Genomic DNA, 144179 nt, shown 5'->3' on the forward strand with positions numbered 1-144179 from the left:
TGTTAAATTTAAACATGTAGAATATGCCATCTTTTGTTAAATAGCGTAACATTTGTTATTTGAACAAAGTTTTACTGCAATACTGTTCTTAAAGCTATCATTCACAAAGCTTTCTTTATTAAACATTTTCTCCCCTTTGAATAAATTGTTATTCTATTCTATTGTTAGTGGAACTTTTAAAGCTTTTACATTTTTACTTATTCAAGACAAGTCAATAAATGTGAGCTTTCCAAGCTTCCTAGCAAATAATATTAACTTTTAAAAAGTTTCAACATAAATAACCTAAAGGGAAATTTTTAAAATAATAATATTTTAATGGTAAGTAATCTTGGGACATTTTTAACCATAAAATGAATTGTATATAGAAAAATATTTGTTTGAGAAAATAGAATATTTTTAAATATGGAATAGGAATATTATATAAACAGTTAAGCAAAACAACAAATTGAATACATAAAACCTTAGCAAAGAACGTTTATTGACAAAAATTAAGATTGGGACATAATAAATCATTGATTAGCAAAAATAACATTTACAACTATTAACCATTCCTGTGTTCGAGTACAATTGTCAGGGATGGAGAGGATCTAAAACTTTAAACCGAATTTGAACGACTAATTTCAGAAGGCACTTTTCCCTTAAGAACGACAGAAATCTACAGGGCCTGCAACAGTCTTTAAAACAATTAATTCGGTTCAGGATCGTTAAGAAATAGCAAGACCCTCAAAACTTCTTTAAGAACTTCAAAAATCTCTATATTCTTTAATACGTTAAGATATTAAGGAAAATTGAAAACTTTAGTTCAGTAATTATCAAGCTTTAAGGAAAACTCCATAATTTTTCCAGATCTAAACACATTTGGATTCATGTTACTTGATTTTGGATACATTGTTGAGAAAAGTAAATTTAAAATGTAACGCTCCGCCACTGGTACCATATATCTCCATAGTATGGAGTTTTGTTTATAAAATTTAGTTTTACTCGGCTAAAGTGCGTAATATTTGCAAAATATTAAAAAAAAAAAAACAAGTCTAACTAACTTTAGTTTATCCACCACGTTTTGTATGATAACATCATGAAGAGTATATAATATCTATCTATTCTCTTTAACACAATTGACCTTAATGAGGGTCAAGGGATATGCGTGCAAGTTAGCATTGTACTAAACATGAAACAAAAATACCTAGAACAGAAAGATACCTTATATTATTTGTCCTTATGGTCATATTGCAATACGTCATCATTTATAAAGTGACCTACTTGAATAATGTCACTATTAGTCAATATGACAAAATAAATAAATGAATATTTGGAGATGTCATATTTTTAGGTAGCCAAAAAATAAAAGCACATGTAATAATTATTCTTAAAAATGTTAACGACCTCTTCTAAACTTCACACTAAACTAAGAACAAGTAAATATTTTTTTCCAACAAAAATGGGACAATATTTTTTGAGTCATCACAATTACAAAAGAAGAACATTTTACATTTATTGTTCGATGTGTGATGAACTCTAAGAAAATATTAAAGAATAAGATACAATTAAAAAGATGTTTTAAATTTTAAAACATATTCAGTTTTTCTAATTTGTTGTTCTTTTTTTCATTTTTATTGGTGACTTAACCAAAAACTTAACTTAAATACAAACTTAAACCTATGACTATGCTGGTTTAAAGGGAGTTCAAGTTTTTATGTACTGATATTGAAATCAAATTAATTTTGAATCGAATTGGGCAACCGAATCATATGAAGGTTCGTTAAGACCATGAGAGTTGTTGGTAAATAGAAGAGACGAGCGTTTCTCAGAATACTGGTGTTAGTGTTGAAAAAGATCGAGCTATAGAGGGAGGAACCAAATATAGAAGCCGATGTATGACAAGTATGTCCGCAACTTCTCTTAATTCCTGTAATGAGTTAAGGTATAACAAATAGAGGTGGCCACAACAAGAGGGTAAGATCAAAGGATTTCCCCAAGGAAAGTATTGAAGTGCAAAACGAATAAATTAATGTTCGTTATATGCTTTATATTCTTGATATGTAGACCAAACCTGAGACGCAAATTCAAGTAGAGGTTGGAAAAACGTCATGTAAAGCGTTCGGGTCACGTAAGGGCTCGAAAATTCTTTGTAACATCGTTTAACAAAACCTAATGCAGATGTTGACTTTTGAATTATTTCATCAATGTGAAATAAACATTATAAGCTCTCGGTCATGTACTACTATATTTATGATATAATTATGAACATAGTAATGACGTTAAGCTATTTAAATGCGTTTACGCGAAAAAGTAATTATCTGACATTTGCTAATGCTGAGCTCTAAGCAATTTAAGATTCACCAGTTTGAAAAAATTTGAAGAGATTTTGAAAAAAATCGTATAATCACGTTAAAAGATATAAGAAAATGACCCTATACCAATTTCGTAAATTATAATTATAAAGAGAACAGGCTATAAATGACCTCCTTGGGGCACACCACAAGTGTCAAGAATTAAATTGGAAAGTGCGTATCTAAATAGAACGATTCTCAATAAACCGAGGAGAATTTGAAGACTATAAGATTATAAGATATCATACACTTTCCTGAATTCAGCGGACTATACCAAATTCAGTCCCGATTTCTAAGGCTCTTAGAGTTTTATAAAAGATTGTGAGTTATAATTATAAAAGATTTTTTTTTGCATAGTTTAGGAAAAGTTAAATGAGATAAAGATACATGAAACATTTTCCATAGAAGATTTTGAAGAGGAGAGGAACATTTTTGTAGGAAAATGGTGAGAAGATTGGAGTGATCTCATCATTGAGTTGAGAAAATATGCTTTCAATCGCTGATTTAAAAAATGTATCTATTAAGAATGGACCCAACGAAAAATTCGTTAAATACCCCAAATAGGTTCGATGAGGTTTAAAGATTTCTAAGAGAATGAATCTTTAAAATATTATGCAAAGTAATTAGCTACCGTTATATTATAATCATTGGAAGTTTCGTTATTGAAGGACAAGGATGGATACCCATCTGACTTTGTTTTGTGATCAACGAACTAAAAGAAGGATTTGCGCATATTCATAACGTTAGCTTGAGTTTTATGTAATATATGGCGTGTCACGTGCCTTCAACAACTTTCAGTTTTAGGATAATCTATGATTTAAGAAGTAACCACGTTTTTCCTAGAATTTTTAAAATAATTCATTTTTTTAACCTTTTTCTTTATCTAAATGAATAAAGGGCTACTCACAGTAATATAAATGTATTTATACAAAATTAAACACTCACGATTCTTGATTTTTATATTGTTCCTTCAAGTTTTGCCAATTTTTGTAGAATTCTTATGATGACTTTAAAAAAATCTTTAAGAAAATCTCCAGATCTTACAAAACTAACTCACTGTAATTGTTTTAGCCGTCATGTTTAGAATATATGGAAAATTTCACTTCTGACAGCAGTTTTCTAAATTTGTTCTTCTTTAAATCTGTTAAAATTTACATAAGAAAATAGCATATTTGCTTCTCTTCTCTGCAAACAAATTTCATGTAAACCTATTGAATCATTTTAAACATTAAATACCCAGAAAAGTTTTTTTACCAAAAGGCAAACGTAAAATATAAGGATCTTATGTGAAATATTAACACACCTATATTGAAATTATATTCCTTTTGTCACGCAATTTTTAATATTTAATTAATTTAGAAAAACCAAAACAAACACTTTGTTGATAAAGTGGATTTTGATAAAGTGGATTAGTCACCAGAATTTCAAGTTGGCAATTATTTTCAGAAACCGAATTTCAGGGTATTTGAATTCTTTTTAAAGATTATGAAATGGGTTAGATTTATAAGTATGAGCAATGTTTTAGTTTCAATAAAATTTACATCTTAAAAATTGGCCGTGAGGTATCATATCAAGGTATCTTGCGAAATGCATGTGGTTATGTGGTTATTAACTCTGATTAAAAAGACAAACTGCTTCATCTGGCACGAAATAATGTCTACTAAAACGCTGAGATGCTTTGTTGTCAGCAAGCGGACAAACTACTTAAAGAAGAAGAAGCTTGCACTACTCCAGCACATTCAATTATAATTAACCTTGTTGTTTCAAATATTTCATAAAACATTATAGAACTTTTTTAAATGTCCATCCTTGTTTGGAATAAGTCATATTTATAAGTCAATAAATGCGGATTAGTGTGTCAAAGTCTAAGAGACATACAACTTAGAAGAACACATTTTCTACAACCTTTTCGCTGACCGATTACCCAACAAAGGTTAAACAGAATTGAAGCAATAATTCAGCTTCTTGCTGATATTATTATGAGACTTAATGACCAAGCCCCTTTTTTTAAATTGTAGTTATAAACGGTAATTCGTAGATCAGCCGATTTGATGACATTAAGCTTCGCAAATCGCATTCAATTCATATGCCAAGTCGAATTGAATCGTCGTCGGTTGAGCCGTGCCATGCCATGCGTCGCCTGCCGGGAGCCGGGCGTTCGTCAGACAGAAGATCTTATACCGCAAACAAGTAGAATGAACATCCGACCAAAACACAGAATAAGTGCCCGAATGATAAGACTACTGAATCTGTCTCATTGACAGAGAAAAGAAACTGCCATTCTTTTTAGAACATGTGGGGTTGAAAACGGGGATCATATATCTATTCATAGGTATATACACAGGTACCTTATAAGCTTTTGTTCCGGCAAAGTGAAATACAATAAGAAGAATTATATTCTGGATAAGCAGGGAATTGCAATTTGCCGTATAGAGCAGATGTATAGAAGGAAGAACTATAACAAGATGAACTCATTGAGCTTGGCTATGTTTTCTTGTTAGTCTTAATTTTATTTAGAGGTTGTTTCTTCCCATACTTTTGTGAAGACTGATACTGCAACTGTACAATAAAATTGAATTATGCAATAAATTGATATATATCTTAGTAGCTTAGTTGATGTTGCAGTTTAGAAAATATAGAAGACGGTGGTGAAATAAGCGGTTGTTTTTTGTTTGTTTATTTTATTTAACAGGGAAAACTACAAACAATTTCCGGATTTAATATGTGGTTGGTCATGAACTTGAAATATTGTACATTTCCTTAAACTAGTGTTTGGTTTTCTTCTTCTATCAAGTTCATATTAAAATATTTTAAAGAATTCTTCAATAAGAAGTTTAATTTTAAAGAGCCCAGTATTTGGACAGCCGCCACTTTTGATGCTCTCATCTTTTGAAATTTGACAACTTAAACTGTGCCTTTAATAAAAATATAATTTCTGAGCCGTTTTATTTCTCACAATTGGGCACCATCGGAAACTTTTGATATAGGGAAATCTTGAAAGATTCTTCACAATTGATGCTGTTTTTAATTCTGATGAAATACTTTCCCTTTTACAGACAAATAAATATCCCTCTTGACATCAAAATAATTTTTGAAGTTAAAAAAAGTATTTTTAATAATATTCAATCAAGCATGATAAGGATGTGGTTAAAAAATCGAAAAAATTAGGTCTGTCTTTCCTCGCCCCTATAGCCTTAGCCATAGTATCGATTAAGTTAAAAATTAAAGCTATAAGCAGATTCCGTAAAGCACTTTTTAAAATTTTTAAAGATACAAGATTAAAGGAGTCAAAAATCGAAAATTCAGATTTTCTCAAAAACAGTGTGATAAATTCTTGTGAAATATTCATTTTTATATACTTCTTGGTTTCTTTCAATATTATATAAATTTATTTTTGTATTCTACCATAAAACTGTTGTATTTTTAAAATTTCGATTTAATGATTTTTTTCTAAACAAGTTCTTATATTAACAAATTAATATTGGGTGTTCAGAAATGTCTAATTTAAAAATATTAATATTTTTTTGAAAAAAATGATTACATATGTACATAAATATCTCACAAACATATCTAAATATTTCAAATAAATTCAAATGTGAAATGAACATACATTTATAAGCACTATAGAACTGCATACCAAAAGTATGTATCTGTACAAAATTATTTTAACATAAATCAATGCTTTTGGAGCAATTTAAATGCATTTAAATGTATGAATAAAACAATGTCCAGATAAATTTTTGAATTTCAAACGTAGGTACCAATATAAAATAGCCACTTTGGATATTATTTTATCTGTAACTCACATTTGGAATTAAAACCTAAACAAATCTATTGCTTTGAAAAATAAAGCCAAAGTAAGACTACCAATTACACTTCTCAATTTACAGAAACTCAAAAACGATATAAGGACTACCTTCTGTTATGCTGGACCGATTCCCGATCGAGAACTAAACGTTTCCCAGGATGTCGTCTTGGAGGTAGCTCTTCACTCAAGCGAGTTATTTTTTTTACCCAACCGTCTCCTGAACTTTATTTTTTACTTGCGACATATACGAACTTTATGGCAAGTATTGCATTCGTAAAAAAATCGAACTCGATATTTTAAAGAATCAAAAATTTTATTTTTCTCAAAAATTGTCTATACATTTTGTTTTGTGTAAGCTGTCTTCTTTAATGGGCTTCCTCCTATAGAACCGTTATTTTTAACAACCCATAGGAAGTTATTGTAATAGGTCCAATTTGTCAAATTGAAAATTTTGACATTTCTCGACGTTCCAAGGTCCCTAGAGTCCAAATAAAATATTTTTAGAAAGATGTCTGTGCGTGCGTTTGTATGTTAGTACGTTCGCGACGTTATTTTCGTTGTTCATAGCTCAAGAACCAGAAAAGATATTGTCTTCAAATAAATTTTTTTATACAGATAATAAAGCAGAAAGATGCAGAAAGGGCTCTCAAGAAAATTGCGGGGGCGGTTTCTTTACTATAGCAGTTTGAAAAAAGGGTGAACATTTTGGTTAACCCTAAACATCTTACGAACCAAAAACGCTAGAGACTTGAATTAAATTTTATATTATTTATTGTAACGTAATATCAAAGAAGTATATTTTTGAAAAAAAATCCATTTAACCGTGATATGATTTCATCTCCAAAACAATTTTGTGCAACGAAGAATAATGTTTTTGACATCTGTTAAAATTTTGGAAACATCAAATTGACAATTTTTTTTATAAAAAATTAAATCTAAAAAAAACATTACTCAAAGTTGGTAAAAATTGAATATCGATTCAAATATCCTTTCAAAAACTTGAAATTTAGGCTTCAAACTTATTTAATCTTATATGAAATATTGTTGTCAACATTCGATAAAATTTTGAAAAAAATCGAATTGAAAGATCTTTACAAAAAAAATAAAAACCTAAAAAAAATTAATAAAGGTTATTAAAAATTGATTTTCGACTCAAATATCTTTTCAAGGCTTTGAGATATTGGCTTTAATTTACTTTTTTCTTTCAAAAAATATTGTTGTCAACATTCACAACAATTAATAAAAGTTGGTAAAAAATGATTTTCGACTAAAATATCTTTTCAAAAATTTGAAATATTGGCTTCAAACTAATTTTATCTTATAAGAAATATTGTTTTCAACATTTAGTAAAAGTTTTAAAAAATTCAAATTGACAGTTTTTTTACAAAAAACAAAACTTAAAAAAAAAAGCAATACTTAAACTTATTAAAAATTTACTTTCGGCTCAAATAGCTATTCAAAAATTAAAAATATTGGCTTCAAACTTATTTTATTTCACAGAAAATATTGTTTTCAATATTCAGTCATTTTTATATAAAAATCCAACAGTCCGTTTTTTCATAAAAAATAAAATATACAAAAAATAGTACGCAAATTTGGTAAAAATTGATACGAGTACATATAGACAAACTTTTAAGCAAGACAAATAGACAGACGGGATGGGAAGTTATCAGTGTGGGTCACATCCCAGCTTCTTTTTAATTTAAGTTTTATCTAGAATTAATGAATTGATTTAAATTTTTACTGCAGAAGCTATTATATTCTATTAATAATATTTTTCCCTATTTTTTTTTGGATTCTAAACAAAATATTTAACATTATTTGTCAAAATTCGATGTCTTGAAAATGGGTCATAATTCTCATTAAATGAAAAACATGTATTTATTATCATTACAGATTAAACAAATTTAAAAAAAAACAGCTCTAACGATATTGAAAAATAAATTATTAAATCAAAGTTTTTTTTATTAGTTGTTTTTTTATATTATTAGTTAACAGAGTCTTTGGATTTGAGAGCAAGTTCCCGCGACTCAGTCTTGCACTTTATGTTTGAAGTGCAGATGCAGACCGATTTTTAAAAACCAGTAAGCTCTGCTAAATTTAAGCAGTCAATTTTGTAGTGCTTCTTTAATATTGACGAAGATTTTGCAAGGATTGCTTAAAATATACGCTCTGCTGCCCAGATTGATTGACCAAACTTCTCATAGTCGACGCCACCCCATGATGAACTTTGTCCTTTTTTCGTTTAGGTATATCAATCCCACTCAGTATGGTTGAAGAATTCGTGTACAACTTGTTCGACTCTTCTGATGATGTTGATTTGTGTCATCTTTGAAGTTAATGGCTGTATCTGTGCTAAGATGGTCTATCCCATGTTGGCATGGCAAAGTCACAGACTACTTGCTAAAATTCCAGATTGGATAAGAGGCAAGCCCAAGCCACATTGCAATGTGGCCACTTTAATAAATTAAAAAGAGATTTGTTCTGAGTGTTTTTATGTTTACATAATTTTGTCAAACATCAAATGAGCCTTGTTCGAGTTCATAACACAAATTCGTGTGACTTTATATTTGAGCATTATTTCACACCAATTATTTCCTTCGAATTTTATTGATCCGAATTTCTTTAATATCGATCCCTTAGTGTTCCTTAAAGTGAAAAAAAATGACCACGGAGTCAAATCTCAGCTACAAAGCGTCCAAGTGACGGTTAATAAAATGTTTTGAAAATTTGATTCCCAAACGATTCTGAATTAATTAAAAGTTCTTCCAAATCCATGTGTTGAATTTCAGTGAAAAAATGCAATTATGTTTCAAATACTTCTGAACTTTGTTTAAGTTTAAAGCGGTTTATTTTTATTGATTTGTTAATGTTTTGAGCGACAAACAGCTGTCAGTTTCAAAACGACCCAAAAAGAGAACTAAAAACAAAACGTGATGTATACAAAATATGTCACTATTGTCATAGCATAATCCTGGAAATTATACTGAACAAATAAAGCGTCATTCTCTGCTCATCAAATTTTAGAAAACATGACATGACCTCGTACAGCTGATTATTACAAAACATAAGAAACGCATTTAACATTATACTCCATCTCTAAGTCTATTACTTTAATTAGTTTTTATACTTATACATAACTTACAACAAATCTTTTAAATATCTACATAATTCACACTCTAATAATGAGAGTTCAAAAAATCGTCCTTGATAAAACATAATTAAAATGTAATAAAAACGGCTTTAAAAAATACATATATATAGCAATAGGTGTATGCTTTTATTTATAGAAACAAAAAATATATGCAAATACATAGATATATTTTTATTGCTTCAATAAATTTAGACAACATTAAAATCATTGGATGGAATTTTTTTTATAGAGTAGGTTAAATATATACGAACAATTAAAGAAATTATAAAGAATTTTGTCTTAATTGTTAATTTATCTTTATCTATAATAATTTTGAAATTAATTTATGTTCGAGAGCTAAAAATCTGTTCAACATTATGTAGATGGATATACCTATGTATATAAACATCTGGGCTTGCAGACATTACTACACGTCATAAAAAAATAAATTCGTTTTTTATAAAACGTACAAAAATCATAAGAATTTTTATGTTTAATAAAATAGTTTTTATTGTTTAACAACTTAATTTACAAAATGTATCAATGTCAAAAAAGTTGAATAACATGTGAATGCAACTTTACATATGGATGATAATGAATAATCAGTCAAAATTATAATAAACAGTAAAGGGTTGTCTAGTAAGAGGTTTAATTTTTAGAAGTATGCTATTTCAGTAGCTGTCACTTTTGAAGTAGTCATCCTTTGATTTAACATTTGACAGTTTAAAACTACGCCATTAATAAAAATGATATACTGAAAAATTCACAAAATTAGAGGCTGAAGCACTTTCGGGTCGTATGTACATTTCCCCGGACCTAAGATCCATGATTAATGGCTATATCATCCTACCTTTAAATATTTACATTTAAATATTGTCATTAGAATATTCTACACCAATTTTAGAGAAAAATATTTTAAAGTGACTCAGTTCCAATTGAATTTATATATTATTTAAGATGTAACACCAAACCCAAATTTATGTAAAACTTAATTTTTTAATTTAAATTAAAACTAGGAGGTCTTAATTACTAATAAGGCAGGTACAGGGCATCATCTCTAACTTAAACAAACTTAAATCATAAAATTTTATAAACTATTTTGTTGTTAATAATTGAATATTTTCAATTACGGCTTTATCGTTCTTACATATACAAATAAGAACAGAGCTTAAGTGCAAGTTTTAGATTTTGTTTAAATAAATTTCTTACATTAAAGAGAAGGAAGCGAAATTTGTATTCGTGCCACGTAAATAAGCGCCAGCCAAATGGTCACTTAGATGCGCCTTTTCGAGCAAGTATATGTACCTAACTATCTTTTGGTAATAAGAATGCTGCTAACAATGGTTGTCGTTATAAGCCGTGTAATATGTGTACGTAAATTATGAGCTAACAAATAAAACAAAAACAATAACATCTCTTTTTAAGGTAGACATATTCTTGATTATGAGCTATTGGACGATATTATTGCTGTGACGCGCTGCTGGTCTTTTTAAATAACTTCTATATGAACTGAATAAAATTATATTTATAATAGTTGAAAGTTGTCACGTAGACCCTAACTTCTGGGTGGTAAGAAAAAGTGAAGGTGGCGATAAAACTACATACGTAAATAACTATTAAGATTGGAAAAATATGGAATCAACAGGTAAAGTTTGTTTATTTCTCGTATTCATTCGTTCATTTAAATACAAGAATAATTTCGAAAACTTAATTTTTGGCTTTTCTCTGTAATAATTTTGTTGATATTTTTGCGTTATTATGTTTCTTTTTTAAGTTTCTGTAAGCGGTACGATTTGTGGAATTGAACATTTAGAATTATTGTTCCTTGTTGATGAGTTTGTGTACATACGTTCATACGTTTGTTCTTCCTTAGGTTAGGTTAGGTTAGGTTACAGTGGCTGTCCAAGATGGAAACAGACGCACTTAGGCCAGTTTAATGGCCCATTGTAATACCACATGACTCTTGAGGCTTCCTCTTAAGCTCAATGGAACAAGCCTGAGTCCCTAACAAAACGAGAGAGGCTGATTATACCGATATGATTTAGATCGTTTAGATCGTTGAAGAAAAATTCTCCTAGGTAATTCTTGCGTTGATGAAGAACCGTTCTTCCTCTTCCTCGTCTATACAGCTTCTGCAAAAGTTATTTGAGAATACGCCTAGTCTCGTGGCGTGCTTTCCTATTAGACAGTGTCCGGTTATGACACCTATTATCGAGCTTATATGCGATCTGCTTAGAGAGAGCAGGCACCTTGAATGTTTTAAATCCAGTGTTGGCCAGATGTTTTTTGTGACTTGACACGTGGTGGTGTTGTTTCACCTGGTGCCTGCCCTCTTCACAGCGTCTTGCATTAGCAGCAGTTTACATGTAGCAATTGGTATGCCAGTACTTGCCAAACGTGGTAGGATGGGCTGTACTGTACCGTTCCTGGCAAGTTCATCGGCCTTACAGTTACCTGGAATGTCTCTATGGCCCAGCATCCAGCAAAGGTGAATATTAAACTGTTGTGCCATCTCCATAAGAGATGATCGACAGTTATGGACTGTTAAAGAGTTTGTAGAGACAGAGTCCAGAGATTTAATAGTGGCCTAGCTATCAGAGAAAATACGGATATCAGATGTTGATACAACGTTTTCTTTAAGCCAGGACAGGACTCCCTTTATCGCCAAAAGTTCCGCCTGGAACACATAATTGAAAAGGCGGAATGAGAGACTTAATTTCAGTCGTTCAGAGTACACACCTCCACCAACCCCTTCTTTTGTTTTTGACCCATCTGTGTAAAAATGGATTGACTCATACTCCAAGAATGTCCCATCCTCCCAAAAAGATCTGGGAGGTATAGAAATCTGGAAGTTTCTGTCGAATTGCAGTTGGGGAATGGTGTAGTCTGTGAGCTTTGGAATTGATTCTAAGTACCTTAGAATTACGGAGTGGCCAATGTAGTTGTTAGTCCCCTGTGACGAAGCATTAATGCGAATAGTAGAGCTTGCAGCTATTTGTTTGCTCAATGTGTCAAAAGGTGTAAGTTAGAGAGCAAGGTGTCCAGTGCCGCCGAAGGGGTCATTCGAAGCGATCCGCTTATACATAGGCAAGCTGAACGTTATACTTTATTTAGCTTATACTTGTTTATACCTTTCTCTAAAGCAGTCCACCATACTGCCACACCGTACGTTAAAATCGGTCTGATTACCGATGTGTATAGCCAATGCGTGATTCTGGGTTGTAAACCCCATTTATTACTAATAGCTTTTTTGCAAGAAAAGAGAGATACATAAGCTTTTTTTAACTCTTTCCTATACGTTGCGTTTCCAATTTAGTTTTTTATCTAAGACAAGACCCAGGTATTTATCCTCGTCTGAGAATTTTAATTGGATTCCTTAATATAGGCAGGGTTAACAAATGGAATTTTGTATCTCCTCGAAAATAAGACCAAATCGGGTTTGTGTGGGTTAACACCCAGTCCACACCAATCAGCCCAAAGTATTAGTCTGTCCAAGGCATTTTGTAAGAGTTCTTTTAGGATATTAAGATGCTTTCCTGAAACTGCTATAGCAACGTCGTCCGCATAAGCTATCACTCTAAACCCCTCCGCATCCAGACTAGTTAGGATTTCATTCACCACTAGGTTCCAGAGGAGAGGGGATAGAACACCACCTTGCGGTGCCCTCTACTAACGAATCGTCTGCAAGAAGAGTTGCCCAGTTTTGAGTTAATTATTCTGCTAGTAAGCATTAAATGAATTAACTCCCGAAGCGAGCTCTCTACATTTAGAGATGTCAGTGCAGATGTGATTGCAGATGTGTCCACGTTGTTAAAGGCACCTTCGACGGCAAGGAAAGCAGCCATAGTGAACTCTTTATGATGGAGGGAATATTCGACGGTGCGTACTAAAGTGTGTAACGCTGTTTTCACCGATTTACCTTAACAGTAGGCATTTTGAGACGAAGACAGAAGTCTTGTTTCGATACGTGCCCTTAAATGGATATTAATCAATCTTTCCAGGGTCTTAAGAATTAATAATGATAGACTTATAGGTCGTACATCTTTAGGATTGACTTGGGAGCTTTACCTGCTTTAGGTATAAAAACAACTTTAACTTCTCTCCATGCCGAGGAAACATAGACCAGGTGGAGACAGCTGGTAAAAATTGCCTCAAGCATCGGTGCAATTATATCTGGTATTATTCCATCTGGTCCTGCAGATTTAAATGGTTTGAAGCTGTTGAGAGCCCATTGTAGCTTATTCTTTGTGATCAGTCCTTGTGGATATGTTGTATTTGAACTTGAACGTATAAAACTGTTGCAAGTTTCGGTAAGAGAACTACCAGGAAAGTGAGTGACCAATAGTAAGTTCAGCGATTCATTACTTGAAATTGTCCAGGAGCTGTCTGTATTTTTCAAGCAGTTTGGCATAGCTGGATTAGTTGAAAGAATTTTCCGTAACCTAGAGGCTTCAGAAGTTTCTTCTATCATGCCACAGAAGGGTCGCCAAGAAGATCGGTTGGATTTCCTTAGTGCCTTCTTATAGATTCTTGGGGATTCTTTGTAGGAGTCCCAATGAGAGGCTAGTCTTGCAGCTTTGGCCCGGTTGAAGAGTTTCCTGCATTCTTTCCTAAGCGAGTCAAGCTCTGAGGACCACCATTGTGGTTTCCTCTTATGTGTATAAGTGGACAAGCAATTTCTAGCGATCTGTTCAAAGCTGAGGTAAGGTCATTGTATTTGTTGTAAAGTTCATTAACGTTAGAGGAAGGACTAGATAGTCCAGGTTCTAGTAAATTCTGTAATGAGTTCCTGTATGAAGCCCTGTCAGTTTTCCGAAATTTTTAAAAAGTCAATGGACTCGGGTTATCATCCACATTTATATTGAACTGAATATATCTATGATCAGTGAACGAGTTTCTTTGGATACTTTCTAGTCCAAGATCATATGGTGTATAGTATCTGAAACAAGAGTTACGTCTTCGACTTCTTGTCGAGTTTTAGTTATGAATGCTGCTTCATTCCCAACATTACTTACCAAGAGGTTAGTACCAAGAATATAATCAAAAAGACACTCACCTCTGTCGTTGATATTCGTGCTACCCCATACAGTATGATGAGCGTTAACATCACTCCCAATAATAAGGATCCTTTGCCTTTTCGCTTCAGAGACGACTTTCTCCTCTATCGGTTCTTGAGATATGGCCAAACGTACCAATGTACGTACACACGCACATAAAGAAATATGTATATCTAAAAACCTTTAATTCTTTTTTCTTGGGGCATTAAAAAATTGAGAAATCTCAAAATTTTAAAATAAAAATTTTAATTTTTTTTTTTTTTTTTTTTTTTTATAATTAGCAAACACTAAAAGGGTTTTTTATACCTTTAATATGCCAAAGACACAGTGTGAGCATTAGGAAAAGAGGGAAGGGTTGGATAGGAGGTGTCGGTGTACATTGGTTTTAAATTTCTGAACATTGCAATGACAGGGAAAGATAGAGCGTGGCAAGGCGTTCCACATTCGCGTAGTACGGCTAAAAAAAGAATCTCTGTACTTCATAGTACGTCCGAAGTTGGGCTCAAGGGTAAACTGATGGGCATTCCTAGAAGCGCGGGTATTACGGTTAAATTGTTTAAGGGGAGGAATGCAACTGGCTATTTCACTAGAGCATAGTCCGTTAAAATAACGGTAAAAAAGGGTGAGGCAAGAAACCTTGCGTCGATGTTCGAGTGATGTAAACGAGTTTATGATATTAATGTCACCAATCATTTTAAAAGCTCTTTTTTGAATACTGTCCAAGAGGCTTAAATAAGTTACTGGAGCACCAGCCCAGAGATGAGAGTTATATTCAAGTTTCGGACGTATATAGGTTTTGTAGATTGTAGCCAGATCAGACGGAGAAAAAAATTTCTTGCAACGTCTCAAAAAACCTAGACATCTTGCGGCATTTTTGGCAACATCGCGTATGTGATCGCTCCACAATAGGTGGTTGCTGATGCCCATTCCGAGGATGTCAAGATTTTCTGTTTCGTTGATGCAAGTGCCACTCATAGATAGTGGCAAAGACGGTTTATCTCGCTTTAACGATGCAAGACAGCATTGCGTTTTCGAAGCATTAAATTCCACACGATTTTTTATTCCCCATTGTACAATGCTGTGTAAGTCGGAATTTAATGAGCTAATCATATTTTGCCGTTGCAGTTCCACATCCGAAGAGGAGGGTTGTGAGTCTGGAAACGAATATGAAAAGCTAAGAATGCTATCGTCAGCGAAACAATGTATTGGATTAGAAGTAGCAGACAGGAGATCATTTATAAAAATGAGAAAGAGGGTCGGAGACAAAACGGAGCCCTGGGGCACACCAGCGTTTATTTTATGAGTTTCAGACTTGAATCCGTCCAAAACAACTTGTATTGAACGGTTCGAGAGAAAATTTCTAATCCAACGAAGAAGAGATTCGTCGATACCGAAAGCACGCATTTTCGATAAGAGAGCAAGATGCCAAACTTTATCAAATGCCTTTGAAATATCAAGTGCAATAATCTTACTTTCTCCAAAACGATGTAATGATCTGTTCCACTGTTCGGTGAGATGAACCATGAGATCACCAGTGGACCTATTGCTACGAAAGCCGTATTGCCGGTCATTAAGAAGCTTCCGTTCCTCAAGATATTTCTTAAGCTGATAATTAATCAGCGTTTCCATGACCTTAGAAAGAAGGGACGTTAGTGCTATCGGTCGGTAATTTGTGGGAGAAGAAGATTCGCCTTTTTTTGGAATTGGCTGAACAAATGCAGTTTTCCAACTACTCGGAACGAGCCCAGAAGAATATGATAGATGGAAAAGCTTACGCAGTGGTTTTGCCAGCGTGGAAGAACACCTCTTCAGAATAATAGCGGGGATACCATCTGGGCCAGCGGATTTATGAGTGTTGAGATCTTTAAGAACTCTCGCCACAGTTCGAGTACGAAAAAAGATTAGTCCCATAGAATCATTTACGCGTTCAAGAACTGGGGGAGTCATGACACTATCTGGTAAGGTGGAATTTTCGGCGAACTGCCTTGCAAATAAGTTGGATTTATCAATAGAGCTAACTAAAGGAGTGTCATTGACAACAAGCGTAGGAACCGAGGAAGAGGAAGAATTCCTCATGTTTTTTACAAATGACCAAAAATTCTTACTGCCTTTGGGACATTGCAGTATTTTTCGCCGTAATTTTTGGTCATGTAAAATTTTGGTCCTTCGAATATAGGCGTTGCAGGCCTTCCTGGCTTGCTTAAACTTTTTCCGGTTTTCCTCAGTTGGGTTGGCTTTAAAACACCGGAAGCTCACCTCTTTCTCCTTGATAACCTCTTTGCAGCTCGAATCGAACCATGATTTAACCTTGGGTTTAATACTTTTAACCCTATTCGGGATAAATGTTTCCATTCCCAAATGAATCATACTAGAAATCATATCTGCACTGGAGTCTACGTCGCTACCGAGAAAGCATAGCGACCAGTTAAAGATCCTGAAAAAATTATTGAGACCGTCCCAGTTGGCTTTCTCGTACTGCCAAACGGTTCTCTTTGGAGCTCTTTCTTTAACTGGATTTGTTTGACACGAGAAATTAGCAGATATAACACTATGGTCCGATGTGCCTAGAGGCGTCAATACACTGATTGTGTACTTATCAGGATCAGAAGTGAGAAACAAGTCAAGGGTATTTTCTGCTCGGCCGTTAACGTCTGATATTCGAGTAGGCTCATTGACAAGCTGAGTAAGATGGTTAAACTCAGCAAAAATCTCAGCACACATTCCTTCGGGCGTTGTCTGGCCCGAATGGCGAAGCCACGAAGAATTGTGAACATTGAAATCGCCCGTAATAACGATTTCAGTGTGAGGATACAGGGAGACAATTCTTTGTATGGAGTCAGACAGAGCATCAAATTCCTGAGAAGTTGAAACTCTGTCCAGGTTTGGGCTCCGATAAAGAAAACAAAAGTGAATGATGTGCTTATTCACGGAAAGTTTTAACCACATGAAATTAAAAAGGGAGTTGGTACAATGACCGTATTGTGGTAAAAGTTGATATGCAACATCATTTCTAATATATATGGCGAGACCATGGTGTGAGAAGAATAATGGCACTAAGCGATACCCATGAATACAAAATTCAGCAGGATCGGAATCTTCACCTACTTGGGTTTCACTCAATGCCAAAACAGCTGGTCTGTTAGTATTAATGTGGATATTGATATTCGATACAATTTTCTTATAAGCAAGTAAAAGGACTCATTTTATTTTGTACAATAGGTTACTTTCAATGTACAGAGACATTTGTATGAACAAATTATGTATACAAATTATTCTTAAATTGGTTTAAAGTATAAAAAAACGGAAAATAGCTTATAGTTTGTTTGTTTTATTTTTGTTTCTGTAGGTACAAGAACTTAGCATATCTTATTCCAACCTTTTTACTATTGTTTAAATCACTATGAAACGACGTCTTTTAATACAATGAAATTGGTAAAGTACTCAAAACATATAATATTACAGAAAGTATTAATAAAAAGATATTTAAAAAATGCCTATATTTTATTTTAGGCTATTTAAAAAAATATATATAAACATGTGGCAATACTTATGAATGAAATTCTACAATAAATCATTTAAAACTGCCAACATAAATGTTGTTAAATTTTATTACACCTGAATTCTCAAAAGATCATTAAATTGTGTCTATTTTTTTTTTACTTTTATCCCAAAAAAAACATATTTAAGCTGTAGGTCTATATCAACCATAGAAAAGAACTCATGTGGCTAATTAGTTTAATATAAATCTTTATTTTTTATTTCTGTTTTATAAAAAAAATATCATAATAAATGTCATTTTTCTTCAAACAACAAATTTATTTATTTTTAATATTTTATCACTTGAAAAGCTTTCAATAAATTCACCATAAACATTTTTCATTTCACCACGACACAACATTTACAAAAAGAAAAGAGCTTTCATCACGTGTTCTTCATTTCAATTCAGTTTATTGAAAGCATCAACAAAATTTCATAAAGTCAGTATAAGAACAATCAACCAACCCCATATTCGTATTATGAATGTCGTAAATGTTTGGGGTTGGAAAAACCTTCAAGTTCAAAATGTATCTAAACATTCGCAATATACTCTATACTGGTATTTATCCAAATTAACAACAACAACAACGAAATTCACCCGCGCACAAGTCCTCTGATAACGGAATACCACAACAAAATCATTCGTTGACCGGAAAAGTAGTCTTTCGCTGGCGATACTTAGCGCTAAACGTACGGTGTACCTATAAATCATTTTACGCGCCGCAAAATTTAAATAATAACAAAATATATTAAAAAATAAAAAGATATTTAATATCAACTTGTTTCTTTTTTGGATTATCTCATTTTTTCTGCACACCAAAAATTTATTTATTTTTAAAGAAATATTAAAACCCTCAATATGCGTGGCCTAAAGTTTGTGCGCGTCAGAAAGGGTTATTCCCGCTTTCGACCCGGAAAGAACGGAAACAGGATCTAAAATTACAACATCCTCTTCCGTTTTCGAAGTCATCTGAAATAAATTTGAGTGAAAACATATTGTAAAAGAAAAAAAGAATTGTGTGGAAATTTTTCTATGCGTGGCGAAAAAAATAAAATACTGTGAATCAAAAATATTGTGCAAATAATAATTCATGTTTGTTTTGTGCCGTGTATTTGAGACACAAATATTTGAAGACGATGCGAATTGAAGTCATCGTGCAAAAATAAATAGAAAAATAAAATAAAAATAAAAAAACCAAAACAAAACTTAAACCTGGATTAATTAATTAAATTAAAAATTTCCTGTTTATTCGAAGCAAGTTTGAAAACTTTTGTGCGCGCTGCACACCACTCATCATCAACGCATATCTCTCTGTCCCAATTGATGATTAAAGAAAATTTTAAGATATTTATCTAATTTGAACTGGACAAGCGTCTTATAAGAAGAAAGTAAGTGAAGCTATATTTATCTCAAGCTTTATAGGAATTTTTATCATTTCAAAAAACAAATCGAGACAAACAACGAAATAAAATGAGTATTTTTTGTTTTGTCTCGATACATAAATTAATTTAAAATTAGAAAGAAATAAACTTTTTCAATTAATTTATTTGTCCTAAATATAACCCTCAAAACTTATTTTAATTATACACGGAAGTTGTAGGTGATGGCTTATCATTATAGGGGAATCCATATAAAATTAATGAAAACGAAATTAAAAGAGGTATAAGTACCTGTAGGTACTCTCAAATAAAGTGCTGGATGTCAACGACAAAATTCCATTACTGGGAATGACACCTGTTGAATTAAAAATGTTTATTCTATGAATTTTGTTTTCTTTATTTTTGCTACTTGTTTGGTAAGTTGCTTTTTTTTGGATTTAAACATTCCTGTTGGGCATAATAAACAAAATTTTTGCTTTGAATTTAAAATAATTTTGAATTTTTGAAATATGAGCATCACAAAAGAGCATGATTATTCTAATAGCGGTCATCGTTTAACACCAGCTGACAAATTAATCATGTAAATATAAATTATTATTAACGGTCGATGGCAGACCAGGTTAGAGGTGTATACCTATGTCGTCACTTTCCGGTTCTTCTTGTTGAAGTTATAGAGCCGGTAAATAAGCATTTAGTTATAGGTTAAAATGTTAACTCGCATTTTTTTGTATACTTAAGCATTACAAACAAAACTCTCATGTATTGAAAGCTACTGTATAATTTATAGACTGAAGTGTTGAGTATTTTTATACGAATTTTTATTATTCTCTTAGAATCGAAGAAATATTGATTCTTCTTGAAATTTATTTACTGATCTATTTATTACTCCCTCTAGACACTAAGGTCGATTTTGGAACTTGTCATTATAATATTTGCACTTCCCAAAAGAAGTGATTGTAATTTGTTCGATTTGTGGAATTGATATTTGGAATTATGTAAAATCCTAATCCATAGTTTTTAGATAGATTTGACTGTTCAATACGTCTGCTTGGAATACCTTTTTTCACATACCATTTTTCAAGAATGAGTGGAAATATTGACTTCGAACAAAATCTGTTCTACAGACAGTTACATCAAAATGAACAGAGGGAAGATAAGTGTATCTTATTATATGTATAAATTTTAAAATATCGACATTTTTGGTTATTCTCGAATGTGTTGGGAACAAAACAATATTCTTGTTGATTACAGAATTCTAAAAATTTTACGCATAGTGAGTTAAATCGATCCACTGACCTTTTGCTTTCGTTGTGAAACTTAATTTCAAAATTCGGCGGATGAACTACATTGTCGATTCCAAAAACTAATTTATCATTACTTATTAAAGGTACGACATCTTAGCAACTAAGATGCTCTGTAAGTACCTACATGTTTCTGTGTTTTGTTGATTTCTAGGGACTTTTCTTGAAGTTCATCTTAATGAGCACAATTGAAGATGAATTTCAAGGGTTCGAAAGTAGGGAAACCTAATAAAATGTATATCTATACGTTTTGATGGATGTAGCACCAATTTGATTGAATTTGGAATAACGTTTGAGTTTTCTGCAGTTCTACCTTCGAAACGAATAAGTGCCAATAGTAAATTATATTGAAATATTTTAAATCAGTCAACAATTCCTAGAAACCGGTTATTAAAATTTGAGTCACTAATGACAATAATTAACTTTTTAAATTCACAAATTGGAACCTGTATATTATGTGTTTTAAGTAATGTTTTCATTTTTATTTTTGAGTAAAGGATTTGAATTCAAATTATCACAGCATTAATTGAATAGTTCGAAAAAGGTATCATGTATCTCTGAACGATTTAGGATTAAAAAGATTTAATTTACATTCGTTTTAGATTTTCTTGACTTTTCCGGCGTTAGTTCTTTTCGCCCAAACTCTAAAATTTCGTTAAGACCAAAATTGGTCACAAGACCAACAAAGTTGAAAAAAATCGCCAGAGAAACCCAAAGTGAATGTTGTAAAGCCCAAATATGTGTTTGATAAAAGTCCGGCTAAATTATTTGTATGTTATTTTTCTTAAAAGAATTTTTAATTTGGGGTTTGTGACATTTATTTTCAGCATTACTCATATCGTATCACTCAACGCAATATAACCAAATCATAAAATGACATAAGGTCCAAAAAGGAAACGTCGTGAAAAATATTCCTAAGAAAACGTCACAAAGACCAAAAAAATCACCCAAAGCAACTTACAATGTAGCAAAGTCCAAATTTAGAAGTGCCATAAAGCCCAACAGATTTTGAGTAGCTCAACGCAATATATCCAAATCATAAAATGACATAAGGTCCAAAAAGGAAACGTCGTGAAAAATATTCCTAAGAAAACGTCACAAAGACCAAAAAAATCACCCAAAGCAACTTACAATGTAGCAAAGCCCAAATTTAGAAGTGCCATAAAGCCCAACAGATTTTGAGTGGCTGTGGTATGTATGGGGCAGCATATTTTTTGTCAGATTGCTCCATCTTTTGGGCGATTGCTTTAACATTGCTTTAAAATAATTTAAAACTACGAAGAATTAAGTTTTAGATATCTAAAAAAAATCGAAATTGCATTTGGATTTAAAAATCTCAGAGAAAAATAAATTTATTAACTTCAAACATATTTTGTTTTATAAAAAATATTGCTTTAATAGTTTTTTTAATACCCTTCTTTACTCTCAAGATCTTTAAGTCGAAAGAAAAATTCAAGTTATTTGAAAATCATTTTTTTTCCGAGATAATATTTTAGTTAAAACCCAATTTTTACTAATGTTTATTGTTCAGCAGTAGTTCTTATGGTCTTTTATTTCTTTTATAAATACCAAATTCAATTGTATTTTTATAAAAAAATAACCTAATTTAAGAACAAAATTTTCCGTAAATTTATAATAAATTTAAAGTAAATACCATTATGTAATATTGAGACATAGTAAACAGTGATTTTTTAAGAGCTTGAGAACTTTAAAAAAAAAAAACGCATAAAATTTGCAAAATTTCATCGATTCTTTATTTGAAACGTTAGATTGGTCCATGACATTTACTTTTTTAAGATAATTTCATTTGAATGTTGACCGCGGCTGCGTCTTAGGTGGTCCATTCGGAAAGTCCAATTTTGGGTAACTTTTTCGAGCATTTCGGCCGGAATAGCCCGAATTTCTTCGGAAATGTTGTCTTTCAAAGCTGGAATAGTTGCTGGCTTATTTGTGTAGACTTTAGACTTGACGTAGCCCCACAAAAAATAATCTAAAGGCGTCAAATCGCATGATCTTGGTGGCCAACTTACCGGTCCATTCCTTGAGATGAATTGTTCTCCGAAGTTTTCCCTCAAAATGGCCATAGAATCGCGAGCTGTGTGGCATGTAGCGCCATCTTGTTGAAACCACATGTCAACCAAGTTCAGTTCTTCCATTTTTGGCAACAAAAAGTTTGTTAGCATTGAACGATAGCGATCGCCATTCACCGTAACGTTGCGTCCAACAGCATCTTTGAAAAAATACGGTCCAATGAATCCACCAGCGTACAAACCACACCAAACAGTGCATTTTTCGGGATGCATGGGCAGTTCTTGAACGGCTTCTGGTTGCTCTTCACTCCAAATGCGGCAATTTCGCTTATTTACGTAGCCATTCAACCAGAAATGAGCCTCATCGCTGAACAAAATTTGTCGATAAAAAAGCGGATTTTCTGCCAACTTTTCTAGGGCCCATTCACTGAAAATTCGACGTTGTGGCAGATCGTTCGGCTTCAGTTCTTGCACGAGCTGTATTTTATACGGTTTTACACCAAGATCTTTGCGTAAAATCTTCCATGTGGTCGAATAACACAAACCCAATTGCTGCGAACGGCGACGAATCGACATTTCACGGTCTTCAGCAACACTCTCAGAAACAGACGCAATATTCTCTTCTGTACGCACTGTACGCATTAGTGTGGTTGGTTTAATGTCCAATAAAGTAAACTGAGTGCGAAACTTGGTCACAATCGCATTAATTGTTTGCTCACTTGGTCGATTATGTAGACCATAAATCGGACGTAAAGCTCGAACACACATTTCGAACCGAACACTGATTTTGGTAATAAAATTCAATGATTCATGATGAAATGTCAAAGCATACTGAGCATCTTTCTCTTTGACACCATGTCTGAAATCCCGCGTGATCTGTCAAATACTAATGCATGAAAATCCTAACCTCAAAAAAATCACCCTTTACTATCAAAAACACCAGTTTTTAGCATTTGTTGGTGTGGGATTTTATTCTTGTAAAGAAGACTGTAGATAAAATTTTTCTAATGTAAACAATAACGTTTTTTGATTGAAGCCAATATCTTTATTTGTTGCCAAGATATTCAAATCTGAAATTATTTCCTACGAGCTTTTAGCACTCATTTTTTGTATTTAGAACAAAAAACTTTTAACTCGATTTTTCAAAAAAAAAAAAATACCAGATGTGAAGAATTATATTTTCACACTGAAGCCCTTTCTACAAGTCTTGAGATATTGTCGATGGGCCATACAAAACACAGACGACGTCAAGAAATGTGGAAATTACACAAAATGGATTGATTACATCAACTTCCCATGGTAGGTAAAAAATACTTCTTCTTTGGTTAACGTCTCTCATTTCTTGAAGACATTTCCAATTAGAAAACAAACAAAAATTCTTACTTTTATTTTAACTTTCGTATTAATTTATGATTTATATTGGAGCATTTTTCAAAAAAAAAAATATAAACTTGTAAAGAAAGTATGTTGCTTAAATATTTTGTTAGAAGATTTTAAAAAGTTATTTTTGTATGCTTAGCATTTTAGAAATTTCCTAAACGTTGAGATATTAACTAGCTTTTGAAAAATATAAAAAAGTAAGGTTAAGTACTTTTTTCGATAATCACAGTTTGTTTAAACCTTAAACAAAACAAAGAAATCATGAATTTAGTGAATGACCCTATATGTATTAAATGTCTTAAGCCCAAAAGTCATATGGATCTAAGAAATTACTAAAAGTTGTATTAGCGATTTCAACTCATGTTAAATGTTCGTATAATTATTTTCTAAGTCCGTTTAAAACAAGCAAAATCATCTTTTAAACTTAGTAACTTACTTTTCATTTTACTTAATCGTTCAAAACTTTACACCTTTAAGTTAACCTGGAGTAATAAATAGATGTAATTCACTCCACCCAAACTGGTTCTTGCCATCCTTAACACTTGTAATTACTTACGGGTACATAAGTAAATCAGTTAAAAAGTGCATTTCGAGCTAAAAGTAACTATTTCTGCTCAATAACACAGAAAATTGTTAACAATTTTAACAAACAATTTAACAGAGATGACGCCAGAAAATGTTAATAGGAGAGTTAAAGTTTGAATTGACATAAACAAATATCATTTTTGTGTGGGTATCGATTTCACACTTTTTTTTAAATAATTTTTTAATAACCGGATTGCAAAAAGAATGTGAGTTAATAAATCAAAAAATTGTACTATTAGATATGCTAAATGGAGATGAAAAAAAGAGTGTAAACAAAATTTAAAAATAAAAATAAAAACAAGGTAGGTACTTATAATACTCACTTAGACATCCATTGATTATCTCAACTTGTTAGTATTTAATTGGCAAATAGAGAATTAGTCATTCGTTTTTTAGATATTTTCCAGTCAATTTGAAATTTAATTTTTTAAATGTTTTTAAAAACAAAACACTACCTCAACATTATAACACAATATTTGAGAGGGAATTTTAAAAAGCTTGAGCTTGAGAAATGCAGTTGATAATTTTAGTAAATATAAAATAATGTATGTAAACAAAATATGAATGATATGAATAATCGCAAAAAAAAGCTAGACAGGTGTTCTTAAAAAATGCGAATGTTTAGAAATAATATTCAAGTCAAGCAGACATTATTAATTAAACATTGCAAAAAGCTTTCTTTAATGTTAAATATAAAATACCAACTCTCGTGTTCTTAATTTGTTAGAATTTTTACTTCAAACTGGTTCTAATTTGTAAACCGTGCAAAATAAGTTGCGAATGGTTCCAAGGCGTCTACAAGGAGAATTAAACCTGAGATGAAGCTTGTATGCAAGTTTTACTGAAGTTTAAAGAGTGTTTTTTTAGACGTGTAGTTTTCAAGAAATAATGTTTTATGAAGATATGAGTCTCCAATTATGTTTTTAAAAAATGCTTTCCAGCTGTGAACACCGCCACTCGAGCGAAAAATTTTTCTCGCTTGCAAACGGTGTTCAGGGGTTAGTCTATTCAATTTGAAAATACAAATAAAAATAAGCATAAATCAAGTGACAGCTGTGAAATAGTGCAACTATCTAAAAAGTATTGTACTTGATGAACTAAACCCAATCTTTTTATTGATTTACAAAACACTTACATATATGTATATATTTTTTTAAATCAATATATTACGTCGATAAAGGTCAACTTTTTCAATTCGACAAACCTCATTACAATAACTTCAATTCGTTGAAAGTTAAAAAAATGTTAAGTGTGTGTTAATTATTGTTTTTATATATTACTTACTTAATTTACATCTATTTTGTTTTATTGATTTTGATTACTTTTCACACTGATTAAAAATAAATTCATGATTGATTAAGGTTTATTTATAGAAGTACTAATTTTTAAAATAAGCAAATTCCTGTAAGACAATGAATATATTAAAAAAAAACTGTAAATATAATTAAAAAAAAACTTTGCTTTCAATGTTAAATTTAAATTGAAGATTTTGTTACCGAAGTTTTCCCTGTCTGATATTTATAAGTTAAACAATTAAAATATTAATTCTTATACAAAAAACAACACTGTACAAATTGATTGCAAGTTATTGTTCATATTATTCGTCGATATACAATTGATCAATCAGTATTTAAAAAAACATTGTTATGCATTATTAACTTTATATTTTGAGTTCAAAAATTCTTTACAGATGTTTATTAAATTTAAAGGATTTTAATTACGCTTTAATTTTAACCAGAAACAATTAATTGTCATGATAATTGATAAATTGATGTAAGATATTATGAATCCCATACATTTATTTAAGCTGCAAATACCAAATAAAATCCATTTCAAGTTAAAGGCACACAAATGTTATTAACATCAAATTTAAAATTATTGTAACCTTTACGATTTGTTAAATTAAAATTTTTGACATTTCTTGACGACACCAGAATGTTAATCCATTGTTTTCAGATGATAGAGTGAACATTTTTTTGACGTTCGGAATACCTACCTTTTTCGTCAGCCATTTATCATAAACGGCTTACAAAAATTCCATCAAAAGGAGAACAAAATCGGTAATTATAAATGTTTTGACTTTAATCAAATTGTATCCTAAGTTCATATGAACTTAAATAAAATTCTAATCTCGAATATTTTCCAAAAATTGTGATATATCAAACTTTCAGACAAATTTTATACAAACAAAAATGGCGTCTTAACACATGAATCAATTTTGAGAAAATGTTTGTTATAAACAGCTTTCTATTAATAGAAACCTTCAATAAAATAATACAAAACTGGTTTAAGGTCTCAAACATTTTGAAAGAAAACAGAAGATAAATTTAAACTGAAAATCTGAACCGAGATGCATTTGGATCTAGAGGCATAGAACTTTAAAATGGAATTACTAATAACGATGATTTTTTTTTAATTGAAATGAAAATAACTTTATTCAGAAGATAATGTTCTATAATTTAACGATGTGTAGCAAATGACCGCCATGGCTGGTTTGGACGTAGTCAAATCTGGATGTAAGACTTTCGAAGACTTTCCCCAACGTTTCGGTATGATCAATATTCTTGGCTCTATAGCGGTTACCAATGACGGTAACGTTTTGGCCAGCATTGTTTTTAAAAAAGTACAGACTAATTATTCGACCAAGTCATTAGAAAGCACACCAAACAGTCAGTTTAGTGTATGTAACGATGTCTCAATATTAATTTTAAGACTATTATCACTCCAAATATTGCAGTTTTGTTTATTGACGTAACAATTTAACAAAATGCGATTTTCAGGTGTCAGTCTATTCATGTCAAACCAAACTCAAAATAAATCACTTGACAACTAGCAAAATGGAAGCCTTTTTAAAAAAGTAGAGAGTTCTATAGCTCTTAAAAACATCCACTATAAATATGAAAATCACTGACAGATGTCATTTTCTACACATTTTAACTAATTCTTCCAAATTTTGCACATTGCCTTCACATAATACTTAGTCTGATGTGGAAGGACTTTATAAAAAAATATAAACTTGGTTGTCATTTTTCACGAGGGTGAGACATTAGAAATGTTTCCTTGGTTACTGCTGCTGGCTTATTTTTTACGTCAGAATTATTATTATTTTTCTTTTATGTGCTTATGTGCGGACATTTGAAATGACAAAATATGCCATTGACATTACTTTCTAGAACAAAGTCATCATTGTTGGATTTTATTATACCTTTATTTATACACTACGCATTCTTATGGATAATGGTCTTCCACGAACTGTTTTATATTTTCTAGTCTTTGATTGAATTCTTTCAATTTAATAACGTGACTTAGCGTTCTTTGTTGCGCTGCTGTGGCTATAGTTTTATTTCCCACACAAACAATACGTATACAACAATAATAAAAAGAAAAGCGGAAGCTTCTTTAATGCTTTTGGATTACCAATTTATACTATGAGGAAATACAGATTTTATTATTAGTGAGGGAATGTAAAGAATGAATAAAATTTGTTATTTGATTCATGAATATCTATGTTTATGGTTTAGTTGATGAGATTAGAGTCTCAATAAATAAAAATGCAAATCATAGGCTTAGAATTTAAAACAGCTAAAACATACTGTTTAAGCACTTTTAACAACAAAAAAAAACTTTTATTTTAATTTTAAAGATTTATTTCTGTATTCACAAGGATATGCTTTTTTCCCCGATCGACTTATATCGAAATCGGTTTGAATATACTTCAAGATGAGCAATATGCGATTCTTTCTTCGATATTTTGTGCGCAAAGATAGATACTTTATAATTCGTGGTCTCTACCAACCTTAAAAAATCCCAAAAATATGAAGTTTTATTTTGAAAAGCTCACTATTTGAGCAATTTACCCTTTCACCTGTCAACTTATAACTATCTACTTAATTATTTAAAATGAAACCATAAACGCTTCGCCAAAGCGTTGAACTTTTTAAAAAGTCACCACAAAAATGTTAAACATTTACAGTCAAAGTCACATTGTGCCGTCGTAAAGCACTTTATTGTCAGGCAATTTTAAAAATGAGCTGTGCGACAATTAAGTGATTTAGCTATCTCTTTAATCTTTAGAAGAATCTTTTCAAAAATTATATTTTTACATACAGACTTAGGTTTTAAGGCTTTTAGAGGTTAATTGACACAAGAATTAAAGCTGGTGGATCACTAGTAACTTCATTCAATGGCTGATTGGGTCTTTGATATATGTCAAAACGATCCGATTTTTTTTTTTTATTGAAGAAAACATTTTTTATGATGAAGACCATTTTTACATTGAAAAGTTTCTTCATCTCAATCAACCTCTGTTTAATGTGTTTTTTTTTGGCAGTGTGATTGGACCCTACTTATTCAAAAATTTGGCTAATGCAACTAATAATTTCTTTTTAAAAAAAATACGAGTTTTGTATTAATACTTTTAATGTTTAACTCCAATTTTTTGTATAGTTTTCTAGTAGAATTGAAAGAGAAATGCCACATTTTGAAAATAAAAACTATTTTTTGTTATTCTGTTAAATAACTCCAGAAAAGTTCAATAAGATCGAGTAGAAAACATGAACTTTTTTTGATGGTTTACATAAAACTTTACCTTTGGAATCATAATGCTCTTAATTTCGTTTGTAATAATTTTAATAACCTTAAAAATAATTCCTATTACTTTTTTTTGCAACATGTGCTTTATTCCATTTAAATATCAAAAGCTCATCAAACCGCTTAAAAGTTCTTAATATTAAACACTCTACATCGTGGTACCTTAGCTCCTCCGAAAGCCATAGTGTATGGATCTTCTATTAATATACTATGCCGTGTTCATAAACTTGGTTTATTTCCACACCTTCAAGGTGTCATATGGGTATGTACCCGTTAAAAGCCCCTTTTTCAAGGTTAAAACACATTTCAAATATTTCTTTATTGTGACCTTCAGTGAACCAAAATAATTCTTTAGGTTCTCTTCCATCGGAATATTGTAACTGACCATCACTTGTGCCGATAATGAAATTATACAAGTCGATTGGATTCCATACAACCTTTCCGATCTCTCCATGAATTAACCATTTTAGTGAACCTTCTTCAGACCATTCAGTAGTGTGACCGTTCATGCCATTAAACTCAAAAGACTGGACCTTTTCCTTTATTTATAGTTTTGCATGGCTTACATTCGAGTAGGTCCCAAAAGATAAGAGACTGATCTACTGAACAACTTCCTTTTAACCACTTTTCATGACAAATAATTGGATCCTAATTTAAAAGTGGGTTCAATAAGATCTAAGATATCTAGACCCCAAATAGTGATAATATGATTCATAAATCCAACAGCACATAAATTCCCAGCTGTTTCACTTCCAGTAGTATAAAGCCGTGATGGGAATACACCGATTCATCTTCCTTATTAAAAATCAACACTTCTAACGTTGCTGCATCATAGGCAACATGGCGCAGAAGATTACGGCCTGAATTGATGACTTTATCTTCAGCTTCCAAGTCTTCTTTGTACTCAATATCATGATCAAGATCAATCTCAGTTTTTGCAATCTTAGCGACTTAAACATAACCTTCGTTGCCGTAGGCACCAGAAGTTGGAGCGGAGCCTTCAGATGCAAAAGCTAGGTCATCGTCGCCTCACGCATCGCATTTATCAGCATCAGCAATCGCGAATAGCCTTTACTGAGTCTATGTAACTCCTTGGCAATACCACGTTTAAAAAAGAAAATCACTGGAAAGAAATTAACTAAAGATTCAGTTTCAGCCATAAACATATCTAAAAAAAAAAATGAATATAGTATCGGACAAATTATCACTTATCTTTGATAAATACTAGGCATTTTTTCAATAATGAGAGATTTACAACTTAGCCATACCTTATACAGGGCTTATTCTACCAAAGCTAAGCTTTGTTTCATTTTTTCAAAGTAAGGAAATTGTCTTATCTTAAATATACAAAATAAACACTCTTGTGTACATTTTTTCCATCCCCAATTGAAATTCCAATAAATCATTTCCGCATTTTAGGTTGTCTGTCTTTACCAGCTGACAAGTTTGACTAAGATCTTATTCTCTCAAGGGAATAGGCATTCTGTGTGTAGCATAAGTTAAGACAAAATTCAAATTAAAATTCCTTGCAACTGCGACATCTGACGATGAAAACTTACAAAACACCACAAAACAAACTCGAATTGAAATTGTAAAACTTTTATTGACATTTGAAATATGAAAGTTCTTATTAATAAAGAAGAAAATACACGAATGAAAAGTTTGAAAAATGTATAAGATTTCCGTGTACAAATTTATTCAAGTATTTCCACTCATATTGCTTTATTTTTCTTGTCTGTCTTTCAAAACACGTACATAAAAACGCATGAATTCACCTTAATGCTTATCCATAAGCAAAGGTTATAATGATAGACATATTTATTTGTTATTTTATTATAATACAAATAAGTCTTAATTGAAAACCTCTCATTTTAAAATATGAACACCTCTTTTAAGACACTCATACTCATAAATCATTTAAGATAATTTCGTTCAACAAAATGAACCAATTTATAAATAAATAAATTGCACAAAATCATTCACAAAATAACACATATTATACTCGTACTACACCACAAAGTGAATTTTCTCCACAAACATACATATATATTTTCATTACTAAGATGTCTCACCGTCTTCATCTTCATCTCTGTTGCGTTTTAGTTTTCGTGGCTGCAAATTATGTGCACAATTTTCAATTCTAAACAACCCCCATCCATCATCAATTCATATAGCCTCATCCCCATCCCCATTACACTCCCATATATGTTAGTACTCGTACATATCTTTTGAAAAATCTTTTAAAAAAAGAAAATGATGATTTTCGAATTCACTGCAAACAGAATAGAACTAGTTAAGGAAAACGTGCACAGCAAACTAAATAGAACTTAATAATTTTTCTAAAACGTTCAAGAAGGAGAAAAGGCGAATAATATAGTAAATTCTAACTAAACTAAAAAAGTAACTTTTTTTTTAAATTATTATCATTGTTGTTCCTCCTATGGCGAGGAACGAGCTTTTCGAGACTTTAAAAAATTGATGAAACAAAATATAATTTCTAACTCGTGCCTGGCTCTAAATAAATTTAATTTAATTGGCCGCAGCAGATTTGTTTATTTATTCAATTTGAGGCTTGATAAAAACACATTATCATCTTTCGGGATAGTCGTGTATTTGAATACAAATTGTGCGAAAAAAGAGCTCTGCATTAAAAGAATCTTTTCTATCTTTGTATTTTAGTTTAAAGTCGTTTAAAAGCTTAAACGCTAAAGTAACTATAAACAAGTAAAATATTGAAACAAACATTAAACTTGGAGTCATAGTAATTAAAAGAGAAAATACATTTTATTCTGTGTGGCACAAGAATGTTTGTTATTTCATTTCAACAATAAAAAAGGAAACACAAAGAAAACAAAAAGTTACTTCAAATATTTATAGTGTGTTGTTTAAGCTGCATCATTTAAGCTATCCGGGATCTATAAATAAGTTCTAGATGGGTTTTCGCATTTTGACAGCGTTGATAGCCGCCATGTTGTTTAAGCTCTCAAATTGGTTGTCATTTATTCAGTCTGTTAAAGCGTTGAATATTAAATGCAAATGATTATATTGTTTTTATCAAAATGGACTTTAATTTGGGTAAAGTTCCACATGCTTTGATAATTTTTATTTGTCAAATGAACAAGTTCTTTGTATATCATCAATAAGTCTGAGGTACAGTGTGAATATTGGAAAAAAAGGAGGTTTTAGAAAAAAGGAATTCTTGACTATTGCGATGACAGAAAAAAACATAACGTTTTAAAACATTCCACATTCATGTAGTACGGCTAAAAAACGAATCTCTGTACAACAAATGACATTTGTAACGAGCGACGATATCAAGTTACTTAATAAGTCAATGAAAGTACTGTCATCAACCATTTTAAAAATTATTCTTTCAATACTAAAAGTGCAGGAAAATAAGATATCGAAAATATTAAACAAAGCTGAATTTTGGTGGAGAGCTTCATTTATATGTAATTAACACTCTTTTAAAAGGAATCTTATTTTGGACAGTTTAGAGATGTGAAAAAGGATTGAGTGTGAAAAATTTGAGCTACAAAGTGTACTTTAAAAGTAAACCTATAATTTAAAAAAAAAAATTTCGGAACCCTCTTTTTACTTGCAACATATAAGAACCATGTTCCATTCTAACTCTACATTTTAATCAAATATGTAGACACGTTCAAAAAGTTGGCCTCCCGATTACTTCCGTCTGTCCGTCTACTAAAAATCCTTAAGGCCAAACCATTGGGTCGATTGATAGTTCAAACTTAAAATTAAGGTTTTAAGACGATTAACGTTATGCTTCGCTTCTCTCAACAAACAAAATATATTTCAATATTAGGCAACGGCCTAGTCACTAATAAAGCTTCGGTTCCCATCGATCACCGAAATCAAGCATCAATGCGCGTGGTTAGTAGAAAGATTGAGGACCGTCTCGAAACCGGCCACGTGCTGCTGTCATGTGTTCTTTCTGTCTGTTGTTCTTTCTCTTCTGTCTTGTATTAATATCTTGTGTTGTTATCACCTTACATAGTCTAGTTGCTCAAGGTGCTGTGTTCTCTACTCTGTACATTTATGTGCTGAGAAGTGTGTTATGTAATGAAATATTTCAGTATTACTCAAGGATGGTACCCTCATAGAACCGTTATTTTGATTTTAAGTTTTCTCGAGAACTAATAACACGATTTCAATAACTTTTTCCTACGCAACCCCTTAAATAAAAAAGAGGCTGGGATGCGACCCACACTCTGTCGATTTGTCTTGCTTAAAAGTTTGTCTATATGTACTCGTATCAATTTTTACCAAATTTGCATACTATTTTTTGTACATTTTATTTTTTAAGAAAAAAACCGACTGTTGGATTTTTATATAAAAATTACTGAATATCGACAACAATATTTTCTGTGAAATAAAATAAGTTTGAAACCAATGTTTTTAATTGTTGAAAAGCTATTTGAGTCGAAAATCAATTTTTACCAACTTTTGTTTAGGTTTTAATTTTTTTGTATAAAAACTGTCAATTCGATTTTTTTCAAAGTTTTACTAAATATTGACAACAATATTTTTTTAAAGATAAAAGTAAATTAAAGCCAGTATCTCAAAGTTTTGAAAAGATATTTGAGTCGAAAATCAATTTTTACCAACTTTTATTCATTTTTTTTAAGGTTTTTATTTTTTGTAAAAAAACTGTCAATTCAATTTTTTTCAACATTTTTCAGAATGTTGAAAACAATATTTCTTATAAGATAAAATAAGTTTGAAGCCTATATTTCTAGATTTTGAAAAGCTATTTGAGTCGAAAATCAATTTTTACCAACTTTTGTTTAGGTTTTTAATTTTTTATACAAAAACTGTCAATTCGATTTTTTTCGAAATTTTACTGAATGTTAATTGAATGTAATTATTATATTATATGGATTCTCGATTTATTCGAGAAAATATGCGTCATGACAAGGTGTAATGGTCATCTTCTGATGAGCCCAACCATTACATTGGGGCGAAACGCATATATGAACACCATGCTGGTTTATTTTATATTCATTTTAATGATTTTAAATCATATTTATTAAATTTTATTTCGACTCTAGGGACCTTGAAACGTCGAGGAATGCCAAAATTTTCAATTTTACAAATCGTACCCATTACAATAACTTCCTATGGGAAGTTGATAAAATAGGTGACGCAACAGTCCGTAGAGAATCAGGGTCCGTGACATACAACTCTTAACCAATCTTGTGCGAGTCATATCAGGAAACTTACAGTTTTTTGCTAAATCCGAACGGCTAAAATAGAGAGACCACTTTTCATGACAAGAATTACTCTTGGAGGATTTGTCAACTTCTCGTAAGAGCCGGTACCCCTAAAAAAACTTTAAGATGGCACAGGCAGGGATTAAGCCCAAGACTTTTTACATGAAAGTCCTTCGCACTAATCATCACCCAGCGGATATTACGACACGGAAAGCACAAGCTTGTTTGTATATTTTTAGTAATATTTCAAGATCAAAAATTTCAAGCATTACATTTTTTTTTCAATTTATTAGTACGAAAATCTTATGTAAAATGTTTTTAGTGTGTTTTATGCCAAAAATATTTTAAAACACAATTTGATAAAATTTATATGCACAAAAGTTATTACAAAAAAAAAACGGATCTTACGATTTTAAAATTTGAAAAATTAAGTTTTAAAAATTAAAATGGAATTTAATTTTTGAACAACTTATTTTCGGGTATATTTTTAAATCTTAAGTTTTAATTACAGTGTCTTTGAAAAGGTACTAGTTCGTGTGAACCAGTCGAACATTTTCGGCTTTTTTGGCGGTGTGGTTTATGTTATATACATATACCAAAAGTAAGCACATCTCCAATTCCCTTGATTAATTGTTGGCATTGTGAAGTTGGGTATATTTTGGTTCCACAACATTTTCGAAGCATGAAGTTACACGTGGTTTTCTTATTCCCCATCGTACAATTTTGTTTAGTTCGTTGAAATTCCACATCCTAATAGAAGTCTGAAAATTGATGTAAAAAACCAAGCACTTTCGTCAGAAAAACAATAAGGTAGATTAGAATTTGCAGACAGAATATGATTTTTCAAAAAGAGATAGAGAGTGGTTTTGTGCTTGAATCCATCTAATTTAACCGGAATTTCTTTGAAATAAGGTTTTAGAGACATTGCAACTTTAAGAAATGTAAACATTTTCAATTCGACTAAATCCTTCCATTGGAAAGTTAAGTTTTAGGTTATACAAAATTTATGATTGCATTAAAAATAAAGAAAGTTTTTAAAATTTTATTTCTGAAACACCAATGAATCAAAGATTGAAAAATTTCCAAGAAAATTTAACTAACCTACCTATAACTACTTTTCACACAAATAAATTAAGTTAACACAAATTGTTTTTTTTTTGTGGTTTCTATTGAAACTTTTTAATGGAATAAGTTTTTTGTGTGATTTAGCTTTAATTTGATCCTTTACCATCGCCTGTCAATTATTTTTAATGACTGCGATAAAATTTCACTTCCCATTTTCTATAGACCGCTACATTGTTGGCTGTACGCACTCTTTCTCCAAAACGAAGTTCAAACCCCTATTTTTAAAGGGGATCATTATTTTTGTCAATAGAGAATAAATAAAACAAATATAAAAGAACTTCGTACAGATTTAAATTTCTTTTTTTAAAGTTCAAGAGACACAATTCGTACAGATTCACGATATTTTGTTAGCATCTTTTGTATTTTTATAGAACTACACACGAAATAATTGAATCAAAATGTTTTTTTTTATATTGAAATACTATTACATTTCTATAAAATTCTTTCAAAGTAAAATAAACAGAGAAAGAGTTTATGATTAATCTAAGAAAGAAAGGTCACCAAGAAAAGTTCTTTTTTTCGAAATATTCCTTTTATTTTATTGTTCAAGCGTATGATTAAAATTTTCAATTTTCAAGTTTTCATATTTCTTATTAAATATGAAAACAAACAAAGAGCTGTTAGGGAATAGGTAGGAATGCTTGTCTTTTTGTAAGTTGGTATATTTTTCTATTGGTAAATTCTTCTAGGAGTATTATTTTTAGGTGGGTGTTTCAAGTTGGGTCATTTATAAATAAATGAACTAAGGTACCAACAAAGGTATGTTATTTAATAAAATCCCCAAAGAAAATATGATATACCTTTATTTAATGTTGAACTTTAAGTGGATGATTTGATTTTTTGTTGAACATTAAGAAATTATATGAAATTTGTATTTAAAATTATTATCTTATACCTTAAGCCATTATGGTTATTCTCTCGGAAAAATAGTTTTGATCTGATTATTTGGTGAGATGAAAACTGTTTTTGTTTTGAATTGAATCACATATTATCTTATTTAATAAGCTGGAATAATACCTAAAATAAATTTGAACAAAATAAAATTGAAGACTCATAGCTTAAACGTGGTCCTTTATCCATAGAGTCTGTTTAAAAATAGAAAATGATTTGTTCATAAAATATTGAAGCTGAAAAATATTTATTCTTATATTTTTAATTTCTAAAAAAACTATTATCTATTATATGTCCCATACAAAATAAAGGAGATAACACAACGTGAAGCAACTACAGAGGTATAACGTAGTTCCTATCAGATTTTTGTCCTTAGGCAGGAGATGGAAAAATGTCTAACATTTAATATTTCAACTTACCATCTGTTTTTAAACTTTAAGGCCGCCTATGATAGACAGCATAGCCAGGGTAGAACAACCGTAATGCTATCTAGACGAATCAACATCTGCAATGGCCGTCGGGAAGGGTTTGGTCTCCTTCCTCTTCAACCTAGAGCAAGCAATCTGCGACTCTGGCACTTCAACTAGAGGAACCATGCATAGTCACCAAGTCCAGACAAATACTGGCTTACACAGACGACATCATCAGGAGTTGTACACAGACCATACTAACGTTGGAGAAAGCGTTTACCAGGCCACCCGAATCCTTGGGCTGCGAGGAAGCATGGCGTCATCTCGCGATCGGAATAAATTAAGACACTTATTAAGGCCAGGACCGGATTCCGGTGGACAAGCCGATGATGATGATAAAAAAAAAGTGGGCTGATTTTTTAAACACGTCCTAACTTTGGGTAAAGTCATAATGACTAATTTTGTTCAATTCTACAGCATTTCTGATTAACCAAATGTTTAACTTTTTACTGCAATTAAAAAACCTAACAACAACTTCCAATGGGAAGTTAATAAAATTGTAAAAAAAAAAATTTAAAGAAAAACCTCTTTATTTTAAAACTGTGGGATTTTTGAACATATGGAAATTAGTAGCTAAGTTCTTAAAGCTAAATTCTTAAACAAATCTGAGCCTTTAAAAACATGCATCAATAACATTAAAAACCTTTTATGTAGTCTCACGTTCCTGTCATCCCAATAATGTTGATTTAGAAGAGCCAAAATTAATTATACTGCCAATTCAACACCTACTATAGGTTGTATTTATACTTTCTCAACCAAAAAATAAACCTCAAATCATCTTAAAACGTGACGTTTTCTTTTCTTCTCTTTGCTGCCATCACTTTTTTGAAGACCACTCTTGATGAACTTGAAGGAAAGTGCCTACTTCCCTTTTTTCAATCTCATCCTAAGTCAATAGAGTGTTCTTTCCTTTGGGGTATTTCGTTAGAATTATTTACTTTATATGGTAAAATGTGTTATTTGAACTGGCCATCACTTCAATATTCCAGAGCCTATGACACTAACGTTTATGTTCAATTCATCCCCTTCTATTTTTGTTTACATTATAGGTGAACTTTAGGAATACCTTTAATATGTTGACAGATTCATGGTTGTCATTATCTTCTATTAGGTTAGATTGTAGGGAAATATATAAAGCACCTAATTTAATTTGGATGACCTGTAATTAGTTTGTTGGGCTTTTAGTGTGAGTGATACAAAATTACCATAAATTACAAAACTTGGCAACACAACTAAAACCAAATCAATAATCAAACCACGAAATTAAATTCTAGAAATCTTTCAAATGTATGAATATCTTAAGATGGCCATCAAAAAATTAGCAGCTGGTATATTTTACTGACGCGACGGAAATACTAAATAATTATCTTTAATTAAATATTTTCAACAATTGCATAGTATTTGAGTTAAAAATAAATTTTACACAATTTTTTAAATGACACAAAATCTACATTCGTCGGATTATAAATTAAAGCTAACATCATTTTCTCGCACTTGATTTTATTGTCGCCTTAGACTATAGCGTGTTTTCCAAGAAAAGAATTTAAATAATTAATAATTTTATGACCACAAACAGCTGATGATTTTTCGTTTTGATTTATAGTCTTCAACATCCAAAAAGATATTTTTATTAATTGATTTTAGCTGAATATTAATGATCTGATGGTGTGAAGATGGATCCTCAAAATAATTTGTATCCAAATTTTTGAAGGACCACTTTTATAATTAGGGAAATGTTCTTTATATGAATGAGCAGGGCACATTTATTTTATCGGTGTTTAAAATAATAAAACCGTACAAGTTTAACATAGTGGCACGCTTTTTAAATTCTTGAATGTTTTAATTCTAAAATAGTCAATAAAAACCAAATCGTAAAGAATAGTCTATAAATTTGAAAAGTACTAAAATCAATTGGAAAATAAAATAAATTTGAAGACCGAGAAAAGTAGGAGACTATAACATCAATTTCGATAGCCTAATATATAAATTTAAAAAAAAGTCAAAACTTGAATAAAGTGATCCAAATTCCAGTTTAGTAAGGTTACGTTTGAAAATAATTTACTTTCTCTCTAACTTATCTGACTCATAATAAATGTTTCTTATTTTTATTTTTATGTTTTAAGTTTTATAGGAACAATCATGTCAGCTTAGTAAACAAATAATCATAATGTACATACGAGAATGTACCGAGAATATATTGAACGCCCCTCGTACATAAAACCTCTGACAAGTATTTATGTTTTGACTTATGTTTTTATTTCTCAATTGGATGATTTTATTTTGAGAGTAGTTAAGTAGTTAAGCCTCTTTAATTTAAATATCATATAAGAACTAAATTCTTTGTGAAAGTCCGTAAACTAATTAATTAAATTAAATTGGTTCTAGATTTTGTATATCCTAAAATAATGGATAAATACTAAAAACCTAACTACAAGTTGCTTTTATTATTATTATGTTGAAAGCAGAAATACTGTTTTTATTGTTTACATAGACAAAAATTACTATTTCGTATTTATAAGCGCTATAGAGCGATCAACAAGATTATGTATAGCCCGTAATAAAATTATACTTGTTCTAAGGTTTTTGATTTCTCTAGTTCGAGACCAACGTATGTTTTTGAGAAACAACCTTTAATAATTCAAAAAAAAAATGTATTAGGTTTTTTGAGGTTCTGTAAGTTCATGCAGTAGTTTTCAATGAAGTTCGTTATTATTTTCCTTATAAACAAATTCTTTCTTCATTATTCTGTTTATAAAATGTCTGTATCTTTCTTATTAACTTCCCATAGGAAGTTATTTTAAAAAAATCGTAATTAGTTGTACCTAAGTATTAACATTACAAAATCCAAGAACGCTGAAGCATTTATGCTTAAACGATTCTTAACAGAAAAACACAACAGCAATTATTTTTCTTTTTACGAACTCGTAGTTTTAAGGTTATAAAATCAAGTTTTTTGAAGTGAATATGAAATAAAGAATATAAAAATAATGTTGAAAATGGGTATTTCTGAGTTTAAGCTCATAAGCAACATCAGAAAAAGTATTCAAAATTAACACTGAAAATTTAATCAAAATCAAAAACATTAAAAACTAACATTAAAGGTTTTTCAAAACTTCTTAAAGACCCATAAGTCATAAGAAAACCCAAAATATCTCTCGAACCAATAACTCTACCGAGTACAGTTAAATTTCATATTACCAAACTAATAACATTTTGAAAAATCAAATCAAGGCTTTATTTAGAAATCAATATTGATTAATTGACAGTTTTTTTACAAACAAAAGCTAAAAAAGAGGCTGGGATGCAACCCACACTGATAACTTCCCATCCCGTCTGTCGAGTTGTCTTGCTTTAAAGTTTGTTTATATGTACTCGTATCAATTTTTATAAAATTTGAGTTCTATTTTTTGTAGATTTAATTTTTTATGAAAAAACGGACTGTTGGATTTTTGTATAAAAATTACTGAATGGCGAAAACAATATTTTCTGTGAAATGAAATAAGTTTGAAGCCAATTTTTTTAATTTTTGAAAAGCTATTTGAGTCGAAAATCAATTTTTACCAACTTTTGTTTAGGTTTTAAATATTTCGTATAAAAACTGTCAATTCGATTTTTTCAAAATATTTCTAAATGTTGACAACAATATTTTTTGAAAGATAAAAGTAAATTAAAGCCAGTATCTCAAAGTTTTGAAAAGATATTTGAGTCGAAAATCAATTTTTACCAAATTTTATTAATTTTGATTTAGGTTTTTATTTTTTGTAAAAAAAACTGTCAATTCGATTTTTCTCAACATTTTTCAGAATGTTGAAAACAATATTTCTTATAAGATAAAATAAGTTTGAAGCCTAAATTTTTAGTTTTTGAAAAGATATTTGAGTCGATATTCAATTTTTATCAACTTTGAATAATGTTTTTTTTTAGATTTTTATTTTTTATAAAAAAAAATGTCTAATACTTTTTTCTCAAAATTTGATCAGATCTCAAAATACACTTCTTTGGAATCACGTTACAATATCGTATATAAAATTTAATTCAAGTCTCTAGCGTTTTTGGTTAATAAGATATTTAGGGTTAACCAAAAGTTTCACCTTTTTTCACACTGCTATAGTAAAAAAAAATCACGTACCCAATTTTCTTGAGAGCCCTTTCTGCATCTTTCTGCCTTATTATCTGTATAACAAAATTTATTTGAAATCGATATCTCTTCTGGTTCTTGAGCTATGGACGACGAAAAAAACATCGCGAACGTACGGACGTACGAACGTACGTACACACGCACGCACAGACATCTTTCTAAAAATCTTTTATTTCAACACTAGGGACCTTAAAACGTCGAGAAATTTCAAAATTTTCAATTTGACAAATCGGACCCATTACAATAACTTCCTATGGGAAGTTAAAAACACATTACTCAAAGTTGGTAAAAATTGTATTTCGACTCTAATATCTTTTTAAAAATTATGGCTTCAAACTAATTTTATGAAATATTGTTTTCAACATTCGGTAAAATTTTCAGAAAAATTTTATAAACAGTTTGTTTACAAAAATTATAATTTAAAAGAAAATTTAACAAAAGTTGCTAAAAATTGATTTCTGACACAAATATCTTTTCAAAAATTTAACTAATTTTAAATTATAAAAATATTGCTTTCAACATTTGGAAAAATTTTAATTGACAAAGCAATACTAAAACTTGAATAAAATTTACTTTCGATCTAATAGCTTTTTAAAAATTAAAAATATTGGCTTTAAACTTTTTGTAGTTCACAGAAAATATTGCTTTTAATAAGTTTTGTAACAATCAGTTTTTTCATAAAAAAATAAAATCTACAATAAATAGAAAGTACGCTTAATTTGGTAAAAATTGATGCTTGGTTATTGATGTCTCTCAAATTAATTTCGTTCATCCAATTTATAAAAATTAAAGAAATGCTACAAAAATTGGTAAAAATTGGGTTTCGACTAAAAATCTATTTAACAAAACTAGATTTTCAAACTAAACTATTTCTTGATATGAAAAATATTGTTGGTAATTTTAAATTTTTTAAAGAATAATTCAACTGACAACTTTTTTAACCCAACACGAAAACCTACAAACCAACGTGCCACAGCCTCGTAGCCAAAATCATATTCTCTCACAAGTCTTTACACTAACAGTGCTTAAAGATTATTAGTCAAAAAATTGAACCAATTTTATACCACAAATTCTAGGAAACATTAACACTAAATGTATCAATTAAAATATCATTTTCGTAGCAATTCGCATGTATGCTTACTCCTCATTACTTATTTATAATAATTCATCCATGTAAGCTTCACATATTTAATTTTTTTTTCCAGGTAAAATTGAATGTTTATAATTTATTCATTCACCCAATTCTTTTATTTTGTTTCTTTTAAATCAAGACTTCGCCTACGTTTACGTTATTGTAAATATTAATGGTATTATAATCCATCTTAAAGAAAAAATTTAAATCAATCGTTTATCAATGTCAAAATCAATTAAACACATATTCAGATGATGATAGACACTCTAGATTAAATCTGCCTATAAAATTTAAAAAAAAAAGAAATTACGTTCTATTTCACTTTATTTTGCACATACTTTAGCTTTAAGCAATGAACCGTGTCTAACAGCATTTTGATGAATTAATCTAGTTGATTATTTTATATTAGATTTAGTAAGAATTTGTTTATAATCGTATTAATAAAGAAAAATTATAAATAGAATTTTTCACTTAGTTATTGGAATAGGTCTAGGTGGTGGTATATAAATATTTAAATCACTTTAAAAATAAATCGGCTTTTAGGTTTGTGTTGCTTCATTTAATTGTTTATGACTGATGACATATTATTGCCATTCATAAATTCAAAAAATATAAAGAAAACGCTTAAAATATTTAATTCGAAATATATTTTCAATAATAATATTAATACATTTCTTAAAACAAACCACACACGTTTCAAGAGATTTCAATACAAAAAAAATATACTCTGCGATGATTTTTTTATAATTTAAATTAATATATTTCTTAAAGTGCGATTAATATTTTATGTGTCATATTTAGAAATGACAATTTATTAATTATTATTAACGTGGGTTTGAAGATCTTTAAAAACCTTGAGGAAAAATATGTCATATGGGTTTTCTTCAAGGAATTGTGTATTTTAAACACCCCGGAAGTAAGAAGCACTTAACTAGACATATTTTAATTATAAACTACTATCATCAGTTGGATGCACATAAAAAAAGCTCCTTTTTGCCGAGACTCATAAATTTTAAAGTATCATATTCTCTTTATTATACCTTCCAGAAAGAAGTTTTAATGGGCAAAAATGAACATCTTGTGTTCAGCGTTGTAATGTTCTAAGAAGACAATAATGAGGTTTTGAATTTGAAACAAGTAATGGCCAAATCAATATTTTTAAAGATACAATCTGTACAATTTCCGCCCACCAACAGTATTTTGATATTTGATGACACTGAACAACGATAAAGGTATCAAGCAAAATATCTTTAATATAATATGAAACTTTAAAGTGAACAATTTTTTATAATTTACAATTTCATAGAATTGAAATTTCAAAATGATGCTGCAATGCAACCCACTGATAAATTCCCATCGTCGACCTTGATTATTTTCAATAATAAGCTAAATTGTAATTTCAGGAACTTAAAAAGAAATAAAATCAATAAGTATTGAGGTTTAAACGATGTTCGATGTTGGAGACGTTTTCTAAATATTGGTTTTACAGTTAGTATTTTTAATTTTTGCAAAATCCACCTGCATCACTAACAAAAACATAAAATTAATATGGTCTGAACTCACCCCTATAGCCTGGTTAGGTTAGGTTAGGTTAACGTGGCTGCGGATTAAAATCCACACACTTAGGCCAAGAGAAAAGGCCCATTGTGATACCACATGAATCTAGATAATTACTTCTTACTAGTCGAACCATTTTGAACTTTTTATAAAGCGAAGAAGATATTTGATATCTTTTTTAGCTACTTCACTGGGATTATCAAAAGAGTAGTCCCCCAGATGAAGTTTGCGTTTGAGTGAAAGAGCAGGGCAAGTGCAGAGGAGATGAGAGATTCTTTCCTCTTCTTCTTCGTCCATACAACTCCTACAGAAGTCATTTGAGGCTACACCTAGTCGTATTGCGTGTCTGCCTATAAGACAGTATCCCGTAAGGACACCTATTAGGGAGCTAATATGAAGTCTGCTATGATATAACAAGTCTTTAGAGCGCTTTATGTCCAGTGAAGGCCATATCAATTTTGTGGCTGCGCATGTTGGTAAGTTGTGCCACCATTTGCTATCGCAAAAGATGTTTCTTTTAGCATAAGTTTACATGTAGTTATCGGTATACCTATCTTCTCCCTTTCAGGTGAAATAGGTATGACGGTTTCATTTTTAGCGAGTTCATCGGCTATTTCCTGTGATGTCTCTGTGGCCCGGCACCCAACAGAGGTGAATGTTAAATTGATGCGCCATCTCCATAAGAGGCGATCGACAATCGAGAGATTTGGTTGAGACACCGTCAAGGGATTTGATAGCAGCCTGCTTGTCAGAGAAGATGAGGATATCAGAAGTTTATATCATGTTTTCTCTTAGCCAGGAGAGAACCTCTTTGATCGCTAAAATTTCCTCTTGAAAGACGCTACAATGATTAGGGAGGCGGAATGAGATGCTAAGATTAAGCTTTTCTGAGAAAACACCACTACAACTCCCTCATTTGTCTTGGATCCATCTGTATAAAAATGAATACTTTTGTTATCCAGGAGTTTTTTGTCTTCCCATTCATCTCTGGATGGAATGGATACCTGGAAGTTTTTTCCAAATATTGGTTTAGGAATAGTGTAGTCTATGTACTTTGGTATAGAACCAAAGATGTTCAAAATGATGGAGTGCCCCACATTGTTGTTGGTCCATTGAGATGAGGCGTCGAGTCTTATCGCTGTACTCGCTGCCTCTTGTTTACTGAAGATGCCGAGGGGTGTCAGATGGAGGAGAGTGTCTAACGCTGCTGAGGGTGTTGTTCTCAATGCCCCGCTTATGCAGAGACATGCAGTGCGTTGGACTCTGCTGAGTTTGTCGTAGTATGTTACTTTCTCCAGTGCAATCCACCATACTGCAACCCCGTACATAAGTATTGGTCGGAGGTTGAAACCCCCATTTGCCCCATTTGCTTCCTATAGCTTTCTTGCAAAGGAAAAGAGCTGCTGTAGCTTTTTTAACTCTTTCCTGTATATTAATAGCCTGGACTATTGAGTCAATAGAATGAATAAAAACTTGGAAACTAAAATTTTCAGCAGATGTACGTTACTCATTTCTTCATTTTTTAAATTCTAAAATACGAGTGCAAATTTGTTGGTAAAAAATTAAAAACTCGAAATTTCTCAAAAACGACCGACAGATTTTGATTACATTTTCTCTAAGAGTTCAAACATATATACCTAGGCGTTTTCAATAAATGCTTGTAGATTTTGGCTCCCCGTGACGGCCGTTTTATTTTGGTGACATCTGTCAAATCTTTTGTTTATTATTCTGTTGTTTATGCAAAATCATCATGGTAAGTTACACGATTGACCAGCATGTTCAAATGAAAAAACTTTATTATCAAAATGAGTGTTCGTTAACGCAAACGTTGCATGCATTGCGCTCATTTTACGGTAGACATGATGGCCCTTCACAGTCGACTCTTCAATGTTTGGTGGCAAATTTGAGACGACCGGTTCAGTTAACAATCAGCCAACACACGTAAGTTGAAGAAACGCACGAGCGGCCCAGAACATCGCCGCGGTCCGTGCAAGTGTACGGCAGATCTCAACTTGACGAATTTTGGTTTGTGACTCGGGCCTACACCCGTAAAAGATCCAACTGACTGAGCTCAAAGTTCACGACCATAAACAAAGCCGGTTGTTCGCTGACTGGGCTTCAAATCGTTTGGAACCCCAATTTTGGCCAAAAAATCATCTTACTGGACGCATTTTTGGATGATAGCCTGTGTTAACAAGCAAAATTTCTCTATATGGGACGACACCAATCCACGCGTGATTCAACAGGTGATAATGCATCCTCCAAAAGTTACCGTTTGGTGTTAATTGGCCACCAAGGTCATACGATTTGACCCCGTTGGGTCTTGGGGTTTGATCAAGTCGCAGGTCTATGCAAATAAACCACAATCGACCGATGCCCCAAAGCGGGTTCTATTCGGAAGAGTCATTTGAAATTGGACAACTCGGATCCGTGCCACCGATAGAAGCCGAGATGACATTTGAATGATGTCATATTCCACGCTTAATGGCTTCATGAGCCTTTCATATATAAAAATAATTTTTTCTTTCTTTCTTCTTTTCTTGAGTCAAAAATCAAGTCTTGTCAGTTTTTTGTATGTTTGACAATTGAATTTTTCAAAAAAAAAATTTAAACAGCAACAATATTTGGCACATGATAAGATAAGTTTGATTTCAAAATATATTTTTGTTCCCGAGCCTTTTAGTCGAAAATTAATTTTTAACAATTTTATTTGAAATTGTTTAAAGTTTTGTTTCTTACATACAAAGACAGATTCGATTATTTTAAGGCTTTTATCTAACATTAACAACAAAGTTTAGCACATAATTAAATTATTTTAAAGTCAATATCTTCATTTATTCACTTGATATCAAGAACCGAACATCAATTTTTACCAATTTTATGTAATATTTGTACGTTTTTTAATTTTTATCAAAAACTGACTGCTGAATTTTTATACAAATTTTACGGAAAGTTGAAAACAACATTCTTATATAATGAAATTAGTTTGAAGCCAATATCTTCATTTTTCGAAAAGATATTTTAATCGAAATTCAATTTTTACAAATTTTGTAATGTTTTTTAAAGTTTTTATTTTTTGTAAAACAACACTGTCAACTGGATTTTTCCTAAAATTTTACTGAATATCGAAAACTTTATTTATCCTATGAAATTAGTTTGAAGCCGATATTTTTAATTTTTAAAAGGATTTTCAAGTCAAAAATCCATGAATCAAATTTTAACTAATTTTAGTAATTTTTTTTTTGTTAGATTTTATTTTTTTTTTTAAACTGTCAATTTTATTTTTCTCAAAATTTGACCAGATGTCAAAAACGTTATTTTTCGTTCCATAAAATTATTTGAGTAGTAGTTTTTTCCCGTTTTTTCATAAAATATTCGAGTCGACGAAAAAAGCTTTCCCAACAAACGTGGGTACAAACGCACACACAAGCATCTCTCTAAAAAAATGTTGATTTAATTTCTAGGGACCTTGAGACATCGAGAAATGTTAAAATTTTGAATTCGACAAATAGGTCCGATTACAACAACTTCCTATATCCCTTAAGGAAGTAAACAAGTTTTAATTTTTAACAATTTCAACACACTTAAGAAGATATTACCACCTTTAACATTTTTTGAAATCAATTGTGCGAATGTTGGGAAAATAGGGTAGAATTTAAGAGGAGATGCAGTAGCACTGGTTTTAATGTTTTGCATATGAAAATGGAAGAGTTTGGTATCTCATTCCACATTCTTGATGTGCGGCTAAGAAAATAGTTCTATACTTGACAGTTCGTCGGGAATTGAGCACAGGTGAACTGAGTACTGGATCAGAATTATTTAACGTTCGGAATATAAGTTGAATAATGTTGTGCTAAAAAATGGCCATCTTTTAACTCAAAACATAACTTAAATATTTCTCATAAATTAAAAGTTTGATGTTTTCTAAATATTGATTGTATTGTGTTCACAGTAAAAGTAACCTATCCAATTCCAATTGGGAAAGTTTTCATAACACAGGAAAAAGAAGTAGCTCACTAATAAGTTTCTTATAGGATTGTCGTGTCTGGCATTGAAAGTTCAATTCTCATACTTAAAAAGAAAACAAAATATTTTTTTCACGAATTCTTTTGATTTTTCAAAAATGTAAGAAAATTGATAGCATAGCACGCACAAAGGATTACCCACTTAAAAAAAAGGAATTCCCATTGACAAGAAAATTTTGTGTATGATAAAGTCATAAAATTTTCCATCGACTATGAAGTCACTTACCTATTACATGATATTAATACGTGACGGATGTCTTCCTAATTCCATTTTAGCTCATCTAATCCCTTATTTTACACCTAATACCTTAACCCTTCTACATACATATATTTAACAATACTACATTTATGTGATTTTTATTGTCGTATCTGATAAAAAAAATGCAGGCGATCAATAGATATTATATCTAATGTTTTCTGACAAACAAACTTAACAAATAAAATGAGTAGGTAATTTTGGTTTCCAATATATGTATGTACAAATGTACGATAACGTATAGAATAAAGGTGGGTTATCGATATTCAATCGACTTGTTGTCTAGCTAGAGAGTTAGTACCTACATATATGTGAGCCTGATTTTCGATTAAAACAGGCAGCCAAAATATGTATGTAGCTATAACATGCGTCAGTTTCATTTACACTGATAAATTTTTTGTTCCACCTGTTTAACTGGAGTGAATTCACATCATGTTTGTATGCATTTCAAAACTGTCTAGAATGAATTTTTAACTAAGTGGAATTACTATAGAATTCAAAAATAAATATATAGGTCAAATTTAAAAGGATACTTTGAAGTGTTAAAATATTTAAAATGGTAGTAGTCTTATTGATTCCTTAGAAGAAGCCTTCTTTTTCTTTTTTTCTCCAAGTGCAGCTATCTTTTGACGTTTGACCTAGCGAAGTCCTTGAAGAACGATTTCCTTTGAACATTTTAAATAAACTGGCTTTTTCCATAAGGAACTGGATGTACCCAAATCGGAAATTTTATTAAAGACCATAAACATAAATAACGTACTGATCTCCTTTTCATATTCTATACTTATACCCAAGATTCATATCTATAATCTAATATCATAAAATAAATTTCCCATTTAGGTTAAATAAAATAAAAACAAAAAAGCAGATTTATTTTTTTGTTTTTCTGTCGGAAGCTTCTGGTGAGTTCAATAAAATTGAATTTATCCTTAAAAAGATTTTAAAAGTTGAACTAAATAAATTGTTATCGCAATGTTCATGATCAGAAATATGTAACAAAAAGTCAATTCCTTATGTAATTTCGTTCGTTTATCTTTTATCGAACAGCAGCTATTAAATAAACCGCAAAACGATATTCTTATGACGAGGAAGTCTTATTTAATTTGTTAAGGTTCTTTGATAAGAAAAAAAGCGTCTGCTTCGCAATAAGGAATTCCATGTGGCGCTTAGCATGTATCATAATTATTAATCTCACAACTGTCTGGAAGTAAAACCACACATAAAGTCTTCTGGACGAAAACCTCTGAGTCATTTATACGATGATAGAAACATATGAATTATAAGAAAGAAAAACCACAGAGATTTCACGTACTCGTACGTTTCTGTGGAAACAATTTGTTGCTTCTTTTGATGACATGGGTTCAAGGACGTATTCTTTTTTTTCTATTTTTCACTCTCACAACAGCAGTGAAAACAAGTTGGAAAAATATGGAAAATACTAAATGGAAATGTTTCTTATGTCTTTTTTAATGTTTACATAACCAAAGAAGTGATGACAGTACGAGTGGAGTACGTAAACGTACGCCAGCACTGATTTGAATAAATTTTATGACTAGTCACGGATTCTATTTCAAATGTTGATAAAGAGGAGGAAAGCGGTGGAAGGAAAATCAAATTTGGAGAAAAATATTTGTTTTCAAAAAGATTTCCGTGTTAATGACTTTCGAAAATTGAGTCTTTAATTTTGTATAGATTACGTTTCAGTATTAAAAAAAGTAAGAAGTTTGCGAATGTGGACTTTAATAAGCTCTCAATTATCATCATAAGAGTGATCTAGAGATGCTTTTAATACAAATGTATAGCACGTATAGGTAGTTACATTATAATAATTTATTGTTTTTAATGGATTATATAAAAAAGGTAGATTTCATCGTTGTTTCTATTTTAGAATATGTAATTAGGATGTATAATAAAAGATTATGAATATGATAATGATATGAGATTATTTTAAATAATTTCTTATTTTTTAAGACTTTATGGGACTTATTTATTGATTTATCATTCCATTTCGAAATTTTCTGTTCATTTTTATTGGAATGGCAACGAAATGAGACCTGAGGAGACTTTTGCTAGTCTCGTTTTAGTCTCATCAAAACAGAAAACGTCAAATTTATCTATTTATAGTCTCAGTCACGTATGTATAACTGAACCTCGTCTAAAATATGTTGCCTCTTTTCGTCTTATTAAGACTATATTTCGTTTTGTAAATTAAGAAGGTTTAAAAGCTTAAATAATAATGTTTGAATAGCTTGTTTTATAATCGGTCCAACTACATAGTTTAATTTAGAATTTTGACATTTCTCGACGTTTCAAGATCATAAGAATTTATTGACTATGCTCAAAATAAATTTGAATACAAATAAGTTGTATTTTATAGACCATGAGATCAAAAGTTGTAGAAAAAAAGTTAATTGAGTGGTTTCGAAAAAAATTAAAAATTTGATTAACCCCATATTTCGAACCAATATTTTAGAATTTGTACAAAAAAGTAGTATTAAAAGTTGATAAAAATTGATTTTGAACTTGAATATCTGCAAACAATAAAGGATACTAATCTTGTAAAAAAAAAATTTATTACATTTTTAGAAAAATCCAATTGTCATTTTTGTTTTAAAAAAAATCGCATGACTGGTTTGCACGAGCTTGCTTATGTATCCAAAGAGTCTGTTTGGAAATATTTTCTGTATTTTTAATTAAAGTAAATGAACCTGTAAAAAAGTTTGTTTCTAAAATTTAAAATTCCCTTTGATTTCTACAAAAACCTTCAATTTTAAATTTTTTTTGAAAATTGTTAAATTAATTTTGTATGTATACAATTTTTAATTTTTGTTTTATAATATTTTTGGTATGCAGTTGTTTAGAACACATTAACATGTATTTTAAATTTGATTTTTTTAAAAAATTTGAAAAAATTGTTATATTTTTTAAAATTGATATTTTTGAATACCAAAAGATCTTGTGCAGAAGTAAAGACAAAAATATTATATTTTTACTTACTTAAGGTGGCACTACAGTCCTGTGTGAACTAGGGCCTCAACCAACAAACTTCTCCATCTAGTTCGGTCCCTATCTAGATGTCTTCAGTTTCGCGCTCCAAGTTGGGTGAGGTGGCTTCTCACTTGTGCGCGCCACCTGATCCGTGGTCTTCCTCTACAGCACTGTCCTGTGGGTGTGGATTCGAAGACTTTTCGGGCCGGAGCATTGGTTTCCATGCGCTCTACGTGACCCAGCCATCTTAGTCGTTAGACTTTTACCCTTCTGGCTAAGTCTATCTATCTAAGTCCATCTTCTCCTCCAATCCCCTTCGATGCATACGGGACGTAGATAACACTTTTCTTTCGAACCGACCCAAGTTGTTTTCATCCGCTTTTGTCATAGTCCATGCTTCTGAACCGTATAGCAGGACGGGGATGATGAGGGTCTTATAAAGCGACACTTTCGTCCCTCGGGAGAGGACTTTACCACTCAAGTGCTTTCTTAGCCAAAAGAAACAGCGGTTATCAAGAGTTATTTTACGCTTAATCTCAACGCTGGTGTTGTTTTATGCGTTTACAGCGGAGCCTAGGTAGTCAAGGACTTCGTCTAAAGTTACGTCTGTCGATGGTGACGTTTTGACCAAGGAGTCGATGTTGTATGTCCTTTCTTGACGACAACATGTACTTTGCTTTGCCCTAATTAACCGTTAAACCCATTTTTGCCGCCTCTGCCTCAATACTCACAAAAGCCCCATTGACATCACGCTGAGTTCTTCCGATTATGTCAATGCCATCAGCATATGCTAGTAATTGGACAGACTTTTGAAAGATAGTGCCTCTAGTGTTGACGTGTGAGCTCTGCACTATTCTTTCAAGCACCATGTTAAAAAAAGCACATGACAGCGCATCACCTTGTCTAAAACCTTTTTTGACGTCGAAAGGTTGTGTTAAGTTGTTTCCAACCTTTATGGAGCAGCGTGAATTCTCCATGGTCATCCTGCACAAACGGACGAGTTTGGCAGGGATGCCAAAACTAGACATGGTTCTATACAGCTCGTTCCTGTAGATGCTGTCATATGCGGCCTTGAAATCGATGAAAAGATGGTGTGTGTCGATTTGGTGTTCTTGGGTTTTTTCCAGGATCTGCCGTAATGTGAATATTTGATCAACTGATAAGGACCTATCAGGTTGTTGACGATGGGCTTTAGACATTCACATATTACGGCAGAGAAGATTTTATAGGCGATGGTAAGTAGACTGATTCCTCTATAGTTGGTGAAGTTTAGAGGGTCTCCTTTTTTCAGGATCGGGCAAACAATACTGAAGTTCCATTCATCGGGCATGCTTTCTTCCTTATCTCCAGCTGCTTCAAAGAATTCGGCATTCAAGCCATCCACTCCAGGGGCTTTATTACACCTCAGCTTAGATATGGCAATCTTAACTTCGTCTAAGTCGGGAGGACAGGATTGTTAGCTTTCGTCGTCTATGTTGAATGGATCATCCTGCCTGACAGCGGAATTCGGTTCATCGTCGCCGTTATACAGTCTGCAGAAGGGGTCCTTCCATATCCTCAGCGTTGACTGCGGTTCCACTATGATGTTTCCACTTTCGTCTTTGAAGCCTTCGGTTCTCGGTTTATGTACCTGTGAATTTCGTTTCACCTGTTCATAAAACTTTCGAACTTCATTTCTGCTTTTAAAAATCTCAACATCTTCGACCGCACGCTTTTCATGCCCTCTCTTTTTCCTTTTGAGAAGTCGGCGTTCCTCTTGCCTCTTCTGCTCATAGAGCTTATGAGCAGCTCTCGTCCTTTTATGCAGCGTGCCTGTTGTTTGGCTGCATTTGCCTGAAGGCATTCCTCATCAAACCAGGGGTTTCTCGTTGGTGGCTGTTTGAAACCCAGCACATCAGAGGCGGCTTCTCTGATTGCATCTTGGCACTGTTTCCACTGGTTTTCGATACATTGTGTTGGCGGCAGAGAACTTCGAGAGAGGTTACTTGTAACTCGGTCGGAAAAGGATTTGGTGATCTCTGGCAATTGTAGCCGTTCGACGTTGTACTTTCTCTCAGCACCTCCCTGTTTTGCCATGGGTCCGGAAATCCGAAGTGCTACCTTAGCTACAACGAGGTAGTGGTCCGAGTCGATGTTAGCTCCTCGGAAAGTTCGTACATCCATAATGCTGGAAGCGTGCCTGGCGTCGATCGCAATATGGTCATTCTGGTTGACGTTAGATTGATCTGGAGAACTCCAAGTTCCTTTGTGGATGTTGAGGTGTGGAAAACAGGTAGTGGCTACCATGACGTTTCGCCCCGCAGCAAAATCTATGAGCCTGAATCCGTTGTCGGAAGTGTTGTCATGCAGGCTGTTCTTCCCGATTATTCCACCAAAGATGTCTTCCCTTCCTAGCTTGGCATTAAAATCGCCCAGGACTATTTTAATATCGTAGCTAGGGCACTGCTCATATGTTTTGTCTAGGAGCTCGAAGAACATATCTTTGGTGTTGTCGTCTTTCTCTTCTGTGGGGGCGTGCGCGCATATCAGGCTAATGTTGCCGAATTTAGCATTGATGCGTATGGTCTTGAGGCGCTCATTGATGCACCTTTAGCTGAAGACTTCTTGCCTAAGTCTGGCTCCAATGACGAAGCCGCATCCAAATAAGTGCTACTGGTTTTCGCGGTAGCAGTCACCATACTAAATATCGCAGTTTTTCAACCTTTTTTTGCCCGGCCCATCCCATCGTATTTCCTGGATGGAGGTGATGGATGGAGGTGATGTCTGCTTTATAGCAGTCTAAGGCCGCCGATAAATCTTCGGCCGCACGTGGTCTGTTGAGGGACCTAACATTCCAAGTGCATATCAGAAGTTCGTTGTCCTTAATTCGTTTGCGTAGGCTGTCAACAGTAAATCCGTCCATATCCGAGGCTTGTTGGTGCTTCCCAGCTATGAGATTTTTACATGGCCAGGAAGTCACCCCGACGGCACAACCTCCAACCTGGAGGGTCAGATCCTTAGTATAACTCCGAGGACGGGGAGACAGAAAAAACCGCTCCTTATAGGCCTGGGCTCCGAATAACTCGTAGAAACCCTATAAGGTGTTCACTAAGTAGTTCAACCTTACTGGAACTCTAGACGCCACCGTTGATTCCATCTCGGGAATTCCTCCGCTGCCGTCTGGATAAGGAGAAACGCCTTAATTGAAACATCTCTCCCTTCCTCTCTAGTTGCAGCCCCCCACAACTTTCACTGGAAAGTTACTGCCTTTTTCCAGTAATTTCAACATTCAAACTAATACAAAACATTGATAATATCTGACACAAATGTTCCTTTATTTAATTTTAAAAATAAAAAACTTCTAGGTTAGAGCAGCTAATTTGTAATAAAAATTATGTCTGATGATTAAATTTCAAATAATACCTGTATTGGATTATTAAATAAGAATTGCCTTATCTAAATGTTTTTCGAGCAATTATGTATTTTTACCATAAAATATCAGATTACAGAAAATGAAAATAAATATATATTTATGTCTGCATTTAAAAAAAAAACATTAAATTCGAAAAATAAGTCCTTAAAATTTCCAAAATTACACCGAAGAAGAATCCATAATCCATGGAATAATTTGAAGGACATCTTATACCAAAAAAGAAAAAAATAATCGCCCATTAATTTTGCTTCTTTTTCATATAAACAAAAAATGTTTACCTTTGTGTATATTTCCAAAGTTTCATTTCCAATTACCTAACAACAATTTATTGGCACGCAAACGCAATCACATTTCAAAGAAAATTATAAAGGTCCGGCGGAAAACGCCATCCGTCGCTGCCATATCGCCGCACACCGCCGCCGCCAGTGCCGTTGCTGAACGTGCACTCTTATAATGGTAACATTATGAAACCCTTGAAAGAAAATAAATCCACGGTCACGATAAGGACATAATTATTATACCCTTGTTTTTTGAACTTGAAGGTACGAGTACATATAGCTTATAATGTTATACATTGCTATTATTCTGTGTTCACCCCAACATCATGCCGTCAGGGAAAATTCCACTCAAGTTATAAATTTTTCCCATTTAGCCAATTGTTACATTTAGCTTTTATTCTATTTAAAATTATGTCTAAAGAATATTTCAGAAGAATTCGTAAACACCAATCTAAAAGCATAAATCTACTCTTAATCCTGATGGGGTGTTTCCTTAAAATTCGTTGAAATGTTAATTTATTTTCTTCTCACTACAACTGCAATAACATCAATCAATCATTTAAGAAAAACCAATATTGGGGGGCAAAAATATATTAGGTATGTGAATGTGGAGGGCGTGACATCTACGAAATTGCCATAATGACAAAAAATCACCATCACTCGTGAACGGAATTTTACCTTGCAAAGACGTTGTTGTTGACAAAGTGACATTATAAGTTCTAAGTTCTGTTGTCGATGTTTGATGCATACTTTTTTTTCGTTTCTTCATAAATGTAGCAAGTGTCAGCTGGCAGACAAAAACTATTTACGTCAACTAAACTCAATCGATTAGATCTTTTTTGTAAGTTAGGAAAATACTAATCACAAGAACACTTTCAAAGTTTTGTATTTGAAATCGATGTTTTTGAGACTTTATGCTTTCAGCAGAATAATTTTTGGTAAGTTTTTGTTAAAGATGAGTTTCACAATTATTCCTAAAAGAAGTTTATGCAGAGACAAAAAAGAGTCATGTAACGAAGTTTGTAAATAAGCTCCCGCAGGTGTACTGCCTCCCTCGTTATAGTTAAGTTTAGGAGTTTAACTTTATACATAGGTTTGGTTAATTGAGTATTTACTGTCCTCTAATAAATGTGGGGAAGATGGTGTTAAATTTAATTATAAATTTCAAGAAAATAATTGATTTTAAAGTAAAAATGTCAAATCCAGTTATTTAGTTTTCTAAGTTTTTTGTTCGTTCTTAAATCGAAATTAAGGATAAATTCATTGCTTCTTCTTGTATATAAAGTAAATCCCATTTTAAATGCCAGGAAATTAAATTATTTTCTTCTTTCTTTCATCAAGCCCAAACTCAATATTATTCCACCTAATCCACTTAATGTCTACTCTCCATTATACTTGTTAATCTTATCAAGATTGTGGCGAAAATTAGTATCAAAAGAAACTTCACAAAACGTGGTTGTCTTAGTACATCCAACATTCCAACTCTTGAACCTCTGAACCTCTTATGAACCTTAAAAACACAACACAAGAACACAAAAATAAAAACAAACCTCACTTAATTTTCTCACGCTTTGAATCTTTTAAGATTATTTTATTTTGCGTTCCATTAATTCTTCAACGATGTCCGGATGCCACAAATTTATTTTTAATTAAAAAAGGACACAAAAATAAAAAATAAAACCTTACGCCATTTTAACACAAACTTCTCTGCCAGTTGTCAGTTGTTATAGCAGTTAACTATTTATTCATCACATATTCGTACATATCAATAACTGTACAGTAATAAATATCATTTAAAAAACGAGCTTAACTCAGAGAGGTCACTGTTGGTAAAAGGGAAACCGCTCACTCCCTCACAAGTTCTTATACTCCGAGTATGTGAGTTGTATGAAAGTTTATGTTTTTCATTATAAACAGGCCATTATTTAAAGACAATGATGTCCTTATCTCGTTTCTAGCTCGTCGTGCTTAGCGACCCACAGCCATCAGAGCAGCTAGCATGCACAAAACATATTATAGGTGAAAGTGTAGATAGGTATAATATCCTTGATAAGGACTCTCTGAAAATTTATGGCCGCTGCCCTAGGGTGTGGGAGTTTGCTTGGCAGGATTACAAGCAAACGTTGCACTGCTGATGGCTGCTGCTATGTGTGATGACAGATACTACTTCAAAGTCCTTTTGAAATATTGCTTGGTTGTATAGTGGTGATGGGTTCATCTACAAGTTATATAAGCTCTTGTGTAGCTCGACGACCGGCGCACAGACAATCCTTTCTTTAAAACATCATTCCTATATTGTTGTCATCCCGCCTTATACCTACATTAATGAAAGCAATTGCTTGAACGAAATTTCCCAGAGCTTTGAGGAATTTTAGAGCCGCTAAATATACTGTTACGTGGGGTTGTCATCGATATGACAGAGCAAGGACTCGAAGGAAAACGAAACCCATTGCATTAGATCCAGCCATAGAGTGAGAGTGTGGATGAATGGCAACGGGAAGTGATAAGAACAGTACTTAGAGAGGTGTGAATGTAAGTAAATTAAATTTAAGGCAGATTAATTTCGTCCTTGAAATAACTTCATACACTGTAACTACACAAACTTCTATAATGTGCTATACATTTTCTTTTACGTTACAAAAAGCTCTGACAATGTGACCTTTTGATTTATGACAAATTTTATGAACAAAATTTGTTTTTTTTTATTTTTAATATAAAGTTAGTCAACCAATGGTATGCCATTTACGTGTGCCAAGCCGCGTGCTGGCCGATGACAGTTTCAAATGTTATCATTTGCAGGATAATCTACTTGGTATACTATATCGCGTAAGCAATAAAAATAAAGTTCAGGACTACTTTACTTATTTATGGGTGTTATATTTTTGGGGAAATTAATACCTATAACATAAAAGATTTGTCAAAGTCTTTTAATGAATTAGTATGGGATTTAGAGGCTAAAGTTTTTTAATTAATTATTTATTGATAAGGTTTATTTATTATAATGGCTTTTTTTAAGTAATTGCATTGTTTTATGTGGAAATTATTTTATCCATTTAGAAATCCTTCAAAAAGTAGAATTAAATCAAATTCATGCTACATTAATCAATGTGGTAATAATATATTACTGTCAAAATTGTTCATATAAAGTGTTTGATAAATATGAACTTTTAGTGTTAACGCACCCTTAAACCAATGTGAAGTTAAGTCATTATTTTTCATTATTATTGTGCCTTAATTTTGAGTGCAATTTCATGAAATGAATTCAGTAAAAAATAAACGTAAATTTACTTTAAATGAGAAACATACACTTAAGCAAATGGTTTTCTTAAAAGATCGTCCGATATTTGCGCATATATCATTATTTTATGGTTGTAATATTTTGACAAAAAAAAAGACTATGCCGTTATACAAAACGGATCGATATACACGCCAAAAGCTCATTAAAGCTTAAATTCAATAAAATTGTTGAACATTTTGCAGTCATGGATTAAAATGTTATTAGAAAAGTCTCTTGATCGCTATAAAATGTCTCCGACCGTAAAGTTGGTTATCTTGTGGATTCGTTTTTGAATTACAGTATATGTTGACACTGACAGATGTTTCCTGATCGAAATTTGTACAACAAGTCAGTTTCATGCCTTCGCAGAACAAAATACGTCGTCTTATGCTTGGGCAATATTGGTATATATTGAAAACTTATTTCCTGCCTTTTTTGAAAAGAAGTTTGGGACCAAAATAAAGCACCAACGGCAACCTAGGAGCAGATTGAACAGAAAAGCTATTTGAAAAAACAAAATGAGTGCATATGGGACTTGGACAAACAAGACGAGAAAAACTGTTCAGAAATCAATGCATGGAGTGACCGTTTGGTGCAGATTGTGATTTTTTCTTCAAAAACTAGGCTGGGAGTGACATTTTATCCAGCGGATTACCTTACAGAACCGTGTTTACCGATTGTTTTTACTGACATTGAATTGATAGATTTAGAAGAACTCTTGTGAGTACAAACTGGAGCATACAAATTTACAAATGGTATTATCAACCGCTTAAGCCATGTTACTTACACGTTTCTGAGCTGAAATTTGACGAATTTGTATGTTTTGTGTTTGGCTCGCATTTGTTTAAATTTAGTATCAGTCATTTTTTTTCATAGTGCAGTTTTGATAACATATTCTTAGGTTATAATTTTTTGACGCAATAATTCCAATAAGTGATTGAATCACTTTTAGACCAAAGCTTTCTTAACAGCTTTTGCAAATTAATTTAGTTTCTTCATAAAATTGATTGATCTATCTTGAATAATGAGTTCACTTCCAATTTTTGACAGACAATAGGAAGTCAAGATATTATTTCAACTCTTCTAAATCATTATGGAAGAAATATCGCACATTCATTAATCATAGGTATATTGTGTGTGTCCAATTCGCACAAAAAAAGGAAACATAAACCCTTTCAATTCATCAAGAAAATGAAAAAAAAAACAAACGAGAGTGTAAATATTCAACCTTTACTTATGTACATAAGTCAAGGATACAAATATTATTCTGTTTAATTCAAAGTCCCTTTTGGCATTATAATAAATGATAATAATTCTTTCTTTAGTCATCTTTCTTAGACTAAAAGATATAAAATACGTCCATCCACACCATAACCTCCTGTTATTATATCTCCATAAGACTGAGACTGATATGAAGAATATCGATTTTGTTTGTTCTTTTCAAAAAACGGCTCAGTCATCTAATTTCCTTGCTGCTAAGGATGATATTTTTAGAATAAGAAAACAAATAATCCCCTTAGCTCAATACTTCATTATGATGTCCTTTATTTTCGCCACCAATCTCATTGTGTCGAAAATTGTTTCTTATTGATAGATTTGTAGAGTCTCAAATTACCACCGCAAAGGCAAATGTGTTATAACTTGGAATAAAGTTATTCCTAGAAAATGATGACTCCACACTAAATACGTTATGGGCATACATATGACAGATCAATGTATCAAGTTTTATATAATCGTGAACTTCACTCTCCGTAGCAATTTATTATTGCCTTGCAGCTTGGTTCCCTAATGAGGCATGACATATATGGAAAGGATATTGATTTTTATCTAAATTGTTTTCCATTTTTTGTCCGTACAAATTTATCGAGCCTCCAAAACAATGAAATGTCTGTCCCAATAAAATGAAAAGAGGCTCATTTAAATGAAATGGGTGGATCAATAAATTCCCAGAAATTTCATTCATTTGTTTCAATTAAATCGAATGCATAATGAAACATGATATGTGGTGAAAAAGTTGTCGTCTACCCTGGAAAAGTCCTTTGGTAATTTTTGTCGATTTGTCTAATAGAAAAAGGAATTTTATTTTAGCATCAGCTAACTTTGATTTTCGTAACAAATAGAAGCAAAGCATCACATATGGTCGTCGTTATATTGCCCATAAAAATTGCCCACTCAATCGTAAATAAAACCCCTAAAGGCTTCAAAAATAAAACAAACCACATCTTTGTATGCAATCTAACCCGCTTTGGATGTGGCAGTGGTGAGTATGGATTATTTTTCGCACTTTGTTGAGTATAATACGTAAAAGTTTATAGCCAAGAGTGCATCCATATGTAATAGAAACCATCAATTTATATCCTTGTTCGGAGCACAAAGAATATAGGATATGATATTAGTTTTCACTTTACTTTCAGAACCCCATCAGAACAAAAAAGAAGGATATTTTCCTTTATGTTTTTCCTACGAGTAGCTAAGCTATATAAAAGATCGAAAAAAAAAGGTTTATCAAATGCAGGTTTAAAGTTAAAATAAAAATATGGCATATTTCCAAGTTTCAACAACTGCTTCCTGTTTTTGACATAGAACAGGAATCGCTTTAATATTTTCTAACATTTAATCGAATTCATACTCTTTCAATATGTGTTATTGAAAAGATGTCCTGGTATATTTTTCCTAACAACTTAAATGGCTTTAAAATTTCTGAAGATGGTTATGTTCATTTCATATTTTCGAACTTATAAACCCCTCCTTCAAACACCCACATCATTCTCATTGTTTTCTACTATTTGTCCTTGAAAAGAAAACTATATTCGTATAAAGGGTGATGGGTTGATAGTTCCGTTGTTGACACATAAATTAATTAGATAAAAGTAGAATGAGAACAAAGATAACACAAAAAAAAGAAAGAACATGAAAAAGGCGCTCAACCGGAACACAAAGACAACGAAAAAATGAATTAAAGTCAAAACCGCGTTAATTTATTCTTGCAGAGGGCATCAAGGATTCAATTTAGTGCAGGCAGGCCAGCATGAAGAAAGAACTTAATAGGTGTTGGTTTGCTATATAGAGAGAAGAAAAAAAGGATTTCAAATGTAAATTTACACAGACGAACACAAATGTTAGCTGGTATACATATAGGTTGCCATTTATTTACAATTTCTCACACGATTTAGTCTTAAATCTTGTTTATATAATATGTATGTAGGTAGAGATAAGTTTTTAAGTTGCTTTTTGCTTTTTTACCTTTATTTTTCTTTGTTTTTTGCATTTTTGAGGTACATATGTTTTTTCGTTACCAGTAAGCAGGACATTTATAAGTAATGACTTAGACGACCTTGTTGTGATAGGAAAATGTTTCTAGGAAAAATCATGAATAAAATACAACAGGGTTGCTCTTTTGGTCATTCTTGTATTTTTAAAGCCATTTCCCAAGAATTTTGTGGGTAGATTTAAGATGTTTTATAAAATCTTTGTTCCCCTAAGTAACTAGAAGAGACATTTTGTTAAATAAGTAAGTAAAAGTTAAATAAGGAGCAGGGGTAATTATTGTGACTTTTTAAATTTGGATCTGCTAAAAGGCTAAGAACAGTACTAGTTTCCCTTTTGATGCAATGTCCTCAATTTGTGTTCAAATTATGTTATAACTCAATTAAATCAATTTAAATTCTATATCTTTCTTTGTTATCCTTGCAAAACCATTTCTTATTACTTTTTTGTTGTTTTTGCAACAAAAGTTATAGATTTAATTTTTCTTAAAAATTAACCAAAAGCTAAGAACATTGTTTTTCATATGATAAAACAAAATTTAATTTTAATAGGTATTGTTGCCAAGATTTGTAGTCAATAATCAATTTATACACATTTTGGGAGCATTTTTTTAAGGTTTTAATTCTAATATAAATAATTTTTGGATTTTTCTAAGAGCATTATTTAGTTAACAACAATCCAACTGACTGTTGGATTTTTTTTTTAAACTTTTTGTGCCATCTAATTTATTAATTATAAGTTTGAAGTCAATATCTTTAATTTTTGAAAAGGTATTGGAGACAAAAATCTTTTTTTACCAAATTGTCTAAGTATTTATGTTTTTGTTTTCAATTCTATGTAAAAACCCCATGCTTCGTTTTTTCTTAAAATTTTACTGAATATCGAAAATGCAACCCATTTTAGTATACAATTATTTTGAAGGTAAAATAATTTTAAGTTCGTAAAATATTTGAGGTGGCAAATACAGTTAATAAATTAATTGAATTGAGATATGAAAAAACGGACTGTTGGATTTTTATATAAAAATTACTGAATATCGAAAACAATATTTTCTGTGAAATAAAATAAGTTTGAAGCCAATATTTTTAATTTTTGAAAAGCTATTTGATACGAAAGTAAATTTTTACCAACTTTTAGTATTGTTTTTTTTTAGAGTTTTATTTTTTGTAAAAAAATGTCAACTCGTTTTTTTTTGAAAACTTTATCGAATGTTGAAAACATTATTTTTTATAAGATAAAATTAGTTTGAAGCCAATATTTCAAAGTTTTGAAAAGATATTTGAGTCGAAAATCAATTTTTACCAACTTTTGTTAAATTTGTTTTTAGGTTTTTAATTGTTTGTACAAAAACTATCGATTCGATTTTTTTCAAAATTGCACTGAATATTAACAACAACATTTTTTTGAAAGATAAAAGTAGTTTAAAGCCAATATCTGCAATTTTTGAAAAGATATTCGAGTTGAAAAGCAGTTTTTACCAACTTTTATACATGTTTTTTTAGGTTTTTATTTTTTGTAAAAAATACTGTCAATTCGATTTTTCTCAACATTTTTCAGAATGTTGAAAACAATATTTCTTATAAGATAAAATATGTTTGAAGCTTAAATTTCAAGTTTTTGAAAAGATATTTGAATCGATATTAAATTTTTACCAACTTTGAGTATTGTTTTTTTTAGATTTTTATTTTTTATAAAAAAACTGTAAATTCGATTTTTCTCAAAATTTTATCAGATGTTATTCTGTGTTCCACAAAATGGTTTTGGAGATGAAATCATATTTCATTATTCATTACTTTTTTCAAAAAATATAAAGGGTGTCCCAAAATTAACGCAAGATTTGAATTTGCCGCCATTTGTGCAGTAAAGTTTGGCAACCCTGAAAAAAAGCAATTTGACAGCTAACAGTATAGGGTTATTAAAAATGGAGCGTTACACGAAAGAACAACGTGTCTTTATTATTAAAGAACATTTCAAAAATAGTGAAAGCTTGGCGGCTGCAGTTCGAAAATTTCATACAAAATATGGTCGGAATAGTGTTTTAACTTCGTCAACTGTGAAGAGATTAATTGATTCGTTATAGACGCCAAACACACTGGTCGTCCGAGAACAAGCCGTTCAAATGTGAATGTCGAAGCAGTGCGTGAGAGTGTTGCTGACAATCCAGGAACCTCAATTCGACGTCGTGGACAATAATTGCAAACCTCTCTACAGCGTATACTCACCACAGATCTGTGTCTTCATGCTTAAAAAATTCAATTAAAACAGCAATTGAAGCCTAATGACCATGGACAGAGAAGAGAGTTCGTTGAATGGATTATTGAACATCAACAAATGGACCCTGATTTTTCGAGCAAAATCATCCTAAGCGATTAAGCACATTTTCATCTTGATGGCTTTGTCAATCGCCAAAATTGCCGCATTTGGGGTTCGGAGAACCCACATGTGATTGTCGAAAAACAAATGCATCCACAACGCTTGACTGTATGGTGTGGATTTTGGGCTGGAGGCATAATTGGGCCATATTTTTTTGAAAATGAAGCTGGCCAAGCAGTGACTGTTACTGGTGCTCGATATCGCGACATGATTACACAGTTCTTTCTGCCAAAATTGGATGATATTGATGTGTCCAATATGTGGTTTCAACAAGACGGTGGCACATGTCATACATCCCGTGAAACAATTCAATTACTGCATGAGGCATTTCCAGGTCGTGTATACTCTCTCGTTTCGGTGATCAAAATTGGCCTCCTAGATCGTGTGATTTAACACCATTAGACTTCTTTTTATGGGGTTATTTAAAATCACAAGTCTTTGTCAACAAGCCCACAACCACCCGTGCATTAAAGGAGGAGATTCAACGCTGCATCAACGAAATTCAGCCACATTTATGTAGAATGGTCATGGAAAATTTCAACAAAAGACTGCGCATGTGCATGCAAAGCCGTGGAGGCAATTTTTACTATGTGTTATTCCATACATAACCCTATCCTATGTACTTTACGAGTCAATAAAAATATAACTATCAAAAGACTAAAAACGGCGTTTTCTATTTAATTCAAATCTTGCGTTAATTTTGGGACACCTTTTACTTATTTGATATCACGTTACAATATATTATAGAAAATTTAATTCAAGTCTCTAGCGTTTTTGGTTCGTAAGATATTAAGGGTCAACCAAAATGTTCACCTTTTTTCAAACTGCTATGGTAAAAAAAACCACGCAAGGCTCTCAACCTTTCTGCATCTTTCTGCCTCATTATCTGTATAACAAAATTTATTTGAAATCGATATCTCTTCTGGTTTTTGAGCTATTGACGACGAAAAAACGTCGCAAACGTACGGACGTACAAACGTACGTACACACACACGCACAGACATCTTTCTAAAAATCTTTTATTTCGACTCTAGGGACCTTGAAACGTCGAGAAATGTCAAAATTTTCAATTTGACAAATCGGACCCATTACAATAACTACCTATGGGAAGTTAATAATAAACGAAATCGAAGTCGCTGGCATTATGGGTTTGTGATATATTTTGGGTCAACCAAAATTTTCATTGTAATGGTAAAAACCGCCCTCTTCGATTAGCTTAAACATCCCAGCATCTTTTTTTCATTTCTTATTTTGTTTATAAATTGCTCGTTAATTTCCTTACAACTCATACCAGTTTCGTGTGACATTTTAATATTCATATTTTTAAATTGAAAATCTTACTTGATAGAGGACGAAAAAAGGTGTTTCAAGTGAATACTTATAATGTCTTCCAATTAAAATTTAAAACTCTGTTTGAAGCGGCCTTTTAAGTAATTTAAAACTTGACACTTTAAGGTTACATTTTCTAAAAGTATAGATCTTTTTTCTAATACTGCAAAAAATTTTAGCAACGCTTACAAAATGAAAAATTGTGTAAACTTCAACAAATTATGCAGACAGTCTTATTAACGTTTGTATTTATAGCACTGTGTTGTTGTTTGCATTCATTAAGGAAATTTCTGAAAATTCCTCTTTACACGTTATGATGGTATTATCCAAAGTATACGAATTAAATTTGAAATCGATATCTTTACTCATTTGTAAGGTATAGAAAAAAATGTTAAATGAATACACGCACATAACAACGTAATATTGTTCATACATATATAAAAACACTTTTTATTCAACAAATCACCTCATGATTAAAATAATGTGAAAGACATCAGGAGTTAAAAAAATAAATACTTGAAAAATTCGTTTGTCCAAAATTAAATCCGTATTTTATGTAACATGTAGGGATATATCGATTTAAAAATGCTTAATGTCTTTAAATTGTTTCTTAAAATCCGTTGAACTATTTTTGACGAAAATCTGCAAAAAAAACATTTGCATCTTAATTATAAATCAAATGTGTAGTTCAAATAATCAAACACAAAATCAAAACAAAAATTTAAATTTACATAGGAGAGAAATGAGATTTCGTTTCCCCCGATGCTCTAATTCATTACGACATCGTGCACGTGTAAAATATTTTCTTCGACTCTTATATGAAAAAAAAAAAAAGAACACGTGTTGGTATTAAATTTGAATTCAAAAAATATTACCATACATAGGATCAAAGGAATAATTCTGTTAATTTAAAAACCCAAAATAAAGAAAAAATCATTTGAATGCATACAATTTTGTATTAAAAGAAAAAGACATACAAAGACCTACTCCAGAAATCTTCAAAAACACCAAACATAAACATCTTCTGAAACAATAAAATACGAACAAAAAATTCAAATTCGATTTACTATAAACACTATAAGAAACAAATCCATGCTATCAACAACACGCATAAGTCCCAGAGAGATTCCTCATGTATGATATTTATTCACACTCAAAACCCTTCAGATAACCCTTCTTAGCTTTTACTCGAAAGTAAAATAAAAAAAGCAAAACCCTAAACAAACTGCCACTTGGTCGAAAATTCCAATAGAATTGGAAAATTTTATTATTTTCAGTCACAAGTTCATCCCTTCAAGGAACCTCTCACATCATTAGTATTCTTTAAGAAGTGGTAAACTTATCACAAAACTTTATGAACAGAAAGGTTATTCTCACAATAAAGTATTGTAACTTTTTCGTACGAAGAAATTCATAAGAAATAGAAAATAAAAATATCTAATTTCGATATCATTAAGTGCTCGGTATCCGTACAATATCGAAAGTGCTGCAAGTATATTTCAAGCTCAAGTGCCTCTGTGGTTATGGTCAAAAGTATAAACTCGTAAAATTTCAGACGATCCAAGTGGTAATTAAACCAGCGAACCAACGCAACCCAACTCAACAACGACGTCGACGACGATAGATTTTTATTAGACACTTATATCGGCCATAAACATTTCACCGATTTGCCGCTATTTCAATGTGATACATGCCGGGAGGAGGGGAGGATATAGTATGCCAAATGATCTGTGCGGTTAATATTTTCACACAAATATATTTTCACATAAAGGACATCTATTTCTTTATATTTTTGCTAAAAATATTAATCAGTGTTAGGTTTGTAAGGGCATTTGGCAAACAAATCCTTTTTCGTGAGCTCTCGAACATTAATTCGAATTAAAATTTGAATATTTTATCGAAACTTCGGTGAGAGTGTTTGTTTGGGTGGGTAAGTGGGTGAAAAAGGAAGCAGAATACTGATTTAAGTGTCCATATTTTCAACTTAAGTATCCTTGCTTTCCGCAGCAAAGAAGAGACTCCCAGGAAAGAGGAAAGATGGTGAGATAGGATATAGAGAGGTTGCCATCGACATATGGAGAGGATTTGTTGTGTGTAATGGTATTTTAGTAGCCTTTCACGCAACATTAGGGACTATTAAATGTTTCCAAGCCATTTGACCATGTGAGTGGTTTTACAAAAAAAAAAAGGGCGAGAAAACTCTACTTGACACCAGTTGCTTCAATCTGTACACACGAAGTAATATGAAAATGAGAACAGTAATGGTTTTTGAGAGTTTTATTCAACTTTATTTAGATATTTGTTTTTGCATTGGAAGAGTATTTACACCATGGTTTTAGAAAACACTTTATATTCTTTGAGTTACTCAAATAAAATGTTGCTTAAAACTTTGAATCTTTATGAAAACATAATAAGGATATGAAATTTTAATGGATTTTCTATTGGATTAATATGCCCTTAAAGTTTTAAGTAGAATCGCAATATAAAAAATATGTCTCCTCTTTAAAAAAAGAAGTATATCATATTGATATAAAAAACGAGTATTTTTCCAGAAAAAATATTAGATATTTTTTCATTAGAAGGAGTAAGGAGTAAATAACCGCAAAGGCTATTGTTGCAGCAACATATACTTTTTATGAAATTTATTATGACTATTTCGCATATTTGCGGTTTTACGTCCTCGATAACTTCAGGAAATATAATTTATTGTTTTCAATGTTTGTGAAGCATTTTCAAAAACCTTATCTTACAAGTGGTTCCAAAAAAAAGATCTGAAAGTATTATATTACGAAATGTCGGTAGGCGTTGTGTGTGTTGACCTCTTCGAGAAATAACACGATAGGGACACTTTTCTTGCCAAATTGTCTTGCCCTTCTATATCTTCCTACTCCAGCCATAAAAAAAGAGGCTGGGATGCGACCCACACTGATAACTTCCCAACCCGTCTGTCGATTTGTCTTCCTTAAAAGTTTGTCTATATGTACTCGTATCAATTTTTACCAAATTCGCGTACTATTTTGTGTAGATTTTATTTTTTATGAAAAATCGGACTGTTGGTATACAAATTACTGAATATCGAAAACAATATTTTCTGTGAAATAAAATAAGTTTGAAGCCAATATTTTTAATTTTTGAAAAGCTATTTGAGTCGAAAGTAAATTTTTACCAATTTTTAGTATTGTTTTTTTTTAGAGTTTTATTTTTTGTAAAAAATCCTTTTAATTGGAAAACAGTATTTCTTATAAGATTAAATTAGTTTAAAGCCAATATTTCAAATTTTTAAAAGATATTTGAGCCGAAAATAATTTTTTACCAACTTTTGTTATTTTTTTTTCGGCTTTTAATATTTTGTAAAAAAAACTGTCAATTCGATTTTTTCCAAAAATTTACTGAATGTTGACAACAATATTTTTTGAAAGATAAAAGTAAATTAAAGCCAATAGCTCAAAGTTTTGAAAAGATATTCGAGTCGAAAATCAATTTTTGCCAACTTTTATTAATTTTTTTTAGGTTTTTATTTTTTGTAAGAAAAACTGTCAATTCGATTTTTCTCAACATTTTTCAGAATGTTAAAAACAATATTTCTTATAAAATAAAATAAGTTTGAAGCCTAAATTTCAAGTTTTTACATTACATTACATTACATTTCACACTACTATGCACATAAATGTGCAGAGTAGAGAACACAGCACCTTGAGCAACTAAGGCTATGTAAGGTGATAACAACACAAGACATTAATACAAGACAGAAGGACAGAAGAGAAAGAACAACAGAAAGAAAGAACACATGACAACAGCACGCGGTAGGTTTCGAGACAGTCCCCCATCTTTCTACTAACCACGCTCACTGATGCTTGATTTCGGTGATCGATGGGAACCGAAGCTTTTTTTTTTTTTTTTATAATTCATTTTTATTAATTCATTCTTAAACCTATCTTAAAGCTAGACAAAAATTCATAAAACTAGCCTAATTATCCATAACTTACAACTAACTTAATGGTCCCATACGGATACTCTAAGTTAAAATATAACACTTAAAACTAATGCCTTTCGGCCCTAAGATCTATTTTACTTCATTTAAATTTAATTTCATTTATTTTTGTATTTATTAGAAAATTTGAACAAAAAACTGATATCAATATCCTTTTTTTATTTATTTTTACTTACAAACTACTTAAAGTTAGGTCCTTAAATAAAACTTAAAACTAACTTAAACTACCTATTCTACCTATAAACTACTTAAAACTAGAACAATCACAGCAGCAAATCTAACGTTTTCGTTTTTATATTTTATTGTCTTTTTTGTACGTTTTTTTTTTTTGTTTGTTTGTTTTTTTTTTGTTTTTTATATTCCATGTTTTTTTTTTAATTTCTTTAGTTTTTTTTTTTGTTTGTATTTTTTTTTGTGCCACCATGCCTATTCTACTTAAAACTAAACCCTAAAACTATAAAACAAGTATGTAAGCCGGCCAAGGCTTAAAACCCCATCCCGACTACCCACTATCAAGTGCCGATTGAAGCCACCAAAACTGGTTCTCCTGCTTCACCCTATCAGTTCGGTCCCGCTCGGACACAGCCCTACTGAACCGGAGGAGCTCTGCTCCGCCTTGTGCCATGACGTCCCGATTGTACAGGAGTCGCCTTTCCACGGTTCTTCGTCTGACGTGGTAGATTAACGGAACTGCCAATCTATCCTGTATCAGACCGCATTTGTCTAAAAAGAGGAATGCCTCTGGTGGAATGAACCTGCTCAAGCGTGCCGGGAACCGAAGCTATATCAGTGACTAGGCCGTCAATTCGATTTTTCTCAAAATTTTATCAGATGTCAAAAACATTATTCTTCGTTACACAAAATTGTTTTGGAGATGAAATCATATTTTAGTCATAAAATTTTGGAGGCGACAAATTTTTTTACTACTGTTTTCGTCCATCGCACAAAAACAGTAGGTATATCGACTTCAAATAAATGTTGCTATACAAAAAATGATGCAGAAAGATACAGAAAGGACTCTCAAAAAAATTGAGTGACTTGTTTTTGACCATAGCAATTTAAAAAAAAGGTGAACATTTTGATTAACCCAAAATATCTCACGAACCAATTACGCTATGATATTTTATGGAAAGAAATCCAATTAACGGTTTTTTATAAATCAAAAAAAAAAATACTAGTCACCTCGAATATTTAATGAAGTCCTTAGTTTTGGAAAGCAGGGAAAAAATTATTGCAGGGAACAAATCATAAAAATCCATCGCGACGTTTTTCAGAAAATTTTAATTTTCGATTTTTAAACAACAAAAAATGAATGGGGACTGCTAGTTCTATAACTCTCGCTTGAAGTTTTTTACGAACCCAAAACTTTCCGTGCAGTTCCTATATACCTAATTTTTCATGGTTTCTAAACAAAAATCATTCATACAAATAATTAAGGATTTAAAAATTTATTGCAACTGTTTTTGGATTTTTCCAAACTAAATACGACAATCTTACTTATTATCGTTTTGATGCCTTAAGGCTTTCTGTTGTGGAATGCCTTATTTATAATAACAGCTTCATTCATTCACATCACTTACTTGTCCCATCAGCTCAAATGTGTTCAACACTTTTAATACTGTCCGACAAATAGTGTTACTATACTTTGACCCAAAAGTGCTTGCGTTTTGCAAAACAGTCACAGCAAAAGTTTCACTATATGTTTAATGACAATTACAATTCTAGTGCGTTGTTTAATGGCTTTTCAAAATAAAACTTCATGTTAAAAAATCCCTTAAGTTTGATGAGAATTAATTTGCTTAAAAGCACTACGTACCAAACAACAAATAAACCATGGTTAAACCTGCTTAAAGATTTGAAGGTAAGATTTTGGAGTAACTATCACCAAAGTGACACAAATTTGGTCTTTAATACCGTAGAAATTGTCAAATATACTCTTTTATCAGTTATACACACCAGTGTTATAAAAAGCTGGACCTTAAGAATCAGAAACGCAGTACAAAAGAATTTTAAAAATTTAAATACTGCCATCTAGTGCTCCAAATAACGTTTAACAAGAGGCTTTAAAATAAACATAATTATCTGTATTCTATTTTTGTGACGTATTAGAATATTACACATTTGTACAACTTTCTCATCCTTATTTGAAAACCTCTCATGTGACATACACAAGCTCCTACTTATGTATGCATAATGTGTATCCTTTTTCACTGAAGTTCAAAACACAAACACAAATATTTTCTAAAATAATATTATTTCTAATTGATTTTCATATATGTACTGCATATTTAAATGAGCCATTTATTATAAATAAAATAAAACGCTGACAAATCCCTATGACTAAGGCTTCAATCATAGAATTTGTTTTTGTTTTGTATTCAAAGACTGATTCTTTGATATTTTCTGTAAGTCTTATGGACATTTGCATAAAATCATGAAGATAAAATCAAAAATTAACATACATACATAGGGACTTTTGTGTTTTCAAAATAAGAGTATTCGTAGAATATTTTCAACTGTTAACTGTGGCGTATACGTAATGTTTTTTTTTAATCAAACTCATTTTTTAACATTTGTAAAAATCATTATGTAAAATACTTGTACAATATATATTGATAATAGATTCATTTATTCATACAACGACAAACTTTTTTAAATTCGTATTAAAGGCAAATGTGTGTTTTATCGGTGCTGCTTGTACACATTTGTGTACGGAAGATGACGCATTAAGAAATTCACTTTACTACAAAAAGAATTCCTAATGCAAAAACTTATATAATCGTATAGGTGAGTTAACTTGAATGAGAACACCAAAGGATTAAAAAAGTATAATAATTATATTATAATGTATAGGTACAAAATATACCCTTGAGGTAGTGTTGCAGAAATTTGTTTTGTAATTAATATTCCTGACTTAACAGATGTAAAAAAAAAGTTCTAATAAACCTTACCTCTGTTATACGAGTGGATTATATGCAAATTTTCTGTAAATGTTTGTAGAAGCCTATACCTACGTGAGTTAAAAGTTTTTTAAATCCAAAATATAGAAAAGTGATTAAAGACTTTTTTAAGCTTTCTTGTACTGAGAGTTAGGATTTGGAACGTAATATAAAAACCTGAATATTAAGTTAAATTTAAAATTAATTTAATAAATTAGCAACTCCTTAATCATGTCAGTTACAGATACTTAAACAAATGCCTTTTCTTTTTCTTTTTTGGCTTCAAAATAAAACAAAACAATATCTTTCGATCATTCGTACGCAACTTTGTTTGTTTTATTATAAACAAAAAAAATAATTAAAATACAACAATATTTTGCTGTTGACAGTAGAAACCCTTCAAATTTTTGGATTTTATTCTGTTTGTATTTATATTGATAATCTGGAAATTGGTTTTATTAATTCACGATGACCAATCAGCTAGTAAGTATTGGATTTGTTAATTGTAATATTGTTTATATAGTAAAATTGCGTATATACAATTTTAAACCTAAAATAAATATGAACAATTTGTAAGCAAATTCATACAACCCAGTCATGGTTTTTTGATACTCTTTTATTATTTGTTAAGTGTGGAATATGATGCTGACAAAAATTTGCATTGATTGAATAAATATACATTCTAGGCACATGGATAATAGAGGTGAAGAGCGTGTGTAAACTGTACAAGTGTACAATCGATATTGGTAGTTAAAAGCTATGAGTGTAAATGGAATTGTTCGAGTTGTGATGTTTAACATGTTTATGTGAATTTGTCTGATTGAATGCGAAGTTATGATTGCAAATGGAACAGAAGCGGAGCAAGTAGTTTTTGTTTTAAGTAAGGCTCTATATGTTTGCCTTCTTTAAAAGCCAGTAGTATTTTTCTTTAAATTTTCTATTTACTTTATAAGAAGACGATCCAAAGTGAACTTTCTTGTTCAAAAAATGTCTTTAAAACTCCTATAGAAAACCAAAATATTGATCATAATAATTAGCTTTTGAAAAATTAGTATAAAGACAATTATATCTGAGCCACTTCTTTTTTTTTAATCACAAACCAATTATTGTAATGGGTCCGATTTGTCAAATTGAAAATTTTGACATTTCTCGACGTTTCAAGGTCCCTAGAGTGGAAATAAAAGATTTTTAGAAAGATGTCTGTGCGTGCGTGTGTACGTATGTTCGTACGTCCGTCCGTAAGTCCGTACGTTCGCGACGTTTTTTTCGTCGTCCATAGCTCAAGAACCAGAAGAGATGTCGATTTCAAATAAATTTTTTTGAATAGATAATAAGGCAGAAAGATGCAGAAAGGGCTCTAAAGAAAATTGCCTGGGCGGTTTTTTTACCATAGCAGTTTGAGAAAAACGTGTCCATTTTGGCTAACCCTAAATATCTTACGAATCAAAACCGCTAGAGACTTGAATTAAACTTTATATAATATATTGTAACGTAATCAGAGAATTATATTTTTTGAAAAAAATCCATTCAACGCTTTTTTTTATAAATCAAAAAAACTGAAAAAAAAATTTGTCACCTCCAAAATTTTACGACTAATAAAAATTTTACGAAAAATAAAGTTTTTGGTATCTGATAAAATTTTATCTTTCAAAAAATATTGTTCTTAACATTCAGTTAAAGTTTGAAAAAAATCGAATTGACAGTTTTTTTCAAAAAATTAAAAACCCAAAAAAAAATTAACAAAAGTTGGTAAGAAATGATTTTCGACTCAAATATCTTTTCAAAAATTTGAGCTAAAAGCTTATAACTAATTTCACTTATAAGAAATATTGTTTTCAACATTAGGACAAATTTTGAGAAAAATCGAATTGACGGTTTTTTTACAAAAAATAAAAAACTAAAAAAACATGTATAAAAGCTGGTAAAAATTGATTTTCGACTCAAATATCTTTTCAAAAATTGTAGATATTGTCTTTAAACTACTTTTATCTTTCAAAAAATATTGTTGTTAACATTCAGTTAAATTTTGAAAAAAATCGAATGGACAGTTTTTGTACAAAAAATTAAAAACCTACAAAAAATTTAACAAGAGTTGGTAAAAATTGATTTTCGACTACAATATCTTTTCAAAAATTTGAAATATTGGCTTCAAACTAATTTTATCTTATAGGAATATTGTTTTCAACATTCGATAACATTTTGAAAAAAAAAATCGAATTGACAGTTTTTTTACAAAAAATGAAACTCTTAAAAAACAATTCTAAAACTTGGTAAAAATTTACTTTCGACTCAAATAGCATTTCAAAAATTAAAAATATTGGCTTCAAACTTATTTTATTTCACAGAAAATATTGTTGTCGATATTCAGTAATTTTTATATAAAAATCCAACAGTCCGCTTTTTCATAAAAAAATAAAATCTACAAAAAATAGTACGCAAATTTGGTAAAAATTGATACGAATACATATAGACAAACTTTTAAGCAAGACAAATCGACTGACGGGATGGGAAGTTTTCAGTGTGGGTCGCATCCCAGCCTCTTTTTTTAAATATTAAATCTGATTTACTACACATTTCCTTGTCAAACGTAAACTTTTTAGTGTTAAACATAATCGAATTAAAATCTTGGCATCAATCTTGGATGACATGAAGATTGGTATCATCCAAATTCGACGATTTTATTTGTTGACGTCTTAAGATCATTTTATATGAAAATAAAGTTTATTTTGTTGCTGCTTGAATTTTTTAAATTATGTAAAAAAAAAAAACAAGTAGTGGCTTACAAAACACCGAGAATGAGTTTTTGTAAGTGACGTAAAAGTGACAGCCTAGGATTTACCTGCATATCCTCTAGACAGATATGATATTTTTGCCAGATCTTGTATAGACATACCGTCAATATTAAAGCGTGAACGTTGTCCAAAACAAAAACTATCATTAACACATATTGTTGAATGGTGTACTTAACTTGTGGTACAAAAAACGTTTGACTGCGACCCACATTCATAACTTCCCATTCCTTCTGTAAGTTTGTCTTGCTCAAAACAAACAACATTTTGTGTAAGAATGTAATTTGAAGTCAAACTGTTTTTGTTAACAAGATCTTTAGTCTTAAACAATTTTTACCAATATTACTCCATTTCTTGACATTTTGTATTTCTTATTTAAACAAATACAGGTATTTTTCTTTGAGAAATATATAACATTAACAATAAAATTAAGCACATAATTAATTCATTTTGAAGTCAATGCCTTCATTAATTCACAAGTTATCGAGAATCGAACATCAATTTTTACCAATTTTGCGTACTTTTCCTTGGAGATTTTAAATTTTATCATAAAAACGAGTGTTGTATTTTATAAAATTTATGAAATTAATTTAAACCCAATTTTTTTAAGTTTTAAAAAGATATTAAAGCGTAAAATCAATTTTTACTAACTTTTAGTAATATTTTTACGAACGTACATACACACGCACGTACAGACATCGCTGCAAAAATCTTTTATTTAGATTCTAGGGACCTTTAAACGTTGAGAAATATAAAAACTTTCAATTCGACAAATCAGACATATTTAATAACTTCCTATTTAAAGTTAAAAATCCTTAAATCCAAATTCAATTCCACACTGAAATATTTATAAGAATTCTTTTCATTGAATCTGAAAATTTAACAAGCTTTTTTGTAAATTAGCTCTTACTTGAGCTGTTAAATAACTTCACAAATTAAAGAGAATTTAAAATCAAGCGACAAAATGTGGATTAAAGAAAATGCGTGTTGAATGTGCGGAACTATCGTGTGGAATGGTTTTATTTCATTTCATTTTCTTTTCCTTTTTCTTCTTAATTTTAAATAAAATATGGCCGGATGGGCGGGAAGTTTGAAATTTATACAAATACAGTTTACAATTCATACAATTCAGTTCACAATAGTGCAATTTTTTTAACTGATATAAATGTGTTTTAATTTAAAGTTAAATTCAATATTTAAGACTTTAAATTCATTTTATGAAGTTTCGTACTAATGAAACAGAATCAATGAAATCTTTCTTTTACATAATTTGATAGTAGAATCATAAATTTGAAATCAATAGAGAAACGCCGAAAACTAAAAAAAATAAATTTACAACAATTGGCGCCATTTGAGCATTTTAGGATGTTATTTCTCATATAATTGTTACTTTCAGTCTATTAAGTTGCCACAAAACGTTGGTCTAAAATTGGTAGCAGTAATAGAACAGAAAAATGTTCCCGTTTTCCCCTTAAACAGAGAGTTAATCAACACACAGCTGCTGCCTAATTATAATTATTATAATTAACATAGTACACATTATTTAACCCATGTATGTACATCAGGGAACGATAACATGCATGACAACATCAGACACTTTGAAAATATAATATAACTTATATTCCAATTAACGCTAACATTTACCCTTTTTCTCTCTTTTTGACTTTCGTTTTAGAACTTTTCAGCTGTAACACAAAATTGTATCACCCCAATCATGATTGGTCCTTGGAAAACTTGAAACAAAAAGCTATACAATTTTAAAGAACAAAAAAACTGATGTTTTCAACAACTAAACGAATGGATTCATACATCAACAACAAAAACATTGACAATTCAATGATGTACTTCATCCCTCGAATCGCTATCATCAGTGAACGTTGCTTTAATATAAAAACCGCATTACGCCCAATGAGAAAGTTACTTGTCAATTTTCCGGCCAAGAACTATACATGAAAAAACTTTATAAAAATCTCAAAATATTTTTGAATCTCCAAAAGAATATCATCGCAAACTCTTACAGTCAAAGATAGACTCAAAGGATAAACTACATAAACGCACTCTAGAAATTCGACAAAAAGCTTAAATAAGGATAATTGAATAGAGTCTCGTGGAAAAAAGCATTGATCGCTATTAACACTACGCCACCGCGCCGATAAGGATATTTTTAAGTTTTATCAAACTCAAAATCATAGAAGGAAACTCGCAGTCCAGCAATGTCCGATATTCGATTTGATACCTTTGCAAACGATTACCATACAAATATTTCAGCAAACCTCCTGAGTCTACCCTTCGTCCATCCATCGCCTCGTTCCTATATTCTCGATGATGGTGATGAGGAAGATTTTTCCACCCCACTCAACATTCCATATGTAGTTTTTGAAATTCTCGTTGCCATTTTTGCCATTGTTGGCAATCTGATGGTGATTATTGTCTTCCATCGCGAACGGAAGTTGCGTAGACGTACGAACTACTACATTGTTTCGCTGGCCATTGCCGACTTCCTGGTTGGATTGTTGGGTGTGCCGTTCGCGGTTTTGGCCTCAGTGGGACTGCCAAGGAATTTACACGCCTGCCTGTTTACCGTATCACTGTTGGTTGTGCTGTGCACGATATCGATCTTTTGTTTGGTAGCTGTATCTGTGGACAGATATTGGGCCATATTGTATCCGATGGCATATTCGAGGAATGTCAGGACGAAGACAGCAATTGGTGAGTGTGGTGTCTCTTTGTTTTCAATTTACAGTGAGAGAGGCTTTTTGTGTGTTTTTACATTTTGTTCATTTTTATTTGTTTGCTAGACGAAGGTTTTTTGACAATAAAGGACATGGGTTTGAGGATATAGCATTCGGATGCCTATTTCAGTCTTTTCAATGAACAGGAAAATTAATGTTTTTTTATTATGTACATAAAGATATATGTACGTAATTCATTTGAATACTAAAGTGGTTTTTCCTTGGTACTATAGTTAAAAAACGTTATTACATATTGCACATTTTAGTGTATTATTATTATTTACATTCTTCTTTGTTCCCAGAATTTGAATTTTATTTTACATCTTTTTTATATTTTCAACATAAATACTTTTATCTAAAATAGGAAAATGATTTTAGGCTTAAAAATGCTCCAATGGTTTTTTTTGTAAATTTTCAACATGAGCGGAAGTTTCGGTTTTTCATTTTTCGCATTTAATTTTTAGATATAGAGAATAAAATGTAAACGAAAAAAAATAAATAATAAAAATAAAATAAATCAAACAAAATAGCTTTAAAACAATTTGGTTTTCTATCAAAAGCCCATTTTTATCGACATCGATAGTATTACTCAATTCACCATTAACGAAGCTTATGATAATGGAATGCGTTTAGACCTCATGCAGAGAAAAAGAAAAAAAACATTATTTCATTAATAAAATCAATTTTCGCCCCGAGCATAGTTGGAATCAGAGTTAAGTGTAGAAATGTATATAAACATATGTAATTTATTTAGTTTCTTGTTTTAATTTATTACACATATTTATTAAGTTTAGTTTGAATTTGAATTAATGAGTCGATGCATTTTATTTGGCTTAATATGCCAATCTACTTTATAAAAAAATAAATGTATAATTACGAGTACGAGTAGGAAACACAAATGACAAACCGGCTACAATTCTATTGAATTCATTTCAAGAAATAAGTAAATGAAATTAATCCAAGCAAATGATTAAAATGTGTATGCTATGTTTTAAATGGATATTTTAGAACTAACAAAAATGTACACTTGTTTTGTTTTGTTAACTTCCCATAGGAAGTTATTGTAATGGGTCCGATTTGTCAAATTGAAAATTTTGACATTTCTCGACGTTTCAAGGTCCCTAGAGTCGAAATAAAAGATTTTTAGAAAGATGTCTGTGCGTGCGTGTGTACGTACGTTCGTACGTCCGTACGTCCGTACGTCCGTACGTCCGTACGTCCGTACGTCTGTACGTCCGTACGTCCGTACGTTCGCGACGTTTTTTTCGTCGTCCATAGCTCAAGAACCAGAAGAGATATCAACTTCAAATAAATTTTGTTATACAGATAATAAGGCAGAAAGATGCAGAAAGGGCTCTCAAGAAAATTGTGTGGGTGGTTTTTTTACCATAGCAGTTTAAAAAAAAGGTGAAAATTTTGGTTAACCCTAAATATCTTACGAACCAAAAACGCTAGAGACTTGAATTTAATTTTATATAATAAACTGTAACGTGATCTCAAAGAAATATATTTTTTGAAAAAAATCTATCTAACGGTTTTTTTTCTAAATCAAAAAAACTGAAAAAAAAAATTTGTCACCTCCTAAATTTAACGACTAACATATGATTTCATCTCCAAAACAATTTTGAGCAACGGAGAATAATGTTTTTGAAATCTGATAAAATTTTGAGAAAAATCGAATTGACATTTTTTTTTATAAAAAATAAAAATCTAAAAAAAAACATTACTCAAAGTTCGTAAAAATTAAATATCGATTCAAATATCTTTTCAAAAACTTAAAATTTAGGCTTCTTACTAATTTTTTCTTTCAAAAAATATTGTTGTCAACATTTAGTTAAATTTTGAAAAAATCGAATTGATAGTTTTTGTACAAAAAATTTAACAAAAGTTGTTAAAAATTTCATTTTCGACTCAAATATCTTTTCAAAACTTTGAGATATTGGCTTAAATTTACTTGTATCTTTCAAAAAATATTGTTGTCAACATTCAGTAAAATTTTGAACAAAATCGAATAGACATTTTTTTTATAAAAAATTAAAAACCGAACAAAAATTAACAAAAGTTGGTAAAAATTGAATATGGATTCAAATATCTTTTCAAAAACTTGAAAGTTAGACTTCAAACTTATTTTATCTTATAAGAAATATTGTTTTAAGCATTCTGAAAGATGTTGAGAAAAATCGAATAGACAGTTTTTTTTACAAAAAAAAAATGTATAAAAGTTCGTAAAAATTGATTTTCGACTCAAATATCTTCTCGAAAATTGTAGATATTGTCTTTTAACTACTTTTGTCTTTCAAAAACTATTGTTGTTAACATTTAGTAAAATTTTGAAAAAAATTGAATTGATAGTTTTTGTACAAAAAATTAAATACCTAAAAAAATTTAAAAAAAGTTGGTAAAAATTGATTTTCGACTCAAATATCTTTTCAAAACTATAAAATATTGGCTTCAAACTAATTTTATCTTATAAGAAATATTGTTTTCAACATTCGATAGAATTTTGAAGAAAATCGAATTGACGGTTTTTTTACAAAAAATAAAACTCTAAAAAAAACAATACTAAAACTGTAAAAATTTAATTTCGACTCAAATAGCTTTTCAAAAATTAAAAATATTGGCTTCAAACTTATTTTATTTTACAGAAAATATTGTTTTCGATATTCAGTGATTTTTATATAAAAATCCAACAGTCCGTTTTTTCATAAAAAATAAAATCTACAAAAAATAGTGCGCAAATTTGGTAAAAATACATATAGACAAACTTTTAAGCAAGACAAATCGACAGACGGGATGGGAAGTTATCAGTGTGGGTCGCATCCCAGCCTCTTTTTTTGTTTGGTTTTAATTAAAAAATGCAATACGGGCTTTTGGGTTGTGAACCTCTGATGCAGAATCGAAAATGTATCTTCTCTTCCTGGTCTTAGCCCAAATTCGTTTTTTTTTATTTATTTTTTAGTATTTTGTAAAGGACATTCCATAAAAGACTAATCGATTTTAAAATTGAATGAAGCAAATTGTGTATGAGATATCAAATCTTTATTCGAGAGTTCTATCAATGAAATTATGTGTCAAATTCAACATAGTTTAAATGGCCGTTTGAAATTTTCAAACGGTCATTTTCAAGACAAATTTACACTATTGGTCTCCACCCGATACCCTGCCTAGTTATACTTCCCATAGGAAGTTATTGTAATGGGTCCGATTTGTCAAATTGAAAATTTTGATATTTCTCGACGTTTCAAGGTCCCTACAGTCGAAATAAAAGATTTTTAGGAAGATGTCTGTGCGTGCGTGTGTACGTACGTTCGTATGTCCGTACGTTCGCGACGTTTTTTCGTTGACCATAGCTCAAGAACCAGAAGAGATATAGATTTAAAATAAATTTTGTTATACAGATAATAAGGCAGAAAGATGCAGAAAGGACTCTCAAGATAATTGCGTGGGTGGTTTTTTTACCATAGCAGTTTGGGAAAAAGGTAAACATTTTGGTAAACCCTAAATATCTTACGAACCAAAAACGCTAGAGACTTGAATTAAATTTTATATAATAGATTGTAACGTGATACCAAACAGGTATATTTTTTGAAAAAAATCAATATAACGGGTTTTTTTTAAATCAATAAAACTGAAAAAAAAAATTTGTCACCTCCAAAATTTTACGACAGAAATATGATTTTATCTCTAAAACAATTTTGTGCAACGAAGAATAATGTTTTTGACATCTGATAAAATTTTGAGAAAAATCGAATTGGCAGTTTTTTTATAAAAAATAAAAATCTAAAAAAAACATTACTCAAAGTTGGTAAAAATTGAATATCGATTCGAATATTTTTTCAAAAACTTGAAATTTAGGCTTCAAACTTATTTTATCTTATAAAAAATATTGTTTTTAACATTTTGAAAAATATTGAGAAAAATCGAATTGACAGTTTTCTTACAAGAAATTAAAAAACCGAAAAAAAATTAACAAGAGATGGTAAAAAATGATTTTCGACTCAAATACCTTTTCAAAAATTTGAGATAATAGCTTCTAACTAATTTTTGAGATAATAGCTTCTAACTAATTTTTACTCATAAGAAATATTGTTTTCAACATTAGGACACATTTTGAGAAAAATCAAAAAATAAAACTCTAAAAAAAACAATACTAAAACTTGGTAAAAATTTACTTTCGACTCAAATAACTTTTCAAAAATTAAAAATATTGGCTTCAAACTTATTTTCTTTCACAGAAAATATTGTTTTCGATATTCAGTAATTTTTATATACAAATCCAACAGTCCGTTTTTCATAAAAAATAAAATCTACCAAAAAAAGTACGCAAATTTGGTAAAAATTAATACGAGTACATATAGACAAACTTTTAAGCAAAACAAATCGACAGACAGGATGGTAAGTTATAAGTGTGGGTCGCATCCCAGCCTCTTATTAATTTTTGTTTGAACAGACGTGTTCTTAGTTCAATAGAATTTGAACTTCTTGAAAGATTTTTATGAAATTTTACAGACATGTAGACACGTTATTGTTTTTAGAAAGAAATGAGGGAAAACCGAAAGAATGTTCCATTTTTCTCTACTACATTTTATTTTCATATTATTATATAATATATAATTTTATTCTATGATAAAATTTGCAACTTAAGTACAGTGACCTAGACTCTAGAAGCTTATGCAATACATCCTCGCTCGTATCCTTACGGGAAAATTTTCTTGTTTAATGAAGGCGGTAGTTTTTGTTTCTAATTTCTTGGGCCTCCTCGGGCATTGGCATTATTGCTGTTTGTATAATCTCTGCTAAATGCATTAATATCTTATGGACCGTTGAAGGCATGTAGTACCACGTGTACATTTCAACTGCCAACTTCGCAGTTTCTATCGCATATGCTTTAAATTTCTCGGAGTCAATTGATATAATTAGAAGTCGTCGAATCAGGTTTTCATTAACTTGAGTTATTTCGGCTGTCAAATGGGGACTTGGAAAAAATACTCTGGATGTATTTCCAGTATTACTGGAACCGTAGCCCTGCTTAACGAAATCAACTTTGTATAAGTTCTTTTGCTTTTTCTTTTATTGGGAGAGTAGTCTTCGTAGTCCTCCAGCTCTGGAATTCCAGGTTAAATCCTAGGTGAAGAATAAACTTTATACATTTTATCCTCGCATAGAGTGGAGAAATGCCCAACTGAAGTGCTTCTTCTTTGCAAAACATTGTTTCAAGTTTTGATAGATCATTCATCTCCGATGGACGAGCACCACAAATTAAGCAGTTGCTTGATGAAACATGCTGCGCTACTTTTCCGTCCAGCATTGTACCATCCCAATAAGGATCGTCTAACAGGATCATGTTAGACGATCCTTATTGGGATGGTTCTATTGTCGTGCTGTAGGATTGTTGGTCGCAAGTTATTTATCTCATTCTGAACAGGCCCTTTTTCCAATCTTATCAACTCAGTGGCTTCTTTTAGGAATTGAAACCTTATAGGTCTACAGTATCGAGTAGAGGAGGGTGGGGGGTTGACCCATATTACACCTGTTAGATTTGCGAATAGAGTACTTTTCAATGGCACCATTGAGGTCATAAATAAATTTGAGTCACTTCTTGATTCATTGTCGTCATAAAATGTCTGAAAGAACTCATTCTATCTAGTTCTATCTAGTATCTAGTTCCACATCTTGTTTGGTTTTTAAAATTCTCTCTGCGGTGTTTTCGACCAAACTTTGTAAAAGAATATCGGCAGAAAATTCTGTAATGTTTACATCACTTTTACCTTCTGGGATTTTCTTATAGCTGCAAAAAATATTATGGCCAACCTTTTTTGTATCAATTTAGCCTGTGTTAAAATTGATAGCGCAAGATCGGCACTTAAACTATCAGCTTGATTTATTGGCTGATAAGAGGAAGCAGCAGCATTAATCAGTTCCTGCGAATGGGAATCTTGAAGAGCGCAAACATTGCTTCTTCTACTTTTTCCACAGCACTGATCAAAATACTTTGTAAGTCTTCCATGTCTCCGAAACTGGTACTCACAATCAGTCTGATTATCGGGTAAAGTGAATATAAATTCATTCTTCATCCACTCTAAGAACTTGTATTTGAATTTATTCCTATTAAAATTAACAGTTTTCAACTTTTGTTTATAGTGAGGCAAAACACGCTTTTTTATTGAATCACAAATTGAAGGTAGATAATCATTAAATTCCAAACAATAATTCTCGCTTATAAAAGCTTATAGTATTGATCCATTACTTAATAACACCTCACACAGATCAGCACATTTTATTTGAATTGTCTCCATAATAAGAATACTAATGTTCATACTCTTTAAGAACAAGTCTGACCGATTAATTATATAGATTAACCAAGACATTACGAAAGGTGTTGAATATAACCATAACTACATAAACTTTTTTCTTCATTGCTTTCCGAACATTGACCTTGAAAGTCCACCACAAATTCTTACTTTCTTTGTAATAGATCACCAAATTGTTGGTGGGACATTAAAAACTTTCAATGTTTATATAACAGTGAGAAAGCAGTGCAGACTGCAATTTAATTTTTGAAGAGAGGAGTGACTTTTCAAAAGATATTATAAATACTTATAGTCATTTCTCAGAAAATTAAAAAAAATAAAGCTAAATTGTAATTTTCCTAACAATTTCAGTTTTTTGCTTGTTTTCTAAGTCCGATTTACAGGATTCAGTTTTGTTTTAAGTTAACTTCAACCACCTTTATTTCTCCGTGGCTTTGCTTGATGGCAGAAATTTAAAAGGTCGAAGTTTCGATGACTTTGGCTCATAAATCACGCTGAATTTTACTGATGTCATTAATTATTTTGCCTTTGAAGGACGCAGTAGTTTGTAACTTATTCACATATACCTGCGACTTAAGAAAGCCAATTCACTTCCAATTCAGGTCACAAGAAGTTGGTGATCGTCGACCTATGCCATTCAAGTGATGGACTGGCCAGTACGGACCGATGACGTCCCTAGCTTAAAATCCACACCAAACAGTAACTTCATTTGCATTCGTGGATTGGTGTCTAAACATATCCGGAAAATTTACTTATTCACGTACCCGCATTTATACAATATAGAACTTATCGCTAAAGATGATTTTTCGACCAAAATAAGGATCAACTTTCAAAACCTAGTCTCAGTTAGCTCCTGGCTCAGCTGAATTGTTGTTGTTCTTGTGAGCGTCCGTATCGTTGCTACTAGATAACAACCATTGTAATAATAAAGATTTATCATTTTTACGTGCTTATTGACACTTTAGCATGCCATGATTATTCGTCTTTAGTGATTAGTGGTTGATTAATGTAGGGTCTGCCACCTAACGTTTTTTTCAATGAGTAGCTCCGTGCGTTCAACAAGTGCTATTTTGTGAATGGTAACACTTAGCTCATGTCTGATTCTACAGATAATTAGTTTTATCCTTGCGCTGAACGACTGTGCTTGTGTAAACGCTTGAACAACGCTGTTAAATATTGCCTGCGATCGACTTAGAGAAGATGCCGATTTTGCCAAAAAAAATCATCTTTTTAGATGAAGGTCATTTTGATCTTGGCGGGTATGTAAGCAAACAAAATTGTCGCATTGAGACATAGAAAACCCGCACGCATACATTTAAAAGCCGATACACGCAAAACGAGTCAAATTACAAACATATTTTACTGTTCATTGACTTTTATTACCAATATTTGGAGCTGTAGTCACAAGTGTTACTTCAAAATAATGCAAAATCTCTTTTGCTTGAAAGATTGCTAAAAAAAATTGAAAATATTAAAATAAATCGTATTAAACCATTAAAGATAATAATTCAAACTAAGGAGATTTTGAAAAAAAAAGTAAGCGAAATAATTTGTTAACAAAAACGTTTGACAATTTTTTTTTTAAATGGTCCTTATTTTTCTGCTATAAGATTAAAATGAAAAATATTATACTTTATTATTTGATTCAGGCTGTCCAAACGTATCATTCAATTTAAATTTACGTAACTTGACTTGTGTATTTCATTAGCGCAAAGTGTCATTTTATGGCAGCCCTCACACGCCATGCCATTAGCATGACATATGATGCTGAAACAGGATTACATGGGTTTTCAAACGTCAAATCTTAGCAAAAGATATGCATATGCATATTATGCTTGGTTTAATTGTTTCTATGCTAAAGACATCCTATAACATTTCTATAAATAAAATACTCCTATTTATGTACACATATAGAGCTTTCTATAAATGAATCCATAAAAGTATTCCCAAGCTATTAAACATGACGTCGTTGTTAAAGCAAGAAATAAACCACATATAGTTAAAGGCATATTGTCGATGTCGTTTGTCGGTCCTTAACTTAAAGTAATTAGTTTCTATTCACATCGGAGACTACGTCAAATAGCCAAGCCTCCTTGTTTCTAAGAAACATATATGTACTGTTACAGCATTAACTAACTCGCTTTACTCTAAAGGACTATGACGAATTTCTATTTTCGTTCATAAGAATGGAAGATTGCTCATGATGACAGTCGGACCACGTACGCACATGCATCAAGCCATTGAAGTTATCAATATCAATGCTCATTAAGCTATTGGAAAATTAAGGACGTTTTCTCATCAAAACTTTGTCTGGATATAAAAATGCCGGTTGTGACGACCGAGACCGACACACCGAGGACGTATTTTACCACGAGACTTTAACGCAATACTAAATTTTGTTTAGTAGGTTTACGATATACTATATTAAACCTAGTATAACATGGGTGTAGCAAAAAGGGTATGTGTCTGTTTAGTATGAATGATTAGGACATGCCTTTCCTGTGATGTATACGACTCGTAGTATTTAGTATCTATGGTCATTATTTTATAACGTGAAGTACTGTCGTTAATAAAGCAGAAAGAAGAATTTAATTTAGAGGAGCAGTTGCAATTTTAATTTGCAAACTTTTAGTCGCATGTTGAAAATACTAATTAACTTATAGCACAAGTTGTGTGTGAGTTTGTATAATTAGTTATATTTAAACAGAAAGAACAAAAACACTTTTTATATATTTTATTTAATTTTTCTTGAATTACTAGAAGCAATTAGCTTTTACTTAAATCTGCTTTTTTGTTTTGCTTTTTCGGAAAATACTACAAAAATTTAACGAACGGAAAAGTCCTTGTGAAAATGTAAGCTTAATTTAATTTAATATAAAATGAAGTCTAAGTCATTTCCATGTCAGAAGATGATAAAGATATTTTTTTTTTAATGATAGTTTTACTTTGACGTTTGTGAAATAAACAAAATACCTGTCAAAACTTTAGGTAGGAATGACAGTGTAGTTTATATTAACTTCTGTTCAGGAGATCCATTCTGACATTTGATCATTTTATATCGACCCCACTAATTTTCTTTTCAAAAGCCTGCCTCATCTTACTGTCAATTTTTAACTGTCGAAATGGGCCGCAAATGTGGCAACTTTTTAACTGTAAAGGGTGTCCTAAATGTTTACATATATACATCATATTTGAATTTAAGTAAACTTATGTTTTATTAATTGAAAAAGAAGACTAGATGCAAGGAAAAGAACAATGGACAAATGGCCTCCACGACATTGCCAGTATAAGCAAATTTTCACTGGGAGGATTAAAAATCTGCCGAAAAATTTAGATCTGCAGATTAGATCTTAAATCAGAAATAAATTAATTTATTTTGCCCCAAAAATGAGAAAACAGGGGATATTTGTGTTTTGACAGATCTAATCAAGAAGAAAACCCCATATGTCATCAAATGTCAAATAGTTTTATGTTTAGGGTTACCAACAACTTACTGCTAAAATATAGAAATAAACGTACTTTCTTCTATTTTCAGGAATCATTTCCATGTGCTGGGTGGCTGGAACGATAGTCGGATTCTTGCCGCTTTTTGGTTGGCATGCCGACGTGGAAAACAATGCATCATGTCTTTTTGAAAAAGTCATGGACTACAACTATCTTGTTTTTCTTTACTTCGCCACAATAATAACACCGGCTCTGCTCTTGTTGGCTTTCTATGCCCACATATACCGTGTTATTATTAAACAGGTTTATTTCAATCTAAATTAAATTCAAGTGTTATATTTTCTGACCCAGGTTTATTTCCAGCTGAGACAGATTGTAACCATGAATCCAGTTGGTGATTGCAGTCGAAGATCTTCATCAAATCAAATACATTCACTGCATCATCGAATGTGTCATGGCGGAACAATGCTTAGGGTTTTAGGTGCAGCTAGAAAACGAGATGTTAAAGCCACGCAAAATCTTTCGATTATTGTTCTATTCTTTATGATCTGTTGGATTCCTCTGTATACAATCAACTGTATAAAGGCTTTTTGTCCGACTTGCTTTGTCCATCCTAAGTTGACGTTCTTCTGCATAATTTTGTCACATCTTAACTCAGCTGTCAATCCAGTGCTGTATGCTTATCATTTAAAGGACTTCAGGGCAGCTCTCAAGACCTTGATTTTGAAGGTGATTGGTGTGGAAGTTCAACAACCAGTGGAGGTGGCACATCGGTTTTCTCTGGCTAGTCAACATCGTTTGCAATCGGTTGACCATAAAAGGTCGTCATTGCAAACGAGGATTTATATCGGTAAGGCTTCTTGATCACGCTTCTTTGCGTCACGAACCAAGTTCTTTATAATATCGTTTTATCATTTTAGATTCTCCAATTTGGTTGCGACAACAACAGCAGACGTTGAAAAATGACCTCACTGTCAAAATATGCCCCCGCAGTCCATCCTGCATCACAAACAGTCTTGCTGGCGTCCATCAAACTGTTGCTGCAGTTGCATCTGCAACAGCTGAAATAGATCGTGGTGTTTGGAATATTATCGAAGCGTCCAGCTGTGCAGAAAAAGAGGATAACATTCAAAAACATCCATCGTCTTCAATCGAAGGACGTGAAAGTCCATATTCCTATGACAACCACAATTACTCATCCAGCCCCGATGAACTCGACTACGATGAAGTCTTCCTCAATAATCAAGAACAAAGTGTTTGTCAAGCAACAACTGCCACCTCGATTCATGACAGATTTCGTTCCGAGGACGATTCCATTAATGAAAAGTACAAATTAGCCCAAAATGCTCTAACAGATTCCTCAATGAGTGATTTTGAAATTCCCCGAAGTCACCTCATTCCAGCTTCCAGTGAGACTACAGTCAGTTATAGCCCCTCGAATGTAGACTGCGAAAACTGCCCACCACTGACTATGAACACCGATATCACCAGGCATTCACCGAATATTTTTGTGATAGAAAATGACACAAATCCGCTATCGCCACCTGCGACGGGACACAAACCAAAATTTAGAAAGTCCCCTCGACTATCGGTGGGTTTGGTGGGAACCCGTGCTAAGTGTAGAATAACAAGGTCGTGCAGCTGTAACGGTGACACAGAACTAATATCTTCAAATAGTAATAATAGTATAAATATTTTAAGTAGTAATAATAACAACAACAACACAAACACCAACAACAGTAATAGTTTCGGAGAGAGATTCAGTCCACTGAAAACTATGAGCAATTTTATCTTTCCAACAACAGCGGCGGCGGTGGTTAAGCATTCCAGTTTTGTTCATATATTCACTGGAAGTAGTCCAGGTGAAAATAATCAAGAGCATCATCAAAAAATGGTCAGTCCAGATAGTTGTACGTCAAATAGTGGTGGAAAGATAGTCAGGCAGCGGCCAACTTCTGACAGTTAAAGTAGTTAGTTGGTGTAATGTCGCGATGTGATTCCAAAGAATACTCATTTACTTCCAGTGTGTTGGAAAGTTAATTTTTGTTTACAGTTAGTCTTTTATATGAGTGTAGATTTTTTAAGTTAGTTCTAAGTTTTGTTTTAATTTTTCTCGCTAATTTCAGCTTGAAAAATCATTTATTGACTGGAAACAAAAAATCAAGGAAACTCAACAACTTTAAGTAGTACAATAAAAATAAAATACATTTAAGGATACAAACCAAATCAGAAGTTTAGTTTTAAAACAGTTTACGATAAATATTTTATTTCAACACTAATATTCCTTATTGGCACCTTAGACATAATAATTTTTTGAAATCTGAAAGTTCTTCCCCCTATTCTTAGACTGTGTTCTAATTTTAGTCTTTTAAGGCTACTCATTTTGAACTCTCAACGTTTCTTATCTTTCCTACGACATATTTCAAAAGCTGAAGTTCTTATTTTTTAAGATATCTGTATGAGCGAGATAAAATGTCAAATGTTTAAATGTGAACACCGTCTTACATTTCAGTTGGGATTCATTGAACTTCAAAGAGGCGCCATGTGAATACCAACTCTCTCTTGTTGCAATTTGACAGCAACAAGGTGAATTGAGTAAATTGTTTCAAAGTGAATTGTATCGTGGTGAGATTATTTTAGGTGGGATATTAGAAAACAGTGAATATATATATGATTTTTAAGTTCGTAGCTATGAACGGAAATACTTACATATACGTCCAAGAAAATACATTAATTGGTTTCTCTTAATAAAATAAAATCTATTTTGGATAATGCACATGTTACACTAGGTAACAATATGTTTTAAATACATGTACATAGTACAAAAAATTTGTTGAAATCCAAATTTACACAGAAAGGTTTCAAAATTGTATACCTAACCGTATTTCAATATAAAATGTACCTATCTATCAAAAAATAATTAAACATATATTTTTGTCTAACAAATATAAAAGACTGTGATTCGGGTCGAAGAAAAGAAGTCAAAAAGAATATGAGAGCGAATATAAATGAACAAAATATAAATATCAAAACAATTGTGTTTTTTTTTTTATTTAAACTTTTGTAAATCTATAATTAATTGCTCAAGTATTAAATTTTTAAGAAAATTATAAAATAAAATAATACAAAAAACTTTCTAAAGTTAAATATTTTATGAAATGTACAATGTACCTTTTTAGAGTATACTTTAGATTTTAAGATGTAACTATTTATGTAGTTTAAATGTGTATTTTTGATTATTTATACGTAATAATTGAAATATGTATAATGTTTAAAAAGAAAACAACAAAATCAAACTTCATTTAGCATGTAACCGCATTTTTGTAAAATTAGATATATTATATATTGTAATTATATTTTATTTATTCATAAATATTATCTTGTTCAAAAATAATATTTTAATAATTTAATATGTAAATTAATATAAAAATGGAAAAATTATATCATCGATATTTTCCAGTAAATAAATGTTGAAGCTTTAAATGGAAAATGCTTTTTTATTTTGTTCTGTGTGTTGAAGATTCACAGGTTATAAGTTAACTTAAACTTAACATATTTGGTCATCCCGATCTTTTAAACAAACAAATAAATAAATTAGGTGGCACAACAGTCCATGAAGAACCAGGGCCTAGTGACTTACAACTCTCAACCATTCCTATGTGCGAGTAATGTTGTCAGAGATGATAGGGACCTACAGTTTATATGCCGCATCCGAACGGCTAATTTGAGAAAGCACTTTTCATGACAAGAATCACTCATGGAGGATTTGTCAATTCCTTGCAAGAGGCAGAACCCGTGAAAAAACTTTAGATGGCATAGGCAGGGATCGAACCCAAGAACCCTTGCATGACAGTCAAAAGCACTAACCATCACTCTACGGGTACTACATCCCGATCTTCTTATTTCCCTATAAGATCGGAATATAAGAAGATCCCGATCATATGCATGAGGATTTTTCATTGATTTATATTTTTTCAGAATATCTATTTCCCCAATTTCAGGTTTAATTGGAAATAGTTGATTTATTTTTGATTGAAGGGAGAATTTATAAATCTTAATTTTTGTGAGATTTAAACTGTCAATTTGACTGACATGGGTTGTGTTTTAATTGATAATAAGAATCTAAATTATGCCTCCATTTGTCAATGACCGAAGAAATGTTTAACAATTTAGTGTTCATATTGTTATTGCTGAAAGCAGTAATTTTTTTTAAGGAAATCAATAGATTTGTATTTCATTTTAAAGACGAAAGTATGCCATTAAAAATGAAAAATAAAACTAGCTCAATGATCACCGCATTTACGGTAATGGTTGTATTGTTTTTAAGTTGTCCAAATTCAAAGGATAACAGCTACAAAAGTGACACCTACCCAAATACAAACTCTTTTAAAAATAACTTGAGCTAAGATTTTTGTCATCCATTTTTAATAAACTGTCAAACGAAGATTTGAAATGTTCAGTTATGTAGGTAAGCAATGATAAAAACGTTAAGATAGTTGTGGCAAAGATCTGCACTTGTTATTGACATTGCATACTTTTAAGACAAATGAAATGTTTCATCTTTTTACATAAGTGCATTATTTTTTAATTAAAAATATCTGCCCTTCTTGTGGCAAGTTATATAAATTGAAATCCAAATACGGTCTTATAATATTGCATCTTATAATTTTATATCTAGTAAAACTTGAAAATACAATTCAACTGGTATTAATTAAGTGTTCAAGTAATTTGAAATTATATAATTGGAATGAAAACACACATAGTTTTGACTGTAAATTAATAAATATTTGAGTTTTTTTTATACTACTACGTATCTTGTAAGAATTACATGATCGGTATGAATAACAATATTCAATTCAAATATTTTTCGAAACATTTGACTTCGAAAGTTTAAATTTAAAATAGAATAACAATGAATTAATCAATTTTTCGAATAAACAACCCAAGTGTTGTCCATACCTTAAATTCACATTCACCATTGTGAACTACCAACAACTTCAACTGTCATTTTTCGAAATTGTGAATTTTGAAAAAAAAAATAAGAGGTTAGTTTGAAATGTCAAAACAAAAACGAATTTCTCAATTCTCACGTGTACAGAATAGCACAGTAATTTTGTTTTAGATTAAGCGCGTTTATTTAATTTGTTTAATAATTTCGTAAAAAATGTCATCTTTTTTCCTTAAAAACAAACCAAAAGCATCCAAAAAACGAAAGGTAACAATGCCTCTAGTAAAACGAATTCATATTTAATTTATTTATTTACAGCAAGAAGCAACAAAATCATCAAAAGCTCCCAAACAACTCAAGAAAACTAACCATTCAAAAGATGATGAAGAAATCGACAGCGATGATGCCTTCGATAGTGGCGAGGGTGAAGGTGGTGGCACCAATCAAAACTACTTGAGTGATGAGGAAATTCCAGAGACTGCCCAGGACAAACGTCTCCGTTTAGCTAAGAAATACCTCGAAGAAATCGAGAAGGAAGAAAAATCGCGTGCCGAGGACAAAGAAGTCTATGACCATGTGTCACATCGTTTGCAAGAAGAATACCTCGAAAGTGTTGGCAAGCTACGTCGCCAAATCGCCGGCTCAATCGTCGGCTACAGCAAAGACAAAGTTCTTAAGCACAAAAAGCAATATCTTCCTATCACAGCTTTGGCATTGACTTCGGATGGGAAGTTCCTTTTCACAGGCGCTAAAACACAGCATGTCATTAAATGGGACTTGGCTACACTTCGCCCAATGGGTAGTTTCGATGTTCAACCACATACCGAAGATCCAGATCGAGGAATCAGCAGAAGATCGCATGTGATTGCGATGTGCCTGTCGACCGATTCGAAATTCCTAGCTCTCGCCGAAGGTGGCAATAACATTCAAATCTGGTGTCCTCAGGAGTTGAAACACTTGAAAACCTTCAAAGGGCATCGTGATGTAGTGACAGCTTTGGTCTTTAGGAAGGATACACATGAACTATACTCAGGAAGTAAAGATAGATCGGTGAAGATTTGGTCAGTGGACGAGATGGCGTACATAGAGAGTTTGTAGGTGTTATACCTTCCTCCTGAGTTTCCTCGGTTACATTTATTTAAATCTGTTTTTCGTTAGGTTTGGACATCAAGCACATGTGACAGGCATTGACGCTCTGTCCAGGGAGCGTGCCATTACCTCTGGTGGCATCGATTGCAGTCTGAGAATATGGAAAATAACAGAAGAATCCCAATTGATCTACAACGGTCACCGAGGGAGCATAGAAGGTGTTAAGTTTATCAACGATGAGAACTTTGTTTCCTGCGGAAATGATGGGTGAGTTTTATTGTGCAACAATTTCAGGACAAAATTTGAACCTATGATAACTTTTTTACTTAAAGATCGCTTTGTCTTTGGAGTGCACTGAAAAAGAAATCACTTGTCACTCAACCCACAGTCCATGGTTTGCAAACAAACGGTGAAGCCAACTGGATATCGGCCCTGGCTGTTGTGGTAAATACGGATCTGATTGCTTCCGGTAAGAGTTTTTTATTTTAAGAAGTTTCTGTAGGTATTGGATCAAAATTAGTTTAGACTCTTTTGAGAAAGTCGGCAATAAGTTGAACACAATTTTATAGCTTCAAACCAGAAGCTTATAATACCTTCGAACCAGAAGCTTATAATGGCTTCCAGATGACGACGATTGTTGAAGAAATAAGCTTAACACAAAGGTCGCAACATTGACCGTTTGAATTTTAGAATTGTTTAAAATTCTTTTGATTCCGCCGAGGCCCAAATGATGTGTTTCGGTTTAGTAATTTGAGTTCCTAAAAAGCCGTAAATCTTTAAACCAATAGACTGGTTTAAAGAGATTAAACCAGAGAAGTCCCGTTTGCTTAATGATAGTATATTGAGTAAAAGTTCTGAGCAAGATCAAAGTTAAACTCGATGTAACTCGTGGAATGTTAACTCCACTTTATCTCGGTTGATATCGCCCTGAAAAATCAGAGCAACTCCTCGTTACCTTCTAAACTACTTTGACATCTTAAAACTGTCTTCTTTTATAAATATCAAGATTTTTTATCTCTCTTCCATATTTTTAGGTTCCTGTGATGGCTTCATTCGACTTTGGCAAATGAGTGACAATGGCCGTAAACTCACTCAAATCCTTGAAATTCCTGTGCCTGGATTCGTGAATAGTCTAACATTCAGTTCTGATGGCCTCAAACTGATAGCTGGCATAGGTCAGGAGCATCGTTTGGGACGTTGGTGGCGGATAAAAGACTCAAAGAATCAAGTTTTAATTATTGATTTAAAAACAAATACAAGTTGATTTTAAGGAAAAACCCACAAAATTTACTGTTTTTCTTTTTTATTTTGAAAACTTTACTCTTGAGACTAGAAAACATGATACGCCTTACAATATGTGGAATGTTATAAACTAAATTACGCGATGTCCGAACCTCCACCCTCGCCAACAACGTCTGCGATAGTGGCCACCAGCCGTCGACAATGTTCTATTGCACAAGTTGTCGTAACCAGACCCAAATGCATGCAGAAGATCTCATAGCATTTGATCTTTCCGGGAGAGGTCTTGGGGAAGCCGATCTCGGTGAATTGATGGTAGAAGTCGGAGGCCAACAGTCCCGGAGCGTGTTGAGGTTTGGCAGCAGAATGATTGTAGAAATGACTCTGCAAATCGATGGGTTTCATGGCAACTGAATTCTGATCCTCGAACCAGAGGAAGTACGAGTAGTTGAAGGTCTTGTCCTTCCACATGACGGTGGTGTGTCCCTTCTGCAAATAGGAGCGAGTGAATTCCACCATTGACCAAATGCGTGGAATCACTGGGACCATCTTCTCCTCCTTGGTCAGATCGGGAGCGATCATTGTGCCTTTGGTACGATTGATATAGATGAAGTGAACCAGCCCAGGGAACTCCTCCAGATATGATTCTATATTGAGATTTCGTTCGGCTTTGACACTGAGAAACTCGGAGAATTCTAGCAACTTGCCTTCGACGAAGGAAGCAACTTCTGGGATTTGCTCAAGGGCAATGTGGCTGCTGTCGCAACAGGTGCAGGTGAATAGCGATTTGAGGTCTTCCAGAAATGGTGGAATATTCGATTCTATGCGTACGGCAATTTCTTTGTCGTAGTTCTTGAAATATTCGCTAAACATTTTCTTTATATTCTCCCATTTGGAGGCGAATTTTTTGTGACTACTCTCGATCTCGTCGCCGCGCAATTTTGCCTTCTTGAGGGCGTCAAGAGTTTGCTTCACAAAGACTTCCAGATTGTCGAAGGAGGTCTTGATGGCATCAGTGTCTCCCTGGACCTGGACATTGAGGATCTTTTGCAGCACGAAGAAGGTGTCGAATATACTGCTGGCTACCTGCAGATTACAATATTCCACCACAAAGATGACGATCACTCCTTTTTCGAGTTCAGAGCAGTGAGCTATGCAGGGAACGCAGCCAGAAACAGTGCTAGCATGCTCGCCCTCGAGAAAGACCACCACAGTGCGATTAAGCTGCTTAGTCTTCTTGGTCTTTTGAAGGGTTCGACCCAACAGTGAAAGGAATAAAATGTCGGACGCACTCAATCCCTGTGCAGTGCGAGACGAGTACGAGCCAACAAACTTGCTGCTTATGAAGAGCAGAGCGTGCGATCGATTCGAACCCACGTCCTTAAGCTTCTCTGTCGTTACCTCCAGGGTGCGTTTGATGGAGTTCTTTATCTCAGCGTTAATCATCAATTGGGGAATCGCCTCAACATGCATTCCCTGATCGATGCGCGATAACGTCTCGTACGCATCAACCAAACCATCAAATAACTCCTCCTGTACCTTGTCAGCGGCAAATAGATTCGGTCCATAGAGATGCCTGGCCAAAGATATGGCGACGTCACAGTTTCTGCGCATTACTTCAATAGGAACCTGTCCGATTTTAATAAATGAAAATCCTAGAAAATCACCAAAAGTGAAATTCAGATCCTCCTCACATTGAATGCTACTGTACGTATTATCGAATTGACAGAACATAATCCTCTGGGAACTGACCATTGGTGAGAATATTTGCAAAATTATATTCGAATCGATGGGAGTGTCTGGTGCATCGATGAGTCCTTGTTTTTCAGCGATTTCATGAATTTTCTGTGCGAGTTGACTGTTGAATTTTTTAAATACAACATCGTTGGAACTATTGAACACTATAATTCCGTTCATTTTGATGTTATCTTTTATTTTAATGGAGTTAGAAGTTAAGGAGGAGTTTAATTCATGTTTTATTTTTCTTTTCTTCTTCGAGTGATAAGAGAAAATTTATTCACGTAAACAATTTTTTTTTTGTTTGTGCTTGGATTGGATTTGACGTAATTTATGTGACAGGCATGGCATGAGGGTGTGGATTGTGGATGATTCACAATTTTGATTGAGTATTTTTAATGGTGCAGTTACATGTTTTTAAGTTTTAAGTTAACATACAAAAATTCGTAAAATGGTTGACTTATGATAAATTAGTAGTATTATATAAAATGCATCAATCTTGCATGAATTAAAAATACTTTAAAATAATTCTGGTTTAGTTTATACACATATGTTGTAAATATTTCGGTCTTATTTGCTACAATATCTGGAGATTCAGTACTGAATAGCTACAAACGAGGATATGAAAATAAGTAACTTCATTACAGTGTTCATAATAGACTCTTTTGATTTGATTTATTTTCAGATCTTTCTGTTTTCAAGAAGAACAATAGGTGACATTCAAACTTTATATGCTTTTTGAATTTCTGTTTTAACCCAGAATCCTTCCTATGACAAAGAAGTTTCAGATTCTAAAATTTAGAAAGATATTAAAATTTGAATGTGTAGCAATGTCTTTTTTAGGATAAAAGGTGATATTTTCATTTTAATTACGTAAATATTCATGTTTACATTAACACTGTGCATAAGACCATGGTTATTTTCATAACCAATCAATTAAAATTTTTAAGACATTTGAATAGATTTAAGTAATGTGGTAAGGCTTGGGCATCATCATTAGACGCGCAAAGTTGTATAGGTAAAAAGATAAAATTACGTAACTGACCATTAACAACGCCATCCGCTGATTTTTGGATATTTTAACAAAAGACAATAAAATTTCTTTTTTTTTTAAATAATTATAAAAAGTTGTCATTGACATACTTGATATGGACTGCTATTCGTCGTTTCATATTTCCATCGAAAATCCCCCTTAAAATTGATTCCACCTATTTAGGTTTTCTTCTCGTCTGATAGGTTTGGTATTTAAAATAATAATTAAATTTAAATCAATATTTCTAGGTTTTATGTCTGAAATAGCATTTTAAAAAAAACTATGGAAATACATCTTTATAAAGTTTGATAAAGTTAAAAAAACACACACACAGAAATCAAGTTAAAAAAATGTGTCCATACTTTCGCTGAACCTATAGAAGGACTAGTTGTTGAAAGGAATATATAAAATAGAGGTGATGTTCCTTAAAAGAAGGCCATATGTCAATGGTGTCATTGTTTCGTATAAGTTCATAAATGCTAATGTGCAAAAAACCATACAATACCACCGATTATGGGTTGAATTTAATGGATGCAGCGACGTGAATTAGCCACCAAGATCATGTAATTTGACTCTGTTATGTTTTATTATTTATGTGGAACTACAAGTTACGACCGAGGAATCACTCAAAACGTGCCAAAAATTGATTCAAAATAACTCAGGAGAATCACATGCTGTGAATCTGCCAAATGATCACATACTTTATCATAAAATGTTTATCAAAAATGTATCGTTGTATGTGCTCATATAACTTTCGTTACAAACAGACAAAATAATGCCACTGTTTTTCTCAATTTCTGAAGAAAACCATAAAAAGGGTGATTACATTTTAAGAGACTATGTAGATTTTGAATAAAACACAAATTATTTAAGAAATTAATGTCATTTCTGTTTATTATGTCATTAGTATGATTCAATTATGTATGGAACAAAATACTGGGAAAATAGCAACCGTGACCTCGGTAGAACACTTCCATCTGATATGGTCCAAATTTTCGATGACACTATTGAGGTTCTATTTCTTTAATGTGGCGAATGATCACATCCTTCGCTTTGAATTTTCTACTGTATAGACGTACAACTTTTATTTCAAATAACCACAAATAAAGAAGTCTTAAGGTGTTAAATAAGATGATCTTGGTCTAATGGACATCGCCACCAACACAGCGATTGAATTTGTCACTCAAAAGAGCCATTCTTTCGTTAGATGCGTTGCAAGCGGCACCGTTTTGTTGAAACCACATATTATTCACATCCATATCTTGCAATTCGGGCCATAAATACAGAACACCATTCACAAGAAATGCCTGATTAGCCTCATTTTGGAAAAAACTACACCCCGATAGTGACGCAGCCCATAAACCGCTCCAAACAGTCAGTCTTCGTGGTTACATTGGTTACATTCAACAATCACTCCTATCATTCGCACAAATGAGCTAGTTCTACTTAGATATTGATGAATCCACTGGGCTGAAAATGTTCTACTGAAATTAATGAAGATGATTTTCTTCTAAAATTAAACATCCACTGTTGTCTTTTCTTACCACCATTCTAACCATTGACCATAGAGGAAATATATTATCTAGAGTCCCGACCGGTACCCGTCCTACCTGAAACACCCTCAAATTTTATTCGAGGTGAACTCTCTCAAATTCGAGGTAAACTCTCTCAAATTCGCTATCGGTGAATACATGTGAGTGGAGAAAAAAAAACCAAATGGGGGATTGGGCTAAAAAGTAACTTATGGAATTTTTGTGACCTGTAATTTGATATTTTTCAGACCAAAATTCTATATAATGAAGGGGTATAGGTATACAAGTTCACTTCATTAAATAAAAAGTAAGTCAAATTGCAGTGAATGAGGTGCAACAATAATCGATTTATTTTATAGTCTGTCTTTATATTTTAGATAGTGCCATAATGCAGGAAGCAATTTCCCTTAAGTAATTAGCACAGTTTTCACTAAAAAGAAGTTGTAAAATTCATTTTTCTAAAAATATTGCATTCATTTTTCAATTTTTGAATTCAACGGATTTCTTTTTTGAACGGCTGAGTTCACCTCATATTGTTTTTCCCCTAATTGTGCAAACTTCACCAAAAGTCCATAACAACTACATAGAATCTGGATTTTCCCATAAGAAATGCACGGGAGAACTAACACATGCTTATGCTAACGGGCGAAATTCTTTCAATTTAGTTTGTAGGCCGAAAGAGAGCAAACCCATTAAGTCGGGACTCTAGATAATATATTTCCTCTATGCCATTGACGACGATTGAAATGGTGCAATGGCTTAGCTCTGAAAAAAGTTGAAACTTGTAAGCGTGTAAGTGCAAGTTTTCATGCATAATTTTCATCAAACACTAGCGCTAGAGTTGCACTTGTTGGGCACGAAAATGAGTTTAGGTGGAATGCTCTTCAGTCACACTATATAGCGTACGAGCTGCACGAGAATGCAGTGATATTTTCACATCTCCTATAGACTAGATTTGGTCATTCAAATTTGTGCACAATTTTTCTGCGTGTACGCACGATTAAATTGACTTGAACGCCAATTTTCAAAATAAGTCTGAATAACTTTAATGCTTTGCTTCATTGCGTATCTTTCCATGGTTCAAGTGTTATTAGTCTGAAATTAAGAAATGTCTTATGTAATTCAGAAAGAAACAAGTTCAAATTTAGGTGTGGCTTACATTCAACACCGGCTCTTAAAATGTAATCACCCTTACTTTATAAATAAAAGTACATATTAGCCCAGCCTTACCAAAGCTAGAAACAAAATTCAAAAATAGCTATTGTGATTGGTTCAAAGTCCATTAAAAATGTTGTATTGTAACCTGACCACACGACTTTATTTTGATTGATCACATTTTTGACATTTTGACACTTTTATCAAAAATTTATTTTCCGATAAATATTCAACAGATTCACTGCACTCACTCGAATTAACAAGAAAAAGAAAATATACATAACTTATAAGTAATGGGAAAATTAATCGAACAAATCGCCCTGCAAGGACATAAGGGTAGAATTTGGGGTGTTGACTGGCATTTCAAAGGCAATGCATTTGCTTCTTGCGGTGAAGATAAAACAATACGTATCTGGGCACAGAATGGAAGCAATTGGACAACAAAGACTATCCTCTCCGATGGACACCAACGCACAATACGAGAAGTAGCGTGGTCACCTTGTGGACAGTTTTTGGCATCGGCTAGTTTCGATGCCACAACTGCCATTTGGAGTAAAACATCAGGTATGATATAAAATCGTTCTATATCCATGGCACACCTAACTCTTGTTTCGTTTTCTTTTAGGGGAATTCGAATGCAATGCAACTTTGGAAGGCCACGAAAATGAAGTCAAGAGTGTCAGTTGGTCAACGTCAGGCGGTCTCCTTGCCACTTGCAGTCGCGACAAATCCGTGTGGATCTGGGAAGTTGCTGGTGATGATGAATTTGAATGTGCGGCTGTGATGAATTCCCATTCGCAGGATGTGAAGAAAGTCGTCTGGCATCCTTATGAAGAGGTCCTGGCTTCGGCCAGTTATGACAACACTATCAAGCTCTACAAGGAGAACACTTTGGATAGTGACTGGGAATGCACAGCCACTTTGGCATCGCATACTTCAACCGTTTGGAGCATTGCTTTTGACGAATTCGGAAAACGGCTGGCATCGTGTTCGGATGACAAAACTATAAAAATATGGCAATCCTATCCTCCAGGCAATGAAGAGGGCATCCCCACACCTGACAACGAAACAATCTGGAAGTGTGTGTGCACTATTTCAGGTGAACACACGCGGGCAGTGTACGACATAAGTTGGTGCCATAAGACTGGACTTATAGCCACGGCATGTGGTGACGATTCGATTCGCATATTCAAGGAGGACGAAGGTTCGTCCAAGAACGAACCCAATTTCTCCCTGGTAACCGCTGTCGATAAGGCACATTTGCAGGACGTCAATTGTGTGAAGTGGAATCCCGCAGTACCTGGACAACTTATGTCGTGTAGCGATGATGGGAACATAAAGATTTGGAATTTTGTTGAATAGATGGAGAATTTGTCGAAGCGAGAGAGCGAAATATATTTTTATTGAAAAAGACGCAAGTTTTTTTATTTATTTACTAAGAAAAGGATCGTGTAGGGTTTGATATAATTTCTTAGCCTTTCGTGGACCCAGACCAGTCACAAGGGCCAATCTATCCTCACTGGCATTGATTATATTCTCGAGGTTGCCAAAGTTCTGAAGCAGCGATACGGCATCGGTTTTATTCACTGGTTTTATGTTTGTTAAAGCTGTTACGAGCTGTAAACGGAGATCACTTAGTCTTGGTTGATTTTGCAATGTTTTACACTTACCTTCATGTGTGGATCCGATTCAACACGTTCCATAATCATGTCCGGAGGTTTGTTCTCAAAGAGTTTGTACGTTTCAATGATGCGACCAGCTTCGTCGGCGTTCCACGCCAACATAAGTGTTAAATCTGCCAGCAAACTTATTCTAGTCAAGCTCTTGAGAGCCTTGTGCGGTTCCTAGAACGACCAAGATCATTTGTTATTGCAAAATATTGTATGAAATAAGTTCGAATCTCTACTTACTGGAGCATCAACTTGGACAAGCAAAACTCTCAGTTCAAATCGTTTTCCCAGATCCTTAAGACGTCCAACAATGTACTCGGGATTGAGATTGTGGTATTTAAGTGAAAGATACAAAATGCAGGAAGTTTTACCAACAATGTAGTCGGGAACGATATCTCGAAATTCGTAGGCACAATTTAGAATTGACTTCAGCACAGGATTACCTCTTTGTTTGGGATGAACTTGAATGGCATGGGAATTAAATGGTCCTTGAAGTTTCTGTTTTTCTTCAGATGTGGCAGCGGTACTATCTTGACTTGGAGTGGTTCCTATGCTGGAGGAGTTCGCTTCGGCAGGGATTGTTGTTTGAATTTTTGGTATTTTTGGAGCCGACGGAATGTCGATGTTGGCCAGAACATCGTCGATGGAATCATCGAAATCATCATCATCCATGTTATTTTCTTTTATGAAGTTTTAATTCGGTTTTCGATTTCAATATGAGGAATAACAGAATTTGAATTTTATAAGACATAAACCAAAACAAATAATTTGACATCTTATTTGTCACAATTCTCAGCTAATGGCATCGTTCAGAGATAATTATAATGCAGCATTTACATGAGACAAATAACTTGCTTTCATTAATATTTTGAAGGAAAGAAAGGTTTGATACACAATAACTAGTTTTAAGAAAAAGATAATTTATAAAATGTTACATTCTAGAAAATGAATATTTTCATTTACATTATCTGTATTTAACATTTTCTATAATAAACACGAGTTCTTTTAGATTATGAGCATTTCCACCTATTTCTATCGTCCTTGAAAAAAATTTCGAGAAAATATTCATCTGGTAGTTTGATGACTGTGGTTTTGTTTAATATGTTTAAATTATTTGCTTCGAACTGATAAGGAAAAAAGCTAACTTCTATTCAAACTTGAAAGCAGTCTTTCTAATGATGAATTATTTAATTTTCATATTCAAAAGCCCATCAAAAGAAAAACAAATTAATCTTAATACAAATTTGACTTCAATAATTGTCCCATTGATGTGCTTATTATGACAGAATGCATGAGTTATTATTTTTGTTAAAGATGAAATAATTTTTTAAGATGTTGTATAGACCTTATACTTCAGGAGACCCCAAATAAAAATAGTCTTAAGGTGTTTAATCATAAATAAATGTGGAAATAATAACTTTTCTGAAATTGGGTTTAAACGTCTTAACCGGGCCCTAATAGTAAATTAGTTGGAAATTAATAAATATAAGCGGAGAGTGTATTTCTATAGAATTTACGAACGAATAAATTGGTCAAAAATAACATTACCGGTGTTATTTTGGGTCTCAATATAAAGTACATGGTAAAACACATGAAAGATTTTATTTTTTCAAGTGAACGTCATTTAAAGTTACAAGCATTCATTCTTTTCAGGTAATTTTTGACCACTTTTTGATACATATAGAGCAATATCTCAGCCATAACTTGATGAATGTTGGTTTTTAAGTGCTCAAGAGTTAAAGGTATATCTGCATAGACACAGTCTTTCGCGTAGCGCCAAACAAAAATTTCAGCGGTGTCAAATCGCATGATCTTAGTGGCCAGTTGATATCTACATGACGACAAATTACGCGACCAGGAAATGTCTCTTGCAATAAAGTCATATTCGCTAGATTTGTGTGGCATGGAGCACCGTCTTGTTGAAACCATATGTTCTCCAAGTTGCCTTTTTCAATAGCAAACACAAAAAGTCGGTTATCATATGACCATTAATTAATTTCCGAATCCCAGTCTCTTTAAATTTCTTCACAATTTTGCCAATTGCTTGCGTAGTTGCACGATTATAAGCCTAGTACATACTTATGAACCATCTCGTGAACCCATACAAATTTCGGTTTTTGGTTCACCCGTGAACTTGCTCGTGAAGCTGAGTGGAGAACAAAGTGGAGAGTTTTCGTTCACGGGCAATTCACGTGCAAAATGTACGGGAACTGTTGGTGAAGCTTTGACATTTGGTTTGTTCATGTTCACAACGTGTACTCACAAGTGTGTACCAGTGAGCAATGTCAAAAGTTCACTTTCTCCACTTGCGAACGTTCACTTCACGAGGAAGTATGTACTAGGCTATATTGTAAACCATAATCTCCGTACCCGTGGCATGATGGTTAGTGCGTTGGACTGTCGAAATGATATGACACAATGGCGATCTGAGAACCGCGGTTTCATGCGGTTCAATGACGATTCCTTGCCAAATGCCATAATCGGCGAACAAACGGGACCAAGTCCCGTGTTAGTGACGAAGGTTGAGCTTCAGTTCATCTTCAATTCAATAAAAAATAAAAAGTCAGCAGAAGTACAGAACGGCCCGAAAGGTTGAGGTTATTAGAATTCTCTTGCAGCGTGATTTCGACAAGATTCAGCGATATTGCGACGACTGGAAACTGAAAATAAATGTCCAGAAGTCAGAGCAAAAGTGTAGTGAAGTACCTCGGTATCTGGTTAGATCAGTATTTATATTTCGACAGACATATAAATGCTGCTCTGACCAGGGCCAGAGGAGCCTTCGCTCTGACAAAACGGCTGTTTTTTAGCAGTCGGCATGACCCCAGAGTGAAGGTAATTTGCTACATGGCCCTCATACGGCCAATGATCGTTTATGGTTGTCCTGTGTGGTTCAACGTTGCCCCTTCCCAGATGGAGAAGTTTCGGGTGTTCGAGCGGCAGTGTTTACGACGCTGTACCGGCTTATATCGAACAGCCGAATCTTCTTATGTGCATTACTATTCAAACGAGGTCCTATACAACGGGGCTCGAATCAACAGAATTGACAACTTCGTGATAAAACTCGTTCGAGGTCACATTGCAAGAGCTATGTCTTCGACCAACAATTTAATTTTCGGGGCGTTCTATCCGAACGACGAGTATTTTGAGAGTGCACGCTTGAGCGGCTTCATTCCCCCAGACGCATTCGTCTAATAGATGCGGTCTAATACAGGATAGATTGGCAGTTCCGTTAATCTACCACGTTAGACGAAGAACCGTGGATAGGCGACTCCTGTACAATCGGGACGACATGGCACAAGGCGGAGCGGAGCTCCTTCGGTTCAGTAGGGCTGTGTCCGAACGGGACCGAACTGATAGGGTGAAGCAGGAGAACCAGTTTTGGTGGCTTCAATCGGCACTTGATAGTGGGTGGTCGGGATGGGGTTTTAAGCCTTGGCCGTCTTCCATACTTGTTTTATAGTTTAAGGGTTTAGTTTTAAGTAGAATAGGCATGGTGGCACGAAAAAAAATACAAAAAAAAACAAAAAATATTAAAAAAATAGAATAAAAAAAACATTAAAAAAAACAAAAAAAAAACAAATAAAAAAATAAATAAAAAAAAGACAACAAAATATGAAAAACAAAAATGTTAGAAAGTTAGATTTGCTGCTGTGGTTGTTCTACCAGTAGTTTTAAGTAGTTTATGTATATAGAATAGGTAGTTTAAGTTAGTTTTTAAGTTTTATTTAAGGACCTAATTTTAAGTAGCTTGTAAGTAAAAATGAAAAAGGATATTGATATTAGTTTTTTTTTTCAAATTTTCTAATAAATACAAAAATAAATAAAATTTAAATGAAGTAAAATAGATCTTAGGGCCGAAAGACATTGGTTTTAAGTGTTGTAGTTTAACTTAGAGTGTCCGTATGGGACCATTAAGTTAGTTGTAAGTTATGGATAATTAGGCTAGTTTTATGAATTTTTGTCTAGCTTTAAGATAGGTTTAAGAATGAATTAATAAAAAATAAATTATAAAAAAAAAAAAGTGCGTTGGACTGTCATGCGAGAGGTCTTGGGTTCGATCCCTGCCTGTGCCACTTGAAGTTAAATGAGTCCTGTTTTTATATTAAAAGTTGATACATTTGAACATTTGCTAAAACAAATGGTTCTAAACAGATGGCGCTTTCTTTGATAAACGAATATTTTTTATTGATACTAAATTTTTCAGAATAATAACCAATAGTACAACTTTATTTTTATTTTTTTTACAATTAAAAATACAAAATAATAAAAAAGCGTTAGAGAGTTAGAATTACTCGTATGATTTGAATTTTGTATCAGTATCTTTTTTTAAGGACTTGAGAAGATACTTTCTAGATTTTATTCTAATAGGTAGTGGTGGAAACGATCATACATTAGTTGAAATAAATTGAAAATAAGTTCTATAAGGAAACATAAAAGCTCGATTTGAGTGACGTTTTCTTTTGTATGTTGGACACTATTCTATAAGTCATAAAGTTTCAAACATACCAACGTTTAAGAATGAAAACCTCTAAAATTACTTCTGGTACTCGAAAAATTCAAATCTCTATCCGCGGCAGTATTTCACTTTTTTTGTATGTTTACTATCCTACGGATATCTTTTCCAAAAAAATGTAATTTTTTGCTGTTGTATTTTCATTTTAGAAATAAAGTGTAGCTTCCAGGCTATAATTTACAACAAAGAACGTACCCGGAACTCTCCGAAGACAACTATACAACAACTTACATGTATTTATGAATAAACTACAAAATGTTTACCATTTTGATGAAATGTTTTAAAAATTTCAATGCGTTGTTGAAAAGCGTCAAATGTCAAAAGACAAGAGCTTCAAAAATAATAACTAAAGAAATAGCGGTTTGAATTAAAAAAAAATCCATTTAAAGAAAAAAGAAAAACCTTTTTTCATACAGTTAAAATACTTCTCAAGTTTTTTGACTTTTCTCATTTATAAATGATTATTTGAACCTTTTGTTTTAATTATTGAATTTCTAACCAAATTAATATTAATTTAGTTTTGTTTTACCTTGATATTTAAAAACAATATGCATTCTACTCATATTGTTAAGTTCTTTGCAACTTTTTACAACTTTTTAAATGTCTTAACAAAAAAAGACACATATATTTTATGTTTGAATTATAATGACATTTATTTAATTACACCAATTATTAATTAATTAATTGAACAAAGTTAAACAATTATCGTAACATATTGTTAAGAAATTCTTCTGCTTACTTACATATTAAAAAAAAGTTTCTTGAATATAAAATATCCAAACAATTCATTTACGAGTATCTTTAAACTCAAAATAAATGGTTTAAGAAATAAAACTCTTAGATCATCACTTTTCTATATAAGATCATTATTTCCCACACAAAATTATGACTACGTCCATGAATCTCCTTTTACAGAAAAAACACATTTTGGCAAACAATCAATTTCTTGACAAAAAAAACTCCAAAAACAAACCGAAATGAAAAGAAAACTCCCACGGTTAACTAAATTATATTTTCACATTCAATCAAGTCCAACAATATATTTTTTTTAAAGTACAACAACTTAACATTTACCTAAAAGTAATTCCGTCGCATTTATGAACGTCATTAATAAACTACAAGTTTAATATATCCGTTTTTATTTACGACCAGCAGCGCGTTAGCTCTTCGTATGCTTAAATGCCCTTAACCTTAGCCTTATTTTGGTCTTGATATTTCTTTTTAACTGAAATGGTACATTAAAAGCAAATAATGGCGTTAGTGTCTATTATTTTTAACTGCACTCAAGCCACTCACTTGTAATAAGAGTATCCGGATCTTCCTCCTCATCGGTGTGCTTAACCTTCTTGCGAAGCTTTTTCAAATAAGCCATTTTGTATTCTTCACTGGGTTTTCCTCCCAAGCCATAGCTCACTTCATAAACCGTTAAAGGAATAACAGTCGAAGAAACTGCAATGAGATCTTAAAAGGAAAAACAAAAAATCCTCAAGCCTGTTGACTGAAACTTTTTAAAATTATAAATTTCTAACACCTCACACACCTGGTTCGTATTTGTCTTGTTCGTTTTTCTTGTAAAGCATTGGGGTAGCCAAAGCTGATCCCACCAAGAGCCCAAGGACTAAAAATGCACACGGATTTTTCATTTTATTTTGCACAAAAAATACAAATGGACACAATTTTTTTTTTAAAATTAAATGAAATTTAAATCATTTATTCTCCGCACCGCGATCACAAATAAAATAAAAACTTGTACTCACGTAACGACTCGAAATTGCAAACTAAATGAAAACCAGGTCTACAGAGGCATTTGGTTACCTTGGCGGATTACAAGTGTGCCATTCCATACGATATACCAACAAAAAGTTAATAGCACTTTGAGTAGTTAACTTTTAGTTTAACTCGTATATTTTGTTGATCAAGTTGAAGAAATCCAACAAATTGGAGTGATGGTAAATTTAAGCTTTTAAAGCCCGCCATGCGATGTCGACTTGTACACAAAACAGATACACACATTTTTTGGTCGAAAAGTCTTAAAGTCGAGTACGATTTATTGAATTGATGAATTCGTAATTCATGAAACCGAGACGCTATCACCATTACCACCGTCGCCGACGATAAAGCCATCAATAGATGTTGTATCTTCTTCTAGTGTATCATAAAAAAGTCATTATCATTATAATTAAGATCTTCTCTTAGCTCTTTGATACTTTTTTTTATTTTGTTTCAAGTTGCACATTCTTTTTTTTCGGTTGATACAATCTAAAATGAAAGCGAAATGAAAGCTTATATTAGGCTTTGTATTCAGATTAAGCCAAGATTTTTCAATGTGAATGGCTTTTTAAAAGAATGCTGTGCGGGCTATGGCTGGGCTATGGGGCGTATGACTAACACATAATTGGGCTATTTAAGTATGCTATTATACATTAAATGCCCTAAAGAGTTTTATTATTATGTATCTGTATTTTCATTATTTGTGTATGTCGAAAGATCCAAAGAATTTGGATACACTGAAAAGAAATCTTCGAGATTTGGAGATTTTTGTCTTTGTTTCCAATCAACGAATAACGTCAGATTTCTGAGATACAACCTTTGATAGCTCGAAAAAACGTATATTAGGTTTTTTGAGGCAATTTAAATTCGTGAAGCAGTTGTTTTTAAGTAACACTTGTTTGATTTTTGAGATCTACAATTCCTTACTTCAATAGTTAGTTTAAGTATTTTGGATCGCATAATCATCGCATACAAATTGTTAAAGCCCACTACAAAAATAGTGATTCTTCCTTAGCCATAACTACGAAAGCAATTGTGCAAAATTGTGAAAAAAATTGAAGAGACTGGATTGTTGATTTTAAAATTCACTGTGTGTTTTTGGCACCGTCTTGCTTAAACAAATTATCAATAATGCCCATACATACCTTACTAAAAACATAACGTCCACCACCAACCTTCAGCGAAGAAGTCAATTGCATTAATCAATGACTTTAACATCATGAAGAATACACCATACAATTATTTTATGTGGATAAATTGCGGTTTTCTGCATTAAAGCTTTAAAGCTGCTTAAGTTTAGCGAAAAGATATACAAAAAAGGCGGGGATGCGACCCACACTGATAACTTCCCATCCCGTCTGTCGATTTGTCTTGCTTAAAAGTTTGTCTATATGTACTTGTATCAATTTTTACCAAATTTGCGTACTATTTTTTGTAGATTTTATTTTTTATGACAAAACGGACTGTTGGATTTTTATATAAAAATTACTGAATATCGAAAACAAAATTTTCTTTGAAATAAAATAAGTTTAAAGCCAATATTTTTAATTTTTAAAAAGCTATTTGAGTCGAAAGTAAATTTTTACAAAGTTTTAGTATTGTTTTTTTTTTAGAGTTTTATTTTTGTAAAAAAAACTGTCAATTCGATTTTTTTCAACATTTTGAAGAATGTTGAAAACAATATTTCTTATAAGATAAAATTAGTTTGAAGCCAATATTTCAAATTTTTTAAAAGATATTTAAGTTGAAAATCAATGTTTACCAACTTTTGTTAAATTTTTTTTTGGTTTTTAATTTTTTGTACAAAAACTGTCAATTCGTTTTTTTTTTTAATTTTACTGAATGTTAACGACAATATTTTTTGAAAGAAAAAAGTAGTTTAAAGCCAATATCTACAATTTTTAAAAAGATATTTGTGTCGAAAATCAATTTTTACCAACTTTTATACATTTTTTTAGGTTTTTATTTTTTGTAAAAAAAACTGTCAATTCGATTTTCTCAAAATTTTATCAGATGTCAAAAATATTATTCTTCGTTGCACAAAAATTTTTTGGAGATGAAATCATATTTTGGTCTTAAAATTTTGCAGGTGACACATTTTTTCAGTTTTTTTGATTTATAAAAAAACCGTTAAATGGAATTTTTACAAAAAATGTACTTGTTTGGTATCACGTTACAGTTTATTATATCAAATTTAATTCAAGTCTCTAGCGTTCGTAAGATATTTAGGTTTAACCAAAATTTTCACCTTTTTTCTAACTGCTATGGTAAAAAAAACACCCACGCAATTTTCTTAAGAGCCCTTTCTGCATCTTTCTGCCTTATTATCTTTATAACAAAATTTATTTGAAATCGATATCTCTTCTGGTTCTTGAGCTATGGACAAGGAAAAAAACGTCGCGAACGTACGGACGTTCGAACGTACGCACACGCACCCACAGACATTTTTCTAAAAATCTTTTATTTCGACTCTAGGGACCTTGAAACGTCGAGAAATGTGAAAATGTTCAAGTTGACAAATCGGACCCATTACAATAACTTCCTATTTGAAGTTAAAAACAATCTAATAGAAAAATTATGACATGAGATTGCAATTCAGTGCAGCAAATACATTTAGAAAAGTACACACAACACTAGACATTAGAGAAAAAAAACTTAATTTTGTTTACCAGTGCTATTTAATGGGTAACATTTTAATCAAAACATTAATGCATGGAATTCGAAGTAATTTATATTTGAAAACACAAGTTCGTTAAACCCGATTTTCCATACGTCAAAAACATGCATTACGACGAAAACTGTTAAATATTCTCTCTGAAATTTTTTAATTTTTACTACAAGTTGATTGAATAGGGATAGAACGCAAGCCTCTAGGATGATAGTCCTACGTACAATCCATCATGATACCTTATGTTGACGAAAATCCAGTTTTGTCAATTGCGCAATCTTTGAAATACACCGTATTTTGCAAAAGGATCTTTTTAAAGCTTATTTAACAAAAGAACTCAAGATTCACCATCAGAAATCGCCAGAAAAGCTGTGTCTTTTTCTGGTGAATTATCCTATTTGTGGCTCGGATAATCCAATCCTTTCAATCCTCAGCGTGTTACACGCGTGTTACGTGTATACTAGCAAAAACAATTTTAATTTTTTTAATTATTTATGTAAAGTTCTATTAAACTGGCAACTGTTGTTAATATCATGCTAAACATTTCAAATAAACACCATTTTATGTTTTTGACTGTATGATTTGACATTGACAGTTTGTCATTGTTTAAGGGAGCGTTCACACTGAATGCTTCGAATATTCCAAGTCCCTATTTAAATTTGAAAATCATAGCATTATCAGAGAAAATTGTATCTTTTGAAATAAAAATTCAAGAAACCGTTTGTTTACACAACAAAACTAAAAAAGAAACTACGGTAAAACAAAATTCGATACATTTTCGTGACTACGAACGAAAACATAAGAAAAGAAACAATCAACATGCAAAATAAGAGAACTATAGTATAAAGTAGAAAAGTGAAACTATTTCCAAATAGTTATGCACATGCAACAGAATAACAAACCGTATAGAGTTAGTATTCATATTGCATTTGCTTTAGAATAAAATGTTTGAGAAACTTTTTGATTTTGTAAAATTTCGCATGATCATATATCAACTATTGCTATAGACAGCATTCCACAACATTTCAACAAAACTCAAACACATCGCCCGCGTTGCAACAGCCTCCCTCTAACTCTTTTATGATCAGCGACGGCCGCGCAAATTATCTCGCGTTAAACAAAAAAATTGGTACACTACCTAATCGTGACGTGTTGTAGCTGTGCTCATTGCGCGCACAAAGTACCTACCTATATTTTCAACTTACAAAGCTTTGAAAACAATAACAGACCCACTCACTTCAGCTCAGCTTCAGCCTCACCTTACTTACCAGAGAACCAGATTAGATCACAATTACAATATTATTGCAATACTGACTGACTGTGGCTGACTTCAGTACAAAGTTTAAAACTTTCAGTTTCATTTGAGCAACGAAATGGAACAATTTCCCGGTTTTATAGTTGAGCGCGGAGTCGCCTTCGACAAGCGACAAGCGACAACGACAACCTTCAGACTGGAAAACTTGATCATAACATAAAACAACTGTTAGATGAAAATATCTTTCTTAAAATATGACACTTGAGTGGGGGCTATAAGAGTATAACTTGTTAAAGGAGTAAGTTATTTCTGTGCAATGGAATCTGAAGGCAAACAATGCAGAATTTGTCAGGTTTGTAATGGCTAAGTTGTAAATTGTTATGCAAAGTATTTATGTTATGTAGCAGTTTGTATTTAAATAAACATAAACCTAAAAGAAACAAAATATATTATTTTATTTAAATATATTATCCAGATATGTAAACTTCTTAAATATTTCAGGATTATAGTCCCTTGAAATATATATCAATGTGTATTATAAAGGGTTTCTTTTTGAAAGTATAGAACTATGAAATGGAAATAAATTGACATAAAGTTTGCTTTATTCAAAAGAAAATCTTCTGGCGATATAATTTAACTGTGATTTCTGGCATATGGCCGTCACGACTAGATCGAAGGTAGTCCTATTTGGAAGTCCAATTTTCAATGACTTTTTCTAACATTTGGGGTCAAATTTATATCGGCAACAACGTGACGAATGTTGTGCTCCAAGTGGTTATGTGACTTCACATATCCTCACAGAAAATAGTCAAGCATCATTAAATCTAACTTCCTAGAGCCCAAATCAAGGGTCGTGGTTACCAAACGTTACAATCCGTGTGACATGTTGCGCCGCGCCGTCTTGTTGAAACCGCAGCTCCTTTCTCAAATCAATTTCAAAATATCATAACGCCTATATTACTTATTGTCTTATCGCCTAAAATATGTGAAGTGTTTCAACATTTGGGCATTCTGACAACATGTTTGTTTATTTTGGGCACTAAGACGATTTGAGTTTAAAATTGTATTAATTAAATAAAATATTATATCGCTCAAAGACGTCAATAGATTGGGTGGTGCAACAGTCCGTTGAGAACTAGGGCCTCGTGACATACAGCTCTCAACCACTGATGTGTGCCAGTAATGTTGTGAGGAATGGAGGGGACCTACAGTTTATACGCCGAATCCAAAAGGCTTATTTGAAAAAGTACTTTTTCATGACAAGAGTTACTCTTGGAGAATTTGTCAATTCCTCGTAGAGGCAGTACCCGTGAAAAGACCTTAAAATGGCATAGCCAGGGATCGAACCCAAGACCTCTGGCATGAAAGTCAAACGCACTAACCATCATGCCACGGGTACTACGTCAATAGAGCGTAACATAAATATTTGGCCTTATTTCACTTTCAAAAAGCGAAATAAGGCCAATTTTTAAAGTGAAATCATATATTCAGCCCAGACAAGGAGCGCAGATAGACAGCATGCCCCCCCCCTACACACCTCCCTGTTTATAAACGTCTCAAAGCCCAATTAATCAAAATGTTTGCAAAAAAAGAAATTTTGGGCGTTACGAAATTTAGAGTTAAATTGGGTGTTATGTTATGATATTTGTATGACGTTTCTCTTTTTGGGCTTTAAGTCATTTTATGATTTCGGTTATATGTCGTTTGGTGATAAGACATATGTACATACATACGAAACGTTAGAAATCATAATGATCATTAAGCCCAAAACAAATGTCACAAAGCGCAACCTCTATGTCATAAAACCCAATATAAAAATTAAAAATTCTCTTTGGCAAAATGACAACCAAAAATGTGGGTGTTTTTTATTTGAAATTTGTTTGGGCGTTACGATATATGCTTTGGAATTTTTATCGATTTATTTGTATTTTTTGGGCTTTGTGACCAATATTGGACATTATGGCATTTTAGAATTTGTGTGTTATAGTTTTGGCACAAAAGATTAACGCCAATTTTAACAATTTAAGTGCGTTTTTGAAGTTTGAATGGAAAAATTATGGAGGGGCCAGTTACAGATATCATTGGTTTTCATCATTGAAAATATTCATTAGACATTTTTTCACAGGTTGGTTAAAGCTGTCATAGAACACAAACTTTCTGATTGCAATAAATCATTTGAGATTAGAGTTGAGATCATTGAACAGGGAACGCTTTTAGTGAAACAATTCTGTTCCGAAATGTAAAATCATCTGTTCATTGAAAACCATTTCATCATTGAAAAATTAAAAATGAACTAAGAGAAAATGTCCGGCTTAAATAAAGTATTTTTTTACTAAAAATATCATACGACTCATTACCTTTATTTCAATACCAAAAATAACAAAGTTAACTCTATTAATCGCAGTTTGCAGTTTATAGTTTATTCAGTTAAACCCATCAGTAAAATGTTTGTTTTACATACATTTTTGAACATGATAGAGCTTTAATTTCAGAATAAAAAAGAGGCTGGGATGCGACCCACACTGATAACTTCCCATCCCGTCTGTCGATTTGTCTTGCTTAAAAGTTTGTCTATATGTACTCGTATCAATTTTTAGATTTTATTTTTTATGAAAAAACGGATTGTAGGATTATTATATAAAAATTACTGAATATTGAAAACAATAATTTCTGTGAAATAAAATAAGTTTGAAGCCAATATTTTTATTTTTTGAAAAGCTATTTGAGCCGAAAGTAAATTTTTACCAAGTTTTACTATTGTTTTTTTTTTAGAGTTTTATTTTTTGCAAAAAAACTGTCAATTCGAGTTTTTTAAAAATTTTACAAAATGTTGAAAACAATATTTTTTATAAAAAAAATTAGTTAGAAGCTATTATCTCAAAGTTTTCAAAAGATATTTGAGTCGAAAATCATTTTTTAACAAGTTTTGTTAATTTTTGTGTAGGTTTTTATTTTTTGTAAAAAAACTGTCAATTCGACTTTTCTCAAAATTTTTTCAAAATGTTGAAAACAATATTTCTTAAAAGATAGATAAGATAGAATAAGATTGAAGCCTAAATTTTAAGTTTTTGAAAAGATATTTGAATCGATATTCAATTTTTACGAACTTTGAGTAATGCTTTTTTAGATTTTTATTTTTTATAAAAAAAAACTGTCAATTCGATTTTTCTCAAAATTTTATTTAATGTCAAAAACATTATTCTTCCTTACACAAAATTGTTTTAGAGATGAAATCATATTTCAGTCGTAAAATTTTGGAGATGACAATTTTTTTTTTTTCAGTTTAATTGATTTATAAAAAAAACCGTTAAGTTGATTTTTTTTCAAAAGATATACCTGTTTGGTATCACGTTACAGTATGTTATATAAAATTTAATTCAAGTCTCTAGCGTTTTTGGTTCGTAAGATATTTAGGGTTAACCAAAATTTTCACCTTTTTTTCAAAATGCTATGGTAAAAAAACCACGCACGCAATTTTCTTGAGAGCCCTTTCTGCATCTTTCTGCCTTATTATCTGTATAACAAAATTTATTTGAAATTGATATCTCTTCTGGTTCTTGAGCTATGGACAAGGAAAAAAACGTCGCGAATGTACGGACGTACGAACGTACGTACACACGCAAGAACAGACATCTTTCTAAAATTCTTTTATTTCGACTCTAGGGACCTTGAAACGTCGAGAAATGTCAAAATTTTCAATTTGACAAATCGGACCAATTACAACAACTTCCTATGGGATTTTAAAAATGAATGCAATACGATGTTAAGTATTTTTTTCAAAAATAAAAAAATTATTTCGTAAATACGTTTCAAGAATTTAAATCATGAAATTTAATTTTTACTGAAGGTCTGACTTAATAAAATTCCACTTCGTTTTACTGATGGCGTTCAATTTTGTACTGTTCAGATAATAGCTATAATTTAATGATTTAAATTTCATGATTGCTATCAGTAAACCATTTCAGATTCTAGTTGTTTCAATTGTTACGGATGGGTTTAACTGATAGCTACTACCCGGCCCCTAACTGACATTTTTTACTTTTCATATGCCAAAAGATTACAGCTTTTATTGTGAGAGCTGCGGAGCTATAGAGCTATGTATACCTTCTAGAGAGTTATTTAAAAAAATTCTTCAACAATTACAATTTTTTTTAAGTAGGTTAAGTTTAATTAGAAGAGCCTAAGTCTAAGTACTGAGATTTAAGTTTTCAAATTAAAATTTAAAAAAACTTAAGACATTCTTACCCATGAATTATTCTGGTCTGTCTCTGTTATGCTTTAATCATTGAGTACGCACTTCAGCCTGAAAATGTTTGTTCAGTAATTCTACTTCACAAATAACTTGGTACTTAATTAAATCCGCTAAAATATTGACAGTTTCAAGTATCAGTATCACAGTACTAAATTTGAAGTACAAGTACGGTTACTTACATATGTTTTAGCTCTGTGAGCTTTTCCCTTCATTTTCATAAACAATAAAACAATTTCCAATCATTGTTTAAGTATACATTTATTGCATTGTTTCTGCCTTCTGTGCTTACACAATAGTTTAACAAACACCATATTTCCATCTTTTCCTTGCTTCTTTTTTCTTTATAATATTACTTTTCTTATATTGTATACTTTTATGAAAAAAAGCATAAAAATAAAATATTAATCAAACTTAATGTTTGTTTCAATTCACTACTACATAGTTTATCCATTTAGTTTAATTGTTTTTTTGTTTAAATATTTTTTGTTTATGTAATTTATATTTCAAAGTTTTTTGTTTTAATTTAAGTTTTTGTTGTATTTAAATTTTTTATTTTAAGTATATGTACGCTCAATATACATTTTGGTTATGTATACATATATAAATTTTTTTTCCTCATATATATATATTTTTGTTTTTTTTTATTTTATTTATTTTTCTTTAACAAACTATTTACACATTTATAAAAACTTATGTTGAAAATATTAACAAAAACAACATAAACTTCTACATGTTAACTTTTATACTCAAACAATTCCACTTCACGTTTCATATTTTGTGTTTGTGCCTTAAAATTTTGTTTCTTGTTTTTCTTAAATATTGTTTTGAAATTTTATTTTAAATTGGTTTTATTATTCATGCTTTTTGTTGTTCACTTTTGGTTGAAGTTCTTTTTTTGAAGTTTAATTATATTTATTTTTCATTGGGCAGTGTTTTTGTTTATTTTTTTTACAATTATGTTTAAAAATTTAAATTGTTAATTTTGGTTTTTCAAATTTAATTCCGTTTAAAGCATTTTATTGTTTGTTTTTTTTTTTTTATATTTATGTTTTACTTTATTTTTATTTAAAATTTCACATTTATAATAAATATATATTATCTATATCTCCTTTTGATAAAAATAAAATTTTTACCTACAGTAAATTTGAAAATAATTTCTTTTAACTACACATATTTCTTTTTGTAACAAAAACTTAAAAAACATTATAATAATTACTAGTTCGCATAAAAATATACTCATATTAATAAAAAAGTGTTTTTTTTTTATTTTTATATCTTTATAATGTTTTGTTTTTATTTGTATAACAAATTAGTGTGTTATTTGCACTAAAAAATAAGCGTTTTATCTTCTTTCTTATAACTTTGTTTATAATTGAAATTTATAAATGTTTAACTTTTTCTTGTGTTTTTTTTTTGTGTTTTGTTTTTCAAATTAAGATTAAATAAAAATAAAGCAAATGAAAATAAAATACAACATAGCAACTAAATTTATAATTAAAGTTTTAGTTTGTATCTAACATTTGTTTTTGAAAACTAAGCTTACATTCGATATAATAGGGGGAGATAGAGAGAGGACACAAATACCAACGTAACATTTAACATTTAATGTTTTTTTTTTATTTTATGTTTATTTTATTCGTATTAATTATTTGTTTGTATTTAATTGTATTCTAATTATTATTTTGACTTTATTGTTCTCTTATCGAGAACAATATTATCGAGTTTTGTTTTTTTTTTCTTATACTCGTGGGATTTAGATTTATATATATTTAACTCTACACACATAATTAGTATATTTTGTTTTAAATATTTATATTTATGTTGGCTTTGCTTAATTTGTTGTTGCTTTTATGTTGCGAAAGCAAAAATAAAATAATAATTTTGTTGTAGTTTTTTTTTTTGTTTCATTGGCAAGATTTGGATGTTTGAGAAGGTTAGGTTGAAGGATTTAAAGTAAGATGGTCTACCAATAGCAAGGAATCACTTTTTATTTATTAAAAACATTTATTGAAGAATTATGCATAAATGTGGTGAAAATTTACAAAATGGATAATGTTGTTAAAATAATAGTAGATTTCTGGTATATTTTTGGAAAATGTATGTGTAAGTAGACTCTCTATTTTACTTAATCCCTATAGAACTTATGAAGGTAGTCAATTATAAAAAAATCCCTTTTAATTCCTAAAATGCTTCAATTCAGTATCAATGTCTAAAGTACTATCAGTTCCTTTTGTAACTACCTAACATTAAAATGACAGCCCTGATCAGTACTTACTACAAAAACAGTTACCAGTCAATAATTTAAAAGTAGTAGTTTAAAGATACCAACAACATTTGTATGGTGCTAAATCAGTTTTGGAGCATTGGAATAGACCCTGTTTTTCACAGGGCCCCAAACGACAAAGTCAGAAAATTTGTCTTGCAAAACGGCGAATAGTGACTGCGTATGTCCTCCTGTTAAGGGATATAGGATTGGTAGTGAAAAAATTCAATTGAAAGCATCACAATCGATGGCTTCCGTTGATTTCTTACACGGTTTCTCTACACCGATATTCCGCAAGTTGTTTCATAATTTGTTGCAAGATGTCAAGTTACCGAGTTTTTTGTCGTTTCTTTTTGCCTTTTATAATCATTTCGACAACTTCTTTGCAATAAGGTTTGTGTACAACTTCAAACCTGTACCGCCTACAAAATTGTCCCGAACATGATATCATAGCAGTAAAGTTACGGCTCCCGGAAATTACGCCAGAATTTGTTTTGGAAAAAACGCCAGAAAATGTTTTCTGCTTCAAATTGGAAAAAGAACCAGAATTTTTTGTGGAAAATAAGCCAGAAACATTGGAAATTGTGCCAGACAGAAATGGAAAAAAACCAGAAACCAAAATGGAAATTGGGCCAGAAAACCAATTGATATATTCTGGCCTAATTTCCTAATATCAATTTGGAAAAAAAGCCAAAAAATGTTTTGCATTTCAAAAGTCGCTACTTGGTCAATATTGCAGACATTTTATCACAACAGGAAAAAACAGCCCCTGACATGCAATTTTATTTCTGGCTTTTTCGCTTTTGTAAATGGAAAAAACGCCAGAAAATTTTTAGGAAAAAATGCCTGAAATTCCGAAATTTTGCCAGAAAAATTTGGGATTTTTTCCTAGGAAAAAAAGCCAGAATTATTTTGTATAAAGAATTTTCTGGCGTTTTTTCCAAAAAAAATTCTGGCGTAATTTCCGGGAGCCAAAGTTACCATTCAGCCAAGGAGAGCTACTATGCTAAATTAGAGGGACTTGCTGATCAAAAAGCTGATTTACATGATGATGCAAAAAACGTACTTACTCCAGTTAATACATTCAAAGCCATTCACTTATTCAGTATAGTGAATGTTTTTATAATTTTATATTGATCAGCGTGACGTACTGCATTACAACAGAAAAAAACATGCCATATGTCAAAAGATGACAGTTGTTAAAAACGGAAAACCCTATAAAGTAAATAATTATTGTTAAATATCCTCTCAACTTGGTAAATGCCTTTAAAATATATTTCTTTTCAGAAACAAATTAAGTGTTTTCAATCCCGACAGTGCTTCAATTTCTTTTTAGGTATAAAAGAGTTTTACTTTATTACTTCACCAACCTTAAGTGCTCTCAATTTTTCATGGACATTAATTCCTCTTTGAATTTTATTGAAATTAAAAGTACGTCGGTAAGAAAAAATAAATAATTTAAGGTAATCCTTAAGTACGACCGGAATCAAGGAGTTCAAGTGTTTTTGGGTTGTTGTTCACTTGAACTTAAGTATTTAATATACTTCATTACTATTTAGGGTGTTTGTAAGAATTTTAAAAAGTACGTATGCTCATATGGATTTAAGATTTTTCCTGGAGACTGAATACAAAAGTTAGGTATACAAAAAGTCTAACACAATTTTTGTAAAATAACCTTCTTAAAATTATAGAAAGGTAATTCCAGCGGACCACCTGCATAAGCTTTGTATAAACGTTTCATTGATTTGAACAAACTAAGGTATAAAACATTTCAGCTTTCCAAAAAATGATGCTTCAAAAATAGAATTAAATGGGCATGGCAGTAGGTGAGTTTTACTTTAAAAAGATTCGAAAGCACTTTTCTGTTAAAAATTACCAACAATTATAGCATAAGACTTTCAAAAATTCCAGATCTTAAATGTATTTTTGGTCTTAATATAAAAATGGACTAATAATTTAAACGCAAATTGACAATCTTTGAGTCCAACACATACATTTTGAAGCAGGATCAATTAAAGTAAAAGTGCAATTAATTATTGAGCTTTAGAGTGGTAAATATTTACTTTACTTTGTAAATCATAAGTGTTAAATAATGTATGTTCCCTAGTAATCTTTGTAGATAGATAACTTTTCATTGAGACCATCAAACCCTTAAATAAAATCTACATAATACATGAATATAAATAATTTTTAAGTTGGTATAATTACTTGTTCCTTTAGAGACTTGTGGGAAATTATTGGTGGTATTAAATTCAATTCTTTTTGTTTTTGTTTTTTTAGTTAGTTTCGATTTCTGTTTTATAAAAATTTTACAATTTTCCTAACAATATATAGTTTGCATTGTTGTTTTAAAGAATTTTGTTTTGTTTATTATTATTTTAATTTTGTTTGATTTATTTAAATGTTTGTATAAGTAGTAGGTAAGTACTATTTCTGTTTATGTTTTGTATTTGATAAAATGTTGTATCAGGAATTTTTTTTAAAGTTTTCTTAAATTTTATTTTATTTAATTATTTGGAGTTGTTTTGTGTTTTATTTATATATATATTTATGTAAATATTTTTTATTTTAGAATATTGAAGTGAAAACAATGCTTTCTTTGTTTACGTATAAATAAAACATTTTTTGTGTTCGTTTTGGTTTTTTTGTGAAGTTAGTGTTTTAATTTAGTTTTGCTCTATGTATGGTTTTTTATACACTTGTTGTTTTTATTATATTTTTGTTTTTTGAAAACTATTAAAAATAAATTCCGTTTGTGTCTCTATGTTTCGCAACTTTTTTTTTTGTTTTTCTTTAGTTTTAATTTTGCTTTCAAAATATTTTGATTTCGTTTTTTTTTATCATTTATAATGCTTTACATTTTCTTGTTTATATTTAGTTTTCTTTTTTGTTGTTTTTGTAATATAAATGTTGCTTTCTTTTTTTTCTTTTGTTAACTTATTGCTATTTAAATATATTATGTATATATATGTTTCTCTTCTTCTTTTTTGTTTTTGTGTTACTTACATGTTAACAAATGTTTTCATTTTGAAAATTGAACTAGGATCCGGATGCTAATATTTTAAAGGACTGTTTCCATTTCAGCAATTTCCGTTTTATAAGACCTAGAAAATAGAATTTGTTAGTTTTATTTGTTCTGGGGTTTACATTTTTTTCAGATTTGAAAAAAAGTACCTACTTACCCATAGTTTTAATTTGTATTAGTAAAAAATAAGTACGAGATTAAATTATCAAGTTAAGTGCTAATTCAAAAATACTCAGCAATTGAGTAGTGAAATTTTTGAAATATGTTCTCAAAATGTTTGATAATTTTTTGGAAACGTACTTATTTTTATTAATCCATTTAGAGTCAAAGATTTAATTGTAATAATATTTTTATCATAGATACAAGATTCTAAGTTATACTATTTGTAGTACTTGATAAATTCAAAGGGTGTTACTGTTCATTCAAACATTTTCTACTATAGGAGATTTACTTACGACAAAAAACTAGATACGAATTTATAGATAAAGATTAAGGATCAAGCTGATTATATCTAGGATTTCAATTCAGTAAGCAGATATTCTACAGGATTAGAAAATAAAAACTAAGAAGGTTTAAAAAGAGGTCGACATTTTTAACAAAAAATCTACATTGGGTTATTATTTAAAAAAATTCAAGACAAAGCAGATAAGGAATGTAACACTTAGTTTTCTTTAAAATTTATTATTTGGCCAGGAAATTTGGAAAATGTAAGTTTTTAATAATATCCTATCCATATTAAAAACGAAGTGACTTTCATGTAGGTGAAGTAACGTGTGATGAAGCGTAAGGTCCGTCAAGATGAACTGTGCATTAAATATTGAATTAATCATTTAAATGAATCAATTGATTGCAATCTTTTAAGAATTTATGCATTTGTATTTACTGCATTCTTTTAAACTGATTTGTATTGTTTTGAGCTACTTAACTCTTTTTGTGTTCATAAACATTTCTTTCATTCAAAAAACAAATTTTGTTGATGATTTAAGAATTGTGAAAAATGCATGATTGCAAGGTTTATAATATCAAATGAAAGTTGAAGTTATAGTTTCAATATTAACTAATCTTTAAAGAGTTTTATTTCCTAACCTTTAATCTACAATTTTGAAACACCCTCGCTTAGGATTCTTTTTAATATTCAAAGCAATGGAAACATCCACAAATGATATTATTATTAATAAAATAAAATAATTTTTATAAAACAAAATATATTATTTTCGAAGTGGTCTTAATTTCCCGTTTGAGGATTTATTTCATTTGATTTGGTATTCGTGACTAAGGGACCATCATGCACATTCCATTTTGCAAGCAACAACACAAATATGAAAAAACTTACCACCTGTATAAATCTTGTGCACTGCCTCCTAAGCTTAAATTTCCCAACAGTGGCGGACGTTCTTTCATATGATGATGATTAAGTAAATCTGACGAAGACGCCAGTCTGTTTAAACAAAAAAAAAAAACAAGTTTTAATAAAACATCTTAATCCTAAACAATATTTTATGTATATTTACTTTAATTGTGGTGGTTTAATGCCATGTTTATCCATGGCCTTCTCCAATTGCCGAATTCTTAATCGGGCCATATCTAATTCGTGTTTAACTTTCCATAAATGTGTATCACAAATCGGATCGTTACAGCGATGTTTTTTGATTATTTCCGTTGCTTCATAAACTGCCCCACGGAATGTCAATGATTTACCCATTGACAATGATATTAAAGCACAACAACCTCCCCTATCAGACTTCGCTAAACGTTTACGGAAATATTTAAAGTACATATGCTCTAAAAGTAATAGTAAGGCGGCCAGTAGAATACCAGCCATTAGAAGTAGAAAAGCTGATAAGAACTGCTCCAGAGCCAATGGATCTGATGATTTGTGCTCTTGTTTGCCCGGCCTACAACTTCCGGTCATCCAATAACGTCGCAAACGTTCTAAATCACCATTCGCACGAAATTCCAAAAGTCGTTTATTAAACATTTGAACGTATTTTGAATTGCGGCTGAAGGCAAGACCGTAACCTTTAGAATGAATAATATTTAAATCTTGATGTGTAATGAAGTTTAAATGATAAAAACACTTACCTGTCATAGCATACCAACTGCCGACTGTCAATAATCTACAATCTTCGTCTTGAGCCACCAAGTAGTCCAGAACAGTTCCATCATAAACAAAACAGTCCAAGCCTCCATTCAAAACTGACGCAACCCCTTCAGCCACACTAGTCTTGTTGAAACTTTAAAACACAAAGATACATTAAAAACCACCACTCTTCAAAACTCAATACAAATCACCAATCTTACTCTTTTAAGTAATGATGCATTTCCTTAAAGTATTTATGGATGGTTGAGTCGGTATGACTGTAAGGAATAGTACCAAATTTAAAGGAAGGCTTATGCGAAAATGGATGGGTCAATCTTGTGTCATTCAATCCACTAAATTCATGAAATTCCTCTCTGATAAAAAAAACAAAAATATGGAAATATGTTTTCTTGAAAATTCCAACACATAAATCACTTATGCAAATTTTTAATATATACCTGGTTATCATGAAAGCAGCCAAGTTGGCAGTATAGATAGCCAAAAAGACCACAGCAAATAAGGCCCAAACATTGGTCATGAATCGAGAGGTAAAGCCTCTTGGGGAATCCACGTGCACAGCAGCTTGAAACAAAACGGCCCAAACCAGCCAATAAGTTCGAAAAAGGGAAAATCTATAGGGAATTACTGAGCCCGTTTGTAAGGACAATTTCATATCGAATCCACTTGGTGATAACCATTCGAATAGAAATATCATAAAAGTTGCTGCATGTATAGCAACTATTCCAACCTGCGTATATGTACATGTATAGAAATAGGTATTCAACCAGTTAAATTATTCAAATTAGATTTTTGAAGGGATTTTAAGTTCTCAAAAATTATTCAAGCAATACAAAAAAAAAAAACCTTACCAACATCCATGAAGCAGTATCGAAAGGTTCTAAAAATGCTGTCGGTGATATAATTCCTGTTCTCTTTGCCACCACAATTGCTATACCAGTTTCCATGAAAGGTTCACTGAAATCCACGACAGCTTCTCGTTCTGTGTTTATCATTAGTGAGGTTAGAACCATGTCTGTTTTTCGATTAACAAGCTCTGCAATTAGTCCATTCCATTTGCCATTCTCCAAAGTCCCCCATTTGCCATCTTCTACGCGTACTAATTCATATGTGAAACCTAATTCTTCGGCAAATTTCTCCAGCAAATCAATACAAAAACCACTGCAACATTGGAAGAAGGACTCATTGCGATGCGCTTGACCGATGTCGACATCTGCAGCCATTTCGTGATCAGCTGCAACACGACATAGCACACCTCTGTCCATTAGGCATTTACCACTCACCGGGTCGGCTGGCGAGAGATTTATATAAGGCGCTTCTTCTAGAAATGTTATCTTCAGATGAAATTTTTCTGGCACGCCCTGTGGTGGGGCATGTGAGTTGCCAGGCCAAGCTATATCCCGGATATCTAGCTTTTGTGTTTCCCACGATTTCCATACTCCAATCTGAGAATAGATTAAAAAATAGTATACAAATCATAAACCAATAATCCGAAATAGGGATATTGCTATTTTCCTAGGAAAAATACCTGTTAAGAAAATGTGTTTATCTTGAAAAAATAAACTTCTTGAGAGAAAGTTGTAATGATAACTTTGTATCTGCATATATTGCGAGTTCTTTTAATTTATATAAACTTCATAAATTTATGGTATTTGTCAAGATTAAACAGTGTCTTATCTATTTCAGATTATCCACAAATCTATTTTTAAGAAATCATTTTTAATTCAATGAAAGTGTTTTTGAAATTGCAACTTTATAAATATTTCAGTACATTATTACTTTGCATGTTTTAAAGACACCTACAACTGTTACATATATAAAATCCTTTACGGATGCTTTAAGGTGTTTTAACTCAACTGTTGGTATTTCATATACTCGTACATAATCAAATATTGTGTGTATTTTTGAATAATTCCAATTGTGTAAGTGTTTCTACTTCGGAAAGGGCTTGATGGATTTTAAAGGGAAACACAAATTAAATCTTTCATTCTACTAATGGTTTTTGTGGGAGGATGGACATTTTCGGAAATTTTGAAAACCTACCCTTTTAGTAAAAATCTGAATAATATTTTATTTAATTTATTTATTCGTCTTAAAAGTTACACACTCTACTTAGAATAATACTTATGACACATAACATAAAAATAAAATACATTATTTACATATAGCATTATAACAAATTTACTTATTTATGTTTCAAAACATTTCTATTAATATTAAAATCAATTTCAAAATCATATTCATTTAAATCCATAAAAACTCATAAACATAGTAACAAAACCGGACATACAACAATTTAATTCAAGAGATCAAGAGGAAAATTATACGATGGAAAATTACAATGACCAAACGTTGAAAAACTTGGTGAACCTTTCTTTGTATCGTTCAATGAATTTATGGAACAAATCGTTAGCAAAGAGAAGACATTAAGAAAAAGTAAGATGTAATGGTAAATCATTAATACAAATGATAAAAAGAAGTGGTCCAAGGTGACTACCTTGAGGAACACCCGAAAAAGTCATAATTTCAATTTTCACCACCTGTTTTCTACCTACTTAATAACTCTTTATCCACATTAGGAGCTGAGAGTGAAATCCATATAGCCTAAGCCTTTGAAAAATCAGTCTTAATTGTGTCGACTTGAGAATGCATTTCCATCTGTGATAGGCACAAATATGAAAATATTGATAAATTTGTAGTGCAGGATCTACCATTTAAGAAACCATGTTGGTAATCTGATATGTTATTGTGAATAAGATTATACAATTAGTTTTTTACTACAGCTTCAAAAACCTTAGCAATGAACTGCAGTTTTGCAATATTGGTCTGTAATTGGCAACCAAACTTATTGTACCTGATTTATGAAGGAGAGTTATTATAAAGTATTTCCATTCAACTAAGAACTCACCATTGCTTAAAGAAAATTTAAATATTGTACAAAGTGGAGTAGGAAGTATATTAGCACAATTTTTTAAAAGAATTTTTAGAATATTGTCTGGTGAAATAGAAAAACTTTTTCCAACAAATAAACGTACTTGTAAGACATTATCTACAGATAACTGCAGATCACCAAGATTAACCACAGGATCTGAATATTTTGCATTTGCAAAGTCTTATTTGATATCAATAAAATTAGTTAAAAAGAACGACACGATGTATTGAAAATTATATTAATATCATCGGACAACTCATAATTATAAGTGATGCTAGATGGAATTCCAGTTGAGTTTATTTTCTTGGTCATATATGACCAAAAACGTCAAGAGTCGAGATGTATTGCTTGTATTTTTGAAAAACTCATATTTCCTTCTAATTTGTTTGAAGTGTTCATTTAAATGAATTGAAGACTTTTTAATTTTATAAAGTTTATTCATGACATTTTTCAGTCTTGATATACTTTTGTTGAACCAAATAGGTTTATTTGAACTTTAAAATACAGTTTTTTTTGGAATGTAAGAAATCGCTGAAACTAAAATGTTTCGAAACAGCGTAAAAGCTTGTTTAGTATCTTTGCCGCTTAAGATATGTTTGCCAATCTATTGAATCATAATTACCATTTTTAAAACCATATAATTGTAAATTATTATTGGATTTAGATTCATTCAGAATGGAAAAATAAAAAAAGGCTGGGATGCGACCCACACTCATAACTTCCTATCCCGTGTGTCTTGCTTAAAAGTTTGTCTATATGCACTCGTATCAATTTTTACCAAATTTACGTACTATTTTTTGTAGGTTTTATTTTTTATGAAAAAACCATCTGTTCGATTTTTATACAAAAATGACTGAATATCGAAAACAATATTTTCTGTAAAATAAAATAAGTTCAAAGCCAATATTTTTAATTTTTGAAAAGCTATTTGAGTCGAAAGTAAATTTTTACCGAGTTTTTTTTATAGTTTTTGTAAAAAAGCTGTCAGTTCAATTTTTCCAAAATTTTACCGAATGTTGAAAACAATATTTTTTATGAGATAAAATTAGTTGGAAGCCAATGTTTCAAATTTTTGAAAACATATTTGAGTCGAAAATCAATTTTTTACCAACTTTTATAAATTTTTTTTAGGTTTTTATTTTTTGTAAAAAAAGTCAATTCGATTTTTCTCAAAATTTGTCCTAATGGTAAAAACAATATTTCTTATAAGCAAAAATTAGTTAAAAGCTATTATCTCAAATTTTTGAAAGGATATTTGAGTCGAAAATCATATTTTACCAACTTTTGTTATTTTTGTTCGGTTTTTAATTTTTTGTAAAAAAAACTGTCAATTCGATTTTTTTTCAAAGTTTTACAGAATATTTTTTTTTGTAGTACCCGTGGCATGGGTTCGATCCCTGCCTGTGCCATTTAAAGTCTTTTCACGGGTACTGCCTCTTGCGAGGAATTGACAAATTCTCCGAGAGTAACTCTTGTCATGAAAAAGTGCTTTCTCAAATTAGCCGTTCGGATTCGTTAAATAAACTGTAGGTCCCCTCCATTCCTGACAACATTACTCGCACTCAGGAATGGTTAAGAGTTGTAAGTCACTAGGCCCTAGTTCTCAACGGACTGTTGCGCCACCCACTCTTTACTGAATATTGACAACAGTATTTTTTGAAAGATAAAAGTAAATTAAAGCCAATATCTCAAAGTTTTGAAAAGATATTTGAGTCGTAAAACAATTTTTACCAACTTTTATTAATTTTTTTTTTAGGTTTTTTTTTGTAAAAAAACCGTCAATTCGATTTTTCTCAACATTTTTCAGAATATTGAAAACAATATTTCTTATAAGATAAAATAAGCTTGAAGCCTAAACTTCAAGTTTTTGAAAAGATATTTGAATCGATATTTAATTTTTACCAACTTTGAGTAATGTTTTTTTTAGATTTTTATTTTTTTTAAAAAAACTGTCAATTCGATTTTTCTCAAAAACATTATTTTTGGTTGCACAAAATTGTTTTGGAGATGAAATCATATTTAAGTCGTAAAATTTAGGAGGTGGCAAATTTTTTTTCCAGTTTTTTTGATTTAAAAAAAAAACGTTTATTGATTTTTTTTTTTAATATACTTTTTTCGTAAGATATTTAGTTGCTATGGAAAAAAAAAACACCCACGCAATTTTCTTCAGAACCCTTTCTGCATCTTTCTGCCTTATATTATCTTTATAACAAAATTTATTTGAAATCGATATCTCTTCTAGTTCTTGAGCTATGGACGACGAAAAAAACGTCGCGAACGTACTAACGTACGAAGGTACGAACGAAATCTTTTATTTCGACTCAATTTTCAATTGGACAAATCGGACCCATGACAATAACTTCCTTTGGGAAGTTAAAAAACTATTTTAACTGCATTGTGATGAATGCTATTTTATAACATTTTATAAGATGGGTCCAAAAATTGAGCTTTAAGGCAATTATCAATACAAATTAAATCCAAAATATGATCAATAGAATTATAAATATTGTTGATTTTCTGTAACAATAACATTATATTCATAATCTTTGACAACATTATAAGGAAACATTTGCTTATCATCATTGGAGAATTTCAAATTAATATTAGGCAAGTTAAAATCACCAATAACTACAAAATAACAATTTTCATCTTTATCATTATCTTCAAGAAATCATGTGATTTGGTTTTCATACCGCTCACATTATGATAATAGATGCAAAAACAGTTCTCGAAATTACAAACCGGAAATCGAATTTTGTTTTTGGCCCAGTCTGTTTTTGGATGGTTCAAAAACTGCTTAATTTCTATACCAGTTGGCCATAAAGGTGGTCAAACAGCATATACTTTTTTAAGGCTTTAAATGATTTTCTTTTACTAATTTTTTCAGTAGCCAATGTGATGAACATGATTAGTTATTATTTTTAGATTTATAATAACAAAGATGTACTCGTACATATTAAAAAAAAAGAAGTAAAATATACGCCTAAGTGTTACCCTCTGTTTTATCGTTATTTTCAGATAAATAAAACAAACAGAATATTTGTGACATATTTGTATTTTTTTCTGACTTTGTTAATTTGTATGTCAGTTATTGTGGTTGTTTTTTTTCTGCAGTTATATTTGTTAAAAATGTAACATTATTTTTGTTTGGTATGTCAATCTTATTCGAGTGCAATATAAACATACTATACACAATTATGCTGACCGCAATAAGAGTGTTTTAGAAGTGTTACACAAATATATAACTACATTAATGATAGTTTAAAAACCTATATTTAAATGTTTTTGTTAGACAACAATTTCTGTTTCAAACAAACTTACCCCTAAACCAACGAAAACTTTATTCATAATTATTTGGTAAAGTTTTACTTTGCAAAAGAAGAATATTATTGACTGGATGTTTGATATAAATCTTTATTGTTTTTTTTAACATACATAAGTCTAAAATTTATTTATGACTCTGCTTGAAAAACCAAGTTTCTCGGAAATATATTTGGTCTTTATTGATTTCAGTCTTGACAAGCTTGTATTTTAAAATAATTTTCAGAAACCTTACATCTGTTGTAGTATTCATTACTTTCAACTGCAGTTATGTTTTATTTCTTTAAATAAGTCAACATTTCAAAAGAACTTGTATGGGATAAAACAATTTTAGTAAAGCATATGGAATTTTTGAAATAGTGCTAATGGAGAATTAACATTAAATACTTTAACTTTGCCATTTAAATGGAAAAAAATGTAATTGTTGTTTCTAGAGACAAGTCAATTTTAAGGTTCAAAAATTATAATGCTACTTTAAGAATTTTTATAAATACATTAAAACTTAAGAAATATTTTTTTAAATTTGATTTTTAGTGACTTCATGAAAATCCTTGGCAATAAAAAGGCTGGGATGTGACACAAATTGATAACTTTACATTCGTCCTCATCTGACGATTTTTCTAAAAATTTGGCAAAATACTCGTATATAACAGCATAAGCAAATGACTACTAAAGATTGGTAATAATTGATTTTTGACTCAATAATCTCAACCACGTCCTACGAAATTACTCACATTTTGTATAAAATACTATCACCTGTTTATGTTATGAATTAAATAATACCCAATTCAGTTTTTTTTTTCTATAAAGAGAAAAACCTTCAAAAATACTACTAAAATTTGGTAAAAAAGGATTTTCGTCTCGAATATTTCGGAAAAAACTAAATTATTTGATTCTGCACAAAATAGTATTGTTCACATTTATTTAATTTTCAGTAAAAATTTAATTGAATTTTTTTTACACAAACAAAAAACAACTAATAACTGTTAAAAAATTATTTTCGACTTAAGTATCTTGATAACAGAATCTATTTTTATTTACAAATTATTGTTTTCAAACTCTCTTCATTTAATAAAAAAAATGTTTATTATTATTTCGCAAAGCTATAACCATTTGGAAGCAAAATAAAAACCTTATACAAAAAACAATAGGAAAGTCCCTAAAATTATATTTTGAGTTAAATGTCTTGAGAATAAAAGAAGGTACTGACTTCAAAGTTGTTTCTTGCTATACAAATATTTTTGTTCATATTTTTTATATTTAAAGACAGTCTTCTCCTATAAAAATATATTGATTATACTTCTCGAATACATCGTACATAAAAATTGACTTATTATAAAAAAATACCGCTGGCAGTGTGAGTTGAATCCCAGCCTTTTTTATAATTTTATTAAATCCCAACAAAAAATTTTTTAAACATAGGAAAAACGATGTTGTACACTCGAAAACTGTACTTGATAAGTTGTTTCTAATTTCCAAGTCAGTATGGTTTTTTAATTAAAAAAAAGTTACAAACAAATGTTGGCAAGTATTAATAATGAAGTAATTCGTATGACGTGTTCCTCAATTGCTATTTAAAGAACTTCAAAAACTATAAAAACAATTAAAAACTGAAACTTAAACTATATTCTATATACAGGGAAATAGATGAGAAAATTAAAAATTAAGCAATATAATTCTTTAATAAAAATACAAAAATTATTTAAAAAACGGAGGTGCAAGAAGGCGTTATTTTTTGAAGAATTAAATAATTTTTTCAAATTATTTTAAAAGTTTTAAATATTGTTTTGCTTTGCCTTAACATTTTTCTGCAACAACTTTTCATAAAAATAATAAAAAACAACACAAGTTTGAAAAGGATAACGATTAGTTTCGTTTGATAAAAAGCAAAAGTTTTCAACTTTCTTCAGGGAATGAAATTGATTTGTATTCCTTTGCTTTCAGCAAAGATTATGTTCATTTAACAGTCATTCGCGTATTAGACTACTTAAATTCGGTTGAATTCTTAAGATCCGCATCAAGTTTCAAAAACTATTCACTTTTGAAGATTTTAAAAATCCTTGACTCTTAATTTTTAATGGAAACATTATCACCTGCTGTTCCTTTGGCATTTTATAAATGTTGTTTACCTTAACTAAGCAAGGTGTATACTTTTCTTAGCTAGTTATAATATATATAAAATATAATATATCAAATTTATCTTCTTAGATAAGTTATTCTATAAACTTTTCTCTAAATGTTTCTTAAATTTCTTCCTATTAATATCTTCAACTTATGCTTAACTTACCGTGAGCATGAGCACTCATCACTTGTATCTATACACATAGAGACTTAAAACACCTCAAAGTACGGTATCTAAACTTTAACAATACACACAGCTACCCTTCGCTACTGACAATACAAAAGGTTCTTATAACAAAATACAATCATTAAATCTAATTTTCCAAACCAAAACTCGTTATTATTATTTTTAAAATATTATCCTTACTCTTTGCTTTTCCGGTTTTCTTATGAAACTTCCTTCTTATTAAAAGTTAAAACAGACTATTGTATATATACTTGAACGTATGTATGTATGTATGTTTGTATGTAAGGTGCTGTTATTTTGGCTTTAATGTGGCATTGATAAATAGTCTCTTTGGCCAAAATGTCGACTAACAGTCCATAAACCATCAGATAAGACTTCTTTCGTTTCAAAGGATACTAATGGCTGGAAAGCAATATAAACAGGGCCAATTTTATAAGGAAATATTAGTCCTGTTTAAAAAGACGAATGTAAAAGTTTTTTGTGTTGTGCAAGAGATATTAGAAATACAAACAGGGTGGGTCATAAGTTTCTTTTTAATTTGAAAGAAATTAAACTCTTCTGATTTTATTTTCTTTCTCAAGGCATGAAGAAATAAAAAGTTGGAAGATTTATTTAAATTAACTAGAGGTCCAAACTTTTTGAATTTTATTTGGAAAATAATCACTCGATTAAAGCTGATAACCTCTAACCTAAGGTATAACTATAGACAAAATATTGGGCCTTTCTTCAATGATGATGCCACCTAAATTATAATTTGCATTTACTAAATAAATAATTAATACAAATTAATCTATAAAAGTAATTATCATTTGAAATTAAGTCACTTTTGACCCACCCTGTTCATACATACCATTAGTGTTATTAACAGAAATAAGTTCAAATAAGTGATAAATTCTCAAAGAATACCTAACCTATTATTATTTCTTTTTTGGAAAAGAATTACACCGAATTTAACATTTGTTATTCAGCAAAATATTGCAGTCTCAATGGAATTGGAATGAATATAAGGTGCGAGGCGAGTGAATATAAAAATACCTACGCCTTCAAAATCAGCCCTGATGGCTCCTCTATAATCTTTATATACCTACCTCAGCAATATATGTACATACTTATAGGTGGAAAATATTTATGTATGTTTGCATGTCATATCAATATATATATTTTTGTTTTTTATTTTTATTGGTTCATATTATTACGGTATTGATCGCAATTGGGAACTACCCACACGTAATACATTTAATGTTTCGAAATCGTAAAATTTACCCACTTGGAACATGAATTTGGATGCCTTGGCCTACCTACCTACATTGAAGTTTTTCTCTCATTATAAAGGATGTGCATTTATATATTCGAGAAGGTATAATATATGTATGAAGAACTTCATTATTGAAAATTATTTACATTTACATATGCAAACATGATGTTCAATCTTGGATATCATTAAAAAGGAAAAATAAGGGTACAAAATTAAGTGTTGAATATAATAGTTTTCTGATTTTCTCATTATTATGTAAATACATTTCTGTACGTATGTAAGTATTTATAATAATGTTTTTGTAACATGAAATGCACAAGAAAATCGCATAAATTGGCTCAGATTTGTTGAAGAATGGAATCCATTGAAGTCATTCATTTAATTCAATTGTACAAGTTTATATTCTTGCATTTCATTCTGAGCTTTATTTTCTGGAATTTCGGTTAATTTAATTTGTTTAAAAATTGTACAACATTTATTTAATGTAATCTTTTGAAAATTATCATGGATTCAGTTCATTTAGTTGTATAGGGTCATTCATTTCGTGTCGTGTCTTTAAGTCGGTAGTTGTCAATACCTTAAACTCAGCTGTCATTTGAAACGTAATAATGTCAAACTTCTAGTTGAAACTTTTAAACTTACCAAAAAAGTAGTGACTCAAACAAAGCTACTTTTCACGTAGCTACTTTTCACGCATTACGCTTTGATATAAGACACCGCAAGCAATCGGTTAAATTACAAGGAAGTCTGTTAAGAATGTAGTGAAATATTCTGGTTGGTATAGAAAATATTGCTACCGAAAGTGCAAGTGTGCTTTTATAATTATTTATTTTGCTTTCTGAAAGTGAAATAAAGCCAAATATACTTATTACGTTTTCTTGACGTTCCGAGTTTTTAGGCGGTTTGACATTTTTTTTTTGGATTAATGTTTGGGTTTAGGTAAAACAATTTAAAACTCAAAAGAAACGAAAATTTTGTCAGAATGCCCAACCGGTGAAACAAGTGACATCTTTTGGGCGATATGTTAATTAGTTTTTTTCGTCCTCCATAGCTCAAGAACCAGAAGAGATATCAACTTCAAATAAATTTTGTTATACAGATAATAAGGCAGAAAGATTCAGAAAGGGCTCTCAAGAAAATTGCGTGGGTGGTTTTTGTACCATAGCAGTTTGAAAAAAAAGTTAAAATTTTGGTTAACCCTAAATATCTTACGAACCAAAAACGCTAGAGACTTGACTTAAATTTTATATAAAATATTGTAACATGATACCAAACAGGTATATATTTTGAAAAAAATTAATATAACGTTTTTTTTTATAAATCAATAAAACTGAAAAAAAAAATTGTCACCTCAAAAATTTTACGACTGAAATATGATTTCATATCGGAAACAATTTTGTGCAACGAAGAATAATGTTTTTTACATCTGATAAAATTTTGAGAAAAATCTAATTGACAGTTTTTTTTATAAAAAAATAAAAATCTAAAAAAAACATTACTCAAAGTTCTTAAAAATTGAATATCGATTCAAATATCTTTTCAAAAACTTGAAATTTAGGCTTCAAACTTATTTTATCTTATAAAAAATATTGTTTTCAACATTTTGAAAAATGTTGAGAAAAATCAAATTGTCAGTTTTTTTACAAAAAATGAAAACCTTAAAAAAAATATATAAAAGTTGGTAAAAATTGATTTTCGACTCAAATATCTTTTCAAGACTTTGAGATATTGGCTTTAATTTACTTTTATCATGTTGTCAATGAATGTTGTCAACATTCAGTTAAAGTTTGAAAAAAATCGAATTGACAGTTTTTTTACAAAAAATTAAAAACCGAAAAAAAAATTAACAATTTTCGACTCAAATATCTTTTAAAAACTTTGAGATAATATCTTCTTACTATTTTTTTCTAATAAGAAATATTGTTTTCAACATTAGGACACATTTTGAGACAAATCGAATTGACAGTTTTTTTACAAAAAATAAAAACCTAAAAAAAATGTATAAAAGTTGGTAAAAATTGATTTTCGACTCAAATATCTTTTCAAAAATTTTAAGTATTGTCTTCAAACTAATTTTATCTTATAAAAAAATATTGTTTTCAACATTTGGTAAAATTTTTAAAAAATTCGAATTGACAGTTTTCTTACAAAAAATAAAACTCTAAAAAAAACAATACTAAAACTTGGTAAAAATTTACTTTCAACTCAAATAGCTTTTCAAAAATTAAAAATATTGGCTTCAAACTTATTTTATTTCACAGAAAATATTGTTTTCGATATTCAGTAATTTTTATATAAAACTCCAACATTCCGTTTTTTCATAAAAAATAAAATCTACAAAAAAAAGTACGCAAATTTGGTAAAGATTGATACAAATCGACAGACGGGATGGGAAGTTATCAGTGTGGGTCGCATCCCAGCCTCTTTTTTTAATTTGGAATCTGGTAATATTGCCCAAACCTCACAACAAAAAAATGTTAATAAGTTTGTTTTGGTCACTATGACATTTTTAAATTGCACAAAGTATTGGGTGAAATGACCAAACACTTTTAGGAAGTTTACAGTAAAAAAACGTATCGTACCGATTTTTGTATGGGCCGCAGTTGAGAATAATTTATATTTAATTTAAGTGGCTATGCAAATATTTCCCAAACTCTAGAAGTATATAAAACCAATATTACTCAAGTTATAACCCAGATCCCACCCGTAAAAGTGGTTAAACATACCTCAAAGGAATCGCATGCTGCTAATCTTCCTGATGTCTTATTTGAATGATATTCGCTTAGTAACAAGGTCAAAATTGTATAAGAAAAATAAAAGGTGATTTAATTAGGTCTCTACGGAGCTGATATATAATTCAACCAGCATTTCTTCTAAAAGTAAGTAAGTTGATAGAATTCCTCTTGTGATTTTAAAAATGTATCGAAGTAACCAAAAAATAATGACAATTTTATAAAAAAAAAAAAAAAACTGAATATCAGGCGGACGGACTGGACCTAAACACGACACAACCATCGATGATAATGGAAAAACCATATTTTAGAATTTTTCTATTATCATAGTGTTCAATTTGATTAAAACTCCATTTTTCTTACACGAAACCTATACTTTCCCTACATTGTATAAGTATAAACATTTTCCCAGAAAAAAATTGTGTTCCTATACAATAATAAAACGGAATCATTTTCCGATATTACAAAATGTATCGTCCTATATTTTGTTGATTTAAAAAGGACTGCGACCGACCATATAAATGAAAATTCAATGTAGCATGGAAAAAATTGAAAATTTAGTCAGTCAATTAGTTTTTATTTCAAAATAAATATGAACTGAACATGAGTGTTTAGTATGGCTGTACAGTGTACAGAACACACAAAGTACAAAATTAAACCTTTAAGTTTTCTTCAAGCTAATAATGTACATTGAATTCAAGGTTAAATACCAACCTACGTAATAGCTAAAATTTCAAATCAATTTACTTTTCTAATTGTTTTTATAGTGGCGCCTTCTTGACTTTTACACATTTGTAAAGGAAATAGTCCAAGTCGATATTTGAAGGGTGATACCATACATTTTTGAAAAAAAAGGAGCTGCAACTTATTTGTTGATTTGGGTTTAGTTGAATTGGGGATTGCAAGAACAATACAAATGTAAGATTTTAAACTTTTGAGAAAAACAAAAAAAACATGTTTTCTAGGAAACCTATCATCTCACTAACATGTTGTTAACTGATGTAACAAATTTGAAAGTTGTATACATACTGAAACTTTTTTTGAGATTGTGCAGGTACTTGTTTTGTTCTTACATTCAATTGCTTACATGACGATATGTTAGGTTTTTACTTCTTGACCTCGTGTCTCTAACTTAATAGTCAGTTATAGATATTTGAGTCGAAAATGAATATTTAATAACTTTAACTATTTTTTTATTTGGGGGTTTTAGTTTTTGTAAAAAAGACTGTTAATTCGATATTTTTCAAAATTTTACTGAATGTTGACAACAATATTTTTTATAAGATTAAATAAATTTGTAGCCAATATCTTAAATTTTTGAAAAGATATTTGAGTCGAAAATAATTTTTTTACCAACATTTAGAATTGTTTTTAACTTCCCATAGGAAGTTATTGTAATGGGTCCGATTTGTCAAATTGATAATTTTGACATTTCTAGACGTTTCAAGGTCCCTAGAGTCGAAATAAAAGATTTTTAGAAAGATGTCTTTGCGTGCGTGTGTACATAGGTTCGTACGTCCGTACGTTCGCGACGTTTTTTTCGTCGTCCATAGCTCAAGAACCAGAAGAGATATCGATTTCAAATAATTTTTTTTACACAGTTTGTGTGTTTTTTTTCCCATAGCAGATTGAAAAAAAGGTAAAAATTTTGGTTAACCCTAAATATCTTATAAAAAAACGCTAGAGACTGGAATTAAATTTTATATAATATATTGTAACGTGATATCAAAGAAGTATATTTTTTTTTAAAAAAATCCATTTAGCGGTTTTTTTATAAATCAAAAAAACTGAAAAAAATGTGCTACCTCCAAAATTTTACGACTTTTTTGTGCAAAGAAGAATAATGTTTTTGAAATCTGATAAAATTTTGAGAAAATCGAATTGACAGTTTTTCTTATAAAAAATAAAAATCTAAAAAAAAATTAAAAAATAAAAAAAAATATAAAAAAATTGTTTAAAAAATTGTAAAAATTGTTTTTCGACTCAAATATCTTTTCAAAAATTGTAGATATTGGCTTTAACCTATTTTTATCTTTCAAAAAATATTGTTGTTAATATTCAGTATAATTTTGAAAAAAAATCGAATTGACAGTTTTTGTAGAAAAAATTAAAAACCTAAACAAAATTTAACAAAAGTTGGTAAAAATTGAATATCGATTCAAAATATCTTTTCAAAAACTTGAAATTTAGGCTTCAAACTTATTTTATCCTATAAGAAATATTGTTTCCAACATTCTGCAAAATGTTGAGAAAAATCGAATTGACAACTTATCTACAAAAAATAAAACTCTAAAAAAAAACAATACTAAAACTTGGTAAAAATTTACTTTCGACTCAAATAGCTTTTCAAAAATTAAAAATATTGGCTTCAAACTTATTTTATTTTAAAGAAAATATTGTTTCAATATTCAGTAATTTTTATATAAAAATCCAACAGTCCGTTTTTTCATAAAAAATAAAATCTACAAAAAATAGTACGCAAATTTGGTAAAAATTGATACCGAGTACATATAGACAAACTTTTAAACAAGACAAATCGACAGACGGGATGAGAAGTTATCAGTCTGGGTCGCATCCCAGCCTCTTTTTTTTAGGTTTTTATTTGGACTAAAAAACAGTCAATTTGCTTTTTCTCAAAATTTCACCAAATTTCAAAAACGTTATTCTTCGTTGCACATTTATTTTGGAGATAAAATTATTTTTTGTTCGTAAAATATTCGAGTTGGAAATTATTTTTCGTTAATTGATGTTTTTTTTTCAAGAACTCAATTATTTTGTATTATTTCACAATATATGATATAAAATTTAATTCGCTAGCATTATTGGTTCGTGAGATATTTTGGGTAAACCAAAATGTTCACCAGATTTGTAAATTGGTAAAAAAAACACACACTTAATTTTGTTGAGGGTTTTTCTGCATTATTATCTGGATAAAAAATTCATTTGAAGTCGACATATCTATTGGTTCTTGTGCCATAGACGAAAAAACTCGCCAACATATGGACGTACAAACGTACGTACACACGCACGCACATACATCTTTTTTTTCGGTTCCAGGGACCTTGAAAAGTCGAGAAATGTCAACATTTTCAATTCGACAAATCGGACCGATTACAATAACTTCCTATGGGAAGGTGAAAATTCTTTTATGTAAAATGTCAACTAACGTTGTTTTATTAAAAATGTATTTCGCGTTACAACATTCGCTTGGAGCTTATGGCGATTTTTTAAAAACTTTTTGTTCTTTGTGCCCAATTTTGGACTTTATGACACTTTGGGACTTTGGCGTTATGGTTTTGGGTGAAGAGAAGTAACGCCGTATTTTAAAAAGAAATAGGTGGATGTTTATTTCGTTGCAATTTTCACGGATTTATGTCCTCGAAAAATTTACGAATTTCATCTCTATTCTCTAATTTAAACATTTTCAATGCGTTATTGAAGGGTGTATCATGTCATTTTTCGTAATTCTGTACTTTTTGCTTGTTAAACAAGATTAAAGTTTTTATAGTAACAGCTTAACAAATATTCTTTTCCATAATTGGAAAAACCTTTCCTTAAAAACCTTCACTCAAGAACCTCAAGTTATTTCAACAAAAAAGTGATTTAAATTGAATTATTTGAGATTTTCTTACAATTTAGGTTTAGTATTTTGAGATTGTTTGTATCCAGAACTTTTAATTTCACTATCAAACCGAATTAATTAATTTCTCATTTAAAAAAAAATTAAACAGAAGATGTGAAAGCTAATATTTTTCCAACAATTAGTGGTAAAAATTAATAATTATAACACAGCAAAAGTTACCAAATACTGATCTAAAACACCTTTCTTGTTAAACAATCTAAAAGAAAATATTGTGACCTGAAAAGATTGTGGCCTTTTTGAAATATTTTTGGTTTTTAGTTACTATATATAAAGGCTGGTTTAATTTTAATCACCGATGCTGAATGTGAACCATACCTAAACGTCAAAGTTTTTTCTGAATTTAATTTTGACATTTCTCAATTTCACAGTCGTTGATGAATATTATGCATACAAAATTGCATATACAATGTATGTTTATTGGCCGTTTCAAGCGGGGTCATCAGTGGTCAGAATGGTGACAAGAAATAAGAACAGTGGATGATCGATTTTCCAAGAAAATCATTTTCAGTGATGAGACAGATTTTCACCTCAGTGGATTCTTCAATAAGCAGAATTGCCGCATTTAGGTGAATGATAATCAAAAAGTCATTTTCAAAAAAAAACAATACACCCACAAAGAGCGACAATTTATGGCTGGCAGCATCATTGGGCCGTATTTTTTCCAAAATGAAAACTGTCAGCCAGTAACTGTGACTGATGTTCAAGAGCTTAAACATGCATTTTTGCCTTGGACCATTATTTGGACCATCGGATGGAGGTCTACCGCTAAGTTCCCTGCGGCCATTTGGCCAATATTTTGTTTCATACATAATTGGACCTTAACATACAAAATCAACATCGGCCCCTAAAATTCAACCATTCCTGAGTGCCATTGGAAACATATTTAAAATTTTCAATAATAGATATTTCTTTTCTTATTCGAAATTGTTTGATTCTTTTTATTAACATGGGACTTTTTTGAAAAGACTCTTATTGACATTTTATCATTTTATTTCGCTCCCATCTTTAATTTTTTTAAATTTAAAAAGGCCTACCGCACTTAGCTCTTGTCTCTTATTACCAATCAAGTGGGAAGTTATTCGACAATTATGAGTCTTCAGAATGTGTCATCTCTAATGTGAACACCTGTCATTCAATTCAGTTTACACTTTGTCTTTGTAAAACATAGATTAACTCACTTGACAAGAGGGTGGCAAACACAAAGGTACACAAATAGTACAAGGGTCGATAGACATTTTGGGAATATGTATTATTATAATCATAATTGGTGTATGTATGGCTGTAGACATAATAACCTTGATAAACAAAACTCTATCAGGTTTCTTATGCAATTACTGATCTAATAATTACTCATCATCATCTTAGTCGCTTCCAAACCATCATTACGTGTTGCTTTTGTTTTAACTTTTTTTTTTAAATGAGTCGTAATGAACCAAAAGATAATAAAACTAAGCTTCTATAGGCTCATTAGTTTTTATCAAATACCAATAAGCACCCAAAAATAGTTGCGAATTTTGAAATCTGATGTTTTCGTTAAGCAGTCACACAATCAAACTGAAGGCAATTTATGTACATATTTATCTACATATCTAATCCTTAAGAGCTTCAAAAATCAATTTTATTTTTCGTTTAGACGTTTATGCTATTTACATACATTGTTATGTACATATGATTGTTTTTACGACAGCATCAGCAGGGATTATAGGAAGCCTATAAAATTTCGTATCATTGAGATATTATAATATATACTTACATACACATTACACACACATGACATATGTATATGTAAATTGATGAGAAATTACAGGCTAAATTTTGGCACTAAAACAGACTTTAATAAACGAATTTGTCACTTTCTTTATTGTTTTGTGTTTTGAACATCATATGAACAAAACGTGAACAATTTACATATACACGTCATGTGTTGTTCACACCTTTCCCTCTCTACCAAACCCATGGTTCCAGACACACCCAATTTTGTCACTTAACTTTCTGTTTTTTTGTTTTTGTTTTTCCTATTTTCACTTTTCAGAACAGGTATTTCAAAATTTTTCTTTTCAAACTTTGCCAAAAAGACAGTATAAATAAATGTCAACTTTTATGAGGGGGTGGAAAACCTGACACAGGCACTCAGAGTCAGAGGTATATCCCTCTCAACACGTCATTAAGCAAGTAAATGCTGCAAAGATTCTTGTATAGGAAAGTAGATTTTTATAGACCTAACCTACATATAACTCAAGACAATAATAAATTTTGCGATAATTTGTGTATTTCACTTCGGCTTGGTTCGGTTGAGGAAACTTTTTCTGTTCTGAATATGTCAATAATTTATCGCATTTCACCGACAACAAAAATAAAAAAGAGGATACCTGTCCTATACATTAGTTAAATATTTTTCCATTTACTAAAAGAAAAAAGGAAAACAAAAACTTTTTGATAAAACTTTTTACAAAGTTTGTCCAATCGGAATGTTGTCAAAATCAATTTTAAGGGGTTAGAAAAATAAAATAAAAATAATTTTGTCAATGGTGGCGAAAACAACTCACCATCCACATCCACAAAATATTGTATTCACATTTCGCACACTTACCTCTTCCCAAACTAAATTCTTATTATTCGCACTTGGACGGAGGTTCATAATTTTCAATTCGGCAGATTTCAGATCACCATCGGCAGTGAACTCAACGTTTGGCTTATTTAGGTCACCCTCAATCGATACGTTTCGTAGATACCTAAAAAATCTGTAAATATACACAAAAACAAACAAAGAAAAATGAAAAGTTAACCCAAACTTTTACCCCCTTAAACATCAATGCCATCCTACATCATTGTCATTATAATCATAATAATAATAATAATCGTTTTTATCATCATCATCATCATCATAATCATGTTGATGATATTTTATCATTATCATCAATATCTATATCTTTATCTATATAAACATCATGATGTCTGTGTATATGTATACTTAAAATACTTACATCTCTCCATTGTCCCAACGTCCACGACCCTCATCGTCACATGAAAGTGATTGTGTTGTCAACTTTCTTCCAGCGTTTGCCGGATCTGTCAAGTACGCTTCCACTCCATAGCCATAGATCTTAATCGCATTAGAAATCTCATTCATCAAGGCTCCACTGCTTGTGTCAAAATGCACTCCCAACATGCCCACCGGAAATTGGGGATGTGCATCCTTCTTTTCAATTACAGACTGACTCACCACCCATACGTAATTCTCTCCCGTTAACTTCAACTCTTCAGCCTGTCTAAGGATATTGATGGCTTCACCTTGAGTGGCATAGAGGAGCATTACTCTGGCTTCGCTATTGACCAACTCCACAAGGTCACTGGTGCGTGTAACAACTATTGAATTTAGAATTGTGAATTTGAAATGTTCCTGCATCTCGGCGACACGTTCTCGCACAGCTTGGACAAAATCATCGTGTCCGGCTATTTGAGAGGTCACCACCGAGAATTGATGCCACTTGTAACGTTCGAGAATGCTCAACATGGCCGCACTTTGGTGTTCTATGCTTGGAGCTAGCTGAAGTTGAAGTGTCGATTGGGAGGCACGTCGCTCAAGTCCAGAATTGTCCGCATTCCATGATATAACTGGAATACCCAAGTAACCGGCCAATTGCAGGAAATATTGAGCAGACGCTGTACTATGACCGAATTGCTCATTGTTCATCATATAAAGAATCGCCGAGACGTTTACGTGAAGAAATTCCTTGCACAAAGTACTGAGAATTGCTGTACATCAAATCGAAAAAAGATGAAAAGATAAAATACAAATAAATTACAAGAGAATCACTCGTATAAGAATAAAAAAAAAAAAGGAAGAAAAACGAAGAAAATAAAATAGAATAAGTAAATTTAAGCCCTTTGTGAGAGAAATTGGAGTTTTCAAAGGACCTTTTTGGTTCGTTGTGACATGAACAGCATTTCAATGGAATTGCTTGTAAATTGAAATGTTATGTGATTTTTGATGGTTTTTGTGGCAGACAGTTTTTGGGGTGTAGTGTATTTTTGTAGCTATTGCAAAAGTTATGTATTTTTGTTTTCACACAAAACATTCCACCATACACTAGCTTTTTATATTTTTTGCTTACTTTTTTATCGAGAAAAGGCAAATGACTTTCTTTTCAAACCATTTGGGCCATTCGAAAAACTTATTCTTAAATTAAGGATAAAGGCCTCAAGAAAGGAAGGGAAAAGTGCGGTGTATAAAGGCATATAGGATATAAGATATTTGAATGAATGTGTGGGTTTGTCTATTATTATTTTTTTTTTGAGGAACTCTTAAATTCTAAAAAAAATGTTGAATAAAAAGGAATAGGCGATATAAAACGTGGGCAGCTGAAGTTGGTGGGGATAATATAATTTTGGAATTCAAAATTATTAAAGGGACAAATTGCTTTATCGATTCAAGAGTGTTTTCGTTTATAGCAGAAATGCAAAAATGAACAAAAGAATTTATTCCAACTATAAACTTTAATGCAAAATAAAATAGATCACTGTTCTAGACTATCAAGTTCTATAATGATGTGGATGATATTGTCGTTTAAAAGCTTAAGACTTGGCACTTAAAACTTTTGGAAAACATTATTATTATTCAACAACGTCACAGTTGTAAAAATTGAACGTCT

General features: G+C 31.2%; 7 protein-coding genes across 7 annotated transcripts; 3 read left to right on the top strand and 4 right to left on the bottom strand.

Annotated features, from left to right (window-relative positions):
• The first annotated feature begins 18336 nt into the window (after positions 1–18336).
• LOC129946244 (uncharacterized) lies at positions 18337–90398 on the top strand. The gene is made up of 5 exons (XM_056056367.1): positions 18337–19254; positions 76275–77308; positions 87178–87389; positions 87450–87936; positions 88007–90398. The coding sequence occupies exons 2-5, from the start codon at positions 76813–76815 to the stop codon at positions 89050–89052; spliced, it is 2241 nt and encodes a 746-aa protein (XP_055912342.1). The 5' UTR covers positions 18337–19254; positions 76275–76812; the 3' UTR covers positions 89053–90398.
• Positions 90399–92144: 1746 nt separating this feature from the next.
• LOC129946025 (U3 small nucleolar RNA-interacting protein 2) lies at positions 92145–94424 on the top strand. The gene is made up of 5 exons (XM_056056036.1): positions 92145–92301; positions 92353–93128; positions 93193–93390; positions 93456–93592; positions 94158–94424. Exons 1-5 carry the CDS (start codon positions 92251–92253, stop codon positions 94385–94387), a joined length of 1392 nt encoding a protein of 463 aa, XP_055912011.1. The 5' UTR covers positions 92145–92250; the 3' UTR covers positions 94388–94424.
• Positions 94417–96419, bottom strand: LOC129946024 (BLOC-3 complex member HPS1). Its single transcript, XM_056056035.1, has one exon. It carries the CDS (start codon positions 96277–96279, stop codon positions 94501–94503), a length of 1779 nt encoding a protein of 592 aa, XP_055912010.1. The 5' UTR covers positions 96280–96419; the 3' UTR covers positions 94417–94500.
• Positions 96420–100020: 3601 nt separating this feature from the next.
• Positions 100021–101232, top strand: LOC129947248 (probable cytosolic iron-sulfur protein assembly protein Ciao1). The gene is made up of 2 exons (XM_056057750.1): positions 100021–100383; positions 100445–101232. The coding sequence occupies exons 1-2, from the start codon at positions 100113–100115 to the stop codon at positions 101179–101181; spliced, it is 1008 nt and encodes a 335-aa protein (XP_055913725.1). The 5' UTR covers positions 100021–100112; the 3' UTR covers positions 101182–101232.
• On the bottom strand, positions 101213–102259 carry LOC129947249 (DNA excision repair protein ERCC-1). Its single transcript, XM_056057751.1, has 3 exons — positions 101730–102259; positions 101490–101663; positions 101213–101436 (listed from the first exon to the last, which is right to left on the bottom strand). The coding sequence occupies exons 1-3, from the start codon at positions 102159–102161 to the stop codon at positions 101248–101250; spliced, it is 795 nt and encodes a 264-aa protein (XP_055913726.1). The 5' UTR covers positions 102162–102259; the 3' UTR covers positions 101213–101247.
• A 4739-nt stretch (positions 102260–106998) lies between these two features.
• On the bottom strand, positions 106999–107853 carry LOC129945920 (uncharacterized). The gene is made up of 3 exons (XM_056055895.1): positions 107546–107853; positions 107302–107466; positions 106999–107230 (listed from the first exon to the last, which is right to left on the bottom strand). Exons 1-3 carry the CDS (start codon positions 107646–107648, stop codon positions 107181–107183), a joined length of 318 nt encoding a protein of 105 aa, XP_055911870.1. The 5' UTR covers positions 107649–107853; the 3' UTR covers positions 106999–107180.
• A 12465-nt stretch (positions 107854–120318) lies between these two features.
• On the bottom strand, positions 120319–143419 carry LOC129948455 (glutamate receptor ionotropic, NMDA 2B). Its single transcript, XM_056059458.1, has 9 exons — positions 142512–143419; positions 142118–142268; positions 124188–124781; positions 123777–124066; positions 123540–123692; positions 123321–123472; positions 122750–123257; positions 122572–122676; positions 120319–121317 (listed from the first exon to the last, which is right to left on the bottom strand). Exons 1-9 carry the CDS (start codon positions 143222–143224, stop codon positions 121275–121277), a joined length of 2709 nt encoding a protein of 902 aa, XP_055915433.1. The 5' UTR covers positions 143225–143419; the 3' UTR covers positions 120319–121274.
• Positions 143420–144179: the final 760 nt, after the last annotated feature.

The sequence above is a fragment of the Eupeodes corollae genome, chromosome 2 (assembly GCF_945859685.1).
Source record: "Eupeodes corollae chromosome 2, idEupCoro1.1, whole genome shotgun sequence".
Classification (NCBI taxonomy): Eukaryota; Metazoa; Arthropoda; class Insecta; order Diptera; family Syrphidae; genus Eupeodes; species Eupeodes corollae.

What these genes read in the sequence shown, in the direction of transcription:
- LOC129947249 (XM_056057751.1), bottom strand. Translation starts at nt 102,161, where the DNA reads ATGGATGATGATGATTTCGATGATTCCATCGACGATGTTCTGGCCAAC. An exon ending in TTGTCCAAGTTGATGCTCCA is followed by an intron (nt 101,664 to 101,729) that starts GTAAGTAGAGAT and finishes TGGTCGTTCTAG; the next exon opens with GAACCGCACAAGGCTCTCAA. An exon ending in AATCGGATCCACACATGAAG is followed by an intron (nt 101,437 to 101,489) that starts GTAAGTGTAAAA and finishes CTCCGTTTACAG; the next exon opens with CTCGTAACAGCTTTAACAAA.
- LOC129947248 (XM_056057750.1), top strand. Translation starts at nt 100,113, where the DNA reads ATGGGAAAATTAATCGAACAAATCGCCCTGCAAGGACATAAGGGTAGA. An exon ending in CATTTGGAGTAAAACATCAG is followed by an intron (nt 100,384 to 100,444) that starts GTATGATATAAA and finishes GTTTTCTTTTAG; the next exon opens with GGGAATTCGAATGCAATGCA.
- LOC129946025 (XM_056056036.1), top strand. Translation starts at nt 92,251, where the DNA reads ATGTCATCTTTTTTCCTTAAAAACAAACCAAAAGCATCCAAAAAACGA. An exon ending in AAGCATCCAAAAAACGAAAG is followed by an intron (nt 92,302 to 92,352) that starts GTAACAATGCCT and finishes ATTTATTTACAG; the next exon opens with CAAGAAGCAACAAAATCATC. An exon ending in ATGGCGTACATAGAGAGTTT is followed by an intron (nt 93,129 to 93,192) that starts GTAGGTGTTATA and finishes GTTTTTCGTTAG; the next exon opens with GTTTGGACATCAAGCACATG.
- LOC129948455 (XM_056059458.1), bottom strand. Translation starts at nt 143,224, where the DNA reads ATGATGAACAATGAGCAATTCGGTCATAGTACAGCGTCTGCTCAATAT. An exon ending in CGTTGGGACAATGGAGAGAT is followed by an intron (nt 142,269 to 142,511) that starts GTAAGTATTTTA and finishes GTATATTTACAG; the next exon opens with ATTTTTTAGGTATCTACGAA. An exon ending in ATTAAACCACCACAATTAAA is followed by an intron (nt 122,677 to 122,749) that starts GTAAATATACAT and finishes TTGTTTAAACAG; the next exon opens with ACTGGCGTCTTCGTCAGATT.
- LOC129946244 (XM_056056367.1), top strand. Translation starts at nt 76,813, where the DNA reads ATGTCCGATATTCGATTTGATACCTTTGCAAACGATTACCATACAAAT. An exon ending in CAGGACGAAGACAGCAATTG is followed by an intron (nt 77,309 to 87,177) that starts GTGAGTGTGGTG and finishes TTCTATTTTCAG; the next exon opens with GAATCATTTCCATGTGCTGG. An exon ending in GCAAACGAGGATTTATATCG is followed by an intron (nt 87,937 to 88,006) that starts GTAAGGCTTCTT and finishes TTATCATTTTAG; the next exon opens with ATTCTCCAATTTGGTTGCGA.
- LOC129946024 (XM_056056035.1), bottom strand. Translation starts at nt 96,279, where the DNA reads ATGAACGGAATTATAGTGTTCAATAGTTCCAACGATGTTGTATTTAAA.
- LOC129945920 (XM_056055895.1), bottom strand. Translation starts at nt 107,648, where the DNA reads ATGAAAAATCCGTGTGCATTTTTAGTCCTTGGGCTCTTGGTGGGATCA. An exon ending in ACAAGACAAATACGAACCAG is followed by an intron (nt 107,467 to 107,545) that starts GTGTGTGAGGTG and finishes TTTCCTTTTAAG; the next exon opens with ATCTCATTGCAGTTTCTTCG. An exon ending in TCCGGATACTCTTATTACAA is followed by an intron (nt 107,231 to 107,301) that starts GTGAGTGGCTTG and finishes GTACCATTTCAG; the next exon opens with TTAAAAAGAAATATCAAGAC.